The sequence below is a fragment of the Mesoplodon densirostris genome, chromosome 8 (assembly GCF_025265405.1).
Source record: "Mesoplodon densirostris isolate mMesDen1 chromosome 8, mMesDen1 primary haplotype, whole genome shotgun sequence".
Lineage (NCBI taxonomy): Eukaryota > Metazoa > Chordata > Mammalia > Artiodactyla > Ziphiidae > Mesoplodon > Mesoplodon densirostris.
The window spans coordinates 28,695,660-28,839,838 of NC_082668.1; the positions used below are offsets into that span (position 1 = coordinate 28,695,660).

General features: G+C 38.1%; 2 protein-coding genes across 3 annotated transcripts; one reads left to right on the forward strand and one right to left on the reverse strand.

Annotated features, from left to right (window-relative positions):
- Window positions 1–4,250: 4,250 nt before the first annotated feature.
- On the reverse strand, window positions 4,251–92,042 carry PTH2R (parathyroid hormone 2 receptor). 2 transcript variants are annotated; one of them, XM_060106790.1, is made up of 12 exons: window positions 91,943–92,042; window positions 67,328–67,438; window positions 67,097–67,218; window positions 52,437–52,534; window positions 48,981–49,170; window positions 47,864–48,017; window positions 40,690–40,750; window positions 33,494–33,560; window positions 11,061–11,155; window positions 7,795–7,933; window positions 5,715–5,756; window positions 4,251–4,646 (listed from the first exon to the last, which is right to left on the reverse strand). In XM_060106790.1, the coding sequence occupies exons 2-12, from the start codon at window positions 67,374–67,376 to the stop codon at window positions 4,251–4,253; spliced, it is 1,413 nt and encodes a 470-aa protein (XP_059962773.1). In that variant the 5' UTR covers window positions 67,377–67,438; window positions 91,943–92,042. The 2 variants fall into 2 exon arrangements, with proteins under 2 accessions (XP_059962773.1, XP_059962772.1); XM_060106789.1 differs by lacking the exons at window positions 5,715–5,756; window positions 7,795–7,933; window positions 11,061–11,155; window positions 67,328–67,438; window positions 91,943–92,042 and having other exon boundaries at window positions 67,097–67,174.
- Window positions 92,043–104,364: 12,322 nt separating this feature from the next.
- LOC132494712 (FMR1-interacting protein NUFIP2-like) lies at window positions 104,365–106,936 on the forward strand. Its single transcript, XM_060105934.1, has 2 exons — window positions 104,365–104,862; window positions 104,916–106,936. The coding sequence occupies exons 1-2, from the start codon at window positions 104,365–104,367 to the stop codon at window positions 106,743–106,745; spliced, it is 2,328 nt and encodes a 775-aa protein (XP_059961917.1). The 3' UTR covers window positions 106,746–106,936.
- Window positions 106,937–144,179: the final 37,243 nt, after the last annotated feature.

The window sequence follows — 144,179 nt, forward strand, 5'->3', positions numbered from 1 at the left end:
CCCCGAATAGCCAAAACAATCGTAAGAAAGAAGAACAGAGCTGGAGGAATCATGGTCCCTGACTTCAGACTATACTACAAAGCTACAGTAATCAAAATAGTATGGTACTGGCACAAAACAGACACAGAGATCAATGGAAGAGGATAGGAAGCCCAGAAATAAACCCACACACCTATGGTCACTTATGACAAACAAGGCAAGAATATACAGTGGAGAAAAGACAGAATGTTCAATAAGTCATGCTGGGAAAACTGGACAGCTACATGTAAAAGAATGAAACCAGAACATTCTCTAACACCATACACAAAAATAAACTCAAAATGGATTAAAGACCTAAATGTAAGACTGAATACTATAAAACTCCTGGAGGAAAACATAGGCAGGACACTCTTTGACATAAATCATAGCAATATATTTTGGATGTCTCCTAGAGTAATGAAAACAAAAACAAAAATAAACAAATGGGACCTAATTAAACTTAAAAGCTTTTGCACAGCAAAGGATACTATAAACAAAATCAAAAGACAACCTGTGGAATGGAAGAAAAGATTTGCAAATGATACAACCAACAATAGACTAATTTCCAAAATATACAAACAGCTCAATATCAAAAAGAAAAAAAAAACCCAATCAAAAAATGGGCAGAAGACGTAAATAGACAGTTCTCCAAAGAAGACATACAGGTGGCCAAAAGTCACAGGAAAAGATGCTCAGTATCACTAATTATTACAGAAATGCAATCAAACTGCAATGCAGTATCACATCACACCAGTCAGAATGGCCAACATTAACAAGTCTACAAATAATAAATGCTGGAGAGGGTGTGGAGAAAAAGGAACCCTACTACACTATTAGTGGGAATGTAACTTGGTGCAGCCACTATGGAAAACAGTATGGAGTTTCCTTAAAAAACTAAAAATAGAGTTACCATATGATCCAGCAATCCCACTCCTGGACATATATCTGGAGAAAACTCTTAACTCGAAAAGATACATGCACCCCAATGTTCATTGCAGCACTATTTACAACAGCAAAGACATGGAAGCAACTTAAATGTCCATCAACAGATGAATGGATAAAGAAAATGTCATATATATATACACACACACACACACACACACACACACACACACACATACACACACAGTGGAACATTACTCAGCCATAAAAAAATGAATGAAATAATGCCATTTGCAGCAACATAGATGGTCCTAGAGATTATCATACTAAGTGAAGTAAAAGTCAGAGAAAGACAAATATCATATGGTATTGCTTATATGTGGAATCTAAAAAAAAAATTAGACAAATGAACTTATTTACAAAACAGAAATAGACTCACAGACATAGAAAGCAAACTTATGGTTACCAAAGGGGAAAGTGGTGGAGGGATAAATTAGGAATTTGGGATTAACAGATACAGACTACTACATATAAAATAGATAAACAACAAGGACCTACTGTATAACACAGGGAGCTATATTCAATATCTTGCAATGATCTATAAAGGAAAAGAATCTGAAAATATATATACACATATATATGTATATGTATAACTGAATCACTTTGCTGTACACCTGAAACATTGTAAACCAACCACACTTTAATAAAATAATAAAAATTACAAAAAAAAGAGTTCTAGTTTAATGGCAATCCTTGGTAAGTGCTCAATATTTTACTTAATAAAATCAATACACAGGTATAACTTACAGTCCTAGCTGTCTAATTGGATGCAAACATTATCAAAACCTAGAAGAAAACATGTGTGTACACAGTTGAGATAAAGAGTCCTAGCAACTGAGGGGTTGTTTGTTCCTTGAAGGAGTAGACTATGCCCTACTTTTTGTTATGTCCCTAGCACATAGCATAGTATCTGTCACATAATAGGCTCTAAGTAATGTTTACTCAATTTGTGAATGACTAAACTTTGAGTCACTTGGTGACTCACTTAAACCTTGGTGAGTCTGAGGGCTTTATTCGTACTTGTTAGTGTAAAGAAATAGTGGTCTAGCCTTGGAATTTGGGGGTGGCTTAGAATGTTCTCCATATTATCAAAATCTATATATTCTTATAATTATTATGTTGCAATGACCAATGAGTCCTTTTATAATATAATGGGGCAATATGAAATTTAAACAGTAAACAACCTAAACCAAGTATCAATATTTGTATGGAATTTTTATTTTACAAAGTGCTTTCAATATGTGATTTCTCTTATCACCTGAACATTTCTCTAAGGTAGGCAGATATCTTCATTTTAAAGATAGAGAACTTGAACTACAAAGAAAGGTAAGTGATTTATAAAGCCTTGCACAAAAGTAGAAATGGAACTGAACTTAATCTCTGGCTCAGCCCATGATGGTTCTCCTAACAGGGAAGTAGCATTAGTATGTGACAATATAGTGTTGAATCAAATGAATTAAGTATGCACAATGGCACCTTCATAAACAGGATGGGAAGGAAATGACTTCTGTCTGTCACAGAGGAGGAAGGAAAGAATGAACATGAGAGAAAAGTGCAATATTTTTCAAGAGGGCATGTAGACATCAGAGTACCTTTTTCATCATAACACTATTTGCGGGCCTCCCTGGTGGCGCAGTGGTTGAGAGTCCGCCTGCCGATGCAGGGGACACGGGTTCGTGCCCCGATCCCGGAGGATCCCACATGCCGCGGAGCGGCTGGGCCCACGAGCCATGGCCGCGGGGCCTGTGTGTCCGGAGCCTGTGCTCCGCAACGGGAGAGGCCACAGAAGTGAGAGGCCTGCGTACAGCAAAAAAAAAATAATAATAATAAATAACACTATTTGCATATTTAAACCATTCAGCAAAGTGAGATGGATCAGCTTGACCGGTGTCATTTCACCTAAAAACACATTACTCTGTGATGTTTTCATTTCCTATATGTATTTGGCTCTCCCATTAGAGTGGAAACTTCATGAGGGTCAGAGGCTAGACCATACTACAATAAGAGTTCCTAAAGCACTCTCTACCCAGAAGGAATTCATTTATTTTTTTGTGAATGGGCAATATATACACTGGCAACAGTATGCATATGGCTAAGAACATGGGACTTAAAGTCAGATCTGTGTCTGAAACCGTGTTCTCTCAATCACTAGCTGTGTGACTTTGGGCAAGTCACTCCACCTCTGTGAGTCACGCTGTTATCTGTAAAAAGGGGGATGGCGATAAGACTTACTCCATAACTTTGTGGTGAGGATTAAATAACGTATTGCTTGTAAAAACCTAGCAGGATGCTGGGTACCTAACATGCACTCAGTAAATGTTTCACTACTGCAATACACTGAAATTTCAAGCTCAGTGAAGTTCTGGGGCTACGTGCTGATCTCTGTAGATGTGGAGAAGAGACATTTGGTTGATTCCCAAAAACAAAGTTAGGTGCTAAGAGAACATTTTAAAAAGTAACCCAAAATATATTTTTAAAACAAACTTTTAATTTATCCCACATGCCATTTAGAATAGAGTAACAGAACAAAGAAAAAAAACATAGAAGCAGTGTGACTATCACTATAAATGATTACAAACAAAATCAGCTTGCAGACACAAGCTCACTGACTAAGAAAATCTTGTGACATGTCAAGGTTTACAAAAGAGTGAAGACTTGAGATTTGGCTGGTGACAGAGGGGACATTCAAAAAGAGTAATATGTGCAATATTCTTTTTTGAGTAATTTTCCTTATTCCTAGAAGGGAACAAGTTTCTCACACATTTATTATTTTAACAAAGTCCAGCCAGCTTATTTTCCAGTGTGTACTTGTTCCAAGATCTTTAATCTTTCAACGTACATTTTCAGATCCTAATTGCTCCGATGCACAGGCTAAATGAATGCAATGATAGAGGTCCCTTAAAGTGAGAAAGAGAATACTAATTTGTTAAAAAGAAAATGACACATACTAAATGATCTCTATCATATTTCGAGTGATATTTATGAGAGAAAACTAGAGTCGAGCAACTGAAACGTTTGTTCTACCCAAAAGTAGCAGAAAAATGAACAATCACAGAGCAAGTACTACACATCAATTCAGAAGAGAACGTGATGCCAAAATAAGGTAATTTTTCCACTGACACTTCTCCCTTTGTGGCTTTAGTATTTACAGGAGCCAATTCATGGAGCCTAAAAAGGCTGTGAACACTCGAACCCTGACTGTTCAGCTCTGGGGCTCAAGCAGAGGGACGCTGGCCAAGCTCCTCTGCCACAGCCAGATGGATCAGCTCCTTCAAGACACAAATGTTGATTCACAGAGCATCCTCGGTTTCTCCTTTGCTTCCTTCGGGGTCTGGGTTAAATTCTAATGGCGTGGATGACTCCTCCATTGGAATTGCATCTCCCTGCCTCCTGTCGCTTTCCTTGGTCTCTGCATGGATCAAGTGTGGCAAGCAGTCCTGCTCCGAGTTACTCCAGACGTAGCCGGGTAAAGTCACGTGGCTGTCGGGCGGCCGGCTGGCCGTCTCGGCCGCTTTGCGGGAGATGAGCACCATGCGTGTGCTGGCCGCCATCTGCGACTGGCTGCTGGTGCTGGGCGTCACGGTGGTGAGCACGGAGCCGTATCTGTGGCCGCCGCATGGGGGCGTCCTTTTCCAGTCCACGGAGAGATTCCACCGACTCCACATCTTCTTCACCTCAGACTGAACCTAAACCGCAAGGACCGTATTGTGCATCAGAAACCATCAGAGACCCTGGAATCTTGTTAGATGGATGTCTGCCTGATTTCAATGATAGTAATAATCACTAAGGTTCCACTGTGCACCAGGGACTTTATATATACAGTTGACCCCTGAAAATCCCCTACGACTTCACAATTGGCCTTCTCTATCTGGGGCTCTGCATTGGTGGATTCAACCAAACCCAGATGGTGCAGTACTGTAGTACATGTTGAAATGCAGCCAATACATATATCTGACTCATGGGAGAGGAAAAGAGGACACGGGGTTGGAGGAGAAAATGGGATAAATAGCGCCAGCTAAGGCTGTGGAAGGACATGGAAGGTACTCAGCTGGAAATGTAACTGTAACACCATCGCTCTGCATGGGCATACTGAAGGGGGGAAATTGAGAAAAGGATTGGATGGTGAAAAGTGGGTGCTGCAAGGGGCATTCGTTGTAGGGTGGGGCTCCTGTTTCCATTCTTGCTGCTGAAGATTCAATTCTGCTATTGCAACTTTCCAGAGGGAGCTTTTTGAAAGTTCCATTGGAAGCAGTGGAAACCTGGTAAGCTGATGTCATCTATAAGATCGGTACCATTCTTTCTCTCCAGCCAACTCCTAAATGAACTGAAATTGTCCCATCACCATCTCGTAGTTTAAAAAATGTCAAAATGTTCTAATGGATTATTCCCAGGGAAAGTTATATTTGAGTTTCTTATAGAACTTGAAATAAAATATAAGTTGAAGCATTGACTGGAATATGAAGTTTACGGTCCTTCCAAGTTATCAATCTGCGTTCCAGTTAAGTTGGGTTTTTGATATCAAGGGTTGCAACTGGATTGACATTGAAAAGTGCTGGAAGAGGAAGACCTTGGCTTATTTACATGAATTCTTCCTTTCCCCAAATAATTTATGATTAAAATATCTCCCTGCTCTGTGTCCATTTTGTCCTGTAACCCCTGAGGATTCTAAAGAGATTCTGGTCACATTGTGATGGCCATTTACAAGTTTACTCGGAGCTAGATCTGCAGGAGGTATGGGGTTCCTTCAAACTTACCTCTCCATTGCAGTAGCAGTAGATGATAGACACAAAGAAACCCTGGAGGAGAAAATAGAATGTTTTAATTAATTAATTTTAATTATGAAGATCACAGCACTAAAGTGTCTTGTGCCACAATGCGTAAGTTGAAAAACTGTGTTCTTTTTTAATGATTCCTCCAGAAAATTATGCAAATTATCTCTCCTAATATTTCAAAATCCTCAAATATACATGAAATTTGTCTGAGATCTTTCCTTGGTGTGAACTGAACCACATAACTAAATAAAACACTCCAAGATACATGAATAACTGATTTCTGTTACATTCGTTTCATGTGTTGCCACCCCAGGACCACAGAACATCCCCCAGCTAGTAAGTGAAATTTTTACACTGTGAATGCTGGAAACTATAGACATAAGGTCTTATATGGTGAAAACACACAGAAACTTTTTTTTCACTCATTCAAAAATATTTATTGAGTTTATACAGTGTCAAATGCTCAGCATGATGGTGATAAACAATTTAATCAAGACAGACAAAGTCCCTGTTCTCTTAGGGCTTAGATCCTAGTAGGAAATACAGAAGGATAAAATATCAACAAATAGGGGCTTCCCTGGTGGTGCAGTGGTTGGGAGTCTGCCTGCTAATGCAGGGGACACGGGTTCGAGCCCTGGTCTGGGAGGATCCCATATGCCGCGGAGCAACTAGGCCCGTGAGCCACAGCTACTGAGCCTGCGCGTCTGGAGCCTGTGCTCCACAACAAGAGAGGCCGCGATAGTGAGAGGCCCACGCACCGTGATGAAGAGTGGCCCCCATTTGCCACAACTAGAGAAAGCCCTCGCACAGAAACGAAGACCCAACACAGTAAAAATAAATTAATTAATTAAAATATAAACAAAGAGCCACAGGAGAAAAATGTAAGATAATAAGATAAAGGCCATGCAGGCAAAACAAGTGGTATTGAAAAAGAAGATGGAGACGATTTATCAAAGGGGGAACTTGATGAAGACCTCCCTGAGGGGGAGACATTTAAGCTGGTTTGAGTGAGAAGAAGAAGCCAGGCCATGTGAATATTAGAGGGAAGAGCATTCCAGGCAAAGGAAACAGCAAGTACAAACCCCTGAGGCAGAAATGAACTTGAGGAACAGAAATTGTGGAAGAGCTAGTGTGGCTCAAACTGAGTGGGCATCAGGGAGCATGGTGTGAGGTGAGGTCACAACTGGGCAGGATCCCTGCCAGGAAGGGCTGTGCACACCAGGAAACTGCATTTGGATTTTATTCTGACTGCAATGAGAAGCCTCTGGATATGTTCAGCAGTTCAGTGACATTATCAGATTTATTTTTATTTATTTATTTATTTATTTATTTATTTTTGGTACGGGGGCCTCTCACTGCTGTGGCCTCTCCCGTTGCGGAGCACAGGCTCCGGATGCGCAGGCTAAGCGGCCATGGCTCATGGGCCCAGCCTCTCTGCGGCATGTGGGATCTTCCCGGACCGGGGCACGAATCCGTGTCCCCTGCATCAGCAGGCAGACTCTCAACCACTGCGCTACCAGGGAAGCCCTATCAGATTTATTTTTAAGATTCTTCAGACTATTGTATGGATTCTAGATTGAAGGCAGGAGGTGGCAGCAAAAGAGTAGCAGGAAGAAGAGTTAGGAGGCGCCTGTAACCTCCACGTGAGGGATAATTGTATCATGTTTTCAAATGAGATCAAATATAAGGAAGCAACCTCTTCCTCTTACTTGTCTCCCTTTCTCTTTTTTTCTCTCCCCTGCCTATCCCTTCTTTTGCTTTCATTGACTTTCCATACACACACACACACACACACACACACACACAGATTCCTGCTCTGTAGGTGTCACATATTTTACAACAATATGCTTTCTTGTCTCATAGCCCAAGCTTGTCTGTGAGAAACAGCTCCTGCTGTGGTCAGAGGTTAACCTGACTGACCCCTGCAGGATAGAAATGCACAGGTGCCAGAAAATAGCCCCTTTCCTGGACTTTGGGAGACAGGTGCATGAAAGCCAGAGGGAGGGGCAGAGAAAGGAAAAAAGCAAAATACAGGAATCAAATTATGAGTAGCACTCTCTACCTGAAAGGAGTTGAAAAAGAGCTCACAGTGCATCCGGATCTCCCACCCAAGCCCAGCAAAGGAGTGGGGCAGGCACACGAACACGATGTAATGCACTCCGAAGACCAGCACCAGCACCAGCGTTGATTTGGCGAGTTTCCTGGAAGAGAATGGCAAGCCTTTTAATTAGTCAACGTAGAGTGCCTTTCCATAGAGACAACTTGCTGGAAAAAATAAAGCTTATTTAGCAGAGCTACCAGGGGCTGACGTTCCCCCATCTCTTTGGATCCACTGCTTCTGCTAGTTTTTTTTTCTCTCCCTCTTCTTCCTGTCACTTCTATACTAAATCAGGTAGTTTATTCTCACTTTCCATGATTACTATCCCCTAAGTCTCTTTAATCTCATTTCCACTCTTCTTGCTTAATGGATATTATTTTCATAAAATTGTAAAATGCCTTTTTCTTTTTCTGTCCTAAGTCTTCTTTAACTTCTATGTTTGAGACTTAAAGAGGTACCACTTCCATCCTCAATAACTGTCTTTACTTTCACAGGCAGCATTTTGGCTTGTTCTGTTCATTTTAGAACCAGCTACTCCCTGGTCTCTTCTTACACTTGGATCTTCATTTATCATTTCATATTTTCTTATGAGCTACATGTGGTCAATACCTCTTGCCTTCCCTAAATATTCTCTGTCAAATACTCTATCTCAAATTATCTATAGTTGTAGGTTTGTTTGTTTGTTTACAAACTAAGCAATGTGGCTTTATTTCCTTTAACTGCTTCTTCATACACATTTTCTTGTGTATTTAGAGGAATTCCAGTTTCCAACATAATGGATTGACGCTAACATGGCCCCTAATGATTCCCAACCTTCTAGTATTTACATCCTTGTTAATCCTCTCCGCTTGAGTGTGGGCAGGACTTGGGACTTACTTCTAACCAATCAGTTATGGCCAAGATGGTGGGATGCCACTTCTGTGACTATGTTGCATGAGAGTGTAACATACATTTTAGTAGCAGACTCTCTCCCTTGTTTGATTCAGTGAAGCAAGTTGTGAGCTGCTCTATTGAGAGGCCCATGTGGCAAGGAGAGGTGGCATCTGACCAACCCAGCAAGAACATAAATCCTGTCAACAATCACGTGAACTTAAGAGTGGATTTTTCCCCAGCCCAACCGACATCCCAATTACATCCTTGTAAAGAGACCCAGAAGCTGAGGACCCAGCTAAGCCACGCCCAGATTTCTGACAAACAGAAACCATGAAATAGCCAGTGTGTTGTTTTAAAGCCACTAAGTTTGTGGTAATTCATTTTGCAGTAATAAAGAGCTAGTCTATGACCCAAGCACATCATTTTCTAGTTAGGTTTTTTTTTTTTTTGCATTTTTTATCCGAGAAACAGCCAAATCAGGCTTCTTCTTTATTTCTCAAGTATCCCTCTTTTTCTAAGAATCATTAATGCCCCAGTAATCTCAAACGATTGTAAGCTTCTTCCTTTCCTCACTAGTCTTTCCTTCAGTTTCTTTCTTCCTTTCTCCCTCCCTCCCTCTCTCCCTCTCTTTCCCTTTTTCTTTCTTTCTTTCTTTCTTTCTTTCTTTCTTTTTCTTTCCTTCTCTCTCTCTCTCTCTTTCTTTCTTTCCCTACTTAGTTAGTTTTTTTTTTTTTTTTAAATAAGCTGTCTATTCTGTCTCGGTTTAAAGATAATCCACTCTTTGTTCTCTCCAGAGTTTCTCAAATCTCTGGAGCAACTTTCTACGGAAAGTATAATTTCACATCATTCGGAAATTCTAGAAATTAGTAGCTTTTATTCAGAACTATAGAAATAAGTAGCTTTTATTCAGAATGAGAGAAATAAGTAGCCTTGATTCAGAACTAGAGAAATAATTAGCTTTCAAACACCACTGCACTTTTCCATTTTATGAAGAATGAAAGGCTACTTACATTTTCCATTTTTCATCATCCTTTGACCTTTGTCTTCACCAATGGAATGTGACATGAGACAAGCTATTCTAGTATAGCACAGACCCTTCACTGTAAACACAGGCATGATTTTAATACTACCACTTGCAGCATATTGAAAATAACTGGAGCTAGCAGCTGATAGTTTGTTCATACTGTGCATCCTATTCTAGACTTCAGTCCATCTGTATCTGTACTCTTTTCTGCCTGACAGTAAATGCTGCCTACACAGTGCACGGGAATGATTCCACAAAGGACTTAGAGCACGTTTGTGAGAGAAGATTGAAATGTTGACTATGATTTCTTCCTTTCTGTGTCTGCGATAGCATTTCATGACAATGTGAGGCAGAAATAAATAGATTCTTATTTGGGGATTACAAAAACTAATCCACATGCACCTGACTAGTGGTGCATATGTTCAGGTGGATAGAAGCCACTTACAAAATGATTCAGAACTTCCAAAATGATCATTGGGAGAAATGGACACATTCTTAAGATAGTTTGATAATGATTATAAATACTTAATTTGTCCTTTTCTTCAGCAAAGACGGAATAATAGACCTCCTTCAATCAGTACATTTGAAAGTTCTTAAAAATCAATATTTGAGGGCTTCCCTGGTGGCGCAGTGGGTGAGAGTCTGCCTGCCGATGCAGGGGACACGGGTTCGAGCCCTGGTCTGGAAGGATCCCATATGCCGCGGAGCAACTGGGCCCGTGAGCCACAACTGCTGAGCCTGCACGTCTGGAGCCTGTGCTCCGCAACAAGAGAGGCCGCGATAGTGAGAGGCCCGCGCACTGCAATGAGGAGTGGCCCCCGCTCGCCGCAACTAGAGAAAGCCCTCGCACAGAAACGAACACCCAACACAGCTAAAAGTAAATAAATAAATAAATTTATATTTTAAAATATCAATATTTGGGAGGTGCCAATTTGATGAGAAGATTGGAAACAATATAGCAAATACACTTTCTTGATTTTTTTTCAGTTATGACATTATTTTAAGAAGGCAAGTGAAATTGTCTGCCAAGATCATCAACAAGAGATTACATAGTTACATAGGTTACATAGTTAATGGTAAAATCCCCGCTGCTAAGAACAGATTTTTTAAAAATATATTTAGAATTTAAGCATATTGGGAAGGTTTGTTGTTATTTATATTTTCCTAAAATATATATACTATTCTGATAAATAGCACAAGCACAATTAAACCAAACGAAAATACACATTCACAATTTAGTCTCTTAGAGACAGTTCAGATCAACTGATATCTGTCCTTTACTCTAAATAGTAACCAAAATATTTCCTCTGATGGATGTCTGTCCTGGAATTACCTGTATTGTTTTCTTGTGTCATGCCCAACCACATTCGTCTCCCAAATTTTGGTAGCCAGAACTCTAACGGTATTCAGAAACAGAATAAAATTCAGCTGAAAGAGAAAATAATATTAAAAAGAATTATTAAGTTAGTCTTCAAGTTGTTTGTAAAAATTTACATAAATTGCACTTATTTGTATTCAAAGACTGAACATCACCCATTCTGTAAATGTGAATGAGGAAATCTGAGGTAAGATATTGGAAAGATAGGTATTCTTGATTTGCCCTCATGAAAACACAAAGAGATAAAATTTCAACAGCACTAGAAACTAGAAATACCAGAGGATAATCTGCCAGAATCCATGGGGAATTTCCAAACCAAAGTTCAGAAGAACTTCTGTGGCAGACTTGCTGGATAAAGGATAATAGTTATTATACAAATGTAATTGACAGCCCTTTTTGAAATGAATTCCCAGCTTCTGTATCTATTTTAGGGAGAAGAATAATAGGGTTGCTTTGGAGATGATGTCTCTCTTATGATGTATGAAAAGCACTGGGTGAAGTATACAAGGTTAAAAAAAAAAAGCCAGGTAAGATGCTGTATAAGAAAAAGTCTCAGTGTAGGCAATTAAATTGAGGTGTGGGCACCACCAGACAATCACGTTCTGGCTTTAAAAAGGGGAAGGGAGGGCTTCCCTGGTGGCGCAGTTGTTGAGAGTCCACCTGCTGATGCAGGGGACACGGGTTCGTGCCCTGGTCCAGGAGGATCCCACATGCCACGGAGCGGCTGAGCCCGTGAGCCATGGCCACTAAGCCTGCGCGTCTGGAGCCTGTGCTCTGCAACGGGAGAGGCCACAACAGTGAGAGGCCCGCGTACCACAAACAAACAAAGAAAAAATAAAGGAGGGGGAGGGAAGGGAAAGTATTGGTGGGATAAGACATTTTATGTCCAAGGGCCTCAAGGATTAGTGAAGAGGTCCAAAATGAAGAGGAAGAAAAGATCTCCAGGTCAGGGGTCATAAGGAGGTAGAAGCCCAAACCCCTTAATTCAGGGAGATGTCTACAGTCCAGGAAACGCTAGTACTTAGGAATAATGGAATTGTGGATTGCCAAGAGTGGGTTTCTGTTAATGCCAGAGCAACAGCTAGAAGAGAGGACCCATCAACTCTGCATTCCTCGGGATAAATTATCCTGTAGAGTCTCCAATCATTTCTGGAATTTGGAGAATTCTGGTATTGGGTGATTCATGTGCCCCACTACCCAATCTAGTTGATTATCTGCATCAGCCCTGAATTCCTACCGCCTTCTTGGCCATCCTACCACTGACTACCCCATAGGCAACTCTCACCAATTTCACAGCCTCCTACAAGAACTGGGGGCTGGTTTTCAATAAGTGGTGCCGGGAAAACTGGACAGCTACATGTAAAGGAATGAAATTAGAACACTCCCTAACACCATACAGAAAAATAAACCCAAAATGGATTAAAGACCTAAATGTAAGGCCAGACACTAAAAATCTCTTAGAGGAAAACATAGGAAGAACACTCTATGACATAAATCACAGCAAGATCCTTTTTGACCCACCTCCTAAAGAAATGGAAATAAAAACCAAAATAAACAAATGGGACCTAATGAAACATAAAAGCTTTTGCACAGCAAAGGAAACCATAAAAAAGATGAAAAGACTACCCTCAGAATCAGATAAAATATTTGCAAATGAAGCAACTGACAAAGGATTAACCTCCAAAATATACAAGTAGCTCATGCAGCTCAATATCAGAAAAACAAACAACCCAATCCAAAAATGGGCAGAAGAGCTAACTAGACATTTCTCCAAAGAGGATGTACAGATTGCCAACAAACACATGAAAGAATGCTCAACAGCACTAATCATTAGAGAAATGCAAATCAAAACTACAATGACACATCACTTCACACTGGTCAGAATAGCCATCATCAAAAAAATCTACAAACAATAAATGCTGGAGAGGGTGTGGAGAAAAGGGAACTCTCTTGCACTGTTGGTGGGAATGTAAATTGATACAGCCACTATGGAGAACAGTATGGAGGTTCCTTTAAAAACTAAAAATAGAACTACCATATGACCCAGCAATCCCACTATTGGGCATATACCCTGAGAAAACCATAATTCAAAAAGAGTCATGTACCACAATGTTCATTGCAGCACTATTTACAATAGCCAGGACATGGAAGCAACCTAGGTGTCCATCAACAGATGAATGGATAAAGACAATGTGGCACATATATACAATGGAATATTACTCAGCCATAAACAGAAACGAAATTGAGTTATTTGTAGTGAGGTGGATGTACCTAGAGATTGTCATACAGAGTGAAGTAAGTCAGAAAGAGAAACACAAATACTGTATGCTAACACATATATGTGGAATCTAAAAAAAAAAAAAAAGAAGAAAATGGTTCTGACGAACATAGGGGCAGGACAGGAATAAAGATGCAGACGTAGAGAATGGACTTGAGGACACGAGGAGGAGGAAGGGTAAGCTGGGACGAAGTGAGAGAGTGGCAGTGACATATATACACTACCAGATGTAAAACAGATAGCTAGTGGGAAGCAGCCGCAAAGCACAGGGAGATCAGCTCGGTGCTTTGTAACTACATAGAGGGGTAGATAGGGAGTGTGGGAGGGAGACGCAAGAGGGAGGGGATATGGGGATATATGTATATATATAGCTGATTCAGTTTGTTAAACAGCAGAAACTAACACAACAATATAAAGCAATTATATTCCAATAAAGACTAAAAAAAAAATAATAACTGGGGGCTGGGTCTTGAGACCCATACCCTAGAGGAAGGACAGAGCTGTGCTGTGAAATTGTGGAAGAAGGATGTTTTCAGGCTAATAAGAGCTACTAGTTATTGAACACTGTCTAGTTTAAACGTTCACATAAATATGATATAGGAATTTTTATTATTCCCATTTATTATGAATGAAGAAACTCTAGCTCAAAGAGATTAACTGATTTGACCTAGACTACCCAGCTATCAGCTGGAATTTGAATCAGGCCTATGTGAGTCTGTATTGTGAATTCTTAACCACTACCTTTATTTTTTAATTAAATTTAACTTTTTATTTATTGAGGTAAGATTGGTTTAACACATTATATGTTTCATGTGTACAAGATTTAGACTTCTGTATATACTACATCATGCTCACTACCAAAAGGTAGTTTCTATCCATCCCCTTTACCCATTTCATCCTCCTCACACCTTTCCCTTCTGGTAAACACTACTGTGTTCTCTGCATCTAGGTGTTTGTTTTTATTTGGTTTGTTCATTTATTTTGTTTTGGGGGGGATATTGTATTTGTTTTTATATTCCACATGTAAGTGAAACCATACAATATTTGTCTTTCTGACTTATTTCAGTTAGCATAATACCCTCAAGGTCCATCAATGTTGTCACAAATGACAAGATTTCTTCTTTTTATGGCTGAGTAGTATTTCATTGTGTCTGAATAGATAGACAGATAGATAGACAGACAGATAGATAGATAGATAGATAGATAGATAGATACAGATATAGATAGATAGATACAGATATAGATACGGATATCACATCTTCTATACCCATTCAATGGGCACTTAGGTTATCTCCATATCTTGGCTATTGTAAAAAGTGCTGTGATGAGGCACTTAGGTTATCTCCATATCTTGGCTATTGTAAAAAGTGCTGTGATGAATATAGGGGTGCATATACTTCAAATTAGTGTCTTTGCATTCTTCATATAAATACCTAGAAGTGGAATAGCTAGGTCATATGGTAGTTCTGTTCTTAATTTTCTGAGGAATCTCTATACTGTTTTCCATAGTAGCTACACCAATTCACATTCCCACCAACAATATGTAGAGCTCTCTTTTCTCCACATCCTCTCCAACACTCGTTATTTCTCATTTTTCTTGATAATAGCCATTCCAATGGGCATGGAATGATATCTCATTGTGGTTTTAATTTGCATTTACCAAATAATTAGTGACATTGGACATCTTTTTGTGTGCTCGTTTGCCATCTGTATGTCTATTCAGCTCCTCTACCCTACTTTTGTTTTTGAGTTGTGTGAGTTCTTTATATATTTTGGATATTAATCCCATTATTGGGTATATGATTTGCAAATATCTTCTCCCATTTGGTAGGTTGTCTTTTTTATTGTTGATAGTTTCCTTTGCTATACAGAAGCTTTTTAGTTTGCTGTAGCCCCATTTGTTTATTTTTGCTTTTGTTTCCCTTGCCTGAGGACACATATTCAGAAAGATATTGCTAAGACCAATGCCAAAGAGTATATTGCATATGTTTTCTTCTAAGAGTTTGTGGTTTAAGGTCTTACATTTAAGTCTAATCCATTTCGAGTTGATTTTTGCGTGTTGTGTGAGATAGTGGTCCACTTTCATTCTTTTGCATGTGGCTGTTCAGTTTTCCCAACACCATTTATTGAAGAGACCATCCTTTCTCCATTGTATATTCTTTGCCCCTTTGTTTTAAATTAATTGTCCATATATGTGTGGTTTTATTGCTAGTCTCTCAATTCTGTTCCATTTATCTGTGTGACTCTTTTTCTGCCAATGCCATGCTGTTTTGATTACTATAGCTTTGAAATACAGTTTGAAATGAGGGAGTGTGACATCACCAGCTTTGTTCTTTTCTCTTGGGATTTCTTTGGCTATTCAAGGGTCTTTTGTGGCTCTATACAAATATTTGGATTTTTATATTCTAGTTCTTTGAACAATGTCCTTGGGATTTTGATGGGGATTGCATGGAATATGTATATTGCTTTAGGTAATGTAGACATTTTAACAATGTTACTTCTTCCAATCCATGAGCATAGAACATCTTTCCATTTCTTTGCATAGCCTTCAGTTTCTTTCAGGCTGTCTTATAGTTTTCAGTGTACATGTTTTTCACCTCCTTGGTTAAATTTATTCCTAGGTATTTTATTCTTCTTGTTGCAATTGTAAATGGGATTGTTTTCTTAATTTCTCTTTCTGCTAGTCCATTGTTAGTGTATAGAAATGCAACAGATTTTTGTATGTTGATTTGTATCCCGCAACTGTACTGAATTTATTAGTTCTAACAGGGTTTTTTGTGGAGTCTTCAGGGGGTTTTATATATAAAATCATGTCATCTGCAAGTAGCATCAGTTTGACTTCTTCTTTTTTAATTTGGATGCATTTTATTTCTTTTTCTTGCCTAATTGCTCTGACTAGGACTTCCAATACTATGTTGAATAAAAGTGGTAAGAGTGAGCATCCTTGTCTTGCTCCTGATCTTAGATAGCTTCCAGTTCTTCCCTGTTGAATGTGTTAGCTGGGATTATGATGTTGTCATATATGGTCTTTATTATGTTGAGGTATGTTCCTTTTATACTCATTTTATTGAGATTTTTTATCATAAATTGGTGTTGAATCTTGTGAGTTGCTTTTTCTGCATCTACTGAGATGATCATATGATTTTTATCTTTTATTTTGTTAATGTAGTGTATCATGATTGATTTGCAGCCATTGAATCACCCTTGAATCCCTGGAATAAATCTTGCTTGATTATAAGATATGATAATCTTAATGTACTATTGTATTCAGCTTGCTCATACTTTGTTGAGGATTTTTGCATCTATGTTCATCAAAGATATTGGCGTGTAAGTTTTGTTTTTGTGTGTTGTCCTTGGTGTCAGGGTAAGGTTGTCCTCATAAAATGAGTTAGAAAGCATTCTCTCCTCTTCAATATTTTCAAGAGCTTGAGAAGGATAGGTAATAAATCTTCTGAGTGTTCACTAGATTTCACCTGTGAAACGATCTGGTTCTGGACTTTTGATTTTGGGGAGGATTTGATTACTGTTCCAACCTCCTTACTAGTGATCAGTCTATTACAATTTTTCTATTTATTCATGATTCAGCCTTGGAAGGTTGTATAATTCTAAAAATTTGTCCATTTATTCTATATTGTCCAATTTGTTGGCATATACCTGTTCATAATATTCTATTTTAATCCTTTGCATTTCTGTGATATCTATTATTATTTCTTCTCTTTCATTTGTGATTTTATTTATCAGAGCCTTCTCTCTTTTTTTAAGTGAATCTAGCTAAAGATTTATTAATTTTTTTAACCTTTTCAAAGAAACAGCTCTTAGTTTCATTAATCTCTTCTATTATCTTTTTAGTTTCTATTCATTCTTTCCACTCTAATGTTTATTATCTCCTTCCTTCTGCTGAATTTGGGCTTCATTTGTTTTTCTTTTCTAGTTCCTTTAGATGTAATGTTAGATTGTTTATATGAGATTTTTCTTGTTTCTTGAGGTAGGCCTGTATTGCTATAAACGTCCCTCTTTGTACCTCTTTTGCTGCATCTCATGGATTTTGGCATGTTGTATTTTCACTTTCATTTGTCTTAAGGTATTTTTTAATTTCTACTTTGATTTCTTCTTTGACTCAATATTTGTTCAGTTGCATGTTGTTTAGTCTCCACATATTTATGATTTTTCCAGCTTTCTTCTTGTAGTTGATTTCTAGTTTCATCAGAAAAGATGCTGTTATTTTTTCAATCTTCTTAAATTTATTGAGACTGGTTTTGGGTCCCAACTTTTGGTCTGTCCTTGAAAATGTTCCCTGTGCACTTGAGAAGAATGTGTATTCTGCTACATTTGGGTGGAATGTTCTGTATAAATCTATTAAGTCTACCTGATCTAATGGTTTATGGCTGCTGTTTTGCTTGTTAAGTTTCTGTCTGGATGATCTCTCCATTGATGTAAGTGGGGTGTTAAAGTCCCCAACTATCACTGTGTTGCTGTCAATTTTTTCCTTTTGGTCTGTTAATTTCTTTATATATTTTGGTGATCATATGTTCGGTGCATGTTGGTGTTGTCCCCCTTATCATTATATAATGTCCATCTTTGTCTCTTGTTACCTCTTTTGGCTGGAAATCTATTTTTTCTGCTATGAGTATGGCTACATCCGCTTTCTCTTGGCTGCCATTTACTTGGAGTATCATCTTCCATCCCTTCGCTAAAGTCTATGTTTGTCTTTAAAGCTGACATAAGTCTCCTGGAGACAGCATTTCATTGGGTCATGTTTTTTTAATCCATCCGGCCACTTTGTGTTTTTTGATTGGTTAATTGAATCCATTTTCATTTTGGGTGATTATTGATAAATGAGGACTTAGCACTGCCATTTTATCTTTTATTTTCTAGTTGCTCTATATCTCCATTATTTCTTTTTCCTTGTGTTTCTGACTGCCATTTTAGTTTGGTGGTTTCCTATGATATTTTCTCAGTTTCCTCTTTTTTATGTTTCATGTCTCTGCTCTAGATTTATGCTTTCTGTTTACCATAATGTTTGTTTAAAATTCTCATAAAGTTGTTATTTTTCTGCTGATAGCATCTTATCTTCATTTGACTACATGACTTCTGTATTTTCCTCTTCCATTTTTATGTTTCTGTCATCTCAAATTATCCCTTTATGTGTTGTGAGTTTGTGACCAACTTGAAATAGCTATAGTTGTTTTTACTTTTTTTTCCCCCTTTAACCTCTGTGTTATTCTGATATAGGGTTGCAATTTTCTTTTTTTCTTTTTTTTTTTTTTTTTGCAGTATGTGGGCCTCTCACTGCTGTGGCCTCTCCCGTTGCGGAGCACAGGCTCCGGATGCGCAGGCCCAGCGGCCATGGCTCACGGGCCCAGCCACTCCGCGGCATATGGGATCCTCCCAGACCGGGGCACGAACCCGCATCCCCTGCATCGGCAGGCGGACTCTTAACCACTTGCGCCACCAGGGAGGCCCAGCAATTTTCTGATTCTATTGATCACCTTACTCAAAGTTTTGCACACTTTTACCTTTTCGTTTAGGAAAACAGCTCCTTTCAACATTTCTTACAAGGCAAATCTGGTACTAATGCACTCCCTCAGCTTTTGTTTGTCTGAGAAATTTTATTTCTCCTTCATATCTAAATGATAACTTTGCCAGTAGAGTATTTCTGGCTGTTACTTTTTATCTTTCAATATTTTGAGTACATCATTCCACTCTCTCTTGGCTTGTAGAGTTTATGCTGAGAAATCTGCTGATAGCCTAACTGGGGTTGATTTGTAGGTTACCATTTTTCCCCTGGCTGCCTTTAAAATTCTTTCTTTGTCATTTATTTTGACAGCTTTAATATAATGTGTTGTGGAGAAGGTTTTTTCACATTGAAGTAATTAGTTGTTCTCCCAGCTTCATGGACTTCTATATCCAGTTCCTGCCTCAGGTTTGGAAAATTCTCTGCTCTTATTTCTTTAAATAAACTTTCTCCTCCCTTCTTCCACTCTTCTCCTTCTGGGATACCCATTAACATAATGCTGCTCTTCCTAATAAAGTCAAATAGTTCTCAAAGAATGTCTTCTTTTTTTAAGATTTTGATTCTCTCTTCCCTTCTATCCGTATCACTTCTAGATTCCTATCTTCAAGCTCACTAGTCTCTCTTCCATATCATCTGCTCTATTTCTAGTGCTTTCTTCATCTCATTTATTGAGTCCTTCATGTCCAGAGTTTCTCTTTGTTTCTTTTTTAGAGTTTCAGTCTCTTTGGCAAAACATTCCTTCTATTCATCAATTTTATTCCTGAGCTTATTGAACTGCCTTTCTGTATTTTCCTTTAGTTCACTGAGTTTCTTTATGACAGCTATTTTGAATTCTCTATCAGTAAGATTGCAATATTCTGTGGCTCTAAGTTTGGTTTTTGGAGAACTGTCGCTTTCTTTTTGTGATACAGTGTTACCATGGTTCTTCAGTGAGCTTGATGAGTTGTTCTTCTGCCAGCACATTGGAAGTAGAGAACACCTTTCTTCTTTAGGTAAAGCTTTTTTAAAAAAAAAAAAAAAAAAAAACTTGATTCAAAAGATTCAACAGATTAGTAACTAGAGGCCTCTCTTGTTTTCTAGTAGGGGTGATATAGCACAAGTTTTTGGTCTCTTACCTGAGCTGCTTCTGGTTATATTTGAGCATCAGCATTTTCCACTCTCCACTACCTCTGTCAGAGGTGTCATCCATTGCCCTGGTTGTCGCTGCTTGTGCCTCTGGGGTCATTAATGCATTGCTGCTGCTGGCATCACTACCTGGGACATTGGATTGGTGGGTACTTCTGCTATGTCCAGAGGCTCAGTCTCCACTACCACCCCCACGGGGTGGAGAGGGTTGGTAGCCAGGGTCCCAGGTGTCCTTACCATGTCCAGGGTTGTCAGGCTCATAGGCACTGCCACTGTGGATAGGGTCAGGCAGGGGGAGCCAGAGTAATAGGCATCTCCATAACTGGAAGGACAGGGTCATAGGCCCACTGTCACTGTTGCCTGGATCTTTTTGGCCAGGGGCAGCACTTTGGCTGGAAGGCTGGAGTCATATGTTCTGCTACCCCTGATATTACCAGGTTCTCTGGGGCTGCAGGCTCAGTTACCATGGCTGAGGGTCCAGGATCACAGGCACCACTTCTGCTGTTCTGCCTGGTTCTGTCTCTTCTATGTGTTTCAGCCCACCCACATTTAGATGTGTGGAATTCTCTGATGTCCTGCTGTGTTGAGCAAAGTCACCTTTGTTGAGTTATGGATGTTTTTACTGGTTGTAGATTGAAGGGGAAAGGCAAAGAGAGTGCCACACACTGCCATGATGCTGATGTCACTCTTAACCACTATCTTATACTTTCTTTTCAGGAGGATAAAAAGATGCAAAACATGAGAGTTGAGGATTTTCATTCATCCTCACCCACTACAACACCTGATTCATGTCCACATAATCTTTTTCAATAAGAAGGTGAGAAACTACTACTTGTCTATCACATGAGTGCTACTTTCTGAATGGCCAAACTTATTTCATGCTTCATTAATTCTTCTCTCCCTAAGACTATCCTCCCTAGCAATACAAATGCAGCTGGGAGTGAAAATAGTGGGGAGTGATGCTGTGTAACTACTGTGTGAAGGACCAAGTGCTAGGAGCTGAAGCTGGCAGTGTTGTGGAAGCAATGTTAGCTGGGTATTGTCATTTGCCATTCCTTATTCCTGGAAAAAATAAAGAATTACAAATGGCTTCAGATGGGCCAAACTTAAACTCTGTCCATATTAAAATGCCCATGGCCAGAGACTCTGTACTCAAGTCGGTAGACCATACTAAGTAAATACTGCAAACTCTCAGAAACTTATTAAAGAAGACACACACCAATCAGTCCATTGGTTTTATAATTCAAAGGACAGCAAAGTGGATTATGGAAAGAATTAAGAATTAAGAAAAATAGAACTTGCTGCCTTAAAAGATAGGTAAACAAAATACACACACACACATGCACACACACATATTGATACACGCAGTAACAGTTGAATGAATTTCCAAAAAATCATTATAAATAATTTAGGAAAGCATAGAATATAGGTTAATTAGAAACTAACTTATTTACTACTTACTTACTATTCTAAGTGTTTTAGGTGAATTGATGCTTAGTCTTCACGGCAGCTCTATGAGATAGGCATATTGCCCCCATTTTACAAATGAGGAATCTGAGTCACAGCTTACACAAACTATGCATGATCACACAGCCAGCAAGTGGCAGAGCCCTAATGAGTCCCATGCAGCCTGGATGCATAGCATGGACTCTTAACCACTGCACCATGCTGCCCATAAAATAGAGTTGAGTTAATAGCAGATTGAGATGGAGACAGAAATTTTTTAAAGAGCAGGATGGATTAAGAAAAGATTGTAAAGAATCTAACTTATAGCCCAGTTTTAAAGTCAGTATTAGAAACCTAAGCATTAGGTCTAACAGAGCAGGAAAATGGATTTAGCAATTTAGAAGACACTTGAAGAATCTTCCTTAATGAAAGGATGAAGAACAAAGACTTCTGTGATGAGGGATAGATGCTTACATGGAGAGCACGGAATTCAGAGTCATTATGAAGATTATTTATCTTTCTGAAGGAAATGATAAATAGAACAAATCAATAAAGACATAAAAGAAAAAATCCTGCTCTAAAGAAAGATCCAAGTCTGCAGAAGGAAAAATGACTCTATATATGGGGAAATGGAATGAAAAAGAACAACACATTCTGGTGAGATTTTTAAAATTTTTTTAAATGAAATATCATTCAGAGAGAAAAAAATCATTTAGAGAGTCCTTGCATATCTCAAATAATCTTCTTGGAGGGAAAATTTTGCTTAAAGCTGTTAATAAGCCAGTAGCACATAGACTAAATTTTATGCAAATGTGGTTTTAAAATAATGCAGATATAAGCATTAGAGTCTCTCTCAATTAAATTTTTAAAGATTTATTCAAAGTGAACCACAGATGAGTTTCAAAGTCAAAATTTCAGCCATGAAACCTCTGGCTCCTCAGGCCATCTCAGAGACTGCTCCTAGAATCACCTCTGCCTGGATCATTCTCCCTACTCCCTCCACTCTCTCACCCTTACTAGGACAGCTCATTCTCAGGCTTTAAGCTGAATGTCACTTCTCAAAAGCTATTCCCCACACCCCAGCCCCACCACAGAACTCGTCACATTTTAATTTCTGTCTCACCCACTATACTTAAGTTTAAGGAGAAATTGATGCCTGTTCCCCCCCATCTCATCCCCATTGCCTCACACAGCACCTGCCATGTTCTTGGTGTTTAATCAAGATTTGTTAAATGAGTGAATGAATAAATGAGTGAATGAAACGTGCACTCTCTAAACCCTACTTATATTGAGGTAAATCAGCATATCCTCCTTCAATGTAGAATTTTCACTTCTAGGTATCTATCACAAAAGACATAAGTAGAGAAAGAACTCAAAATTTATGTACAACAAATTCCACTGTTATAAAATATCTTTAAAACTATCTATTTACACTTAAAATTTTCATCAATGACTTTGGATACACGATGGGAAAGATTTGCTATCTCCCCTTTCCTGATATTTCCTCCCAGGGAAGGTAGGTCAACTGATGTGCACTTCTGTTCTCCCTACTCCCCCTTACTGTCTCCAACCCTGGAGAAGATGGATTGAAGTACTTGGTGAGTGAATATGGGACAAATACTGAGTTTGCTTAACTCAGCTCATCCTTCTTTTCTTTGGGAGCTTGCAGTGAGCAGACTTTCTCTGCAGCATCTCCAGGCTTAGAAGCCTGCCCCTCAGCAATCTGTGCCTGGGTGGGCAGATCCTGCCTAATTATGGGGTTCTTCAACTGGCCCACTTGGCTAACAGACCAAAGATCACACCTTCCAACACAGACTCTAACAGCTATAAGGGTTTTGCTTTGTTTCTCTCTCTCCTCCTTTGTTTTATATCTCAACTTATTTAGAATCTGAGCAGTAAAGAGGGATGCTATGTATTAGCTGCCCTCAGAGATTCTCTGAATACATCACATCTCACCCCATATATTGGTTTCTTTTTCAATATCATGAACATGAGACACATTTTTGCTTTGTTTATATGTGTATCAATTCTAAATGTTGAACATTTAAATAATAGATAATAAACTCCTTAATCTATATCAGCTACTATAATTTGATTATCTGTATAATAGATATGAAGACAAAATATGTAGTTCACTTCTTATCCGTTGGAATTCAACTTATAACTTAGGGGTAAATGTTAGAGCTTTAATTTCACTCAAGGTTCTATAGCTGACTGATTTAGAAGAGGAAAGAGATTATGGAGCAGAGATTTTCCTCTGGGTAAAAAAAAAATTTTGTATTTGCAATTCCATCAAAGATCAGAGATTAAATTTTATACATTTTACTTAAAACTTCTCCCTTACCAGTCAGCCCTCTCATGCTCCCTTCTTGTGCTTCATGATCGAGCCTCCTTTAATAACAACTGGGCGGAAATGAATCACTGACTCAACAGCAGCTGAGAAGCTTATGTTCTGTTTGTCCCCTTCTTTTCATATTTTATAAAGTGCACTGGATATGAATTTTTAAACATATTGCTTTAGAATTTTTCTTAAAGGAATTTATTAGAAGTACCATCTTATTCCATCTGCCAGAATTTCCTGAGATATCCTTTGACAGGTACATGGAACAAAACATATATAAGAAAAAAATTGAAAGTCTGGAGCTCTCCATTTAATGCACTCTGAGTAGCATGCAGTCTCCTCAAGGGCCACTACTTAGTTAGTCATTCAAATTAGACCGTTATTCATAGAATGAGCAAGCCCATGACAAATACCACAAACTACCTGTTGACCGCAGACATTAGTCCTTAGCTTGGGTACACAGTGGTGCTGTAAGCCATGGTAGACATCTAAAAACAAGCAAATATACCAATAACAAGGAAGAAAGAAAGAAAGAAAGAGATAGAGAGAGAGAGAGAGAGAGAGAGAAAGAATGAATGAACGAAAGAAAGAAAAAGGAAGGAAGGAAGGCAGAGAAAGAAAGAAACAAAGAAAGAAAGAAAGAAAGAAAAAGAAGGAAGGAAGGAAGGAAGAGAAAGAAAGAAAGAAAGAGAAGGAAGGAAAGAAAGAAAGAAAGAAGAAAGGGAGGAAGGAAAGAAGGAAGGAAGGAAGGGGGTGGGAGGAGGGAGAGGGAGGGAGGGAAGAAGGAAGGAGGGAAGGAAGGAAAAGAAAGAAAGAAAGAGAAAGGAAGGAAGGAAGGGAGGGAGGAAGGGAGAGGAGGGGAGGGGAGAGGGAAGGAGGGACGGACTATTGCCCTGTATTTTCCTAAAATCCATCAACATATATAAAGCAAACTATAAACTCTCACAGTTATCAGTTCTCTGTAGGGTTCTTTAAAGCTCAAAAATCTCTGCAATAGCGTTGCCAGATTAACATCAGGCAAGAGTCCCCCAGAATGCTTCCCAACATGGACATTTTTTGATTCTATGGCTTACTTTTGAGAAGCTACCAGAAAATGAACTACTGCCTATAGAAAAACAAGTACATAAATTCTAACGTCTCCGCGAGTGACTGGCCCTGATTTCCAATTTCAGTGTCTTTAATAAAAGCTTTGGGTTGGTTTAAGACTGAATCCTGGATTTTCTATTTTACCACTCCCACTGTATAAACGTTGCTTATATGTATATATTATAAGAAAAGCAACTCTGGAAGAGATTTTGACCCTCCAAGTATAAAAGGTATATTATTAAATAGTAATACATTGAAATTAGTAATTAAATTAGTAATACATTTACATTTTTATTGATGATATTTACCTTTTCTTGGTACCTTTAAAAAAATAGTTCTTACTGCACATTTGCATTTTAGTTCAGCTAAGGTGAAGCAACACATTGTACAGAGAAATATTTTGGGAGTTTGTGGTCTCTCCAAAGGAATGGATTTAGATGAATTGAAGATATGGGCTTGACTCCTATCAAAAGAAGAAAAAAACATGGATTGCTGTCACCCTGCTCATGGTCACCAACTACTGAAGCACTGATGTCCCTTTGTTGCTCACCTTAGTTTAACACTGTTTATGGTTGTTCCAATTTTAAATATTTATTTATTTATTTGGCTGTGCCGGGTCTTAGTTGTGGCACGTGGGATCTTCATTGTGGCATGCAGGGTCTTTAGTTGCAGCATGCGGGATCTTTCAGTTGTGGCATATGGGATCTAGTGCCCTCATCAGGGATCGAACCTCGGCCCTCTGCACTGGGAGAGCAAAGTCTTAACCATTGGACCACAGGGAAGTCCTGGTTGTTCCAATTTTAATGCAACTCTTTAATTCCTGTATCTTTCTTTGGAAGCCTGCATCAAGAAAATGACCTCTCATATAGAAATCTGAGGACCTTTAAAATATCATAATTGATGTCAGAGTCAGTCAGATAGAATTATGTACTTAAAAGTGAATAGCCAGGGTTTCCCTGGTGGTGCAGCAGTTAATAGTCCGCCTGCCGATGCAGGGGACACGGGTTCGTGCCCCGGTCCGGGAAGATCCCACATGCTGTGGAGCGGCTGGGGCCGTGAGCCATGGCCGCTGGGCCTGCACGTCTGGAGCTTGTGCTCCGCAGCAGGAGAGGCCACAAGAGTGAGAGGCCCGCGTACCGCAAAAAAAAAAAAAAAAAAAGTGAATAGCCAGGATTTCCCTGGTGGTGCAGTGGTTAAGAATCCGCCTGCCAATGCAGGGGACATGGGTTCGGGCCCTGGTCTGGGAAGATCCCACGTGCCGTGGAGCAACTAAGTCCGTGCACCACAACTACTGAACCTGCGCTCTAGAGCCTGCGAGCCACAACTACTGAGCCCACGTGCCACAACTACTGAAGCCCGCACGTTATAGCCCGTGCTCCACAACAAGAAGCCACCACAATGAGAAGCCTGCACACCGCAACAAAGAGCAGCCCCTGCTCACTGCAACTAGAGAAAGCCCGCATGCAGCAATGAGGACCCAACGCAGCCAAAACTAAATTTAAAAAAAAAAAGTGAACAACCAATAGATCTCTTAGACAGATGTCCATACCTCCAGACTAGTTCATTTAATCCCCGTTCCTGATTTTTTCTTCCAGGGAAGGCAGCTCAATTGATGTGCATGTCTGTGCTCCTCACTCCCCCTTACTGTCTCCATACCTGGAGGGGATGGGTTGAAGTATTTGATGAGTGAATGTGGGAAGAATACTGAGTTTGCTTGACTCAGCCTATCCTTCTTCATCTTGGGAGCTTGTGGTGAACAGATTTTCTCTGCAGCATCTCCAGAGTTAGGAGCATCCTGTGCCTGGGGCACCATCCCCATAAGGCCAAAACCCAAATCTAATCAGATCACTATCCTGCTTAAAATCTTTCAATGTCTTATAATTTTAAGGAAAATTCCAATGTCCTTATAACACAGAATATGAGTCCAATCATGATTCAACCCCTATCCACTTCCAGTCTGATCTCCTGCATTTTCCACAGATGCACCCATCCTTCCAGCCACAGAAAACATGACCTGTCCATTTATACCCTTAACGTTCCTGAACACATGAAACATATGTGACTTCCCACAACCATGTGGACACTCACTGGTTACACTGGTCAGGCCTTTTGCAGTAACTCCAAATTTCATTGTCAAAGGAACTGATCTAGTTCAGTGTTTTCCAAGTGTCTTAGGGTGTCACCACCATGATTTTGGCCATATCAATATTATTCATCTACTATTATTACTTAATACCCTTCTTCAAGCAATCCACTTTTATTAAATTATTAAAATTTAAATTTCATATCATTACCATCAGTGGAAAACCAATAGAAGCTGCTACAAGCAAGAGGCAACTGTAAAAATAAATACAATGGAAACAAGTCATATGAAATTTTATCTAGACTGGGTTGCTTGTCCCCCACCTCCATCCCCCAAAGGAAGACACCACACACATTAGAAAAGTGTTAAAGACCAGTATCAAAATGAGACCTCCGCGATGTGTTCAGAAGGGTTGGAGAGGGACCAATATTCTCAATGTTAATTGATTTTACTTAATAACCTTGCATGCACTACCTAAATCAATCCTCTCATGCACCAGGGTATGTGCTCTCACCCTGGCAAACACTGGCAGAGCTTAAATTCAATTACCACAAACAGGGAAAACTGTGGGTTCTGGAACCACGCTGCCTGAACCTGACTCCGACTTCAGCACTTTCTAAATATATATACCTAAGCTAGTTACATAACTGCTCTTGGACTCAAACTAAGAATAATGAAAATACCAATCTCAAAGTTGTTTGAGGGTTAATGAAGGAAAGGTTTTGAGATAAAACATGAAGCAAAAAAACGGACCCCAAAATACTTATTCATCAAATGATAAATAGAAAGAGATTTAACTCTGTCAAGGGACAAAAGAAAAGACATTTTGGTAAAAATGAAATTGAGCAGGGACTAGAAAGACCATTTGATCACACATCAGAGGATGATGAATGAAAGGATGGAGGGATGAAGCAGACAGGATGAAGGAAACAAGTAAAGACAAATACCACAGAGTTTCTGTTTTTCTTTTCCCTAACCTGTAAATCCAAGATCTCAGATTTCTGCTAAGACCAAAGCTCTCTCCACCCCATATTACTGGCCTCTTCAAGACCATCTTGTAAATGCTCATGAGCAAGTCTGCTCAATTTTACAATCTGTATTTTTATGTCTGTGGTTTTATTTCTCTTCAGCTATTATAGTCTCTTCTGGTTGACACCAGTGAAAACGTAGGTTCTCGTGTGTCAGGGGGCAGTGTCCTGCTTGGTTGGGATTTATCACCTCTGCCAACTTCACCTTCACCACTTCTAATCCATCCTGCCCTGCCTGTGGCTTCTCCTGCTCTGTGGGCCAAGCACACTGTTCCTCCTAATGCTGTTCTGGGAGGCCTAGACTAAAACAATGCTTCATGTTCCATTGTCAATTAGGAAATATTCCTTTCATATTTTTTAAATAAATTTATTTACTTTTGGCTGCATTGGGTCTTCATTGCTGCCGCAGGCTTTCTCTAGTTGCGGTGAGCAGGGGCTACTCTTCTGTTGCAGTGTGCAGGCTTCTCATTGCAGTGGCTTCTCTTGTTGCAGAGCACGGGCTCTAGGCATGCGGGCTTCAGTAGTTGTGGCACGCGGGCTCAGTAGTTATGGTGCACGGGCTTAGTTGCTCCGCGGCATGTGGGATCTTCCCGGACCAGGGATCGAACCTGTGTCCCCTAAATTGGCAGGCACATTCTTAACTGCTGCACCACGAGGGAAGCCCATTCCTTTCATATTTTAATGCTATATAGAAGAACTTAAAATCATCTTCAAATCAACAGCAGGATGTTGAGGGTGATAATTAATTCTATTTAGAGACATTTATTTTCAGAACAAAAATTAATGTTTCGAATGACCCTAATTCTCTTAAACATAATTTTGCCACATATGAACAAAACACAGAAAACCATAGTGCTACCATTTTAGACTCTATGATTCCAAAATCAAGTTGTTCCTTCCAAATTTGTACTAAAGTCTGTGATTATCTCTGAAATTCAATCCTCTTGATATGACTTCTTCAAGTTAGAACCTATGAACGTTCATCCATACTATGAAATGCAAGACTAAAAAACAAACAAACCTTTTATTCTAAAGTTAGCATATAAAAAATTATAAATGTAGCCATAAAATTGAAAAGATTATTTTCCCATAACTTCAAGAAAAAATTTTGACATGCTTTGGAATGTAAGTGAAAAGAACATGGTCCAAAAATGCAGGTTATAGTCTTTGTTTTGTCACACTGGCTGTGCGACCTTTATCTGTGTGGGCTTTAGTTTCCTTCTCTAGAAAATAAAAAGGTTGTGTAAGATGGACTCAAAAGTTCTGTAATTATACTGGCTTTCTGCTCTTATTTCACTTCTTCCCTCTTGCCGTTTCCCAGAATATTTACTTGGTATGTATGTTTTATTTTTTCAGCAAGTGTTTATTGAGTGTCCACTCTGTGCCAGGAAAATTACAAGGCATTAGAATACAGAAGTTGAGAAAAATATGATTCTTGTTCACAAAAACCTTTCAGTTTAGTGGCCAAGATGGACATTCAACAATCAGAAGCATTATACTTGATGATGATCTTGAGAAAGAAAAACCTCATCGTGCTCTGGGGGTTATAATAGATGACCTAATTTCGATTGGGGGCAACAAGAAAGCCACAATGAAGAAGTGACATTTAAAGTGAGGAGTAGAAGGAAGCATATCCCAGCCTTCCAGGGGTACAGGGCAAAGTGAAGAATAGTCTTGAGGGGGCAGCCATGGACAAGTTCAAGGAACTGAAAGGGAAACAACGAGGCTAAGGCAAAGAGCATAAAGGGGTGCAGGCATGAGTGACAGGGTCTCCTATGGACTATCAGGGATGTTGCCTTTTATTATAAGTGCGGGATGTAAGCTCTTTATTATAAGAGCTCACCTTATTTACTGTGAGCTCACTAGGTAGGGACATTGACCCTGAAATTAGAATCTGAGCTCCACCACTTACTAGCTGAGTGACCTTGAGCAGTTTCCTCATTTAGAGTTATTGGGAAGATTAGATCAATCAATGTAAATAAAGTGTTTAAAACAGTGTCCAATGGTGGTAAGCACTTTGCTGTGTCTGTTGTTATTATTAGCATCAATCTTCCTGGCTTCAGGACACAGAAGAGCTCAGAGGAAGGAGTACTACATTCCAGGTGCTGAGACCAGGGCTCCAGGTGCATCTCTTCCCATACAGGCTGTTTCCACAGTAAAGTGAGGAAACCTTAAAAGGAATTTAGATAACCCTGAATTGTAATAAAGAAACAAAAAGGTAACTTTAAGTGAACAGAAAGGTGTTCTTGAATCTCTTTTGTGATTTTTGAGATTAAATGGATGTTGTAATATTGGAAAAATATTTAAGAATTCTTGCTTCGCATTGCTCATAATATTAGTTCTAGAAGACGAAAATGGCATCCCACCTAAGTTTCCTTCAAAATTTATTGAGTGTACCATCATTTCTGGTTCTCTTTCATCAGTGGTGAATCTTTCAGAACCTCTATAATCACCTAACTGCACTGTTTCACACTGCAATTTAGAAACCTCAGCAAATAAACTTCTCATCCACACTGGTGATGTGAGTAACTAAGATCTGTAAATAAACAACAAAGCTTTGGATAAAAATCAACTATTTCAATGGAAAATGTCCTATGATTTACTTTTTTCTCCACTGTTCTTTGCTTCAATTCCTTTTACAAGGATCCCTTGGATTTTAATAAGCCCTTCCTTTTCATCAAATGAAAACACAAACAATGTTCTTAAATTTGCCTCATTTTTATAATATTTAATTACCTCTTATTTATCAATTCAAGTACAAGGCACTGAAGACACAAAAAGTATTAAGACATGGGTTATCCCTTTAAAAAGATGGTAGTAAGAGATGGAGGAGCAAACATAATAAAGGAGGAAGAGAGAGAAAGGAAAGTTAAAGGCTTGGAAATGCAGATAAGGTTAGCATATCAGTGCATAAAAGGGAAATCAGAGTAGTAAACCCCAGTTAATTTATAAAGTTAATTATCTTCTTTAAGTTTATTGATAATCTCTCAGGGATATAGTTTATCACTAGGTTTGATGGGATGGTTTATCACTACATTAATACAGCAGCACTTCATTAAAATTAATATGAGTTTCTAAACTGAAGTCATTCATTCATTCATTTATCCACAACGCATTTTTAAAAATTTTATTGAAGTATAGTTGATTTACAATGTTGTGTTAATTTCTGCTGTATAGCAACGTGACTCAATTATACATATATCTTCTTTTTCATATTCTTATCCATTATGGTTTATCATAAGATGTTGAATATAGTTCCCTGTGCTATACAGTAGGCACCTTGTTGTTTATCCATTCTATATATACAATAGTTTGCATCTGCTAATTCCAAACTCCCAATCCTTCCCTCCCCCACCCCCTCCACCTTGGCAACCACAAGTCTGTTCTGTATATTTGTGAGTCTGTTTTTGTCTGGTAGATATGTTCATTTCTATAATCCATTTTTGAGCTTCCCCTAAGACTTAGAATCGGGTCTAATTTGATAACAGGCTGCTAAAGCAAGAGTACAAACTAGCTTCTCTAAAACTTCTGTACTTTATTTTCTCCTCTAACTATTTACATCAATGAGCTTCTGAAGTGAAGATTCCTCTTCAATCTCTTCTACTTTGCTCTCGGCATTTTTCCTATGAAATAAATAAGCTTTTACCTGACTATCTGGATAGATCTTACAAAACCTCAACCACATTAATAGCTGTCCTTCTGGATCTATCATACCAACATGCTGACACACCTTGTCCGAAAGAAAACAAAATGAGAAAAGTAAGAAACTGGAGAACAAGGAAAGACTGAAAAAATTGGTTAAAAATCAGGCTGCTACTATTTACAACAGCCAAGACATGGAAGCAACCTAAATGTCCATCAGTAGATGAATGGATAAAGAAGATGTGGTGTGTGTGTATATATATATATATATGTGTGTGTGTGTGTGTGTGTGTGTGTGTGTGCATATATGTGTGTGTGTGTATATATATATATATATATATATATACATACACACACAATGGAATACTACTCAGCCATAAAAAAGAATGAAATAATGCCATTTGCAGCAACATGGATGAACCTAGAGATTGTCATACTAAGTGAAGTAAGTCAGACAGTGAAAGACAAGTATCATAGGATATCACTTATACATGGAATCTAAAAAATGATACAAATGAAAATATTTACAAAACTGAAATAGACTCACAGGCATAGAAACGAACTTATGGTTACCAAAAGGGAAAGGTTGGGGGGGGGCATAAATTAGGAGTTTGGGATTAACATATACACACTACTATATATATAATGGATAAACAACAAGGACCTACTGTATAGCACAGGGAACTATATTCAATATCTTGTAATAAACTATAATGGAAAAGAATCTGAAAAAGAATAGATAGCTAGATAGATAGATATAGATAGATTTGTATTACTGAATTACTTTGCTGTACACCTGACACTAACACAACATTGTAAATCAACTATACTTCAATTTAAAAAATAGACAGAAAAAAATAAGGCTGCTATATTACTTTCAAATTATTTAACATTTAATATTGGGACATCAGTCCTTTTTTAAAGATGTTTATAATCTTGGGTTAATACATGAAAACCAGGAAAACACAAGGTGGTATAATTTCTTCATCAAACCACAGAGAAGCTAATACCATAAACTCTTCAGGGAAGGTCAAGAGTAACATTTCTTTTCTTTTTAAAAATTTTTTATTTTATATTGGAGCATAGTTGATTAACAATGTTGTGTTAGTTTCAGGTGCAGAGCAAAGTGATTCAGTTATACATATACACATATCTATTTTTTTAAAATTCTTTTCCCATTTAGGTTATTACAGAATGTTGAGCAGTTTGGTGAGTTTTGTTAGACACAAAGTGTGTGATTTTGTTTTCTTTTGTAACACAGACGTAAATAAAAAAAAATATGCAGGCAGATAAGTCCCATTCAATATGACTGCCAACTCTAGTCTTTTTTGGACTAGAGAGTCCAAAAGAGAATGGAATCCTCTTAACTCCTTGGGGAAAGTATGTGAAATAAAAGCTTTAGGCAATGTTTTATAATAAATCACACTATCATTTTTCTCTCTCAACAATTCCTCTGTTCTCTTGCTATTCCATCTTTGCCCCCTTCTCCTATCTATTACCAGGTGATCAGGTGGTCAGAACTTTATAAAATAATGGCTGAAAAGGGGGAAGAGCTTAAGGACCACCCCAACTGCTTGAACCTATAAATGTTCATAGATATTTTGAAGTCCCTGAATTTTCCCTACGTGTTAGCAGATTAAAGGGAGGATATGCACTTTCTTCATGGATCGCAGTGTCAGCCATGAATAAGGGTCTGATCCCCAATCCAGACTTTCCCAACAGCTATTGCTGTAATGTGAGGTTTAGGAAACAAAGTGACAGGCAAACTTCCTCTGGGTTTTAGCAGTAGTTTAATTATGCATCTTTTTCTTCTTTCTTTAAACTATACAGGTTTTTAAACTTACCCCGATAGCTGCTAAGATTGGGGCTTGATAAATCCACTTGATGTCTCCAGCACTAAGTTCCCAGCATCTGAGACATGAAAAAGAACTTCCATTAAAGAATCAGCAAAGCAAATAAGCAGTGAGATGTAACATTTTGTTTTACCAAAAATTCCAGACCCAGGTTTCTGATTAAGAAATAAGTAGACAGGAAGAAAAATCTCCTAAAATACCCAAAAGAGTAAAAAAAAAAAAAAAAAAAAGTGTAACAGTCCTGGTTTCCATACTATTAGCTACCCCTTGGGGATAAGTAAAGTATTATAAATAGTGGTTTATTATTTTTATAAAAGAGTCAAAACTATGTTTCTAGAGCCACAAAAAAATTAGTCTTCTAAATGTGGTACCACTGATTCTTTATTTGTGTTATCACTGGAAAGATCCATAACATTTAAAACTTGTTGATAGAGAAAGTCCTCTCACTTTCAAAATTTACTCTATTGGTTGTAGAACATTGACATTAGTACATTTTTATCCACAGAAATGCAACAGAAAACTGACAATCATGTAAATGATTCTTGTTGATAGGAATGTAGAAGAAAACTGAATGCAAATGATTTTTGTCCATAGAAAGGAAAATTAGCTGTGTTTGGTGGAATGTAATTGCTCAGTGATCTGTGAATATTGACCAGTTTTTACATTTACTTGTAAAATTATTTAATTGTACATATTACTAGATATAAACATGTAATTCTTTTATTTCTCCTTTGAACCAGTTACAACATCTTACTGGTTTCCTCATTAATTAGTGAGTTAAAAAATCTTGATAGGTGCTCATTTTATATTTGCATTAGATCATTTTATCTTCTATTTTAAAAAGTTAGTTTTTAACAGTGCTTAATAAAAACACTATTTGATTTACTTATTTGTTATATTTATTTTCTGCTTCCTGCTCACTCCAACTAGAATTTAAGTTTACATAGGCAGGGATCATTGTTGTTTTTGTTTTCTGTTACAAGTGCCTAGAACAGTACATAGCATGTAGGTAGTCAATAAACATTTGTTGAATTGAATTGAATTCAAAGTAAGTTAGACTCAACCTCACCCAATATGGTTTGTGGTAAAGGTCTTACACTAGAATAAATGGAGCAGAGTTAAGAAAAACTAGTTCCACTTGAAACTTTAATGTAGCACTTTAAATGGTTTTTATAAATTAAAGATACATAAATAAAAGCCTTCAGTTTCTTTCTCCTTAGACAAAACCTAGCATTGATTGTGGCAACAGTAAATGAAATTTTGTAAATAAATTTTAATGATATAATGATAATTTTTAAATTCTGGATAATAAACTTATTAAGAAAGTTATTTTTAAATTAATGAACAAATTATGGATAATAAAAAGCTATTTCAACTATTCCTTGAAGGTAAAACATTTTCAGTACACATGTAATAACAACATATTTTTAAAATATAATTTTGTATATAGGCAATACATTCTCATTTCAAAAAACAAACTATATAAAAAGATAGACATTGAGACATCTCAGTCCTCCCCATGTTCTTGTATACCTCTGACTTTGCTTTTCCCCTACAGGTAACATCTTTTATTACTTTATTGTATATGCTTTCAGTATTTCTTTATGCATATACAAACACATACAAATATTATAATCTTATTTTCCCCATCTTACAAAAATGCAATGTACACTGTGTTCTGTAACTTGCGCTTTCCTTTTAATAGTATATTTTTAATTTCTTTCCATATCAGTACCAAGAGAGCTTAGTAGCCCAGCATTCCACTGGAAGGAGGTACCACAGTTAAATCAAACAGACCCCTAGACCAAAGTGTAATTCTGGTCCAGCCGCACTGAAATCTGCAAAGTCAGTGGGCTTGAAGACTGAATAAGAATGGAAATCAAACACAGGGACATTTTATATTTGCATACACCTTACTTGTTTACACATTATGAACATTGCCCATATTATTTGTATGCATCTATTTTCCACATTGTTCAGCCAGACAAGAAAGATAAAAGTGTTACTGAGTCGTGCAAAACATCTATCACACTACGCTAAAAAGGCTTCCCACTGTAAGGAAAGTGGCACATATTGTGAGAATATAAATTGAACATTGATTCACTACGTTTTGGATTTCATAAATTTGGATTTCATAAATTTTCTTTTCAGCTTTGACATCTGGTAATATCTTCATAATCTTCTCTCTTTGCTTCAATGACATTTCATCGTGGTGTCTCCTAACACACTGGAATTCAATTACACAATTTCAGCTCTACAGAATACTTTTATCTGGAAGTAGGTCAAACCAGCTACTTCTAAAAACAGGAAAAACTTGACTGATCATTTTCAATGTCAAAGTTTCAAATTTGCCCTTTGATAAGAGGCAACTGAGGTTTCAGATATTTTAAAGAAAATGTTATAATCCTTATTTTTCATTAATTCTTCAATGTCCCAGCTCACACCATGTTTGTTAACATGGCTGAGAAACTACCCTCTGTCCAGATTTTTTAAAATAAATTTTAACACTCTAGGAAATGCAGGACTAAATGTCGTTTAAAACATAGTTCTGAATGGTAGAGCATGAAACACAGTAGCCTGTATGCTGAATGGTAAAGCATACAGACTAGAAAGTAGGATTTCCTGCAGCCAGGACTGGAAACAGGAAATGCATTGTTCCACCAGAGGAATCCAGGGAATTATATTGATTGAATACTGTATTGTCTCAACAACTCACACTCTGATAAGAGTAGATGAAGTGAAGTTCCCTGAGAGCCATGCAGATTTCCTAGGAATGATGGAGTGTATCTTTTCTTGGTCCTTTCAATTGCAAGCCCTAACTGTTCCTGCTGGCATCTCATCTCCTTTGAATGAGCAGGGAGAAGGCAATAAGATATCTTGTAAGGTGTTTTTGCTTTTGTAAGTAAAAAGAAAAACAAAATTATTCACTTTTTAAGTCATTTGTCCAATCTTAACTACCCAATTATCCTACCCTACCTTAGTCAAATAACACTTTGATAGAATTTTAGAACTGGAAGAGACTTCTTTTGTATATTCTATAGAGTTTAGAGTACCTTCTAAAACTGGGTCTTATCTGCTTATCTCTAAATGTCCAAGATACAGAGAAAATCAGAGTTCTAGCTTTGAAAGGCCAGATCAGAAAAAGATAAATCGCAACTATAAGAGACATGAGCAGGGGCCCCATCTGTCCTTTGGAGATGCTCCAAGTCTGCTCTCTCCACTTGAACTTTGTGACACGGCACTATACATAGGTCAGATGACGACGCTCAAGAAAACCCACAAAAACTTTTTAATTTAGACAAACTGAATTTCATGAGAAATCAAATCTGGCAATTATAAAATCATGCCATGAATGTGGTAATACAGTTTTATTTTCTATGCAAAATAAATATAAAATGACCCCTTAACCCAATTATCACACTCAGATCAGGGCACTATAGAATTCAAGATTTTATTCTAAGTAAGGTAGGAATAAATATTTTATGCAGAAGAGTCACATGATCTAACTTATATGTAATATTTTTACATTAATACATCTGGTTTAGAGCAATATTTAGTATCAGTTGTATTTTTTCAAAGTATTACATACCTAATGGATTTTTTCTCAAAAATGATAAACATGTATTTCTTATTTTTTCAGCAAAAAGACTTATGATTATTAATGATTTAATATCTAGTTTATGATTTTTTTAAAAAATGCAAGATAACTAAGAAAACTAATTAATTCAATATAAAATGTACTATGAATATATTTGCTTTCTTTCCTTGCTCAAGGCCTGGAATAGCTGTTGAATGGATGAATGAGTCAAAATTGCTGCAGGCTAGCTGTAGGCTTTGGAGATGTAACCTGCTATCTCTGGGTCTCATTCTATTCATCTCTCAAATGTGGGGATTGGACCAAACAATGCCTTCGGTTCTACCTTCTCTAAAATTCCGAATCTAAGTGATTTGGTTACACATCTCAGGGTAAAATTATTTAGCATTATTTAGTACCTCTTTACTGACTCAACCTCCTTCCCTCCTCTAAGAAATCAAACAGCAATGCTGCAAGTTTTCTTTGAGATTTCCAATATCGCTGTGTAAATGTAACAATAAAGATAACAATGGAGATAACTTTAACCCCAATTGTCAACAAATCCAAATGGCATAAAGAGATAAAGTAAGTAAAAATGAAAACCGGCGGGACCCTACTGGGTACAAGCCCCTCTGTGTCCCCACTTCTTGTTTGTAGAAAAAAGCTTTAGTCTCCAAGGGTTTCCCCAAGTTCCAAAGAGCAGACTCAAACAGTTACTAATTAGTGAAGTAAGAAAATGCAGAAACAAAGGAAAAGCAGTCAAGCAAGAAAAGTAATAATAGCTTGAAAAGCAGAGTCACAGGACTCCTAGTTCCTCCTGAAGGGATACAGGTAACAATCTGATGCATATCTTTGTGTTGTTCTGCAGAAACTAAGACCCCTACCCTGTGGAGGATGTTGACTACATGCTGACCACAAACATGTAGACCCTGGACTGGTTGGAACCAGAAAACTGATGATTAAGATTCCTAAAACATCACCCTGTTACCTCACCACCAACCAGGCAGAAGAATGTCCATAAGCTAACCATGCACCTGTGACCCTCACTCCTAATGTTGCCTTTAAATACCCTTGCTCCAAAGCAACAGGGAGTTCAGGTCTTTTGAGTATTAGCTGCCCATTCTTCTTGCTTTGCATCCTGCAAATAAAAGCTGTACTTTTCCTCACTACAATCCAGTGTCAGTAGATTCGCTTTGCTGCTCATCAGGTGAGTGAACCCAAAGTTCAGCCCAGTAACAATAATGCAAAGCCACAACCTAAGTGTCCATCAACAGATGAATGGATAAAGGAGATGTGGCACATATATACAATGGAATATTACTCAGCCATAAAAAGAAACGAAATTGAGTTATTTGTAGTGAGGTGGATGGACTTAGAGACTACCATACAGAGTGAAGTCAGTCAGAAAGAGAAAAACAAATACCATATGCTAACACATATATAAGGAATCTAAGAACAACAACAACAAAAAGTCATGAAGAACCTAGGGACAAGACGGGAATAAAGACACAGACCTACTAGAGAATGGACTTGAGGATATGTAGAGGGGGAAGGGTAAGCTGTGACAATGTTAGAGAGTGGCATGGACATATATACACTACCAAATGTAAAATAGATAGCTAGTGGGAAGCAGCTGCATAGCACAGGGAGATCAGCTTGGTGCTTTGTGACCACCTAGAGGGGTGGGATAGGGAGGGTGGGAGGGAGAAGCAAAGGGAGGAGATATGGGGATATATATATATATGTATAGCTGATTCACTTTGTTATGAAGCAGAAACTAACACACCATTGTAAAGAAATTATACTCCAATAAATATGTTTTTAAAAAAAAGCAAAGCCAGTAAGTTCTAGAACTGAGGGAAAGCTGATGAATGGGGAGTTCTGGAGCAAGGCTGCACCTAAAGATAATGATCTGTAGACTTCAGATTTTAGGGAACAGTGGTAGCTTCTTCGTAGAATTCAGGTGCTCACATAATGTGGCATTTTTTTCACTGCACAACTGACAAAATGATTCTGAAGAAAATAGTGACTCAAAACAAATGTTCAGGCTCAATGAAAGAAAGGAGCAAACAAAAAGGTGTTGCTGTCAGGAAAGGTACATGATCTGTGGATATTAAACTGTATTCTGTTAACAGGGAAGAATGCTCAGCATTACTACATCTATAAGTTAAAACTGTCTCTCTTTAAATCGCCTTTTCATGTATCATAAGTGTATTAGTCTGCTCGGGCTGCCATAACAATATAGTATAGACTAAGGGCTTAAACAGCAGACATTTATTTTCTCACAGTTGGAGGCTAAAGTCTGAGATGAAAATGCAAGGCACTGTCATCTTGCTGTGTGCTCATAAAACCTTTACTTCATGTGCATACACAGAGAGAAGGAGCTCCCTCGTGTCTCTTCTCATGAACACACTAATCCTATCATATCTGAGTCATACCCTTAGGATTTCATGTAACCTTAATTACCTCCTAAGGGCCGTATCTCCAAATACAGTCACACTGGGGATTAGGGCTTCCCACATATGAATATTGGGGAGACACAATTCATTCCAAGCAATAAGTTTGACCATGAAAGCAAAGAGCAGGCACTGAATGCTTCTCCATGTTCTCCTTTTCTTTCTTTGATTCACCATTACTAAAAACAGAAATAATATGAAAAAAATGAATGTTTCAGTATCCATTCATCATGTAGCACCCAAAGAGAAACAGACAAATGGGGGGCTAGTGATTCCCTAGGATGGATTCCACTTCTAATGTGCATTTGTTTTATCATTTAAGAATATTTAATTACACCATAGAAGACAAGAGAACAAATTGGGTGGATTAAACCTAGAGTTTGCATTAAATGTAGATCAGTAGTTAGTAAGTAGAGCACATGAGTGTTAAGCACAGGTACTAAATATCTGGGGCAACTGAGCACTAAATATTCATGATGCACTAAATATATAAGAGGCACGAAGTATCCTCAATATGCAGGAAGTACTCGGTAGTCTTGATGTCTTAATTCAGCCACTGATTGGTGGAACCCATGGCCACATATCCTTTGCCCAAAGAACGCAAATAAAACCCAGAGCTTCTCAGCAGGCTAAGTGGCAAGCTAGAGCCATGGCCAGGTGAACTTGCCCTTATATCTCTCTGAGACAGCAAGTGTGTGTCTCTGGCACAAGGCACCTTCTGTCTGTGGGTCCCCTTGTTGCAACCACATTTCTGGTTCTCATAGCCACACCATCAGTGGGGAATGCTGATGTGGCAGAGAGAGTGAGAGAGAGACAGAGAGGAGATATGAGCACTGCCCATCCCAGGACTCAGGTAGTGCAGTCCTTTCACCAGTGTGCATGATATCTTAAGTGTGTTAACTTACCCATCTCTTTCCCCTTGCTTCTCACTGTATGTTTCAAATTGATTTCATAAACCATGAAGTTTATGACCATCCTAATCGGGTCTGTGAGTCTTTCTGTCCCATGACTCTGGGATGGATAGCTTGCTGGTAATGTATCAGAGGCTACAAGGTAATTTCCCACATAATATCCCTAAAGGGTAATGTCATCTAGAACAGCAGCAAGTCTTGAGAAAATCCCAGGCTCTTGCTTTACCTCCTTTTGTTTCCACTCACCTTGCATCAGCCAGAGTTGCTCGTGCCACAGCCCAGGCTGTAACAAATGCCGCCGGGAACCCTGCAATCAGAAAAGGATTCAGAGACCATATTTCTTTTAAGATTAAGGGATTTTTTTCTTATATTCATCACATAAAAATATATTATTAAGAGGTGAGAGAGAAAAACAGGCATGAAAAATGTTGTTATGTGAATATGAAAAGTCCACTTAATTTTCATCTTGTCCACTTGAGAAGGGAGGTGGTATACTGATGTTATTCATTCTCAAAAGTCTGAAGATGAAGACTGGCTCTATTTTCCTTTGAGGGGTGTAAGGTTAAGCCATGTATGGAGGGGACTGAAGTTCCCGGGGTCAAAAGCAGGCGGTGGTCGGTGCATCCAACTTTGCCTCTTGAAATGCCGAAAGCCACATGCTTACCAAGAGGAGTGAAGCAGCAAGAGGGACTCATGAGAAGTGGCAGGAAGGCTGTTGTTCTAAAATACTCAAATTTTCTCATTCTAAAAGTTGAAGGCATAGAGAGGCTATACTGCAAGTTACAAAATTAGGAAGTTTTGATCAGTTTAGCCCTTCTTTTTTTGTTCATATCACCTCCAGACAGAAGCATTTGCAGGCACTGAAAGCTTAGCAAAGGGTGGTGCTATATTAGTTTGATGATTTGAGAATGAGATATTTGTCCTTCATGAACTATAAACACTATGAGCTTGCAACATCAACTCTATTATACTGACTTTCCATGAGTCCTTTGCCCCCAATAAAGGTTGACTGCTCAGTTCACGCTATACTTGGACTCTGACATCACAAAAAATCACAAACCATTACTTTTATGCAGCACTGCAATAGAAGATCAAAGGATTTAATGGATAACTCTTCATTATGTGGCCTTTTAGAAAGAAGTTTAAAAAAAAGGAAGAGAAACCATAGGAAGCACCTTACAAAGAGAGAAAAAACTAACTCAGAACATTTAAAAGAACACAATATTCTTTACCTTTTAAAAAACACATTTCTAAATTTTCAGATATATTTTCTAAGCAAAACAAGTAAACATAAAAATAGATTCAGATGAAAAAAATTTCAGAAAAACTTAAAATAAGGTGATATCCCAAAAAAGGGAATTTCTTTGGTCTCCTTAGTGATCTAATTGAATTTAACCTCAGGCTGCCTGTGTGGCTATTTAATTTTATGACTCTATATTCCAATTTTATTTATTGTTTTTATATAACTCCTTTTTAAAAAATTCTGTTCAAATTCTATGTTCTAGGAAATTTTTGTCAAAAGAGATCTACCCAATTCTGGTTAATTGTTAGGTTCAGCTTGCTATTCTATCTATCTATCTAGTCCACCTATCCATCCATCTGTATAAACATATATCCACTAAGCACTTCTTAAATGCCTTTTCATTTGTTAAGAACTGTTATAGTCTCAGAAGATTAAAAAAAAGAACAGAATAAACAATATCTCTGTTTTCCTGAAACTTATATTCTGGTATGGGAGGCAAAATTAATAATACAACTTCAGTTATCAATTAGTGCTATGAAGAAAAAACAGGAATGATACTGTGTAATGGAGAGAGCATGGCTCCTGACAGAATGGTTCAAAAAGGTCTGATATAGATCCCTTTGCTGTTCTACTGCCTTGGTTATCTTTAAAAAGTGTCTGCCTTTGATCAGAATGTTCACATTTTCTCATTTGCAGGTCTTCGTCTTCTGCTTCCTTTACAATCTCCTGATCAGGCAATTTCCTGAATGATGTTCTATATATAGAACATTGATTAATGGTGCTGGATTTGGAATTGTGTTTTAAATGATAATTATAGCAAATACTTTATATCAGACACCATGTCTTAATGAAATTGCTTTTCTCATCCTCTTGGAAGACCCTCATTCACAAGATGAGCACAGAGACAACCATGGAGGAATAAAGAACAGAAACCACCTTGAGGCTTTCTAAGAATTTTTGGTCACCAATCTTAGTATCACATTATTATGTAATTGAGAACACATAAATAAAGGGAAAACTCTTTGAAATCTAGACGTTAGTTTAAATTTAAGTGTTACTTTAAGTAAATTTAATGTAAATTGGAATGTTATTCTATATTTGCATTTATCTTAAGAGCTGAGTTATTTTCATAAAATACATCAGTATAAATAAGTGATTCTGAGAGGGAGGCAATCTCTGGTCTAAGAATAAGTAGACTCGAGTTTTGGTGTGGCTTCATTACTATTCTCCCTTAAAATGAAGGTTTGGACTAATAGTAGTAAAGAACTTTAGCAATTAAACACTTTCTTCAAATAAAAACTTATATAGCAGCCCACCGCATAAGCCAGAGATGCCTTGAAGCCAAAGTGGGGTAAAGGGTCTTGAAATATTGGCCCATGTAATTTTATCTTGTTTTGGACACTTCAGAGCCTTCATAGAACCCAACCTCAGGCTTACCCTCCTCCTAAAATGCTACTGTGGTATTGCAAAGTCATAGCTTGATCATAAAGTGTAGAGTTAACCCTAAAAATTAGAAACCCATCATGACATGGGGATTCCCAGATTTGCTACAGACATACAATGTCTTACCAGAAACCTTGATTCCCCTGGGAATCCAGTCTATGTTGACTGGTCAGACATAAAGCTCCAAGCTATGTCTTCAGTTCCCTCTCTACTCACTGCAGGATGCTGGAATTTAGTATCTATCACTTGCTGATTCATTCTTTGAGGAACCTAGAAATTCATCTATATAATTTTGATAGAATTATTCTCAAGTCTCATAGGACTCTAAGGCCAATACTGAATGAGTCTTTCCTCTCTGTAAGGAAAACTGCAGAGCCTTTAAAGTTTTCCATTGTTACAAAGGTGAGTGTCTATTTATGAAACTTCAGAAGAGTTACCCTCCCCTGAGATGGAATTACTACAGTAAACAAAAGAAATCTTTAAAAAATATATCTAATTCATAATCTAAAATGTGCTCTAGAAGAAAAGTAAGGCATTACGAAAAAGGATCAATCTAAAATAGAAGAGCTACAATGGAAAAGAAAATGTTTACTGAATTAAATATTGCCAGTGGGCAGAAACTGTAGAACATCAATTGGTGGAGAGGAGGTGGAATCTTGAAACTGGGTGAACCCACAGAGATAAATCTACATAATGCTTACAAATATAAATTTAAATTTGACTATAATTTATTTTCTTTTAAACAGATAATAACCTGTAGAATTTTTTAATGATAAGTAGTAAAACCCCAAATTACATCTTGAAGGTCTGGAAAAAGTAATAAGCAGGGAGAACCAAATTCCTTATCTTTCATAAAGTAGGGCCAAAATATAGATCTCTTACTGACTCTAATGGTTAAATGTAATTTTAACTTTAAAATAACTTTAAGGTAGAATTAATAATGGCATTAAAAATCACAGGGCAAGGGAGAAACAGTTTTTCTAGATTTTTAAATTCAGCTTAAAGCAAACAATGAAGATTTTTAATTGTATAAAGGTGTTATATTGACTATCATAAATAATTTTATGAAGAACAGATTTTTTTTTTTTTTTTTTTTTTTTTTTTTTTTTTTTTTTTTTTTGCGGTATGCGGGCCTCTCACTGTTGTGGCCTCCCCCGTTGCGGAGCACAGGCTCCGGACGCGCAGGCTCCGGACGCGCAGGCTCAGCGGCCATGGCTCACGGGCCCAGCCGCCCCGCGACATATGGGATCCTCCCAGACCGGGGCACGAACCCGTATCCCCCGCATCGGCAGGCGGACTCTCAACCACTTGCGCCACCAGGGAGGCCCCAGATTTTATAAATTAAATATTTTGAATATAATACATATGATGAGAATAGGCCTACAAAAAATAAAATAACCTAAAGGGTCAGACTCCATGCTTCTTGTGTGCTGGGACTTAACATATATCTTGTATTTCAATTATATATACTGCCAAATGGATGACCAAAAAATGTTTGCTGGATTGAAACAATTTTATACAGAGATAATAAAACTAGAAGTGTTTTCTGATTATTTTTCTCCTGATTATTTTAAGATAATACAAAATATGAAAATATTCTACAAGAAAGCTTGGCAACAGGGACGTGACTACATGGTATAACCAGGATAGGTGCTTTTATATGAAAATATGTACATTCTGGCATCTCATCTGACAGGTGAAAATTAAGAATGGCTGCTAATACAGAGGTAAATTACCACATTCAATAAGGATAAAGAAGCAAGAATGACACTTTTTTCCCTATTATGTTGTATATTATATCCCCAGTACTTATTTATCTTATAACTGGAAGTTTGTTACCTTTTGACTGACCTTTTAAATATAGAATTAAATATATTTTTTAAATATGTAGTTGGAACTGAGAATAAAGTGCCTTATTCATGAGAAAATTGTGTAGGGATAGGAAAAATTAAGAAAATGGTTAGTTGAAAGAAAAGAAGCATAGTCATCATTCGAATTTGCCTTTACTCCTCTATACATCTTGTTTTGTGATAAAGATAAACAAAAAAGTCATTTTAAATATCTGCCTTCAATTTACTAAGGCAGACATGGCATATGTTCCTCTTTAGACAGTAATTTCCTTCCCTGCCAACTTATTATTAAGAACCAGCAAAATCAATGTAAATAATGCAACTCCACATATCATTACAAAGTGAGTAATAAAGTGCTGAGTATTTACCTAGCTAAAGAGAGCTTAAAGTTATAATAATTGGATCCAAATGAACAACAAAGGAATCCAAGCAAATTCTCTTCTCTAGTGAAGCCAATAAATCACTGGAAGAAAGTCTGAAACTGGGTTCACTATGGATTAGTCTAGCAAAGGATCCTGCAAAGCAGCTATAATGTTTTGATATTTATTTTTCTTATAGAAAGTTGGAAAAATGGGTCTGAAATAAAAATGATATTTTAAAATCATACTCTCAGTGTTGAGATAAGAGAAAATAGTCTATTAATCAAATAGACTTGGATATTTACTTCAGTAGCAGAGAGAAATTCTTAAAAGAATATCACTATTTTGGGGGGCTTCCCTGGTGTCCGCCTACCGATGCGGGGGACATGGGTTCGTGCCCCGGTCCGGGAAGATCCCACATGCCGCAGAGCGGCTGGGCCCGTGAGCCATGGCCGCAACGGGAGAGGCCACAGCAGTGACAGGCCCACGTACCGCAAAAAAAAAAAAAAAAAAAAGAATATTACCATATTTTAATTACATATGCCCTAGCCTAAAGCATTTATTTTTTTGGAGTTGCAAAGAGAGAAGCCAGAAGATAGACCAACTATAGCACCATAACTCTGTAAAGATTACTTGTTACTGTTTTAATTGTGGTTAATTACATAATATTGCATGTAAGATGCTTTTTGTAAAGTGATGTTCCATGTAGATACTACTTGCTTTCATGCATGTTCTTAAACCATTTGGTGAAATGAAGATTTCAAGTTGTGATGCTTCTCTACTGTAATTGTCACTCTTAACGACAAAATTTTGTGGACAAATAATTAAAGTTGTAAAGGAAGGTGAGAACCTCATACTTGTATAGAAGCTCACTGGAACCCTCTCTGTTTTTTTAATTCTCATTTTCATAGAAAGATTTGAAAACAAGTTTCCTGGGTTTCAGTGAGGCAAACTCCTGATTTTACAGAGCGACAGACTGAGTGATACAGCCCAAATACGAGCTGACAGGGGAATTTGCTATCAAACCAATATGTAAATAAAGAAAAACAAGTTTATTACTAGTGTGACCAATGTCATAGAAAACCAAAAAATAAAATGGAACTCAGACAAATTCATTGTTGAATTTTCTATCAACATCTTTACTAACTTCTAGTAATTATGTGGGTACACAGATATAATTTTGCCTTGAAGGCAAACTACCAAAAACTGTTGAGAAAATTTCCAAAGTACCCTAAACAAATAAAGTATCTTTTTTTAATTTTAGTAACTGTTAGTCAAAGATAAGGGAGAACCTAAAAACAGACTGCTTTCAGAAACTTTTATTCACAATTATTATTTCATAATAAATAATGCTTGACAGTAAATTGACCCTTTGTCTTCTTAAAGGTTATTAACTAACAGGAAATTCAATATCCTTTACTTCATATTTTCAAACGTTAAGACAATATTAAGACAAAACAGGCCAAAAAATTCTTACTTTGATGGGAAAAAAAATTTCAAATTTTATCTTGAGCCATTTAGTTGATTTTTTTCCCTGTGCTGAGCATGTCATAATTTGGATATTAAAATAGCAATTGTTAATATTGAGACTTCTTAATTTTAATCACATATGAGTTTTAATTTTTCTTAAATTATAACAAACAAACAACATCCTTTCTCCACATCATATTGAGTTAGTGCCTAATCCAGTAATCCCTCTAGTACTGACAAGGCATTTTGGGGATGTGAGCTGAATAACCTTTTTTTAAAATTATATATGCCAGGGCTTCCCTGGTGGCGCAGTGGTTGAGAGTCCGCCTGCCGATGCAGGGGACATGGGTTCGTGCCCCGGGCCGGGAGGATCCCACATGCCGCAGAGCGGCTGGGCCCGTGAGCCATGGCCGCTGAGCCTGCGCATCCAGAGCCTGTGCCCCGCAATGGGAGAGGCCATAACAGTGAGAGGCCCGCATACGACAAAAAAAATAATAGTAATAAAATAAATAAATAAATAAATTATATATGCCAAAAGTAATTTGAATTATTTCCCTCCAAAAGACATCTACGTAATTAGTTTGTAATTTGCATTGTAAAATGCAGTCAAGATGGTCCTATAAATTCCTTTCTGGCATTCTCATCATATGACCTAGAATTACAAATCAAAGATGGATCATTATAGCTTAGAAATTCAAAAATCAAAATTTTTAGGATGAAATTATTGTTAAATCAAGACATTGACCTAAGATACGATGAGCACAGCAGTTCTAAGTGTGCATGACTAACAAGATATTTCCCCCAAAGAATCCTCTCAAGAATCTGGCCTAAGAACACTAACCCTAAGTTAAAAGTGAAAAGTTTGTTACCACTGGGAGGATTATAGACTTGATCTTAATAAATTTCCTGAATAATTAAAGAGAAAGAAAGGATAAAGATAGAATAGGGAGAGATTATGTCAGGAAAATGACAGAAAGAATGCTAATGACAGGCAAGACAGAAAGTCCTACAATCCATAATCCAGTTGAAAAGGAAAGGAGACAGAAATGCCTTACCCCAGCCTATCAAGGTGAAGCCCCACAGGTACTTGGTGTCCGAAAAGAATGCCACAAAGATTAAACTATGCAGATAGAGGCCTTCCACCAAGATCCAATAGTAGTTTGTAGCCAAGAAGTAAATAAACATCACAACTGCAATCTTGCACCCAATCTGTTACAAATAAACCAACATTGCACCATATTAGAATTCCTAATTGTACTGGTTCCAACATTAGACCACTAAAAAGCAGTTCCTAAAAAAAAAAAAAAAAAAAAAAAAGCAGTTCCTCCATTTCTTTTTTATAACCTAGTATCTCTTGTACCTGGGAAGGCCAAGACTTTTGAAAGAGATCAGAACAAAGTTATTTTAACATAGCATTTCTAAGACTGCTGGTTTGATTCTATTTTTAAAATAAGATTTTTATTCCTTTAGAAGTTACAAGAAATCACTTTTCCTTAAGTTTTCTTGTTTATAAAAATACTTGATCATCAGAGAAAATTAGGAAAGTAAAGAAAAGCATAAAGAGGAAAACTTAACCATCATTCTACCATGAATTTATTTTATTCTGGTCTTTTTTATGCCCTAAAAGTTAATGGCTTAAAATGATAAACATTTAATATGTCTTATGAATCAATGGATTGGCTAGATGATTCTGCTGATTTGGGCAAAGCTCAGCTAATCTTGGCTAGGCTCACTCATAGAGGTCTACCCTCAACTGACACACCATCACACTTACTTCATTCTAGTTCATTTAAAAAGTCACAAAGCCAATCCAGAATTAGAATCAGCAGAGACAACAATGAACTACAGGGCAAAGGGCAAAGATACCAACAGCATTAATTCACACGATCAATACAATCAATCTATTCTACCTAATTTCCAGATATATTGCTTCAATGGTGATAATGCTTCTCATTAACTGAATTATTGGGTGATTCTACTTACTAAATAACAACAGGACATTTAAGAGCAGAATCAAGTACCATGGAATCTTATTTGGGAACAAGTCTTTGAGTCTACAATAAAGGAACTAAATGCCCTGGGTTTTTAAATCCCAAGCTCCTAGTCTTGCAGGTGGGCTTTTTACTTTTGAAAGTGGTGAGCCAAGCAAGGGCTCATGGTGAAAACACTTACATATTGTGATTTGTCCACAGGAGGCACTTCTACGGAACTTTGTAGGTCATCTTGCATTATCAGGGACTGCAGCTCCTTTACTCCTATGTGAGCATGGACCACTCTGTCCTTGACAAAGATGCTCACAGCTCTCAGCATGAAAGACACAAATAAGTGCATGTGGATATAGTTCCTAGTACAATGCAATCGTCTATGGAGAGAAAATATTCAGTATTTAGATTTGAATAAAATTAGAAATGGAGAAAGAAAATAAATAAATGAGCTCAAACTCCTCCCAAAAAAGAAGAAATATAATAAACCTGAACAAAGACAGAAACAATTGGGGTCAAAAACTAAAATGTAGCTTTTTGAGAATTAATTTCAAATTTATCCTGATCAGCTACCATGGTTATCCAGATTATGCAGTGTTAAATATTATGCTACATTATACTATAGCATTACATTATACTATATATTAAGGTAATAAATAATTGATGGAGAACCACCTTGAACAGGGATAAGCCTTATTAAAACTGGAATGTTCACATTTTCAATATATTCTCTATAAGAAAAAGTAAGATATTTTGATAGAATTACAATTTTATTTCCTAGGAATGTCAGAGAAAAAACAAGCTTCCTTTAATATAAAAAGCTTTGGAATTATAAAAGGATCTTAGACACAAGTTAAGTCAGTAACATACTCAGGAGTAGATATAGCAGCATCAACTAGTACAGAAAGGTAACTCCAAAAAAAAAAAGATTCCTTTTAAGTTTGATTAAAACAAAAACAAAAACACCAGGAAAAGGGATGTATAATCTGGTCAAAAGGCCCAGCTCTACCATTGCTTGACTATGAAAAAAGCTGAGCTTTCGTGTACAATGAACACATTGATGCTACGTCTCTTCCTGAAAAGACAAAGTACTCAAGTATAAGGAAGTAAGAAATGTTTTAATCCAGTAATATATTTTTATATTTCATAATATAGAATCTACTGTTAAATACTCTGATAAACTATTATGTAAACTGAGGAATTATTACTTAGTCATTTGTATCCTCCTGAAATTTCACATAACTTTTATTCTCATAAATATCTATTTATTATTCTGAACAACCACAGCTAAGTTTGATGTAATGGAATGAACTCTGGATCCGAGTCAGAAGATGAAGGTTCTGTTTCCAGCTGGACCACCTATGACCTTGTGACTTTGAACACTGAGCTTCAGTTTCTTGTCTCTCAAATGAGATCATCCCTGCCAAGCCAACTTCACGAGGTTATTTTGAGGAATCCTTCTACAACCCCACAAATGTGATCGTGTTACCCTTCTGCTTAAAAACTTCATTGGCTCCCTGTACACTACCAAGACAAAATTCAAAGCCCTTGACAAGAGCCTGTAAAATCTAATGCTACAAAATCTAGTTTCTCCCTGGCCATTCCCATATGGCCACTCCTCCCTATGCATCAAATGCTGCATTCATATGGGACCCTTCTATATTCCCTGTGTATACTCTGCTCCTTTGTGCCTCTGACCTTTGTACATTCTGTTCCCATCATTTGGAATGTGCCAAATTCCTTCTCATCATTCAGTATCAGCTCACACACCAGTTGTTCTGGGAAATCTCTCTCCCTTATCTTGTTAGTTTTAGACTAGTTCCTTAGTATTCCCAAAGCCCTTTATGAAACCTGCATTACAGTACTAATAATATTTTAATTGATAATCATCTAATGTGTCAGTTTCTCTCAATACATGCACTAGTAGTGTACATACTACTTTTCTGGTCTTCAACATATCTTAACTTGGCCTCCATCAATACCAAAAAGGGACTATCACATGATAGAGAAAAATGCTTGTTGAACCAATGGACTAGTAAATCAATAAAGTAAAAGCTTTGGAAATATAAACTACACCACTATACTACTACTATATGAGAAACTGTTGGAAGTGGTTGGAATATTACAACTAGTCATTATTTATTGATTCACCAAACATTTACTGAGCACCAGGACATATCAAGTACTACTGAGAGTGCAGCAATGAGCAAACAGAAAAAAATAAATGCCTACTCTTGTGTGGCTTTACGTTCTAGAGGGAGAGACACAAAATAAAAAGATAAATAAATAAAACATCAGATAATACATTAGACAGCTATAAATCAGAGGAGAAACGTAAACTAGGAAATAGGTATGAGAAGTTTCAAGGAAGAGAGGATTGTAAGATAATAGGAAACAAAATATAAAATTTTTCTTTTAGTTATAGTTTCTGTTAATTTCTAAATCCTCTGTTTCCATTTTCTAATGTATCATCTAACCTCACTCTTTCTTTTCCTGCATATAATTTAGCACTAAATTTTTCAATTGTACAATCTTAATTTAATATATCTCAAAACTGTCCATTTCTATCCAATCCCCAAGGCCACTGTCCTAGACCAGGCCACCATCTTCTTGTCCTGGTGACTCTACTAGCATCTTCCAAATGGGCTTCCTACCACCAGTTCACACTCCACCTTACAATGCACATTCCATGTCACTGCTCTGCTTAAAATCCTTCATGGCTCCTCACTGGCTCTTAAGGTGAAGGTCAGATTCCATATACAGGTCTCAATACCTTCCCAGCCCTGCTTACCTCTCTAGCCTCAGTGTCCATCACCTGCCTACAGCAAAATTCTCAATTCTCAGATATTCCATGCTTTATCTTGAACTAAACTTAGGTTTGGAACTCTCTCCTCAGTCTCCCCTTTTGGTTAAATTTTGTGTATATTCATGTGTCATTTGGGAAGTCTTCTCTCTTGTCCCTCCTCTGTCCTCCCAAATCACTATAAGCCACCTGAATCACAGCATTTCTCAAACTGTAAACTCATTGTTTTCTCAGCTATTTGTGTCACAAACCAGCTGCAAGCATCAGCTTATACACATAGTTCTCTGTTTTATCTCCATATTGGTGTTCAAAATTCTGTGTTGATTTAGATTAAGTTGAATTGAATTAGACAAAGTTTAAGAGGATAAAAATTAAACCACAGCAAAAGCAATAAATACTATTTCTTTATATATGATATCAAATCAATTAGAGATTATTTAAAATGAATTTCTGTCCCATGGCACCAAAATCACTTGGGAAAAGTGAAATAAGTCTTTATATCATGAGTGAAAATTTTTGTAACTCACTTGACAATAGTCTGTGTCACTTTGCAAAAATATAGTACAATGCAGATCTATTGGCTTAATGGTTTCATACTGCTTTGGTGCTTTAAGTTTTTAAACAAACAAACAACAAAGAAGAACCCTGAATTTTTCATCAAAAATAAATTGTCAAAGTCAAGTAATTTTACACTACAGAGTCAAATAATTTTACACTAGACTGAATTCAGAAACTTGTGTTTGGGAAAAGTATTTGGAGGTACAGATTATGAGAGGTCTGTGTCTTTGATGAATAAGAAACAGAACTGCCCCTTCATGGAGAAAGTGATTGGGAATCACTCACCTGAAGTAACCAATGATGAGAATAGCCACCGCCAGAGATCCAAAGGAGACAGAGTAACCAATAGTGTACATGACATAGAGGCGTTCAAAGAATTCTTGCTGGAGGGCAACAGATTTAATCAGAAAAGCAGGTTTGAACAAATAATTTGATGTAGATAAACTTAAAAATCGTGCTTTTAACCTCTTTAAAGATAGGCAACGTGTGACCACATTCGTATAATATACAGGTTATTTTTCTGGCCTTCCTTTTACTCCCTAAATTCAAGTCAGGGTTAAAGATATAATTAAAATATTTGGCATTTCTTCTTGCTTAAGTGAGGCCAAATTCAATGTTACAAAATTTACTTCATGTATTTTTACAGTGTTCATTTTAACTAATTGGAACTGTATATCTAACATGTGATATTTGGAGTAAATAAAACACATGTTACAGACTATTTTAAAACTGGTAAAAAAATATGTCACTTTGGAATATTAGTTCTAGTTTTCTTTAGCTTTTTTATTGAGCTGTAGTTTACATGAAACAAAATGTGCAGATTTAAAATGAGCAGTTTGATGGGTTTTGACAAACCAAGTTCGTTGTGCCACTTGCTAGTCAAAAATCCACCCACCATCCACCCCCAGGTAACTACTGTTCCAATTTCTGTCACCACAAATTGGCTTTATCTGTTCATGTACTTCGTATATTTCTCAACTGTTCTTATACTTCTTGGAATTATATAGTATATACTCTTTTTGTCAATATACTGTTTTGATATTCACTGATATTGTTGCATGACTCAATAGTTCATTCCTTTTTTTGTATTTTAAAATAACTCTAGATTCAAAAGAAGTGGAAAAGATAGTAAAAAGGGTTCTATGTACCCTTCACGCAGTATCCTCCAATGCTTACATCTTACATAAGTTCACTAAAATATCAAACCAGGAATTGGCATTGGTGCAGTTCATGTGTTTACAGTTTTGTGTCATTTTATTACATATGAAAATTTTTGTAACCTTCTCTGCAATCAAGATACAGAACTATTCCATCACCACAAAGATGTTCCTTGTGCTGTTTCCTTTACAGTCATACCTACCCTGTTCCTCTCCACCATCCTTATCACCTGCCAAACATTAATCTGTTTTCTATCTCTATAATTTTGTCATTTCATAAATGTTATAGAAATGAAATCATACAGAACATGATCTTTGAGATTGTTTTTTTTCACTCAGAGTAATAACCTCAAGATCCATTCAAGTTGTTACACATACCAAGTTTGTTCTTTTTTATTGCTGCATAGTACTGCATGGTATGCATGTAACCTACATATACCATATTTGAAATGAGTTTCAAACTTTGTAGATAACATACAAAGTTGGGTCATGTTTTTTATAGACTCTTTCAATCTCTGTTAATTAGTATATTAAGACCATTTGCTTTTAATATAATATTGATATGTTAAGGCTAAGTCCATCATTTTATATTTTTATTTTCTGTTATGTTTTTCATGTCTGTGTTTTGCTTTTCCTGCTATCCCTGGTTACTTGAACATTTTGTAGAATTCCATTTTGATTTATATTTTTGTATAGTGCTTTCGGTGGTGGCTCTCGGTATTATATTATATAGCTTAATGTGGAAGATTTGATCATTGAATTTTCACCTTTCTTCTATTCTAATTAAACATTGAAAAGTATAAATCTTTCTCTACACTCTGCTTTCGCTGTTTCCCACAATTTTTTATATATATTGAGCTTTCATATTTATTCAGTTCAAACTTTTGCCATTGGTCACATAATTTCCAACTATTTATGAATTGTATACATATTTTAATTTCTTTTCAATTAATTATTTTGTGGTCAGAAAACATACTCCATAAGATTTTAATCTTGAGATTTATTGAAACTTGTTTTATAGCCCAGCATATGTTCTATCTTGATAAAACTTTGGTGAGTACTTTAAAAGAATGTAAATTTTGCAGTTACTGTGAATGCTATTCTATAAATGTCAATTTATTCAAATTGTTTGAAATATATTCTGTAGAAGGTTTTGTCCAATTGTTCTATCAATTACTAAGAAAATGGCATTCTTTAAAATGTCAACATGCTGGAATTTGGTTATTTCTCCCTTTAGCTCTGACAAATTTTGCTTCATGTAATTTGAAGCTCCTAAATGCATGTATATTTAGGATTATTTCCTCTTGGTAAATTGATTCTTTATAATTTGAAATGTCCCTCCATCTTGGTAATTACATTTATCTGTATCTTTATATTTAGAGTACATTTCTCAAAGACAGCAAACTACTGATTCATACTTTTATTATCCATTCTGACAACCTCTGCCTTTTAAGCGAAATGTTTAGTTAACTTACCTTGAATACAATCATTGTTATGGCTGGGTTTAAATCTAACATATAGGTATTTGCATTCTAAATGTCCTATCTTTTCTTTGTTCCTCTGTACCTACTTCCTTACCTTTTATTGAGGGGTAGGGGATGGGGAAATCAATCAAATAATTCTTAGTATTTCACATGTGGGTTCGTCTTGTTTTGTTTTTGGGTGGGGGGCAGTTTAAGGGATCTTAGTTCCCTGACCAGGGGTTGAACCCTGGCCCTTGGCAGTGAAAGTTTGGAGTCCTAACCACTGGAATGCCGGGGAATTCCCAAAACTTGTGTTATTTTTTAGCAGTTACTATAGAGACTTGGTTATGCATCTGAACTTATTAGAGCCTACACTTAAGTAATATTGAACTATGTCACCATATAAATAGAACTTTATAATCATGTACTCAATTTTGCTCCCCTAGCCTTTGTTCCTTTTAGATTTTGTTCTGCATAATTTATAAACCCCAATAAGAGACTATTATGTTTGCTTTAAGCAGTCAACAGATTTTAAATGAATTAAATTATAGATATAAAGATAGATATAAACATAGCAATAAATAAGGATAGGTATATAGTTTTGTTTATTATTTTAGTCTGCCATTTTTATCCACATATACACCTATTCTGGTACTCCTTATGCCTTTCTGACAATCTATGCTTCCATCTGGTATATTTCTCTCCTGCCTAGAGAATTTTTTTGAGCATTTCTTATACTGAAAGTCTGATGAAGATGACCTGTCTCAGATATTTTCTGTCTGAAAAATATCATTATTTTGCCTCTGTCTTAATGAATATTATCACTTTAAAGATATCATTCCATTGTTTTCTGGCCTCCACTGTTTATTACTAAAACACAGCATCTTTTCAGTTGTTGCTCCCCTGAATATAATGTGCCCTTTTTCTCTCACTGCTTTTAAGATTTTCTTTTTACTTTGATTCACAGCAGTTTAATATGATGTGTCTAAGTATGGTTTTCTTTTTATTTACCCTGCCTAGGGTTTGCTGAATCTCTGGAACCTGTGGATTGATTTATTTCATCCATTTTAGAAAATTATGGGCTATTGCCTTCTCGGATATTTATTTTGTCCTATTCTTTCCCTCTCTCTTTACCTCAAATTTCACATATGTTTAGACAATTACATATTATCTCACAGTCCCAGATGGTTCTGTTTTTTAAATTTATTTTTTCTCCTAATGCTTCAGTTGGATAATTTCTACTGACCTCTCTTTAGGTTCATTGATCTTTATCATGCTGTGTCCAGTTTGCTGTTGAGCATATCAAATAACTTCTTCATTTTTTAATTGAATATTTCAATTCTACAATTTCCTTTTTCTTTAAATTTTCATTTCTCTGCTGATTTTGCCATCTGTTTTATGCACCTTTTTCACTAAATCATCTAACATATTTATAATAGTTATTAGCAAGTCCTCATCTGCAAGTTACAACATCTGGATCATCTGTTTCTTCCTGCTTTTGTTTTTACTCTAGATTTTGGGTCCTTACCTTGTAATTTTTATTACACTACATGCATTGTAGGTAAAAGAAGAGTAAGGACTGGAGTATGTAATATTAACAGCCTGAAAAGGGCAGTCCTCTTCCTCTACCAGGCTTCTTGGGTTGGGAGGATGGATTACTTTGTTTTTAAACTGGGATTGGGTTTGTTGTAGTGCTTTGGTTTTGTTTTTGTTTTTATGATTCCTTTTATCCTGATTTTAGGTTTTGAGAGCAGATTCGAGACTTTTCCTTCAGCAGACCATGGGATCTGAGCACCAGCAGCCTCTAGTGGCCAGTATATGAGTTTTAGTCCATCTGACAGTATTCCAAGCTACAGAAGGACTCTTTCTGCTTCTTGAACCATCCATCAGCTTTGGAGCTGCTGGAAATTTCACTTTGCTCTCCAGCTCTGCCCTGGGCTTTCTGCGTCTCAGAAGATGTCACTCCATTATGCTGCTCTGCTCCAGTTCTCAGCTAGCCACTGCCTTGCTTTGGATGAAGACCTCCTGTGCCTAGGAAAGATCTTTCTCAGCTCTATTTTGTCAGGCTGCTGCCTTTCACTTAGTGAGATTTGTCATCTTGGGGGTTTGTCTCAGCTTTCCTGCCCCACCCCTGGTCTATGAGCTGCAGCAGTCCTGCACTTAGAGAGAGCCACAGATACCCCAAGAGATGTCTCTTAGCTCCTCTGTTCCATCCCATGCCTTCAGCTAGCAGCTACCTCTCATTCTGTGAGGGTCCTATGCACATCTTGGGAAATTTCTCTTGGCCCACCTGCTACACCCCAGCTTTTGGCACACTGGCTCTAGACACTCAGTGAAGGCTTATGGGAAAGAACTGGCTGATGGGTAATAGCTCACTGTGACTGGGGTTCATTCCTTGGAATTCTAAGCCCTTATTCCAGTCCTTGTCTGATAAACGTTGTTTTAAAAGTCTGGTTCTTTTCTTTTTATCCCCTTCCATAGCCTGGTTGCTCCTCTTCTGGTGCAGAGCCAGGGATAAATGCAGCCATAGGTCTTTTCTCTCACAAGAAGAGCTTTCCCACTTCTGCAATTAGGTTCATTTAGATTTCTTGGCATCCTCAGCTTACTGATATGTTTTTACAAATTATTAATTTTGCATCTTACTCAACTTATTCTTATTGTTGCAACTTCCCACATCCTGACTTTGACTCTTGTTCCTGTTTTAAAACATTTATTAAATATTATTTTCTCTTAACAAAATGTTAAACTTTTTATAGAAAATATCTGGATAATGTGTAAAATACAAAAAAGAGAAGGAAAAAAATTCCCTAATTCCCACCAAGCAAAAAGAAACACTGTATTTCATGTATTTCTTTTCACTCTATTTCTATGTATCATTTCCTACTGTTTTGAATATTTTCATTCCCAATTTATATACAAATTTATTATCTGATTTTTTTTTCCGGGTAACTGTATAACAAAGGAATTTCCCAAGACCACAAACTCTTTACACAAAATATATATTTGAGCTTATTTAACCATTTCTTCATTGGAAATTTAAATTCTTCAGAATATCCACTATAATAATTAATGGTTCAATGAATATTATTCCATTCAGTTCCCCCCACTTCAAATCTTTATGCTTGAATCTTAGAAGTATAATTATAAGATCAAAGGATATGACCCCCTTGAAATTTCTTAATATATATTGTTAAATTACTGTCCAAAAGTCCATATAACATTTAGACATGAGATATATGGTAATTTCTATAGTATGCTACTATTTAAAATATCATACTCTAAAGAATTTAACAACCTCATGGCCCATCATAAGAGTTTCCTTGCTTTTTTTATTGAAAGTAATTAGCTCATTTTGTCAAGTCAATGATATGGAAATTATTTAAAGAACAAAACAATAGATGTTTTAAAAATCTTTACCTTATTTCCCCTATAAAGATGTGGCATTTATTCTAAATGCACTTTTTCATTTTTACCTTTTTTTATACAAAAACTCTGATTATAAGTGTTAATAATTAATATCTCATAAGTAATATCATTTTGCCCACACTATATCAAAACTTTAGAAGGTATCCAGTTTTCTTATTAAAAGATATTTACATTTCTTAAGTTTTCTCAAATTATTGCTTAAGGGTTGTAAACAATAGAAAACACTATATTTTTGATTAAGGAGATAAAGTTACTTACACTAACAAAATTAATCAAATTTTTCAGTTAACTTTTAAATCATGTTTACATAAAATAGTATATATTTTGGGTATTTCACTGTCCTTAGCTATTTTGACTCTTGGAATACATAGTAATTAAAAAGAATGGTTGTAATATTCTGAATAGAGTTCAGTGTAAATAAAATCATGATATAATTTAATGGCCATTTAAAAGCTGTTAAGACTTGCCCTGATCATCATATAATGCACAAATTCATAGCAGAGTATACTAAATATTGTTAATGTTTATTTATATCAATGAAATTGAAATTATTTTGAAGTATTTTATATTAACTCATTGTTGGCTTTGGTTCCATTGTAGAGTACATAATTGTCTCCTCACATTGACTAATTTTATCTAAGAAGCATGTCAACAATGAAATACAAAACTGAGGTCTTTTGGCAATTTACTAAAGAGTCATTAAGGTGGTAGTGCTTTGTGTTAGAAAAAAAAGTTAAGAAAAGAAGTTCTGACTATTAATGCAAAATCAAACAGGGACTTCCCTGGCAGTCCAGTGGGTAAGACTCTGCACTTCCAATGCAGGGGGCGTGGGTTTGATCCCTGGTCAGGGAAATAAGATCCAACATGCCATTCAGTGCGTCCAAAAAAAATAAATCAAACGAAGAAAACTCCAATTTACCACTTCTGCCACTGCTCTCCCTCCCTCCCCACCAGAAAATAAATATCATCAAGCATAAAGAAAAATGTCTAATGTTAGGAGAGTTATGTATTATGACTGTTCTCAGGATCCTCATAAAATAATTTATACATCAACTTATCATGTTCATTCCTAGCATCATATGCTTATAGCATCACACATTTTACTGATGAGATCTACGTGATAGGAATTTAGGTATAACTTTTAATCCACCACATATAACCTAAAAGTAACTATCTAGAAGTTTTTGAAATTTACATATGATTACCATACTGGAAACAGCACTGATCCTGCCATGATCTAGCTGTGTCACTTTGACCAACACTTAAACTTTGGTTCTGAATTGACTCACACGTGTAAAATTAAGGTATTGTGTGAGAAGACCTATAAGACACCCCTTGCTCCTCTTTAATTCTGAAACTCTAATCTTTCATATACTAATGAAATCACCTGCTGGCAAATCTTATGATATGGAAAATACATCTCTAAAATACAAAGCTCCTCCAGGAATACAGAGTGAGATGAGATGTAGCCATTCATAGGTAACCAAGAAAAAAATCATGTTGCTGACTACCAATTTGAATTTTTATACATAAATAATGTAGCATCATATAGTGTAATGTAAACATAATATAATACAACAGACACATATTTATAAGTATATATGCATATATCTCAGCCAGGTCACTCTAACCTAAAGAAAATATCAAAATGTTTCAGGTCCTAAAATAGATAATGAATGAGAACTTACTGTATAGCTCAGGGAACTCTACTCAGTACTGTGTGGTGACGTAAATGGGAAGGAAATCCAAATAAGAGGGGATATATGTATACGTATAGCTGATTCACTTTGCTGTACAGTAGAAACTAACACATTGTAAAGCAACTATACTCCAATAAAAATTAATTTTTAAAAAATAAAATAAAGGACTTCCAGGGAAGATGGCAGAAGAGTAAGATGCAGAGATCAACTTCCTCCCCACAGATACACCAGAAATACAGCTACAGGTGGAACAACTCCCACAGAACACCTATTGTACGCTGGCAGAAGACCTCAGACCTCCCAAAAGGCAAAAAACTCCCCCACGTACCTGGGTAGAGCAAAAGAACAAAGAAAAAACAGACAAAAGAATAGGGACGGGACCTGCACCACTGGGAGGGAGCCGTGAAGGAGGAAAGGTTTTCACACACTAGGAAGCCCCTTTGCAGGCGGAGACTGCGGGTGGCGGAGGGGGAAAGCTTCCAAGTCGCGGGGGAGAGCACAGCAACAGGGGTGTGGAGGGCAAAGCTGAGAGATTCCCGCACAGAGGATTGGTGCCGACCGGCACTCATCAGCCCGAGAGGCTTGTCTGCTCTCCCACCGGGATGGGTGGGGCTGGGAGCTGAGGCTCGGGTTTCGGTCTGAGCACAGGGAGAGGACTGGGGATGGCAGCATGAACACAGCCTGAAGAGGTTAGTGCGCCACAGCTGGCAGGGAGGGAGTCCGGGAAAAAGTCTGGAGCTGCCGAAGAGGCAAGAGGCTTTTTCTTCCCTCTTTGTTTCCTGGTGCGCGAGGAGACGGGATTAAGAGCACTGCTTAAAGGAGCTCCAGAGATGGGCATGAGCCGCGGCTGAAAGTGCGGACCCCAGAGACAGGCGTGGGACGCTGGGGCTGCTGCCGCCGCCAAAAAGCCTGTTTGCGAGCGCAGGTCACTGTCCACGCCCCCCTTCTGGGGAGCCTGTGCAGCCCGTCACTGCCGGAGTCCTGGGATCCAGGGACGGCTTCCCCAGGAGAGCAAACAGCGCGCCTCGGGCTGGTGCAATGTCACGCCGACCTCTGCCACCGCAGGCTCGCCCCGGACTCCGTGCCCGTCCCTCCTCCCGGCCTGAGTGAGCCAGAGTCCCTGAAGTGGCTGCTCCTTTAACCCCGTCCTGTCTGAGCGAAGAACAGATGCCCTCCGGGGACCTTCGCACAGAGGCGGAGCCAAATCCAAAGCTGAGACCCGGGAGCTGTGAGAACAAAGAAGAGGAAGGGAAATCTCTCCCAGAAGCCTCAGAAGCAGCGGATTAAAGCTCCACAATCAACTTGATGTACCCTGCATCTGTGGAATACATGAATAGACAACGAATCATCCCAAATTGAGGAGATTCTTGGTGCTGCAGTCAGGAGTCAGTGCTGTGCCTCTGAGGTGGGAGAGCCAACTTCAGGACACTGGTCCACAAGAGACCTCCCAGCTCCACATAATATCAAACGGCGAAAATTTCCAGAGATATCCATCTCAACACCAGCACCCAGCTTCACTCAACGACCAGCAAGCTACAGTGCTGGACACCCTATGCCAAACAACTATCAAGACAGAAACACAGCACCACCCATTAGCAGAGAGGCTGCTTAAATCATAAAAAGTACACAGACACCCCAAAACACACCACCACACGTGAACCTGCCCACCAGAAAGACAAGATCCAGCCTCATCCACCAGAACACAGGCACTAGTCCCCTCCACCAGGAAGCCTACACAACCCACTGAACCAACCTTAGCCACTGCGGACAGACACCAAAAACAACGGTAACTACGAACCTGCAGCCTGCCAAAAGGAGATCCCAAACACAGTAAGATAAGCAAAATGAGAAGACAGAAAAACACATAGCAGGTGAAGAAGCAAGATAAAAACCCACCAGACCTAACAAATGAAGAGGAAATAAGCAGTCTACCTGAAAAAGAATTCAGAATAATGATAGTAAAGATGATCCAAAATCTTGGAAATAGAATAGACACAATGCAAGAAACAGTTAACAAGGACACAGAAGAACTAAAGGTGAATCAAGCAATGATTAGAAACACAATAAATGAAATTAAAAATACTTCAGATGGGATCAATAGCAGAATAACTGAGGCAGAAGAACGGATAAGTGACGTGGAAGACAAAATAGTGGAAATAACTACTGCAGAGAAGAAGAAAGAAAAAAGAATGAAAAGAACTGAAGACAGTCTCACAGACCTCTGGGACAACATTAAATGCACCAACATTCGAATTATAGGGGTTCCCGAAGAAGAAGAGAAAAAGAAAGGGACTGAGAAAATATTTGAAGAGACTATAGTTGAAAACTTCCCTAATATGGGAAAGGAAATAGTTAATCGAGTCCAGGAAGCACACAGAGTCCCATATAGGATAAATCCAAGGAGAAACAAGCCAAGACACATATTAATCAAACTGTCAAAAATTAAATACAAAAAAAACATATTAAAAGCAGCAAAGGAAAAACAACAAATAACACACAAGGGAATCACCATAAGGTTAACAGCTGATCTCTCAGCAGAAACTCTGCAAGCCACAAGGGACTGGCAGGACATATTTAAAGTGATGAAGGAGACAAACCTGCAATCAAGATTACTCTACACAGCAAGGATCTCATTCAGATTTGATGGAGAAATTAAAACCTTTACAGACAAGCAAAAGCTGAGAGAGTTCAGCACCACCAGACCAGCTTTACAACAAATGCTAAAGGAACTTCTCTAGGCAAGAAACACAGCAGAAGGAAAAGACCTACAATAACGAACCCAAAACAATTAAGAAAATGGGAATAGGAACATACATATCGATAATTACCTTAAATGTAAATGGACTAAATGCTCCCACCAAAAGACACAGATTGGCTGAATGGATACAAAAACAAGACCCATATATATGCTGTCTACAAGAGACCCGCTTCAGACCTAGAGACACATACAGACTGAAAGTAAGGGGATGGAAAAAGATATTCCATGCAAATGGAAACCAAAAGAAAGCTGGAGTAGCAATTCTCATATCAGACAAAATAGACTTTAAAATAAAGACTACTACAAGAGACAAAGAAGAACACTGCATAATGATCAAGGGATTGATCCAAGAAGAAGATATAACAATTGTAAATATTTATTTACTCAACATAGGAGCACCTCAATATATAAGGCAAATACTAACAGCCATAAAAGGGGAAATCGACAGTAACACATTAATAGTAGGGGACTTTAACACCCCACTTTCACCAATGGACAGATCATCCAAAATGAAAATAAATAAGGAAACACAAGCTTTAAATGATACATTAAACAAGATGGACTTAATTGATATTTATAGGACATTCCATCCAAAAACAACAGATTACACATTTTTCTCAAGTGCTCATGGAACATTCTCCAGGACAGATCATATCTTGGGTCACAAATCAAGCCTTGGTAAATTTAAGAAAATTGAAATTGCATCAAGTATCTTTTCCGACCACAATGCTATGAGACTAGATATCAATTACAGGAAAGTATCTGTAAAAAAATACAAACATATGGAGGCTAAACAATACACTACTCAATAACGAAGTGATCACTGAAGAAATCAAAGAGGAAATTAAAAAATACCTAGAAACAAATGACAATGGAGACAGGACAACCCAAAACCTATGGGATGTAGCAAAAGCAGTTCTAAGAGGGAAGTTTATAGCAATACAATCCCACCTTAAGAAACAGGAAACATCTCGAATAAACAACCTAACCTTGCACCTAAAGCAATTAGAGAAAGAAGAACAAAAACACCCCAAAGTTAGCAGAAGGAAAGAAATCATAAAAATCAGATCAGAAATAAATGAAAAAGAAATGAAGGAAACGATGGCAAAGATCAAAAAAACTAAAAGCTGGTTCTTTGAGAAGATAAACAAAATTGATAAACCATTAGCCAGACTCATCAAGAAAAAAAGGGAGAAGACTCAAATCAATAGAATTAGAAATGAAAAAGGAGAAGTAACAACTGACACTGCAGAAATACAAAAGATCATGAGAGATTACTACAAGCAACACTATGCCAATCAAATGGACAACCTGGAAGAAATGGACATATTCTTAGAAATGCACAACCTGCCAAGACTGAATCAGGAAGAAATAGAGAATATGAAACAGACAAATCACAAGCACTGAAATTGAAACTGTGATAAAAAATCATCCAACAAACAAAAGCCCAGAACCAGATGCCTTCACAGGAGAATTCTATCAAACATTTAGAGAAGAGCTAACACCTATCCTTCTCAAACTCTTCCAAAATATAGCAGAGGGAGGAACACTCCCAAACTCATTCTACGAGGCCACCACCACCTTGATACCAAAACCAGACAAGGATGTCACAAAGAAAGAAAACTACAGGCCAATACCACTGATGAACATAGATGCAAAAATCCTCTACGAAATACTAGCAAACAGAATCCAACAGCACATTAAAAGGATTATACACCATGATCAAGTGGGGTTTATCCCAGGAATGCAAGGATTCTTCAATATATGCAAATCAATCAACATGATACATATTAACAAATTGAAGGAGAAAAACCATATGATCACCTCAATAGATGCAGAGAAAGCTTTCGACAAAATTCAACACCCATTTATGATAAAAACCCTCCAGAAAGTAGGAATAGAGGGAACTTTCCTCAACATAATAAAGGCTATATAGGACAAACCCACAGCCAATATCGTCCTCAAAGGTGAAAAACTGAAACCATTTCCACTAAGATCAGGAACAAGACAAGGTTGCCCACTCTCAACACTCTTATTCAACATAGTTTTGGAAGTTTTAGCCACAGCAATCAGAGAAGAAAAGGAAATAAAAGGAATCCAAATGGGAAAAGAAGAAGTAAAGCTGTCACTGTTTGCAGATGACATGATACTATACATAGAGAATCCTAAAGATGCTACCAGAAAACTACTAGAGCTAATCAATGAATTTGGTAAAGTAGCAGGATAAAAAATTAGTGCACTGAAATCTCTGGCATTCCTATATACTAATGATGAAAAATCTGAAAGTGAAATCAAGGAAACACTCCCATTTACCATTGCAACAAAAAGAATAAAATATCTAGGAATAAACCTACCTAAGGAGACAAAAGGCCTGTATGCAGAAAATTATAAGACACTGATGAAAGAAATTAAAGATGATACAAATAGATGGAGAGATGTACCATGTTCTTGGATTGGAAGAATCAACATTGTGAAAATGACTCTACTACCCAAAGCAATCTACAGATTCAATGCAATCCCTATCAAACTACCACTGGCAATTTTCACAGAACTAGAACAAAAAATTTCACAATTTGTATGGAAACACAAAAGACCCCGAATAGCCAAAGCAATCTTGAGAAAGAAAAACGGAGCTGGAGGAATCAGGCTCCCTGACTTCAGACTATACTACAAAGCTACAGTAATCAAGATAGTATGGTACCGGCACAAAAACAGAAATATAGATCAATGGAACAGGATAGAAAGCCCAGAGGTAAACCCATGCACATATGGTCACCTTATGTTTGATAAAGGAGGCAGGAATGTACCGTGGAGAAAGGACAGACCCTTCAATAAGTGGTGCTGGGAAAACTGGACAGGGACATGTAAAAGTATGAGATTAGATCACTCCCTAACACCATACACAAAAATAAGCTCAAAATGGACTAAAGACCTAAAAGTAAGGCCAGAAACTATCAAACTCTTAGAGGAATACATAGGCAGAATACTCTATGACATAAATCACAGCAAGATCCTTTTTGACCCACCTCCTAGAGAAATGGAAATAAAGACAAAAATAAACACATGGGACCTAATGAAACTTCAAAGCTTTTGCACAGCAAAGGAAACCATAAACAAGGCCAAAAGACAACCCTCAGAATGGGAGAAAATATTTGCAAATGAAGCAACTGAAAAAGGATTAATTTCCAAAATTTATAAGTAACTCATGCAGCTCAATAACAAAAAAACAAACAACCCAATCCAAAAATGGGCAGAAAACCTAAATAGACATTTCTCCAAAGAAGATATACAGACTGCCAACAAACACATGAAAGAATGCTCAACATCTTTAATCATTAGAGAAATGCAAGTCAAAACTACAATGAGATATCATCTCACACCAGTCAGAATGGCCATCACCAAAAAATCTAGAAACAATAAATGCTGGAGAGGGTGTGGAAAAAAGGGAACACTCTTGCACTGTTGGTGGGAATGTGAATTGGTACAGCCACTATGGAGAACAGTATGGAGGTTCCTTTAAAAACTACAAATAGAACTACCATATGACCCAGGAATCCCACTACTGGGCATATACCCTGAGAAAACCATAATTCAAAAAGAGTCATGTACCAAAATGTTCATACCAGCCCTATTTACAATAGCCCAGAGATTGAGACAACCTAAGTGTCCATCATCGGATGAATGGATAAAGAAGATGTGGCACATATATACAATGGAATATTACTCAGCCATAAAAAGAAATGAAATTGAGCTATTTGTAATGAGGTGGATAGACCTAGAGTCTGTCATACAGAGTGAAGTAAGTCAGAAAGAGAAAGACAAATACCATATGCTAACACATATATATGGAATTTAAGAAGAAAAAAAATGTCATGGAGAACCTAGGGGTAAGACAGGAATAAAGACACAGACCTACTAGAGAATGGACTTGAGGATATGGGGAGGGGGAAGGGTAAGCTGTGACAAAGCGAAAGAGAGGCATGGACATATATACACTACCAAACGTAAGGTAGATAGCTAATGGGAAGCAGCTGCATAGCACAGGGAGATCAGCTCGGTGCTTTGTGACCGCCTGGAGGGATGGGATAGGGAGGGTGGGAGGGAGATGCAAGAGGGAGGGGATATGGGAACATATGTATATGTATAACTGATTCATTTTGTTTTAAAGCAGAAACTAACACACCATTGTTAAACAATTATACTCCAAGAAAGATGTAAAAAAATAAAATAAAATACTAACTTCTTAAAACAGGAAAAAAAAATGTTTCAGATCCTAGACCTTTCCTTAACTAGGTATCTGAAAAGATTCCAAACTTGCTTTTATCTTTTTTGCTCTTTGTGTCATATAATATAAGGATTTTTATAATAGTGGTTGACAATCAAGAATTGTATAAATCTTTTGCTTTCCCTTAGGGGTTCACAAATACAAATATACCATTACCTTTCCTATGCTGATATCTGGCTGCAGAAAGTGAAGGCAGTCTGAATAATTAGCCCATGTTTTATTTAAACTGTGCATAAAATCCCATGTTCCATTGGGGTTACAGTGTCGGAAAGCAACTCCTGTGAAGACATGAAGAAAAACACTGAGATTGCTCAGTTCTTGTAGAGTCCATCATAAAAAAATTATAAATTTCTATTCCAAATTAATCATTGCAGAAAAATTCAATACCTTTATGATTGAAGTCATAAATATAAGGAGGGCATGGGACAGCCAACATTTTCCCCACTGTTCCTCTAGGCCAACAGATGAGTCCATCCCATTCTGGGAAACAATTTCCCTCTGATAAGGAAAAAAATTAAAAAGCAAATAAATAAAGATGCAGTTAGAAGCAGAGAATGAATGCATTCAAAATACAAAATTTCAGGTCACTGCCTATGTAAAACACAGGCATTGTAAAACAAATCAGTAGCTTTGGAAACTAGAATGGGGTAGATATGATGCAAATACCCCGAAACTCATCCACCTAGCCTCATCAAAGGCCCATTGATAGGAACATTTGATTTGCATAAATTAAACATATTTTAGTGACTCCAATATATATGAGTTATATCAATTAATATATAAGAAAGACACAGACCAACTAGAGAATGGACTTGAGGATATGGGGAGGAGGAAGGGTAAACTGTGACAAAGTGAGAGAGTGGCATGGACATATATACACTACCAAATGTAAAATAGATAGCTAGTGGGAAGCAGCTGCATAGCACAGGGAGATCAGCTTGGTGCTTTGTGACCACCTAGAGGGGTGGGATAGGCAGGGTGGGAGGGAAGGAGACGCAAGAGGGAAGAGATATGGGAACATTTGTATATATATAACTGATTCACTTTGTTATAAAGCAAAAACTAACACACCATTGTAAAGCAATTATACTGCAATAAAGATGTTTTAAAAAAAGAAACATCAGAATTCATTGAGAACAATTTCTTTTTTATTTATTTATTTATTTATTTATTTATTTATTTATTTATTTATTTATTTGCAGTACGCGGGCCTCTCACTGTTGTGGCCTGTCCCATTGTGGAGCACAGGCTCCGGACGCGCAGGCTCAGCGGCCATGGCTCACGGGCCCAGCCGCTCTGCGGCATGTGGGATCTTCCCGGACCGGGGCATGAACCCGTGTCCCCTGCATCGGCAGGCGGACTCTCAACCACTGCGCCACCAGGGAAGCCCCTTTTTTATTAATTTTTATTGGGATATAGTTGCTTTACAATGTTGTGTTAGTTTCTGCTGTACAGCAAAGTGAATCAGCTACACATGTGTATATATCCCCTGTTTTTAGACTTCCTTCCCATTTAGGTCACCACAGAGCACTGAGTAGAGTTCCCTGTGCTATATTGTAGGTTCTTATTAGTTACCTATTTTATACATAGTATCAATAGTGTATATATGTCAATCCCAATCTCCCAATTCATCCCACCCCCGCTTCCCCCTTGGTATCCATATGTTTTTTCTCTGTGGCTGTGTCTCTATTTCTGCTTTGCAAATAAGATCATCTATATCATTTTTCAAGATTCCACATATATGCATTAATATATGATATTTGTTTTTCTCTTTCTGGCTTACTTCACTCTGTATGACAGTCTCTAGGTCCATCCACATCTCTACAAATGGCCCAATTTCATTCCTTTTTATGGCTGAGTAATATCCCATTGTATATAATGTCCCACATCTTCTCTATCCATTCGTTTTTTCATGGAAATTTAGGTTGTTTCCATGTCCTGGCTATTGTAAATAGTGCTGTAATGAACATTGTGGTACATGACTCTTTTTCAATTATGGTTTTCTCTAAGTATATGCCCAGGAGGGGGATTGCTGGGTCATATGGTAATTCTATTTTCAGTTTTTTAAGGAACCTCCATACTGTTCTCCATAGTGGATGCATCAATTTATATTCCCACCAACAGTGCAAGAGGGTTCCCTTTTCTCCACACCATCTCCAACATTTATTGTTTCTAGATTTTTTGATGATGGCCATTCTGACCAGTGTGAGGTGATACCTCATTGTAGTTTTGATTTGCATTTCTCTAATAATTAATGATGTTGAGCATCTTTTCACGTGCCTCTTGGCCATCTGTATGTCTTCTTTGGAGAAATGTCTATTTAGGTCTTCCACCCATTTTTTTTTCTTTTTTTTTTTATTTTACAAATTTAATCAGTTATACATATACATATGTTCCCATATCCCCTCCCTTTTGCGTCTACCTCCCACCCTCCCTATCCCACCCCTCCAGGCGGTCACAAAGAACCGAGCTGATCTCCCTATGCTATGCGGCTGCTTCCCACTAGCTATCTACCTTACGTTTGGTAGTGTATATATGTCCATGCCGCTCTTTCACTTTGTCACAGCTTACCCTTCCCCCTCCCCATATCCTCAAGTCCATGCTCTAGTAGGTCTGTGTCTTTATTCCTGTCTTACCCCTATGTTCTTCATGACATTTTTTTTCTTAAATTCCATATATATGTGTCAGCATACAGTATTTGTCTTTCTCTTTCTGACTTACTTCACTCTGTATGACAGACTCTAGGTCCATCCACCTCATTACAAATAGCTCAATTTCATTTCTTTTTATGGCTGAGTAATATTCCATTGTATATATGTGCCACATCTTCTTTACCCATTCATCCGATGATGGACACTTAGGTTGTTTCCATCTCCAGGCTATTGTAAATAGGGCTGCTATGAACATTTTGGTACATGTCTCTTTTTGAATTATGGTTTTCTCAGGGTATATGCCCAGTAGTGGGATTGCTGGGTCATATGGTAGTTCTATTTGTAGTTTTTTAAGGAACCTCCATACCGTTCTCCATAGTGGCTGTACCAATTCACATTCCCGCCAGCAGTGCAAGAGTGTTCCCTTTTTTCCACACCCTCTCCAGCATTTATTGTTTCTAGATTTTTTGATGATGGCCATTCTGACTGGTGTGAGATGATATCTCATTGTAGTTTTGATTTGCATTTCTCTAATGAGTAAAGATGTTGAGCATCCTTTCATGTGTTTGTTGGCAGTCTGTATATCTTCTGTGGAGAAATGTCTATTTAGGTCTTCTGCCCATTTTTGGATTGGGTTGTTTGTTTTTTTGCTATTGAGCTGCATGAGCTGCTTATAAATTTTGGAGATTAATCCTTTGTCAGTTGCTTCATTTGCAAATATTTTCTCCCATTCTGAGGGTTGTCTTTTCGTCTTGTTTATGGTTTCCTTTGCTGTGCAAAAGCTTTTAAGTTTCATTAGGTCCCATGTGTTTATTTTTGTCTTTATTTCCATTTCTCTAGGAGGTGGGTCAAAAAAGATCTTGCTGTGATTTATGTCATAGAGTGTTCTGCCTATGTTTTCCTCTAGGAGTTTGATAGTGTCTGGCCTTACATTTAGGTCTTTAATCCATTTTGAGCTTATTTTTGTGTATGGTGTTAGGGAGTGATCTAATCTCATACTTTTACATGTCCCTGTCCAGTTTTCCCAGCACCACTTATTGAAGAGACTGTCCTTTCTCCACTGTACATTCCTGCCTCCTTTATCAAAGATAAGGTGACCATATGTCCGTGGGTTTATCTCTGGGCTTTCTATCCTGTTCCATTGATCTATATTTCTGTTTTTGTGCCAGTACCATACTGTCTTGATTACTGTAGCTTTGTAGTATAGTCTGAAGTCAGGGAGCCTGATTCCTCCAGCTCCATTTTTCGTTCTCAAGATTGCTTTGGCTATTCGGGGTCTTTTGTGTTTCCATACAAATTGTGAAATTTTTTGTTCTAGTTCTGTGAAAAATGCCATTGGTAGTTTGATAGGGATTGCATTGAATCTGTAGATTGCTTTGGGTAGTAGAGTCATTTTCACAATGTTGATTCTTCCAATCCAAGAACATGGTACATCTCTCCATCTATTTGTATCATCTTTAATTTCTTTCATCAGTGTCTTATAATTTTCTGCATACAGGCCTTTTGTCTCCTTAGGTAGGTTTATTCCTAGATATTTTATTCTTTTTGTTGCAATGGTAAATGGGAGTGTTTCCTTGATTTCACTTTCAGATTTTTCATCATTAGTATATAGGAATGCCAGAGATTTCAGTGCACTAATTTTTTATCCTGCTACTTTACCAAATTCATTGATTAGCTCTAGTAGTTTTCTGGTAGCATCTTTAGGATTCTCTATGTATAGTATCATGTCATCTGCAAACAGTGACAGCTTTACTTCTTCTTTTCCCATTTGGATTCCTTTTATTTCCTTTTCTTCTCTGATTGCTGTGGCTAAAACTTCCAAAACTATGTTGAATAAGAGTGGTGAGAGTGGGCAACCTTGTCTTGTTCCTAATCTTAGTGGAAATGGTTTCAGTTTTTCACCATTGAGGACGATGCTGGCTGTGGGTTTGTCATATATGGCCTTTATTATGTTGAGGAAAGTTCCCTCTATGCCTACTTTCTGCAGGGTTTTTATCATAAATGGGTGTTGAATTTTGTCAAAAGCTTTCTCTGCATCTATTGAGATGATCATATGGTTTTTCTCCTTCAGTTTGTTAATATGGTGTATCACGTTGATTGATTTGCGTATATTGAAGAATCCTTGCATTCCTGGAATAAACCCCACTTGATCATGGTGTATTAATCTTTTAATGTGCTGTTGGATTCTGTTTGCTAGTATTTTGTTGAGGATTTTTGCATCTATGTTCATCAGTGATATTGGCCTGTAGTTTTCTTTCTTTGTGACATCCTTGTCTGGTTTTGGTATCAAGGTGATGGTGGCCTCATAGAATGAGTTTGGGAGTGTTCCTCCCTCTGCTATATTTTGGAAGAGTTTCAGAAGGATAGGTGTTAGCTCTTCTCTAAATGTTTGATAGAATTCCCCTGTGAAGCCATCTGGTCCTGGGCTTTTGTTTGTTGGAAGATTTTTTATCACAGTTTCAATTTCAGTGCTTGTGATTGGTCTGTTCATATTTTCTATTTCTTCCTGATTCAGTCTTGGCAGGTTGTGCATTTCTAAGAATTTGTCCATTTCTTCCAGGTTGTCCATTTTATTGGCATAGAGTTGCTTATAGTAATCTCACATGATCTTTTGTATTTCTGCAGTGTCAGTTGTTACTTCTCCTTTTTCATTTCTAATTCTATTGATTTGAGTCTTCTCCCTTTTTTTCTTGATGAGTCTGGCTAATGGTTTATCAATTTTGTTTATCTTCTCAAAGAACCAGCTTTTAGTTTTATTGATCTTTGCTATCGTTTCCTTCATTTCTTTTTCATTTATTTCTGATCTGATTTTTATGATTTCTTTCCTTCTGCTAACTTTGGGATGTTTTTGTTCTTCTTTCTCTAATTGCTTTAGGTGCAAGGTTAGGTTGTTTATTCGAGATGTTTCCTGTTTCTTAAGGTGGGATTGTATTGCCATAAACTTCCCTCTTAGAACTGCTTTTGCTGCATCCCATTGGTTTTGGGTCGTCGTGTCTCCATTGTCATTTGTTTCTAGGTATTTTTTAATTTCCTCTTTGATTTCTTCAGTGATCACTTCGTTATTGAGTAGTGTATTGTTTAGCCTCCATGTGTTTGTATGTTTTACAGCTCTTTTCCTGTAATTGATATCTAGTCTCATAGCATTGTGGTCGGAAAAGATACTTGATACAATTTCAATTTTCTTAAATTTACCAAGGCTTGATTTGTGACCCAAGATATGATCTATCCTGGAGAATGTTCCATGAGCACTTGAGAAAAATGTGTATTCTGTTGTTTTTGGATGGAATGTCCTATAAATATCAATTAAGTCCATCTTGTTTAATGTATCATTTAAAGCTTGTGTTTCCTTATTTATTTTCATTTTGGATGACCTGTCCATTGGTGAAAGTGGGGTGTTAAAGTCCCCTACTATGATTGTGTTACTGTCGATTTCTCCTTTTATGGCTGTTAATATTTCCCTTATGTATTGGGGTGCTCCTATGTTTGGTGCATAAATATTTACAATTGTTATATCTTCTTCTTGGATCGATCCCTTGATCATTATGTAGTGTCCTTCTTTGTCTCTTCTAGTAGTCTTTATTTTAAAGTCTATTTTGTCTGATATGAGAATTGCTACTCCAGCTTTCTTTTGGTTTCCATTTGCATGGAATATCTTTTTCCATCCCCTTACTTTCAGTCTGTATGTGTCTCTAGGTCTGAAGTGGGTCTCTTGTAGACAGCATATATATGGGTCTTGTTTTTGTATCCATTCAGCCAGTCTGTGTCTTTTGGTGGGAGCATTTAGTCCATTTACATTTAAGGTAATTATTGATAGGTATGTTCCTTTTCCCATTTTCTTAATTGTTTTGGATTCGTTATTGTAGTTCTTTTCCTTCTGTTGTGTTTCTTGCCTAGAGAAGTTCCTTTAGCATTTGTTGTAAAGCTGGTTTGGTGGTGCTGAATTCTCTCAGCTTTTGCTTGTCTGTAAACGTTTTAATTTCTCCATCAAATCTGAATGAGATCCTTGCTGGGTAGAGTAATCTTGGTTGCAGGTTTTTCTCCTTCATCACTTTAATTATGTCCTGCCACTCCCTTCTGGCTTGTAGAGTTTCTGCTGAGAGATCAGCTGTTATCCTGATGGGGATTCCCTTGTGTGTTATTTGTTGTTTTTGCCTTGCTGCTTTTAATATGATTTCTTTGTGTTTAATTTTTGACAGTTTGATTAATATGTGTCTTGGTGTATTTCTCCTTGGATTTATTCTGTATGGGACTCTCTGTGCCTCCTGGACTTGATTAACTATTTCCTTTCCCATATTAGGGAAGTTTTCAACTATAATCTCTTCAAATATTTTCTCAGTCCCTTTCTTTTTCTCTTCTTCTTCTGGAACCCCTATAATTCGAATGTTGGTGCATTTAATGTTGTCCCAGAGGTCTCTGAGACTGTCCTCTGTTCTTTTCATTCTTTTTTCTTTATTTTGCTCTGCAGCAGTTATTTCCACTATTTTATCTTCCACCTCACTTATCCGTTCTTCTGCCTCAGTTATTCTGCTATTGATCCCATCTAGAGTATTTTTTATTTCATTTATTGTGTTTTTAATCGATGCTTGATTCATCTTTAGTTCTTCTAGGTCCTTGTTAACTGTTTCTTGCATTTTGTCTATTCTATTTCCAAGATTTTGGATCATCTTTACCATCATTATTCTGAATTCTTTTTCAGGTAGACTGCCTATTACCTCTTCATTTGTTAGGTCTGGTGGGTTTTTATCTTGCTCCTTCTCCTGCTGTGTGTTTTTCTGTCTTCTCATTTTGCTTATGTTACTGTGTTTGGGGTCTCCTTTTTGCAGGCTGCAGGTTCGTAGTTCCCGTTGTTTTTGGTGTCTGTCCCCAGTGGCTAAGGTTGGTTTAGTGGGTTGTGTAGGCTTCTTGGTGGAGGGGACTACTGCCTGTGTTCTGGTGGATGAGGCTGGATCTTGTCTTTCTGGTGGGCAGGTCCACATCTGGTGGTGTGTTTTGGGGTGTCTGCGGACTTTTTATGATTTTAGGCCACCTCTCTGCTAATGGGTGGCGTTGTGTTCCTGTCTTGCTAGTTGTTTGGCATAGGGTGTCCAGCACTGTAGCTTGCTGGTCGTTGAGTGAAGCTGGCTGCTGGTGTTTAGATGGAGATCTCTGGAAGATTTTCGCCGTTTGATATTATGTGGAGCTGGGAGGTCTCTTGTGGACCAGTGTCCTGAAGTTGGCTCTCCCACCTCAGAGGCACAGCACTGACTCCTGGCTCCTCAATTTGGGATGATTTGTTGTCTATTCATGTATTCCACAGATGCATGGTACATCAAGTTGGTTGTGGAGCTTTAATCCGCTGCTTCTGATGCTACTGGGAGAGGTTTCCCTTTCTCTTCTTTGTTCTCACAGCTCCTGGGTCTCAGCTTTGGATTTGGCCCCGCCTCTGCATGTAGGTCGCCGGAGGGCGTCTGTTCTTCGCTCAGACAGGACAGGGTTAAAGGAGCAGCCTCTTCGGGGGCTCTGGCTCACTCAGGCCCGGCGGGAGGGAGGGGCACGGAGTGCGGGGCGAGCCTGCAGCGGCGGAGGTCGGCGTGACGTTGCACCAGCCTGAGGCGCGCCGTGCGTTCTCTCAGGGAAGCCGCCCCTGGATCCCGGGACCCCGGCAGTGGCAGGCTGCACAGGCTCCCGGAAGGGCGGTGTGGACAGTGACCTGCGCTCACACACAGGCTTCTTGGCGGCGGCAGCAGCAGCCCCAGCGTCCCACGCCTGTCTCTGGGCTCCGCGCTTTCAGCCGTGACTCGCGCCCGTCTCTGGAGCTCCTTTACGCAGCGCTCTTAATCCCCTCTCCTCGCGCACCAGGAAACCAAGAGGGAAGAAAAAGTCTCCTGCCTCTTCGGCAGCTCCAGGGTTTTCCCGGACTCCCTCCCAGCTAGCTGTGGCACATTAGCCCCCTTCAGGCTGAGTTCTCGCCGCCAGCCCCAGTCCTCTCGCTGCGCTCTGACCGAAGCCCGAGCCTCAGCTCCAGCGCCGCCCGCCCCAGCGGGGGAGCAGACAAGCCTCTCGGGCTGGTGAGTGCCGCTCGGCACCGCTCCTCTGTGCGGGAATCTCTCCGCTTTGCCCTACCCAGGTATGTGGGGAGTTTCTTGCCTTTTGGGAGGTCTGGGGTCTTCTGCCAGCGTTCAGTAGGTGTTCTGTAGGAGTTGTTCCACGTGTAGCTGTATTCCTCCACCCATTTTTTGATTGGGTTGTTTGTTTTCTTGGTATTGAGCTGCATGAACTATTTGTATGTTTTGGAGATGAATCCTTTGTCAGCTGGTTCCTTTGCAAGTATTTTCTTCTGTTTTGCTTCATGCGTTTGTCATTCTGTGTTTTTCAGGACTCCCCTCCATTAGTTGTGTATGAAACTTTCAAGAAGAGAGCCTATCAGCCATGTCATATTCCAACTTACCCAAAAGAGACTATTTTTCATGAGTGCTGTATTCATTTTCCATTGCTTCCATAACAAATTAGCACAAACTTAGCAGCTTCAAATACCCCAAATTTATTATCTCACTATTTCTGTAGGTCAGAAGTCTGGTGAGCTCAGCCAGACCTCTGCTTATAGATTCACAAGGCTGAATCAAGGGCTGGACAGCACTGTGATTCTTTCTGAGGCTCTGGGGGAAAATCCACTTCCTTACTCATTCCAGTTGTTGGTAGAATTTACTTCCTTGTAATGATAAGACTGAGGTTCCCATCTCCTTCCTGGCTGTCAGCTGAGAGCTATTCCCAACTTGCACTCCTTGGCTCATGGCCCCCTTCCTCCATCTTCAAAGTCAGCAAGGGAGGTCAAGTCCTTCTCACATTTCAAGTCTCTCTTCCATTCTTTTTTTCCATTACTGACTATTCCACCTTCCTCTTTCACTTTTAAGAACCTATGTGATTACATTACTCCCATCCAAATAATCCAGAATAAGCTTCCTATTTTAAGGTCCATAACCTTAATTCCATCTGCAATGCCCTTTTGCCCTGTAATATAACATACACAGGCAGAACACCAGATATTAGGGTTTGGACATCTTTGAGGGGACATTATTCTGCTACCACAAATACCATTACAGGTCTCTCAATTTTTTAGTTACCAATTACACTAACTGTAGCTGAGGATTTTTGTTATAGCTAACATTCATTATGTCGAGTTGTTCAGTTTTGAATAGTCAGCATGATAGAACCTCATGCAAACACCGATTTCTACAGAAAAGAATTCAGCATAAACCTGAAATTAACTTGCTAGTATCCACCATATCACATGGAAACAAGTACTTGATTTGCTTTGTGAATTGCTGAAGCAATAAGAAAAAGAAAATATCTTCCCTCACCACATTGTTCTCGTACAAGAGAACGTTTATTGGAAAGAGCCTCCCTTTGCTCTCATAATAAAAGCCTGGGCTTTGCATATTGGAAGTAACCCGGGAACTCATTACGCTGGCTCCTGTTTCTGGTATACGGCTTCACCTGCTTCTTTCCACCATGACCTGCTTTTTGTGTGTTTATCTTCCTTCTTGTTTAAACAGAGTGTAATGAATCAATCTCTTCCATAAACTTTGCACTAGATACTCTTCTACGTCTTGATAGCATTCCATATGACTTCCCATCCATTCACTTTATCTTTAATAAATCATGCATCCTTATTTATCTGGATCCAATCTTCTACCAGATACAGTATCTATGGTGCAATCTACATAAAATGGACCCAGACACATATTCCTGTGTTCTTGTAACTAGTTGTCCCTCTAAAATGTATGCTGCAATGTCACGTGACATTTTCTGACAAGAGTTGATCATGTGATGGACTAAGGTCTTCACAGAAGTCTAAAAGCCAATGATCAGTTTATTTTATAATTATGTAGTTTTTAAACTTCAATAAAGAACATTGCTGATATTTTCCTTATGCTTTAAAAGGAATTGTTTTTTTGTTCCCTAAAAGATACCAGTCCAAATATACATACAGTTCAATATCTAAAAAAAAAAACCCAATCAAAAAATGGGCATAAGACTTAGATAGACATTTCTCCAAAGAAGATATACAGATGGCCAACAGGCGTAGGAAAAGATGCTCAATATCACTAATTATTAGAGAAATGCAAATCAAAACCACAATTAGGTATCACCTCACACCTATCAGAATGGCTATCAAAAAGTCTACAAATAATAAATGCTGGAGAGGGTGTGGAGAAAAGGGAACCCTCCTACACTGTTGGTGGGAATGTAAATTGGTGCAGCCACTATGGAGAACAGTATGGAGGTTCCTTAAAAAACTAAAAATAGAATTACCATATGATCCAGCAATCCCACCCCTGGATGCATGCACCCCAATGTTCATTGCAGCACTATTTACAATAGCCAAGACATGGAAGCAACCTAAATGTCCATCGACAGAGGAATGGATAAAGAAGATGTGGTATATATATACAATGTAATATTACTCAGCCATAAAAAAGAATAAAATAATGCCATTTGCAGCAACATGGATGGACCTAGAGATTATCATACTAAGTTAAGTAAGTCTGACAGAGAAAGACAAGTATCATATGATATCCCTTTTATGTGGAATCTAAAAAGATGATACAAATGAACTTATTTACAAAACAGGAATTGACACACAGACATAGAAAACAAGCTTATTGGTTACCAAAGGGGCTTATTGGTTACCAAAGGGGATAGTGAGGTGGGGGTGGGAGATAAATTAGGAGTTTAGGATTAATATATACATACTACTATATATAAAATAGGTAAACAACAAGGACCTACTGTAGAGCACAGGAAACTATACTCAATATCTTGTAATAACCTATAATGGAAATAACATATATAACATAGATATATATAAAACTGAATCACTTTGCTGTATACTTGAAACTAACACAACATTGTAAGTTAACTATACTTCAATTTTTTAAAGTTTTAAAAAATAAAATAGAATAGCATGTCCTTTAAAAAAAAAGATACCATCCCACACACATACACACACAGACATATTTCAAAATTCAGAAAACCAACACTCCCCCAGGATAATGTTTCCATAGATTGTAATCATCTCTCTGGTGGCTCTTTGACAAAGAGAATAATCAATATTCACAAAATGTTGAAAAGATTGTGAAAGCCATGCCCTCATACAGCTAATACAGAGATCTTAAATAACATCTCTTTGATCATCATTTCACATTCTATGTGAGTAAATACTTTCATTATTTAGCAAGAAACTAATTAATTGCCTAATGAGTCACCAAACTCCCTTTATAAATTAACACCATTAATTACACTCCCTGTAATCTTTTGTGTGTGCCAGGACAAACTGATCATTAGTGAAACTTGTCAAACCATGATATTTACACAGAGCAATCTAAAACTTGGAGAATATAACTTTGACTCTTTTTCGTTCTACAGTTACCCATAACATAATACAACCATACAATTGTGAAATAAAACTGGGATGATTAATATTTTGGGTTTTGTTCTTAAATACCTAAATAGTTGTATAATGAGGTATTTGCATTTACGTTTTCTTTTCTTTCTTTCATAGACAAGAAGAAAAATTATATTTTATTTTTATTATAAAATTTTTTTCAGAAATAAAACAGAGGATATTATATACCCACAATCTAGAATTTACAGTTGGTAATATTTTACCATATTTATTTCATCTAAATGAATGCTATGGTATTTTAAAGTGAGTTGCAGGCAGCATAACAGCTCACTCCTAAATATTCTGATATGCATCTCTCAATTTTAGGAGAATTTTAAAATGAAAACTTCTTAAATTAACTAGTGAATTCAAAATGTCATTTATCTTTTCACACTTGTAAAGTAAAGAAATGCTGAGTCAATTTACATATATAGACATTTTTCATTGAAAGGGAGGCCAAAGTTTGACCAGATTTAATTCTATCCTATTGTATGGAGAAAGATCTCAAAGAAAGTGCCTTTTCTCTTTTAATATTTATTCATCTACACATTTCACATGAGTTGCACCATCACAAATTTTAGATGTTACATAAGTTTACATCCAGATCTTTTACTCTTTTTAACTCTTGTGGTGTGTGACTGATTCCCAGTTGTTTGTCTTTGCCGACCCTATTCCCTCTGCCAGGAATGTCTTTTTACTTCCTCCTGTACACATCTAAATCCTACTCCTTTAATTTCAAGATTGCTCCTCCAGAAAGCTTTCTCTGATTCCTCCCTGATGAATTAAGATGCTTTTTCAGTGGTTCCATAGTTGTGCTCCTCTGTTGTTACACTTACACACCATCTGAAAGGTGTCTACTTCCCTTATTAGATCATCATTTCCATGGGGTAAGGACAGACTTTGATTCTTCCAGTGCTTACTACAGAAGCACCACACTGTAGGCACATAATATCTTTGTTGAACTGTTAAACGGACAATAAAGATGATAATGTTGGACTAGATAGTCTCTAAGATATCTTCCAGCTCAAAATTTCATGAGACTTCATAGAAAATAGTTCATTTAGCCCTCCTAGATAACAATCTTTATAAATTCCTTCATGACAGTGTTGCTCTTTGTTAGTAGACCTACATGTTTGAGATATCAGGGTCAGTGTTCTTTAAAGGTAACGTAAATGATTCCCTTTCCTGACATTATTAGTCTAGCCATTCAGAGAACTCTTTCCTAGTATAAGACACCTACAAAGGCTGAATTAATATAAAAACCTTCTTTGTTAAAACATGGCTTAGCTGGCTACAAATTAAAGGAATAAATCTGAGACCAGAAATTATTCCACAGAATCAGTAGGCACTGCATTTGGGGCTTACGTTAGAGGCCTCTACTGACTTATTGGCTAAGAGCTTAGATTTTTATTGCATTCTGGTAACAAAAGATGAGTCTGAGACCTGATGCCGTGGGAAACTGGACTGGAAACTCCTGTATAAGGTCAGGATCCCCAAAATATGAACCCCTTAGTGAGTGAACAAGAAACAAAAGTATCTTTCAGAAAGAGGTTGGTTTGTTTCACTCCTGGTTGCATTTAGAGTTGGACTAGGAAATAATTGAGAAAAAGATTCTTCTCTGACAATTTCTAACCACAAGCTCACATTCATGTGTGGTCTAATATGTGGTCTTAGTTTAAAGTGGAAATAGATCAATAGTTCCACTAGGCGCCTTACAGAAAACAGAAATTTTGGAAGAATGCACATTACATGAGTACCTTATAAGTTCTTTATCATAAGTCATTAGACACACAAGGAAATAAGCCCCCATGTGTGGTAGTCAGTATTGACAAGCAAAGCCTGTGGTTATTTTAATATCAAATGCAGAATATAAAATAGGTCTAAGAAGGAAAAAGAAAAGAGATTAAAATGATATTTAAGATAAAGAAACTATGAAAATTAAATAGGAAGATCCCAAAAACTGAAAAATAGAATAATCAAAATTAGCTTAATGGATGGATTAAAGAGCCATTAGACAAAGTTGAACAAAGAGTTGGTGAACTGGAAAATATATTTGCAGAAATTAACAAAACAGCAGTAGAAAAACAAAGAAAAGGAAATCATATAAGACATAAAGATACAAAGGGTAATGTGAGAAGTTCCCATACTTGTCTACTTAAAGTTCCAGAAACAGAGAATAGGAGAATATGGGAGACCAAATTTTCAAAGACAAAATAGCAAAACATTCCCACCACTGAAAAAAGACACAGAACCTTAGACTCCAGAAATCAAATGAACTCATACCTAGATACAGAATGAAATTGCAGAACATCAAAATCAAAGAGAAACTCTTAAAAGGAGCCAATGAGAAAAACTAATCACCAAAAAAGACTGAGAACTGATTTGTCAACAACAACAATGGAAGCCAGGGTGGAAAAGTAAAACAATATCCTTAGGAGCTAAAAGTAAAAAATTCTCATCCAAGGATCATAAGTCCAGAAAAAGTATCTCTGAAGATTGAGACCGAAATAAATACCTTTCAGACAAACAAAAACTGCGAGAATTCACTATAAGTAGATTCCAATGTAAAGAAATACTTTAAAAAGATGTATTTCAGGAACGGCTTCAAGATGGCAGAAGAGTGAGATGCAGAAATCACCTTCCTCCACACAAATACATCAGAAATACATATACATGTGAAACAACTCCTACAGAACACCTACTGAACGCTGGCAGAAGACCTCAGACCTCCCAAAAGTCAAGAAATTCCCCACGTACCTGGGTAGAGCAAAAGAATAAAGAAAAAACAGAGACAAAAGAATAGGGAGGGGACCTGCACCAGTGTGAGGGAGCTGTGAAGGAGGAAAGGTTTCCACACGCTAGGGAAGCCCCTTTGTGGGTGGAGATGGTGGGTGGTGGAGGGGGGAAGCTTCAGAGCCATGGAGGAGAGCAGAGCAACAGGGGTGCAGAGGGCAAATCAGAGAGATTCCCGCACAGAGGGTCGGTGCCGACCAGCACTCACCAGCCTGAGAGGCTCGTTTGCTCACCCACCGGGATGGGTAGGGGCTGGGAGCTGAGGCTTGGGCTTCGGACGTTGGATCCGAGGGAGAGGACTGGGGTTGGCTGCATGAACACAGCCTGAAGGGGGCTAGTGCAACAGAGCTAGCCAGGAGGGAGTCCAGGAAAATGTCCGGAGCTGCTGAAGAGGCAAGAGACTTATTCTTGCCTCTTTGTTTCCTGGTGCGTAAGGAGAAGGGATTAAGAGTGCTGCTTAAAGGCACTCCAGAGACAGGCGAAAGCCACAGCTATCAGCACGGACCCCAGAGACGGGCATGAGACGCTAAGGCCGCTGCTTCCACCACCAAGAAGCCTGTGTGAGAGCACAGGTCACTCTCCACACTGCCCCTCTCAGGAGCCTGTGCAGCCTGACACTGCCAGGGTCCCGTGATCCAGGGACAACTTCCCCTGGAGAATGCACGGTGCGCCTAAGGCTGGTGCAACGTCATGCTGGCCTCTGCCACAGACTCGCCCCACATCCGTACCCCTCCCTCCCCCAGACCTGAGTGAACCAGAGCCCCCGAATCAGCGGCTCCTTCAACCCTGTCCTGCGTGGGTGAAGAAAAGATGTCCTCAGGAGACCTACATGCAGAGGTGGATCCAAATCCAAATCTGAACCCCAGGAGCTGTGCGAACAAAGAAGAGAAAGGGAAATTTCTCCCAGCAGCCTAAGGAGCAGCAGATTAAATCTCCACAATCAACTTAATGTACCCTGCATCTGTGGAATACCTGAATAGAAAACGAATCATCCCAAATTGAGGAGGTGGACTTTGGGAGCAACGATATATATATTTTTTCCCTTTTTCTCTTTTTGTGAGTGTGTATGTGTATGCTTCTGTGAGTGATTTTGTCTGTATAGCTTTGCTTTTACCATTTGGCCTAGGGTGCTGTCTGTCCATTTTTTTTGTCTTTTTTTTTTACTTAAAAGATTTTTTTCTTAATAATTATTGTTTATTTTTATAACATTATTTTATTTTACTTTATTTTATTTTACTTTATTTTATCTTATTCTTTATTGCTTGCTTTTTTTTCTCCCTTTTATTCTGAGCCATGAGAAGGACAGGCCCTTGGTGCTCGAGCCAGGCGTCCGGGCTCTGCCACTGAGATGGGAGAGCCAAGTTTAGGACACTGGTCCACAAGAGACCTCCCAGCTCCATGTAATATCAAATGGCAAAAATCTGCCAGAGATCTCCATCTCAATGCCAAGACCCAGCTCCACTCAACAACCAGCAAGCTACAGTGCTGGACACCCTATGCCAAACAACGACCAAGACAGGAACACAACCCCATACATTACCAGGAAGGCTGCCAAAAATCATAATAAGACCACAGACACCCCAAAACACACCACCAGACGTGGACCTGCCCACCAGAAAGACAAGATCCAGCCTCATCCACCAGAACAGAGGCACTAGTCCCCTCCACCAGAAAGCCTACACAACCCACTAAAACAACATTAGCCACTAGGGACAGACACCAAAAACAACAGAAACTACGAACCTGCAGCCTGCAAAAAGGAGACCCCAAACACAGAAAGTTAAGAACAATGAGAACACAGAGAACACTCAGCAGATGAAGGAGCAAGGGAAGAACCCACCAGATGTAACAAATGAAGAGCAAATAGGCAGTTTTCCAAAAAAGAATTCAGAATAATGAGAGTAAAGATGATCCAAAATCTTGGAAATAAAAGGGAGAAAATACAAGAAACGTTTAACAAGGACCTAAAAGAACTAAAGAGCAAACAAAGAGTGATGAACAACACAATAAATGAAATTAAAAATTCTCTAGAACGGACCAATAGCAAAATAACTGAGGCAGAAGAACGGATAAGTGACCTGGAAGAAAAAATAGAGGAAATAACTACTGCAGAGCAGAATAAAGAAAACAGAATGAAAAGAATAGAGGACGCTCTCAGAGACCTCTGGGACAACATTAAATGCACCAACATTCGAATTATAGGGGTCCAGAAGAAGAAGAGAAAAAGAAAGGGATGGAGAAAATATTTGAAGAGATTATAGTTGAAGACTTCCCTAATACGGGAACAGAAATAGTTATTCAAGTCCAGGAAGCATAGAGAGTCCAATACAGGATAAACCCAAGGAGAAATACACTAAGACACATATTAATCAAACTATCAAAAATTAAATACAAAGAACAAATATTAAAAGCAGCAAGGGAAAAACAACAAATAACACATAAGGGAATTCCCATAAGGTTAACAGCTGAGTTTTCAGCAGAAACTCAGCAAGCCAGAATGGACTGGCAGGACATATTTACAGTGATGAAGGAGAAAAACCTAAAACCAAGATTACTCTACCCAGCAAGGATCTCATTCAGATTTGATAGAGAAATTAAAAGCTTTACAGACAAGCAAAAGCTGAGAGACTTCAGCACCACCAAACCAGCTTTACAACAAATGCTAAAGGAACTTCTCTGGGCAGGAAACACAAGAGAAGGGAAAGAACTACAATAACAAACCCAGAACAATTAAGAAAATGGTAATAGGAACATACATATTGACAATTACCTTAAATGTAAATGGATTAAATGCTCCAACCAAAAGACATAGACTGGCTGAATGGATACAAAAAGAAGACCCGTATATATGCTGTCTACAAGAGACCCACTTCAGACACACGGACACATACAGACAGAAAGTGAGGGGATGGAAAAAGATATTCCATGCAAATGGAAATCAAAAGAAAGCTGGAGTAGCAATTCTCATATCAGACAAAATAGACTTTAAAACAAAGACTATTACAAAAGACAAGGACACTACATAATGATCAAGGGATCAATCCAAGAAGAAGATATAAAACTTGTAAATATATATGCACCCAACATAGGTGCACCTCAATACATAAGATAAATACTACCAGCCATAAAAGGGGAAATCAAAAGTAACACAATCATAGGAGGGGGCTTGAACACCCCACTTTCAACAATGGACACATCATCCAAAATGAAAATAAATAAGGAAACACAAGCTTTAAGTGATACATTAAACAACATGGACTTAATTGATATTTATAGGACATTCCATCCAAAAACAACAGAATAAACATTTTTCTCAAGTGCTCATGGAACATTCTCCAGGAGAGATCATATCTTGGGTCACAAATCAAGCCTTGGTAAATTTAAGAAAATTGAAATTGTGTCAAGTATCTTTTCTGACCAAAAGCTATGAGACTAGACAGTAATTACAGGAAAAAATCTGTAAGAAATAAAAACACATGGAGGCTAAACAATACACTACTTAATAATGAAGTGATCACTGAAGAAATCAAAGAGGAAATCAAAAAATACCTAGAAACAAACTACAATGAAAACACAATGACCCAAAACCCATGGGATGCAGCAAAAGCAGTTCTAAGAGGGAAGTTTATAGCAGTGCAATCCTACCTTAAGAAAAAAGAAACATCTCAAATAAACAACCCAACCTGACACCTAAAGAAATTAGAGAAAGAAGAAAAAAAAATCCCAACATTAGCAGAAGGAAAGAAATCATAAAGATCAGATCAGAAATAATTGAAAAAGAAATGAAGGAAACGATAGCAAAGATCAATAAAACTAAAAGCTGGCTCTTTGAGAAGATAAACAAAATTGATAAACCATTAGCCAGACTTATCAAGGAAATAATGGAGATGACTCAAATCAATGGAATTAGAAATGAAAAAGGAGAAGTAACAACTGACACTGCAGAAATACAAAGGATCGTGAGAGATTACTACAAGCAACTCTATGCCAATAAAATGGACAACCTAGAAGAAAAGGACAAATTCTTAGAAATGCACAACCTTCTGAGACTGAACCAGGAAGAAATAGAAAATATGAACAGACCAATCACAAGCACTGAAACTGAAACTGTTATTAAAAATCTTCCAACAAACAAAAGCCCAGGACCAGATGCCTTCACAGGAGAATTCTATCAAACATTTAGAGAAGAGTTAACACCTATCCTTCTCAATCTCTTCCAAAATATAGCAGAGGGAGGAACACTCCCAAACTCATTCTACATGGCCACCATCACTATGATACCAAAATCAGACAAACATGTCACAAATAAAGAAAACTACAGGCCAATATCACTGATGAATATAGATGCAAAAATCCTCAACAAAATACTAGCAAACAGAATCCAACAGCACATTAAAAGGATTATACACCATGATCAAGTGGGGTTTAACCCAGGAATGCAAGGATTCTTCAATATATGCAAATCAATCAACGTGATACACCATATTAACAAATTGAAGGAGAAAAACCATATGATCACCTCAATAGATGCAGAGAAAGCTTTTGACAAAATTCAACACCCATTTATGATAAAAACCCTGCAGAAAGTAGGCATAGAGGGAACTTTCCTCAACATAATAAAGGCCATATATGAGAAACCCACAGCCAACATCATCCTCAACGATGAAAATCTGAAACCATTTCCACTAAGATCAGGAACAAGACAAGGTTGCCCACTCTCACCATTATTATTCAACATAGTTTTGGAAGCTTTTGCCATAGCAATCAGAGAAGAAAAAGAAATAAAAGGAATCCAAATTGGAAAAGAAGAAGTAAAGCTGTCACTGTTTGCAGATGACATGATACTATACATAGAGAGTCCTTAAGATATTACCAGAAAACTCTAGAGCTAATCAATGAATCTGGTAAAGTTTTAGGATACAAAATTAATGCACAGAAATCTCTTGCTTTACTATACACTAATGATGAAAAATCTGAAAGTGAAATTGAGAAAACACTCCCATTTACCATTGTAACACAAAGAATAAAATATCTAGGAATAAACCTACCTAAGGAGACAAAAGACCTGTATGCAGAAAATTATAAGACACTGATGAAAGAAATTAAAGATGATACAAATAGATGGAGAGACATACCATGTTCTTGGATTGGAAGAATCAACATTGTGAAAATGACTCTACTACCCAAAGCAATCTACAGATTCAATGCAATCCCTATCAACTACCACTGGCATTTTTCACAGAACTAGAACAAAAAATTTCGCAATTTGTATAGAAACACAAATGACACCGAATAGCCAAAGCAATCTTGAGAAAGAAAAACGGAGCTGGAGGAATCAGGCTCCCTGACTTCAGACTATACTACAAAGCTACAGTAATCAAGACAGTATGGCACTGGCACAGAAACAGAAATATAGATCAACGGAACAGGACAGATAGCCCAGAGAGAAACCCACACACATATGGTCACCTTACCTTTAATAAAGGAGGCAAGTATATATAGTGGAGAAAAGCCAGCCTCTTCAATACATGATGCTGGGAAAACTGGACAGCTATATGTAAAAGAATGAAACTAGCACACTCCCTAATACCATACACAAAAATAAACTCCAAACGGATTAAAGACCTAAATGTAAGGCCAGACACCATCAAACTCTTAGAGGAAAACATAGGCAGAATGCTCTATGACATAAATCACAGCAAGACCTTTTTTGACCCACCTCCTAGAGAAATGGAAATAAAAACAAAAACAAACAAATGGGACATAATGAAACTTAAAAGCTTTTGCACAGCAAAGGAAACCATAAACAAGACAAAAAGACAACCCTCAGATTGGGAGAAAATATTTGCAAATGAAGCAACTGTCAAAGGATTAATCTCCAAAACATACAAGCAACTCATGCAGCTCAATATCAAAAAAAAAAACAATCCAATCCAAAAATGGGCTGAAGAACTAAATAGTCATTTCTCCAAAGAAGATATACAGATTGCCAACAAACACATGAAAGAATGCTCAATGTCATTAATCATTAGACAAATGCGAATCAAAACTACAATGAGATATCATCTCACTCTGGTCAGAATGGCCATCATCAGAAAATCTACAAACAATAAATGCTGGAGAGGCTGCAGAGAAAAAGGAACCCTCTTGCACTCTTGGTGGGAATGTAAATTGATACAGCCACTATGGAGAGCATATGGAGGTTCCTTAAAAAACTAAAAATAGAACTACCATATGACCCAGCAATCCCACTCCTGGGCATATACCCTGAGAAAAACATAATTCAAAAAGAGTCATGTACCAAAATGTTCATTGAAGCTCTATTTACAAGAGTCAGGACATGGAAGCAACCTAAGTGTCCATTGACAGATGAATGGATAAAGAAGATGTGGTACATATATACAATGGAATATTACTCAACCATAACATGGAATGAACCTGAGTTATTTATAGTGAAGTGGATGGACCTAGAGTCTGTCATACAGAGTGAAGTAAGTCAGAAAGAGAAAAACAAATACCATATGCTAACACATATATATGGAATCTAAAAAAAGAAAAAAATGGTCAGAAGAACCTAGGGGCAAGACGGGAATAAAGATGCAGACCTACTAGAGAATGGATTTGAGGATACTGGAAGGGGGAAGGGTATGCTGGGACAAAGTGAGAGAGTGGCATGGACATATATACACTACACTACCAAACATAAAGTAGATAGCTAGTGGGAAGCAGCCGCATAGCACAGGGAGATCAGCTCGTTGCTTTGTGACCACCTAGAGAGGTGGGATAGGGAGGTTGGGAGGGAGGGAGATGCAAGAGGGAAGAGATATGGGGACATATGTATATGTATAACTGATTCACTTTGTTATAAAGCAGAAACTAACACACCATTGTAAAGCAATTATACTCCAATAAAGATGTAAAAAATAAATAAATAAAATACTATTAAAAAAAGATGTATTTCAGGAAGAAGAAAAATTATAAAAACATACAGTTAAGATAAAACTTTATGACAATAGCACATAATTTGGAAGCAAAGTATTTCAAAATGCATTATTTGAGAGAGGGAAGTTACTGATAACATTAAACTTTCTTTAAAATACATGAAAAAATTCTAGGTTAATCACTAAATAACTAAATATAACATATATCTTCCAAACTAGTAGGAGGAGGGAAGATGAAATAAGGAAAAAAGTTTCAATCAATTCAAAAGAACAGAAGGTGGAACTGGGGAGTAGACGGGACAAACAGGGAGAGCTGGTGAAATTAAAAGCCCAAATAAGATGGTAAAATTAAATTCAAATACTGTATATTCATTATCATAATTAATGTAATTGGCTAAACTCTTCAGTTAATAGACAAAGCATAACAGAGTAAATAACAAGAAGTCCACCTGTGTCTTGTTTATAAAAGATACTACCCAAACATAAGTAAACAGAAAAGTTTAATAGAAGAAAGGGAAAAGATAAGGAATTGCTGTTTAATGGCTTTAGAGTGTAAATTTTGCAAAATGAAAATTTTCTGGCGATTGGTTTTCACAACAATGTGAATACACAACACCACTGAACTGTACATTTAAAAACATTTAATATGATTAATTTAATATTATGTGTATTGTATCATAATTAAAGACTTTTTAAGGATGGGAAAAGATGTGCAAGGCAAATACCAAAGAAGAAAGAACTAATGCTGTTTATTAAATATTATTATTTTAATATAATAATTTTATATTATATATTAGTTAATATTTTTAACAGCTTTATTGTAGTATAATTGCTTTACAAATGTGTGTTAGTTTCTGCTTTATAAAAAATTGAATCAACAATGACTAATGAAATAATGATCATTTTTGTCCATTATATGTAGAGTGAGATTAATTACTGCCCAAACGGTCTCAATACACTGTATGTGTTTACATTTTAAAAAAAAGAAATTGAATCAGCTATACATATACATATATCCCCATATCTCCTCCCTCTTGCCTCTCCCTCCCACCCTCCCTATCCCATCCCTCTAGGTGGACACAAAGCACTGAGTTGATCTCCCTGTACTATGCAGCTGCTTCCCACTAGCTATCTATTTTACATTTGGTAGTATATATAAGTCCATGCCACTCTCTCACTTCGTCCCAGCTTGCCTTTCCCCCTCCCGTGTCCTCAAGTCCATTCTCAATGTCTGCACCTTTATTCCTGTCCTGCCCCTAGATTCTTCATAACTTTTTTTTTTTAGATTCCATATATATGTGTTAGCATACAGTATTTGTTTTTCTCTTTCTGACTTACTTCACTCTGTATGACAGACTCTAGGTCCATCCACCTCACTACAAACAACTCAATTTCATTTCTTTTTATGGCTGAGTAATATTCCATTGTATATATGTGCCATATCTTCTTTATCCGTTCATCTGTCGATGGACACTTAAGTTGCTTCCATGTCTTGGCTATTGTAAATAGAGCTTCAATGAACATTGTGGTACATGACTCTTTCTGAATTATGTTTTTCTCAGGGTATACGCCCAGTAGTGGGATTGCTGGGTCATATGGTAGTTCTATTTTTAGTTTTTTAAGGAACCTCCATACTGTTCTCCATAGTGGCTGTATCAATTTACATTCCCACCAACAGTACAAGAGAGTTCCCTTTTCTCCACACCCTCTCCAACATTTATTGTTTGTAGATTTTTTGATGCGCATTCTGACTGGTGTGAGGTGATACCTCATTGTAGTTTTGATTTGCATTTCTCTAATGATTAGTGATGTTGAGCATTCTTTCATGTGTTTGTTGGCAATCAGTATATCTCCTTTGGAGAAATGTCTATTCAGGTCTTCTGCCCATTTTTGGATTGGGATGTTTATTACTTAATATTTAAAAGAAAAGTAAACTAGAAATAAAGAAGGCTGCTTCATATCAATGGAAGGTTTGATTTACTAGGAAATATAACATTTATAAACTTGTATATACCCAATAACATATTTTCAAAATATATGAAGCAAAAAAATTCATCCTCAGAGTGGGATATTTTAAGATATACATAGCAGAAAAGAATAGGTCAAATAGATGAAAAATCATAGATACAGAATATATGAACCACACACCCAATAAGCTTAACCTAGTGGACACTATAAAACACTGTACTCAGAAACTGGACAGTACACATTCTCTTGAAGACCATATAGGATATTTATCAAAACTGACCCCGATATAAGCCATTAAGTCTCAACACACTTTTAAAAATTAATATCATGCAGACCACATTCTCTGATCATAACCAACTGAGAAATCAATCACAAATTTTTTTAAAGCATAGCTTTAAGGACATTACCTACTTCATTCAGATTGTTGGGAATTTAAAGAGTTCAGTAAATAGCACTTCCCTCTTTTTTAAAAATGTCTTTGAATATATTCAACTATCAAGGCAAGGCATTTTGCTATATAAAACATTATAATCTTCCCACTACTCCAATTCAATAAATGACTTTACTCAGTGGCCCCATTAAAACTGTGAGTGATCATCAGACCCCAAGGAACACAGGCCACAGGTCCCTGTGCAGCTGCAATGGTAGAGGTGCACAAGAGCACCAACACTACCACAAGCTCATCTGCAGCTTTGTAGTTTTGTTTTTGTAGTTTCCCACTTGAACTTGGAACTAACTGAGAAATTACATAAGGAGTCAGGCAGATGAAGATAAAATAATCATTTTATTAAGCAGAAAGTTTTTTGGAGAACATGGTCTATGTATGTATCAATGGGCTTGCTTATTGGCTCCTTTGAATTTTACATACTACCTAAAACTGCAGGTGATACCCACAAGTACAGAGCCTGCTCCTCCAAGCTTACTGCACAGTCAAGGGCAAAATAATATGCATGCTCTCTGCAGACAGACAGATCCCAAAGACAGGTCTGAGGAAGACGCTGATGTGCACGTGCCTGGTCAAACTCACAAACCAGGCAAGTCACTCATCCACAGGGAGCGAAGAGCTGGTAGGTTAAAGAGATGAAAAGCTGCTACACAGCTCTCCACATGGAAACATGGAATGATTGATGAGGAACTCCTTAATACTCACTAAGGAGGAAATTTGCATTTTTTGTGAAGACCAGGGTGAGACACATGGGGAACATGGTGTTCTCAGCATCTTTACCTCCTTCCTGGAGCTGGGCTGTGATGTTGAGTTCACACTGCGCTTTAGCTTTCAGCACAAGGACAATCTGCTCTTCTATAGTAACGGTGCCATCAGAATCCAGCTGTCGACATGAAAAAATACAAACAGAGAAAAACATGCCTGTTACTTTTTTTTTAAAGCCACAATACAATCTTTCATTATTTCACCTTCTAATATAATTAAAAATTAGTTTTGATGTGAAGCTATCTGAAATAGTTCTTTATCTGAATCAAAATTCAAATATCCATCAACGTATAAGATTTTAGAATAATCATACTTTTACCTGATTAGCCTAAAGAAAAAAAATCCCCTTTGTTAAAAGTTAAAAAACTCCAGAAATTTTTTATTTAATTAGTTAAGTCTAATAGATATAATCAGAAAAAATAATAAACATATTGAAAATTTCCTGAAATGTTACAAAGACCAATATTTATTAATCCTCTTACAATATGTCAGTTATGGCACATAGAAAGGAGAAATGGACTAGAAGACTATGCTTAGCTCTACTGAAAATTTACCAGTGAAACTGGGCAAATCATTCCATGTTTTGGGGCTTTGGTTTACTCATCTATGAAATAAGAGGGTTACACCAAATGGTCTCTAGTTAATTTTGCTATTGAGATATTATTGACAGGTAACATAAGTGAGTTTAAGGTGTACTATGTAATGACTTGATATATTTATATATTGTGAAATGACTACCACAATAAAGTTAGTTAACACCTCCTTCCCCCCACATAATTACCTTTTATGTGTGTGTGTGATGATAATATTTTAGATCTACTCTCTTAACTTTCAAGTATATAATAAAGTACTGTTAATTATAGTTACCATGTTATACACTAAATCCCCAGAACTTAGTCATCTTATAGCTAGAAGTCTGAATGCTTTGACCAACGTCTCCCTATTTCCCCCACCTCCCAGACCCTGGCAGCCACCATTCTACTCTCTTATTTCTATGAGTTCAGCCTTTTTATGTTCCAAACAAGTGAGAACATACAGTATTTGTCTTTCTCTGTCTGACTTATTTCACTTAGCCTAGTGTGCTCAAAGTCAATCCATGTTGCACAAAAGGCAGGATTTCCTTCTTCTTTACAGATGAATAATATTCCTGTGTGTGTGTGTGTGTGTGTGTGTGTGTGTGTGTGTGACATTTTCTTTATCCATTCATCCATCCATGGACATTAGGTTGTTTCCATGTCTTGGCAATTGTAAACAATGCTGCAATAAACAAGAGGGTACAGATATCTAAACTCTGAGATAGTGATTTCATTTCCTTTGGATAATATCCAGAAGTGAGGTTGCTGGATAACATGGTAGTTGTTTTTTTAATTTTTTGAGAAACTCCATACTTTTTTCCAGAGTGGCTGTACCAATTTACACTCCCACCAACAGTGCACAAGGGTTCCCTTTTCTTCACATCCTCGCCAACACCTGTTGTCTCGTCTTTTTGATGATAGCTATTCTAACAAGTGTGGTTTTGAGTTACACTTCCCTGATGATTAGTGATGTACCTATTGACCATCTGTATGTCTTCCTTGGAAAAATATCTATCCAAGTCCTTTTGCCATTTTTTAATTGGATTGTTGATTTTTGCTATTGAGTTGTATGAGTTCCTTATATATTTTGGATATTAACCCTTTATTAGATAGATGGTTTGCAAATATTTTCTCCCATTCCATATGTTGCCTTCTAATGTTGCTGATTGTCTCTTTTGCTGTGCAGAAGCTTTATAGATTGAGGTAGTCTCAATTGTTTATTTTTGCTTTTGTTGCTTGTGTTTTTGGTGTCATATCCAAAAAAATCATTGCCAATACCAATGTCAAGAAGCTTTTTCCCTGTTTTCTTCGGGTGGATTTACTGTTTTGAGTCTTACATTTAAGTCTTTAACCCATTTTGAGTTAATTTTTGTGAGTGGTATAAAATAGGGGTCCAATTTCATTCACTTGTATGTGACTACCCAGTTTTCCTAACACCATTTATTGAAGAGACTGTCCTTTCTCCAGTAGGTATTCATGGCTGTCTTGTGAAAGATTAGTTGACCATGTATGTGAGTTTATTCCTGGGCTCCTGATTCTTTTCCATTGGTCTATGTGTGTTTTTATGCCAGAACTGTGCAGCTTTGATTACTATAGTTTTGTAATAAAGTTTGAAATCAGGAATTGTGATGCTTCTTGCTTTGCTCTTCTTTCTCCGGATTGCTTTGGCTCTTCAGAGACTTTTGTGATTTCACATGAATTTTAAGATTATTTGTTCTATTTCTGTGAAAAATGCCATTGTAGTTTTTACAAGGATTTCACTGAATCTCTAGATGGCTTTTGGTAGTATGGACATTTTAACAATATTAATTTTTCTGACCCATGGACATGGGATATCTTCCCCTTAATTTCTGTTTTCTTCAGTTTATTTCATCAATGTCTTGGAATTTTCAGCATACAGATATTTACCCAATTTGGTTAGATTTATTCATTATCTTTTATTCTACTGTAAATGGAACTGTTTTCCTTATTTCTTTTTCAGAAGTTTGCTGTTAGTGTATACAAACACAACTGATTTTTGTATGTTGATTTTGTATTCTGAAACTTTACTGAACTCATTTATTAGTTTTGATAGCATCTTTAGGGTTTTCTAAATACATGATCATAGCATCTTCCATTAGAGACAATTTTACTTCTTCCCTTCTGAGTTAGATGCCTTTTATTTCTTTTTCTTGACTAATTGCTCTGGCTAGGACTTCCGGTACTATGTTGAATAAGAATGGTGAGAGTGGGCACTCTTGTCTTGTTCCTGGTCTTAGAGGGAAAACTTTCAACATTTCATCATTGCATATGATGTTAGCTATGGTTTGTCCTTTTTGCATTAATACTGTGACTCTATAATGGTAAAATGCATCAACATATCCATTATCCATTTAATCAATATTTGTTAAATACTTTTTATGTGAAAAATAATATGCTTAATATTTTATAGTAAAGATTTTCATTTTCAATTATTTTTATGTAGTACATTTTCTTCAAATAAAACACCTCATGAGAAAACCTCATGTGTGTGTGTGTGTGTGTGTGTGTGTGTAAAATAACAGAACTTCCCTGGCTGAAACCTAGGCAGAGGCAACTGCAGAATCACACTGCCTCACTAATCTGAACCTTCCTTTATACCTGAACTTGCTCTGAAAAACCACAGGGCTTTTTAAAGCATTGTCAGAAAAAATCACTATTAATAGGAATAGAAAGATGTATAACAACATTTTATAGGACTCCAACACAATGCTTCTTTCTACTGGGTATCTTTCACTAGATACCGTCATACATTTTCCCACCCTGGAGCATGTTTCTAACATATAACACATGAATAATAAATGTTTGTTGGATGAATTCACCTAGATTTGGTTTTAACACTACCAGCATTAAAAGGAAATTCTATTATTGGAAAACTTCAATTTCAAAGAAATATCTTTTAAATATGATAAAAAATTCATAAGTATTTGTTCAAAGTATGGTGCTTGGACCACCTGAATCTGATGCCTATGTAAAATGTAGATTCTTAGGCTTCACACCCACTCAGTGAATCAGAATTTTTTTCTGGAGGTAGAGACTGGTAATTTTCATGTTTCACAGGAACCCCTGATTCTTGTACTTACTTTAATGGGTTTGAGAACAAACATATTTGAAGGTACAAGTTGATGATGAAGATCACACTATTAGTCAAGGCTCATTCAGAGGAGCAGAACTATTAAGAGATTGAAATAGATTATAGATTAAAAAATAGAGGTAGAAATAGAAATAAAGCTAGAAATAGAATAAAGTATTTGTTACAGGGATTTGACCTATACAGTTGTGGGAACTGGTTTAACAGTCTCCTGAAGGCTAATATTTTTGTCTGATGCTGAAGCTAGAAATCTGTAGGTCAGGAGTCAAAAAGAGAAGATGAGTGTAAAGAGAAGGAGAGTGAAAACAAGCTGGAACCATCAGCATGAGCTAGAAACCATGAGGACACACTGGAATCCATGTGAATTCTTGGTGCCTCCAACCTTCATGATAGGGGTGCCCAGCAGAAGAAGCCAGCACTCTCATCATGGACCTAAATACATACTTGGCCAAGGAATCAGGTAAGTTAAAGGAGGACCCAGGGAAAGATGACATAGTTGCAGGCCTGGCTGCTATCCGTCTCCCATGAGATCAGCCAGCAGACAAGCAACAATGTCCATGAGATACAGAAGTGCCTGCTTTGACTATCTGAGTGTAAAAAACAAAATAGCTGCTGCTTCACCTTTGCCCTCAAACACTCATGAAAAAATGTCTCTTGTGGCTCATCTTAGCCAAAAATATGAAGGGAAGGGAATTCTGGGAAATACAGTTTAACATAGCCATGTTGACATTACAAAGCTACCAAAATCCACATCTGTCAACTTGGCACCCATATACAGCTCTTTAAACCACACAATTTCCAGAAAACTCAATAACAAAGTCATGCTTCCATCTAACATGATACAATTCATTTGGTACCAAGAGTGATTCCAGAGGGACAGAATTTTAAGGAGGGAAAAATCTGTATTTGTCATATATAGCTGTGTAACAAATTAACCCAAAACTGTGTGGCATAAAACACCAAACATTGCTTATCTCACAGTTTAGGAAAGGATTAGCTGGGTGCTTCTAACTTAGAGTCTCTTATGAGGTTTCAGTCAAGACTTTAGCCATAGATGCTGTTAACTAAAGACTTGACTAGGACTGAAGGATCCACTTCCAAGATGGCACACTCACATGGCTATTGTCAGGGGGCCTCAGTTCCTCAGTAGCTGGTGGTTCTCTCCATTTGAGTGCTTGAGTGTCTACAACATGACAACTGGCTTCCTACAGAGTAACTGATTCTAGAGAGAAAGAAAGGAGAAAGCTTTGATGTCTTTTATGATCCAGTCTCAGATATCACTTACAGTCAGTCCCATCAGATTCTACTGGTTAAAAACAAGTCACCAACTTTCATTCCAGGGAAGAGGAATTAATCTCTACCTCTTAAAGAAAGGTATCAAAAAATCTATAGATATATATTTTTTTCTTTAAAAAAAATTTTATTGAGGTAATATAAAAATTTTTATTGAGATAATATTGGTTTATAACATTATATAAGTTTCATGTGTACAATATTATATTTCTAATTCTGTATATCCTATAATGCGTTCACCACCAAAAATTTACTTTTCATCTGTCACCATACAGTTGATCCCTTTTTTTTTTTTTTTTTTGGCTGCATTGGGTCTTCGTTGCTGCACATGGGCTATCTCTCTGGTTGCGGTGAGTCGGGGCTACTCTTTGTTGTGGTGCACGGGCTTCTCATTGCGGTGGCTTCTCTTGTTGCAGAGCATGGGCTCTAGGCGTGTTGGCTTCAGTAGTTGTGGCACATGGGCTCAGTAGTTGTGGCATGCAGGCGCTGAGGGGTGTGGGCTTCAGTAGTTGCAGCATGCGGCTCAATAGTTGTGGCGCACGGGCTCTGGGGTGTACAGGCTTCAGTAGTTGTGTGTGCGTGGGCTCAGTAGTTGTGGCTCATGGGCTCTAGAGCATAGGCTCAGTAGTTGTGGTGCACGGGCTTAGTTGTTCCGCGGCTTGTGGGATCTTCCCGGGCCAGGGATTGAACACGTGAACCCTGCATTGGCAGGCGGATTCTTGACCACTGCACTACCAGGGAAGTCTCCGGTTGATCCCCTTTATCCATTTTGCCCTGCCCCTGCCACTTCCCCTTGATAACCACTACTCTGTTCTTTGTAGCCATGTATTTGTTTTTGTTTGGTTTGATTTGTTCTTTTTTCTTTTTATTTTCCACATATGAGCAAAATCAAAAGGTATTTATCTTTCTCCGTCTGACTTATTTCATTTAGCATAATACCCTCAAGGACTGTGATGTCACAAATGGCAAGATATTTTTATACAATCACAATTTTCTGCAGGTGGTCATCTGTTTTCTAGAAAGAGAATACTGAAAATTATGTTTTCTGTGGATTTGTTAACAATAATAGGGTCCAGAGCTTTGCATTTCTGTTTTCTGTCAGGGACTTAGAGATTCTTTAATCAAATATGATAATAAAACCTATCAATTTACCTAAATTGACAACCTCTCAATAATACAATCCTTTGCCATCCCCAAATCTTTAATATCAGGCTGCAAATAAAATTATCCTCTAGAATTGTTCTTTAAGGAAAGTGGGAAAACAAATCTTTTAATGTTGTGCAATAAGACATTGTGGACTGAACATTAGAAATAGAAAGATGTTTACATTACTAGCTATAGGAAGTACACTTAGAGATTATTGATAATTATGATTTTAAATGACATAAAATTATAGACTGGCAGGTTAAACTGAAATTAAGGATACAGAAAGAATATCTATCATAAGAACTAGTTTTAGCATCAAAAAATTGCCTTATTCCTGAAAATTATGAATTTATTATTTTCTAATGTATTTGTAATACAAAGAGTAGATCAGTAAAAAGGTATATAGTTTAAAGATTTCTGGATAGTAATCATAGTTCAATGCCCATATTTATCTTAATGTGAAAGGAGAAAATAAAACTAATTTTGGGGATTAGAATACACACAGTAATTTAGCTATCAGGCTAACACAATGCAGATTCTGAGTTAAAAGCATCTACATTAAAAGTGAGCCATAAAAATCTCACTTATCAAAAAGGGAGAACAAAATGGAAAGAGACGAGCCAAGTGAATGGGCCGGGAGGAAAAACTGACTTCTTCCCATCTATTATCTAGAAACACTCAGGCACCATTCAAGTTGGTTGGCTTTATTTTTATTTTATTTTAATTTTTTCTGGCTGTTTTTTCAGTTCAATAGTTACTTTCTTTTACTTCAATCCCAGAAAACACTGGGTAATCTGTGACCATGTTTCAGAACTATAAGTTTGATTCAGAGAAATCTGACCTCAAATGTTAAACATGAACATTTCAAATCACCCCTTGTACCATTTTTACCTGAACAAATTCATTTTTGTTTCCTTTTGTGCAGATGTAGCCTTTTTACTGGGATAACCTTCTCAGGCACATAATCATCAAATAAACTACAGCTTCTAAAGATAATTTTGTTCTAAAAAATGTGGCCAGTTTAACCAGGAGCAAGTTTGATTAGCCTGTGCTAATTGATGATCTGTTAAATTGATTTTTAGTCATTTCAAGTGAGAGTAAGAAAATGTTTCCTTTATATTGTTTTCTCTTCTGCCTTTGTTACAGAAACAAGTGTTCTTTACCATAGAGGGACATTAAAATCACAGTGTATTTAAAAGAGAAGAACAGTCTTCATATTCAATGTCTATTACTCCAAAAGCAACAATTGCAGCCAAAACAAAGTGGTGCATTTAGAAAAACAGATGTTAGCAATTTTTCCTGGGCAAATGATCATTTACAATTTGAAATTAAATGTTAAATTTCAATCTGTCACATATTTGATGGCTAAAAGAAGCCGTAATTTGATCATGTATATTTTATTAAAAGTACGTAGTTATCCTTATATATATTAATTGTTAGTGCAAGTACATGTGAATCTTCATAATTACAATATTCACTTGTGTTCCATTTTCAAACAACCATGAATCCATAAATTAGATGTAATATACAAAAAGAAGCATTCTGGAATTTCTACTTCTGGCATTTATGGAGTATATGCATTTCCCTCTATTCCTCCCAATGAGTACAACTAAAAACTCTGGACATTATATATAAAATGAACATAAGATGACTCTGAAAAGTGGAGAGCAAAATATAGACCAGCTAGAGACCTCAGATCCTGAAGAACAATACCGTGGTAAATTCTCTGGGTTTTCTTTTTATCTCATATATTCCCAACTTGGAGTTAGAGAAAGTGGGCAACTCTGAAATACCAACAAGTGCTGGCCAAAACAAAAAAAAAAAGGCCTCAAGAAAACCCTGCTCTCTATAGCAAAGAAAGGAAAGGGGCAGCCTGACAAGACAGAAAACTTTTAGACAATAACAGCTTAACCCAAGCCAAACACCACAGAAAAACTGCAGTCCTACCGCAACCCATACCTACCAAGGCCAAGTGGAGAGCCTAGACTTCCATCCTTGCCAGGCTGTAAGAAGGGGTCCCTACACCCTCCCCAGAGTGGTTTCACAGCAAAGTAGAGGGTCGGTACTCCTACCCACAGTGGTCTGTAACAAGGCCCTTCACAGTCTCCCCATCCCTGGTATCAGTGGAGATTATATGGGGAGCCTAGACTTTCACCCAGAGCTGGCAGTAACGAGATGCCCCTACATCCCCTGCACTGGGGTGATGTCAGAGAAGACATAGTGGAGAGTCAGTCTAGCAACAATGAGGCTACCCCACTGTGGTGTCGGTGAAGACCACATGGGGAGCAGAATTCACACCCCCACCCAGCAGTAACAAGGAACTCTCCAACTTGAGTGCAACAGATGCTGGCTGGGGAACCTCAACTTCTACCTCCACTGAGCAGTAACAAAGATATGCCCCCATTTCCTCAGTTATACTAATACCAGATAGTTGACTTCTGAGCAAACTACTAGAGACCAAGAGGGACATTATATAATAATAAAAGGGTCATTCCCCCAAGACATAGCTATCCTAAATACGTATACATCAAAAAAGAGAAAAACATGTGAAGCAAAAACTGATAGAAGCGGGCCTCCCTGGTGGCGCAAGTGGTTGAGAGTCCGCCTGCCGATGCAGGGGATACGGGTTCGTGCCCCGGTCTGGGAGGATCCCATATGCCGCGGAGCGGCTGGGCCCGTGAGCCATGGCCGCTGAGCCTGCGCGTCCGGAGCCTGCGCGTCCGGAGCCTGTGCTCCGCAACGGGGGAGGCCACAACAGTGAGAGGCCCGCATACCGCAAAAAAAAAAAAAAAAAAAAAAAACTGATAGAAGTGACAGAAGTAACAGACAATTCCACTACTATAGTTGGAAACTTCAATACTCCTCTCTCAATTGATAGAACTAGACAGAAGATCAACAAAGATGCAGAAGAACTCAACCAAGAGGATCTAATAAACGTTTATAGAACACTTCACTCAACAATGCAGAATACACATTCTTTCCAAGTGCTCACAGAATAGATACCAAAGCAGACCATATCCTGGGCCATAAAACAGATCTCAACAAGTTTAGAACTGAAATCATACAGAATATGATCTCAGCCCACAGTGGAATCAAACTAGAAATCAATAAGAGAAAAATACCAGGAAAATCTCCAAACATTGGAAACTAAACACACTTTCAAATAATCCTTGGGTCAAAAAGAAAGGCTTAAGGGAAACTTTTTTTTAATGCATTGAACTGAATGGAAATGAAAATACAACATATCAAAATGTATAGGACACAGATAAAGCAATGCTGAGAGAAATTTATAGCACTAAATACCTATATTACATAAAAAGAAAAGTCATATATCAACAACATAATCTCCCACCTCAAGAATATAATAAAATAAAACCAAAGAAAATAAAAGGAAGGACACAATAAAGATAAAAACAGAAATCAGTGAAATTGAAACAGCAAAACAATATAGATTATCAATGAAACAAAGAGCTGGTTCTTTGAGAAGGCAATAAAGTTGATAAACTTCTTGCAAGCAGACAAAGAAAAAAAAGAGCAGACATATTAAATTATAGAAATGGAGAACAGATTAGCGGTTGCCAGGGGTTGAGGAGGAGTGAGGAGTGGAAAGGAAGTGGGTGTGGCTATAAAAGAGCAACAGGAAGGATCCTTGTAGGGATGGAAATGTTCTGTATCTTGACTGTATCAATGTTAATGTGCTGGCTGTGTATTGTGTTATAGCTTTATAAGATGTTACCCTGGGGGAACCTGGGTAAAGGATACACAGTTCTCTTTGCATTTTTTTTAGAACTGCATGTGAATCTACAATTATCTCAAAAGTTAATTTTTCAAAAAAGAATAATGTTGTCCCAATTTTAAAAAACACAATATGTAAAAATATTACCTCATTCTAGTAAATGAAGATTTGCCACAAGGTGGTTGTAAAAAACAAAGGTAAGTGAGAATTGTTCAAATATGATTATTTTATAATTTTGCAAAAACATTTCTCATAAAGTGAAGTTTCTTTAATGTTTAAAAGTCCTCTTAGAAAGTTACTATAACATTCATATATCAAATTAGACTCTAATTTTGAAAGGATTAAAAGAATATGTTTATTGAATTCTGCTGAGGAATGGGATCTGGACAGCTGCTGACCCTCAGAGCAAGGCTGATAATCAGCTCACAGGACATAAATTTTAAAAAAGAATATGTTTAAAGAGAATGAATTCCCTTGCAGGCGACATTCTATTTTCCATAGTCCATGAGAAGGATGAGCTGGCCTAATATAAAGTATTTTGCTTGGAATTTAGGGTTTCTCGTATACTCTAGAATTGATTGCCAAATAATAAATCCATTTTATTAACTCTCTAATCCCTGTTTTCACACAGGCCTCAAAAGAGTTCATATATACCTATTAATGTTTTATTTTACATTCTTAAATGCTGCTGTCACTCTCAAGAGTATGATTCCCTTGAGAGTGGCCAAAGGTTTTATATTGTAAAGGGAGTTTGAAAATGAAACAGGTTTTTAATTATTTAGAATGTATTGTCTGTAATAAGTTAGAACAGAGACAGGAATCTGCCATAATAAACTGATAGTTTTGGGGAAAATATTATTGAGCCACCCGCCTTTAATTAAATCACCAGCTATGGAAGTGTTCCCCCAATTTGTCCTTTTTCTAATTCAAAGAAAAACAAGCAATATGTGTAAAATACAAGCATAAATACCATAAAAACCACAAAAGTGTCCATACTTCTCAAGTTTTATAATCCTTTCACAAACTGACCTCTAACCCAGAACTAAATCTGAAGACCAGGCCATTTTGCACATTTGGCTGTATAAAATTCCCCACGACCCTGTTCATATGAGAAGCAAATCAAAAGCAGTTTAAGAATAAAATGTATCTAAATGAATTTATTTATAAAACAGAAACAGTCTCACAGACATAGAAAACAAACTTATCGTTACCAAAGGGGAAAGCGGTGGGGAGGGATAAATTAGGAGGTTGGGATTAACATATACACACTATTATATATAAAATAATCAACAAGGACCTACTGTATAGAACAGGGAACTCTACTCAATATTCAGTATAAACCTATATGGGAAAACAATCTGCTGTACACCTGAAACTAACACAACATTGTAAATCAACTACAATACAAAATTTTTTTTAAATTTTTTAATTAAAAAAATTTCTTTAAAGAATAAAATGTGTCTATCTACACCATGGCTCATTAACAGTTAAGATGACAGCATTAGGAACGTGATCACATAGAGCTGTCATCCTTCACACCTATTATTCATTCTTTCTCTTTCATTTCAAACACATGAATTTATTGTAGGTATTTATAGAGCTCCAATTAATAATTAAAAACAAAGCACAGTTAATTCTTTTAAGAGTCATATAATGATTATAGAGATGGAGAACAGATTAGTGGTTGCCAGTTATTGGGGGAGCAGGGGAGGCAATAGAGGAGAGGGAGTGGTTGTGGCCATAAAAGGGTAGCAGGAGGGATTCCTGTATTGAAACGGTTCTATATCTTAGCTATGGTGGTGGTCACGTGCATCAACACGTGATAAAACTGCATAAAACAAAATACACAGAAAACAGGTCCGGGAGGGAGGACGAATGGGGGAAGGGGGATGGAGGTGGGGGGTAGGGGAGATGGGGGTGGGGCTGGATCGGGGAAGCGCGGACGGGGTCAGGGTGTGTGTGCGTGTGTGTCCCTGTCCTGCGGGTCTGGGGAAGCCCCCTTTCATTCTCCGAAAGCTCGGGCTGGGCCCCGGGGTTTGCAGCGCCCTCTTCTCAGCATGGGAGAGGCCCAACCAGGCCAGTGTGACCTTCCCGGCCCGGACTGGAGGGAGACCCGGAGGGTCGGCCTTGGAAGTCTAGCCTTATATTCCTTTCTTGTTTACCTTCTTGCGGCCCCGGAGGGACCCTAATTTGGGGGCCCTGAGTTGGGGGTGAACCTCACCCCCCCAGGAAAGTCCTTCGGGTGTAACTCAGGAAGGCCTAACGAATTCCGACTCGGGTAGCGTCGCGAGACCCTTTTGCATACGGCGATGAGAGGGTAGGGGGGCAGAGTTGAGGAAGTGTCCTCCCTCACCCGCCACCCCAAGCCCACCTGTGGCCTTGGGGTTCCCCGTCTGGGGTGACGGATGGGACCCCTCGTCTCTCGGGTCATTTCCACCCCTAGACGCCCCTTTCGGGCACCGCACCTTGCAGTCTGTCCCCGCGGCTCCTCCCGAGGCCGGCGCCCCGGGCCCGCTCCCCCCAGAGCCGGCGCGGCTGGAATGTTCTCTCCTCCTCGCGGGGCCGCTTCCTGTCCGCCATGTTGGAAGCCGATTCCTGTCACCGACTCCGGCCCACTGAAGAGCGGAGGGGGAAGAGTGTCGAGGGGCGCACGGCTCGGCCGAGCCGGGTGGCTGGGGATCCCCCCCGGCGTCACCTCGCTTCCCGCCCTGCGGGGGCGCCGCCGCCCCTGGCCCGCGGCCGCCCCTCCCCCCGTCGCCGGCCGGGTTGTGTAACCCGGTGGCGGCCGCGCGGCCCCGGGCGGGTCCCTGGGGTGAGGGGCGGGGGCGGTTGGGGTGGGGGAGGGAAGCGGCCACGAGGGGAGCGGCCTGCGTCGGGCCCCGCGTGCTGGCGGCCGCGTTTCCCGCTCCCGGGTGCGGCGGGAGGCGCGGGCGGTCGGGGCGGGGAGCCGGCCTCGAAGCGGGGCCGAGGGAGAAGGAGGCCGCGGGCGGCGGCCGCGAGCGCTCCTGGGGCAGGAGGGCTTGGACGGGGGGGCGGGAGGGATACATTTTGGGTAGAGGCGGTGCCTGAAGACCGGGTGGGGTACCCAGCGGGAACCAGGCTCCCCGGTCACGAGTTTCTCTGCCACAGGAACCTCGTCTCCTGCCAGGCTATGGTGAACTAAATGGTAATGCTGGAGAAAGAGAAATATCTTTAAAGAGCCTGGGTTCTGATGAAGCCACCAACCCTATTTCCAGGGTCCTCAATGGCAACCAACAAGTTGTAGACACTAATCTGAAGCAGACTGTAAAGTCCAGCACCTTTGGGAAAGCAGGAATTAAAACCAGGCATTTCATTCAGAAAAACAGTATGGACAAAAAGAATGGGAAGTCTTATGAAAATAAATCTGGAGAGAACCAATCTGTAGACAAGACTGATACCGTAGCAATTCCAAATGGTGTTGTAACAAATAATTCTGGCTATATTGCTAATGGTTATATGGGCAAAGGAGCAGATAATGATGGTAGTGGATCTGAGAGCGGATATACCACTCCTAAAAAAAGGAAAGCTAGGCGCAATAGTGCCAAGGGTTGTGAAAACCTTAATTTAGTGCAGGACAAAATAATGCAACAAGAGACCAATGTCCCAACCTTAAAACAGGGACTTGAAACTTTCAAGCCTGACTACAGTGAACAAAAGGGAAATCGAGTAGATGGTTCAAAGCCCATTTGGAAGTATGAAACTGGGCCTGGAGGAACAAGTCGAGGAAAACCTGCTGTGGGTGATATGCTGAGGAAAAGCTCTGATATCAAGCCTAGTGTGAGCAGCAAAAAGTTTGATGATCGGCCCAAAGGAAAGCATACTTCTGCTGTTGCCTCCAAAGAGGACTCGTGGACCCTATTTAAACCACCCCCAGTTTTTCCAGTGGACAATAGCAGTGCTAAAATAGTTCCTAAAATAAGTTATGCAAGCAAAGTTAAGGAAAACCTCAACAAAACTGTACAGAACTCTTCCATGTCACCATCTTCATCTTCATCCTCTTCGTCATCTACTGGGGAAACTCAGACCCAATCTTCAAGTCAATTATCCCAGGTCCCTATGTCAGCGCTGAAATCTGTTACTTCGGCCAGCTTCTCTAATGGGCCAGTTTTAGCAGGGACTGATGCAAGTGTGTATTCTCCTGGGGGTCAGCCACTGCTAACTACTGCTGCTAATACGCTAACACCCATCTCTTCTGGGACTGATTCAGTTCTCCAAGACATGAGTCTGACTTCAGCAGCTGTTGAACAAATTAAGTCCAGCCTTTTTATCTACCCTTCAAATATGCAAACTGTGCTGTTGAGCACAGCACAAGTGGATCTACCCTCTCAGACAGATCAGCAAAACCTGGGGGATATCTTCCAGAATCAGTGGGGTTTATCATTTATCAATGAGCCCAGTGCTGGCCCTGAGACTGTTATTGGGAAATCATCAGATCATAAAGTGATGGAGGTGACATTTCAAGGGGAATATCCTGCCACTTTGGTTTCACAGGGTGCTGAAATAATCCCCTCAGGAACTGAGCATCCTGTGTTTCCCAAGGCTTATGAGCTGGAAAAACGGACTAGTCCTCAAGTTCTGGGTAGCATTCTAAAATCTGGGACTACTAGTGAGAGTGGAGCCTTATCCTTGGAACCCAGTCATATAGGTGACCTGCAAAAAGCAGACACCAGTAGTCAAGGTGCTTTAGTGTTTCTCTCAAAGGACTATGAGATAGAAAATCAAAATCCTCTGGCGTCTCCTACGAACACTTTGTTAGGCTCCGCCAAAGAACAGAGATACCAGAGAGGCCTAGAAAGGAATGATAGCTGGGGTTCTTTTGACCTGAGGGCTGCTATTGTATATCACACTAAAGAAATGGAATCTGTTTGGAATTTGCAGAAGCAAGATCCCAAAAGGATAATCACTTACAATGAAGCCATGGATAGTCCAGATCAATGAAGGACCAGACTGCCTATTTGTAACCTTTCTGCAGCATTAGAGCCACCGTTCATGGGGGATACAAGGCTTTTATGCTCCTAGATCTTCAACGCAGCAGAGGAACCATAAGTAGAATCACAGGATAATATATACAAATATATATATATATACATATATATATATAGTTATTTAAAAAAAAGGCACCTGAAAGTAATTAGATTTCTTAAGGAATCAAATTTATTTCAAGAGACTACACATGGTTATTTAATCTCTGGTACTGAATAGTTTTTTTTCTTTTTTCTTTTGTTAGTTTTCGTTTTTAAGTGTGAATGCAAGTGATTAATGAATATGGACTTATTAACAAGCGTGGTTCTAAAGTTCCTGCTGTCATCAACTTGGGCAACAAATGACCCACTGGAAAGGCAAATCCACTTAAAAGATCTCTGTATCTTGTTCTGTGACTAAAGTGATACACTAATCACGGGGAACCCAGAATGATTCAACATTTTCCCCCACTCCTCCCTTGATCTTTTGGTTATACTATGAGCCCTGCGAGAATGCTGGATAAAATGCCTTGAAGTTTGCAGGGGTGTATTTTTTTAGCGAATATGATTTGCATGTCTTGCCAGGAGTTAAGCAGCCTCTGTGGGGTGTTGGGGAAATATTTTCTTTCTTTCCTTTTATTTTTTTGTGGGGTGGGGATGGGGAGGGCATTGAAGTTCTACAGTTCTGGAATAGTTGGTACATAGTTCACTTGGCTTTGGTTACATATTGGACTCTAATAAGTAAAGAATCCATGAGTGTCATTTAAAGAAAAGTTACAGAACAAACAATTGGCTTTAGATATTTAATATGGAAAAATACTCCTGTGCCCATATTTTAATGTAATTGTGTAAGTGGGAGCAAAAATATATTCTGCTTTTCAACTGTAGGTGCTCCGGACTTGCTCTCTGTCACTAACACTAAATGTGCTGTTTTTCTTGTTTTTCATCAAACATCTGAAGAGAAACTTCTGTACCTTTCTGTAAATTCTCTTTTAATTTCTCAGAAATAATCTAAAGGGGGAAGAAAAAAGTCCATGGAAATATGAAACTTCATGTTTTTAGCCAGTGAGGAGGTAATAAACCCTGCCTATAGAAGGTGTGTTTCCATTCAGACTATACTTCTGAGCTTATTAGCTTCTAATTATATCTTAATAAATATATTTTAATACTAGAAAAACAAATACACAAACAAATGAATATACATACGTAAACCCAGTGAGATCTGCATAAAGTAGGTGGATTATATCAATGTCAATTTCCTGCTTGGGATATTGCACTGAAGTTATGACAGACGTTACCACTGGGAGAAAATGTGTGAAAGGTATAAAATATCTCTGTATTACTTCTTTTCTTTCTGGTTTTTTTTTTTTTTTTTTTTTTTTTTTTTTTTTGCAGTACGCAGGCCTCCCACCGCTTTGGCCTCTCCTGCCACGGAGCACAGGGTCCGGACGCGCAGGCCCAGCAGCCATGGCTCACAGGATCCAGCCGCTCCACGGCACGTGGGATCCTCCTGGACCGGGGCACGAACCCGTGTCCCCTGCATCGGCAGGTGGACTCCCAAACACTGTGCCACCAGGGAAGCCCTCTTTTTTTTTTGAATTTTTGAATTTTATTTTATTTACGTTTTTATACAGCAGGTTCTTATTAGTTATCTATTTTATACATATTAGTGTATATATGTCAATCCCAATCAATCACCCATTTCATCACACCACCACCCCAGCCCCTGCCACTTTCCCCCCTTGATGTCCACAGGTTTGTTCTCTACATCTGTGTCTCAGTTTCTGCCCTGCAAACTGGTTCATCTGCACCATTTTTCTAGGTTCCATATATATGCATTAATATACAATATTTCTTTTTCTCTTTCTGACATACTTCACTCTGTATGACAGTCTCTAGATCCATCCATGTCTCTACAAATGACTCAATTTTTTCCTTTTTATGACTGAGTAATATTCCATTGTATATATGTACCACATCTTCTTTATCCATTCATCTGTCAATGGGCATTTAGGTTGCCTCCATGAGCTGGCTATTGTAAACAGTGCTGCAGTGAACATTGGGGTGCATGTGTCTTTTTGAATTATGGTTTTCTCAGGGTATATGCCCAGTAGTGGGATTGCTGGGTCATATGGTAGTTCTATTTTTAGTTTTTAAGGAACCTCCATACTGTTCTCCATAGTGGCTGTATCAATTTACATTCCCACCAACAGTGCAAGAGGGTTCCCTTTTCTCCACACCCTCTCCACCATTTGTTGTTTGTAGATTTTCTGATGATGCCCATTCTAACCGGTGTGAGGTGATACCTCACTGTAGTTTTGATTTGCATTTCTCTAATAATTAGTGATATGTTGAGAAGCTTTTCATGTGCTTCTTGGCCATCTGTATGTCTTCTTTGGAGGAATGTCTATTTAGATCTGCCCATTTTTGGATTAGGTTGTTTGTTTTTTTAATATTGAGCTGCATTAGCTGTTTATATATTTTGGAGACTAATCCTTTGTCCATTGATTCGTGTGCAAATATTTTCTCCCATTCTGAGAGTGGTCTTTTCGTCTTGTTTGTAGTTTCCTTTGCTTTGCAAAAGCTTTTAAGTTTCATTAGGTCCCATTTGTTTATTTTTGTTTTTATTTCCATTACTCTAGGAGATGGATCAAAAAAGATCTTGCTGTGATTTATGTCAAAGAGTGTGCTTCCTATGTTTTCCTCTAAGAGTTTTATAGTGTCCGGTCTTACATTTAGGTCTCTAATCCATTTTGAGTTTATTTTTGTGTATGGTGTTAGGGAGTGTTCTAATTTCATTCATTTACATGTAGCTGTCCATTTTTCCCAGCACCACTTATTGAACAGACTGTCTTTTCTCCATTGTATATCCTTGCCTCCTTTGTCATAGATTAGTTGACCAGAGGTGCATGGGTTTATCTCTGGGCTATCTGTCCTGTTCCATTGATCTATATTTCTGTTTCTGTGCCAGTACCATATTGTCTTGATTACTGTAGCTTTGTAGTATAGTCTGAAATCAGGGAGTCTGATTCCTCCAGCTCCGTTTTTTTCCCTCAACACTGCTTTGGCTATTCAGGGTCTTTTGTGTCTCCATATAAATTTTAAGAGTTTTTGTTCTAGTTTTGTAAAAAATGCCATTGGTGATTTGATAGGGATTGCATTGAATCTGTAGATTGCTTTGGGTAGTAGAGTCATTTTCACAATATTGATTCTTCCAATCCAAGAACATGGTATATCTCTCCATCTGTTTGTATCATCTTTAATTTCTTTCATCAGTGTCATAGTTTTCTGCATACAGGTCTTTTGTCTCCCTAGGTAGGTTTGTTCCTAGGTATTTTATCCTTTTTGTTGCAATGGTAAATGGGAGTGTTTTCTTAATTTCTCTTTCAGATTTTTCATCATTAGTGTGTAGGAATGCAAGAGATTTCTGTGCATTAATTTTGTATCCTACAACTTTACCAGATTCATGGGTCTAGTAGTTTTCTGGTGGCATCTTTAGGACTCTCTATGTATAGTGTCATATCATCTGCAAACAGTGGCAGTTTTACTTCTTCTTTTCCAGTTTGTATTAGAAATACAATTTCTTTTTCTTCTCTGATTGCTGGGGCTAGGACTTCCAAAACTATGTTGAATAAGAGTGGATAGAGTGGACATCCTTGTCTTGTTCCTGATGTTAGAGGAAATGTTTTCAGTTTTTCACCATTGAGAATGATGTTTGCTGTGGGTTTGTCATATGTGGCTTTTATTATGTTGAGGTAGGTTCCCTCTATGCCCACTTTCTGGAGAGTTTTTATCATAAATGGGTGTTGAATTTTGTCAAAAGCTTTTTCTGCATCTATTGAGATGATCATATGGTTTTTATTCTTCAATTTGTTAGTATGGTGTACCACATTGATTGATTTGCATATATTGTAAAATCCTTGCATCCCTGGGATAAATCCCACTTGATCATGGTGTATGATACTTTTAATGTTTGTGGATTCTGTTTGCTAGTATTTTGTTGAGGAATTTTGCATCTATATTCATCAGAGATATTGGTCTGTAATTTTCTTTTTTTGTAGTATCTTTGTCTGATTTTGGTATCAGGGTGATGGTGGCCTCATAGAATGAGCTTGGGAGTGTTCCTTCCTCTGCAATTTTTTGGAAGAGTTTGAGAAGGAAGGGTATTAGCTCTTCTCTTAATGTTTGATAGAAATCGCCTGTGAAGCAATCTGGCCCTGGACTTTGGTTTGTTGGAAGATTTTAAATACAGTTTCAATTTCATTACTTGTGATTGGTCTGTCCATATTTTCTATTTCTTCCTGGTTCAGTCTTGGAAGGTTATACCTCTCTAAGAATTTGTCCGTTTCTTACAGGTTGTCCATTTTATTGGCATAGAGTTGCTTGTAGTAGTCTCTTAGGATGCTTTGTATTTCTGCAGTGTCTGATGTAACTTCTCCTTTTTCATTTCTAATTTTATTGATTTCAGTCCTCTCCTCTTTTTCTTGATGAGTCTGGTTAATGGTTTATCAATTTTGTTTATCTCCTCAAAGAGCCAGCTTTTAGTTTTATTGATCTTTGCTATTGTTTTCTTTGTTTCTATTTCATTTATTTCTGCTCTGATCTTTAGGATTTCTTTCCTTCTGCTAACTTTGGGTTTTGTTTGTTCTTCTTTCTCTATATCCTTTAGGTGTAAGGTTAGATTGTTTATTTGAGACTTTTCTTTTTTCTTGAGGTAGGCTTGTATTGCTGTAAACTTCCCTCTTAGATCTGCTTTTGCTGCATCCCATAGGTTTTGGATCATCGTGTTTTCATTGTCATTTGTCTCTAGGTATTTTTAAATTTCCTCTATGATTTCTTCATTGATCTCTTGGTTATTTAGTAACATATTGTTTAGCCTCCGTGTGTTTGTGTTTTTTACTATTTTTTCCCTGTAATTGATTTCTAATCTCATACGCTGGGATCAGAAAAGATGCTTGATATGATTTCAATTTGTTTTAATTCACTGAGGCTTGATTTGTGACACAAGATGTGATCTATCCTGGAGAATGTTCCATGCACACTTGAGAAGAAAGTGTAATCTGCTCTTTTTGGATGGAATGTCCTATAAATATCAATTAAATCTATTTGGTCTATTGTGTCATTTAAAGCTTTAATCTCCTTATTAATTTTGTTTGGATGATCTGTCCACTGATGTAAGTGAGGTGTTAAAGTCCCCTACTATTATTGTGTTACTGTCGATTTCCTCTTTTATAGCTGTTAGCAGTTGCCTTATATATTGAGGTGCTCCTATGTTGGGTGCATATATATTTATAATTGTTCATCTTCTTCTTGGATTGATCCCTTGATCATTATGTAGTGTCCTTCCTTGCCTCCTTTAACATTCTTTATTTTAAAGTCTATTTATCTGTTATAAGTATCACTATTCAAGCTTTCTTTTGATTTCCATTTGTATGGAATATCTTTTTCCATCCCCTCACTTTCAGCCTGTATGTGTCCCTAGGTCTGAAGTGGGTCTCCTGTAGACAGCATATATATGGGTCTTGTTTTTGTATCCTTTCAGCAAGCCTGTGTCTTTTGGTTGGAGCATTTAATCCATTCACGTTTAAGGTAATTATCAATATGTATGTTCCTATTACCATTTTCTTAATTATTTTGGGTTTGTTTTTGTAGGTCCTTTTCTTCTCTTGTGTTTCCCACTTAGAGAAGTTCCTTTAGCATTTGTTGTAGAGCTGGTTTGGTGGTGCTCAATTATCTCAGCTTTTGTTTGTCTGTAAAGCTTTTAATTTCTCCATCGAGTCTGAATGAGATCCTTGACAGGTAGAGTAATCTTGGTTGTAGGTTCTTCCTTTTCATCACTTTAATGATATCATGCCACTCCCTTCTGGGTTGTAGAGTTTCTGCTGAGAAATCAGCTGTTAAACTTATGGGAGTTCCCTTTTATGTTATTTGTCATTTTTCCCTTGATGCTTTCAATTATTTTTCTTTGTCTTTAATTTTTGCCAGTTTGATTACTACGTGTCTTGGAGTGTTTCTCCTTGGGTTTATCCTGTATGGGACTCTCTGTGTTTCCTGGACTTGGGTGGCTATTTCCTTTCTCATGTTAGGGAAGTTTTCCACTATAATCTCTTCCAACATTTTCTCGGGTCCTTTCTCTCTTTCTTCTCCTTCTGGGACCCCTATAATGCAAATGTTGTTGTGTTTAATGTTGTCCCAGAGGTCTCTTAGGCTGTCTTCATTTCTTTTCATTCTTTTTTCTTTATTCTGTTCTGCAGCAGTGAATTCAACTATTCTGTCTTCCAGGTCACTTATCCGTTCTTCTGCCTCAGTTATTCTGCTATTGATTCCTTCTAGTGTAGTTTTCATTTCAGTTATTGTATTGTTCATCTCTGTTTGTTTGTTCTTTAATTCTTCTAGATCTTTTTAAAACATTTCTTGCATCTTCTCTATCTTTGCCTCCATTGTTTTCCAAGGTCCTGGATCATCTTCACTATCATTATTCTGAATTCTTTTTCTGGAAGGTTGCCTTTCTCCACTTCATTTGGTTGTTTTTCTGGGGTTTTATCTTGTTCCTTCATCTGGTACATAGCCCTCTGCGTTTTCATCTTGTCTATCTTTCTATGGTTTTTGTTTCACAGGCTGCAGGATTGTAGTTCTTCTTGCTTCTGCAGTCTGCCCTCTGGTGGATGAGGCTATCTAAGAGGCTTGAGCAAGTTTCCTGATGGGAGGGACTGGTGGTGCGTAGAGCTGGCTGTTGCTCTGGTGGGCAGAGCTCAATAAAACTTGAATTCCCTTGTCTGCTGATGGGTGGGGCTGGGTTCCCTCCCTCTTGGTTCTTTGGCCTGAGGCGAGCCCACACTGGAGCCTACCTGGGCTCTTTGGTGGGGCTAATGGTGGACTCTTGGAGGGCTCATGCCAAGGAGTACTTCCCGGAACTTCTTGGGCCAGTGTCCTCGTCCTCACGGTGAGACACAGCCAACTCCTGCCTCTGCAGGAGACCCTCCAACACTAGCAGGTAGGTCTGGTTCAGTCTCCTATGGGGTCACTGCTCCTCCCCTGGGTCCAGATGCACACAGTACTTTGTGTGTGCCCTCCAAGAGTGGAGTCTCTGTTTCCCCCAGTTTTGTCAAAATCCTGCAATCAAATCCCGCTAGCCTTTGAAGTCTGATTCTCTGGGAATTCCTCCTCCTGTTGCTGAACCCCCAGGTTGGGAAACCTGACGTGGGGCTCAGAACCTTCACTCCAGTGGGTGGACTTCTGTGGTATAAGTGTTCTCCAGTTTGTGAGTCACCCACCCAGCAGTTATGGGATTTGATTTTATTGTGATTGCACCCCTCCTACTGTCTCACTGCAGCTTCTCCTTTGTCTTTGGATGTGGGGTATCCTTTTTGGTGAGTTCCAGTGTCCTCCTGTCAATGACTGTTCAGCAGTTAGCCATGACCCTGGTGCTCTCCCAAGAGGGAGTGAAAGCACATCTTTCTACTCTGCCATCTTGAACCAATCTCTCTGTATTATTTCTTACATGGCATGTGAATCTATAATTTTCTCAAAATAAAGAGTTTTTAAATTCATATAATAGTTTTTAGTGAATTGTTTAGTTTAATGACTATAACAATCATTATTCAGAGCAGTGCCTAGGTTCTGTGAAAAAGACTGGTAGACTTCCTCTTCCAGATATTGGAAAACAGAATGACATCATAACTAAGAACAGGTGCTTTAATAGCAAGCAGATCTGGATGTGAATTCTTATTAGGTATAAACTTTAGGAGTATTTGTTCACTTTTCTGAACTTGAGTTATCTCATTTGTAAATCTGGAAAAATAGTTGTTCCAAATCTTGTTCTATGAATTAAATGAATCAGATAATGTATGTGAAATACGTGAAAAATTATCAGTTAATTTGTAGCTGCCTTTTGAATTTTTTATTGAGATATGAATAACATGTCAAATAATTAATTAATTAACAATAAAATCCTTAGGTCTTCAGTTTAAGCATTCACAATTTTATACAATTTCCAACACTCCAGAAAGTTCTCTTGTGCTCCTTTCAATTCAGTTCCTCTCTTACACATTCCCACTCCCATCCCCAGCCCCAGGCGACTACTTTCACTACAGATCTTTTTTATCTATTCTTGGATTTTATATAAATATAATCTTATAGTATGTATTTTTTAACATCTGTCTTCTTTTGCATAACAACTGTTTTTGAGATTCACCCATGTTGTTGCATGGATTGTTGGTTTTTATTTCTGAGTCATACTCTATAAATATACTACAACTACACTTGTTGGCTACTATAAATAAGGCTGTTCTAAATTTTCTTGTACATTTTTTTGGACAGAGTTTTCATTTCTCTTTGGAAAATGTATGAGTGGAATTGCTAGGGAATAGTGAATGTATGTTTAACTTTGTTAGAATCTGCCAAAATATTTCAAAAGTGATTATACCATTTTACACTGCCACTAGAAATGTATGAGACTTCACGTAGTATACATCCTCTCCAGTATTTGATGTTGTTAGACTTTTTGATTATAGCCATTCTAGAGGGTATGAATGGTATCTTGTTGTGATTTTAATTTAAAATTTTTGTGTTTAATGGCCATTCTTACTATGATCTGTTATACAGTGATCAAATTTTTGCCAATATTTTAATTGGATTTGTCCTTTACTTGTCTTTAAATATTAGTACTATGTTATTAGTCATATACAATTGTATATCAGTTATGTATTTATTGTAAATTATACCTTTCTCTTTGGTATTTTTTTAATCTTGGATTTACCACTATACAATTCTAGCATTTAACTTTCTTCCTGATTAAGTTTCCAGCGTAAATGTTTAGTTAGCCCTTTGACCTTAACCTTTCTGGAAAATGAGGAAATTAGTACACTTTTACCCTCTCTCAAGTTTTATCTACACCCAAGTATTTATTTCTGCTATACATAAGCTTTAACAGTTAGTTGAGCAAAAGTCCCTTATTCATGCAATTTTTCCATATTGATTACTAAAGATTAAATTTTAGTCCAATTAGGAAAAAAAATCTGTTGGCTTTGATTGAAACTACACTTAAATGATGAACAGTTATATGCCAACAAATTAAACAGCCTAGAAGAAATGGATAAGTTCCTAGAAACATACTGACCAATACTGGATTAGGAAGAAATAGAAAATCTGAAATGACCAATTTTAGTAAGGAATTGAATCAGTAATTAAAAACCTCCCAACAAACAATAGTCCAGGACTAGGTGGCTTCTACCAAGCATTAAAGAAAAATTAATAGCAATCCTTCTCAAACTCTTCCAAAAAATAGATGAAGAAATACTTCCAAACTCATTTTATGAGACCAGCATTACCCTTATATCAAAACTAGATAAGAACACTACAAGTAAAGAAAATTACAGGCCAATATCCTTGATGAACATATATGTAAATATCCTCAACAAAATATTAGCAAACTGAATTAAACAATATATTAAAAGGATCATACATCATGATCAAAGGATTTATTCCAAGGATGCAAGGATGGTTCAGTATCTGCAAATCAATCAATGAGATGCACTACACTAACAAAATGAAGGACAAAAGTCATATATGATCATCTCAATAGATTCAGAAAAAGCATTTGACAAAATTCAACATCCATTTATGATAAAAACTCTAAACAAAATGGGTACAGAGGGAATGTACCTCAACATAATAAAGACCAAGTATGACAAGACCACAGCTAACATTATACCCAAAGGTGAAAAACTGGTATATTTAAAATAGATAATCAATAAGAACCTACTGTATAACACAGGGAATGCTGCTCAATATGCTGTGATAACCTAAATGGGAAAAGAATTTGAAAAAGAACAGATACATGTTTATGTATAACTGAATCACTTTGCTGTACACCTGAAACTAACACATTTTTAATCAGCTATGCTCCAATATAAAATTAAAATTAAAAAAATAAAGTCAGTAGAAACCTGAAAAAAATAAACCTAATTACTTGCTAAAAACAAAACAAAGGTGAAAAGCTGAAAGCTCTTCCTCTAAGGTAAAGAATGGCCACTCTTGCCACTTTTATTCAACATACTACTGGAATTCCTAGCCAGAGCAATTGGGAAAGAAAAAGAAACAAAAGGCATACAAATCAGAAAGGAAGAAGTAAAACTGTCTCTATTTTCAAAGGACATATTATATATAGCAAACCCTAATGACTCCACCAAAAAAACTGTTAGAATTAATAAACAAATTCAGTAAAGTTGTAGGATACAAAATTAATATACAAAAATCTGTTGCATTTCTATACACTAATAATGGATTATCAGAAAGAAAAAAAATTTTTAATCTCATTTACAATTGCATCAAAAATAATAAAATACTTAGGAATAAATTTAACAAAGGATGTGAAAAACCTCTACACTGAAAACTATAAGACATTAATGAAAGACACTGAAGAAAACACATATAAATGGAAAGATATTTCATGCTGATGGATTAGAAGAATTAATATTGTTAAAATGTCCATACTACCCAAATAATCTACAGATTCAGTGCAATCCTTATCAAAATTTTAATGGCATTTTTCACAGAAATAGAAAAAATTTTTCTAAAATTTGTATGGAATCACAAAAGACCCTAAATAGCCAAACCAGTCTCAAGAAAGAAGTACCAAGTTGGAGGCATCACACTTCCTGATCTAAAGCTATATTACAAAGTTATAGTAATCAAAAAAGTATGGTACTGGCAGAAAAACAGACACAAGATCAATGGAACAGAACAGAGAGCCCAGAAATAAACCCACACATATATGGTCAATTAATTTTCAAGGACAGTGTCCTCGATAAATGGTGTTGGGAAAACTGGACATGCAAAAGAATGAAAATGTACCACTATCTTACACCATATACAAAAATAAACTCAAAATGGATTAAGGTCTTGAAGGAAAGACCTGAAACCATAAAATTCCTAGAAGAAAACATACAAAGTCAGCTCCTTTACATCAGTCTTGGCAGGTGTTTTTGTTTTTGTTTTTGTTTTTGTTTTAATCTGACACCAAAAACAAAGGCAACAAAAGCAAAAATAAACGAGTAGGACTACATCAAACTAAAAATCTTCTGTACAGCAAAGGAAACCATCAACAAAATGCTATTTCACCCCTACATGTATTTTTATATTTTATACAATCAAATGAGCTATGGAGAAAAAGGTGGAAGGACACATATTACCTGAGTGGGATGGGGACGGTGGAATGGTGGTGAGAGGAAAGAAGGAGGAAAAGTGTGTGTCAAACAGAAAAAAAAAGTCATTTTTTGGAAAAATATGTACTGTATGTCAAGTGAGAAAGTTAACATATAAAGTTTCATTTATAACATAACTGAAAGTATGTATTCATTGAATATGTGCATAGACAAAGACTAAATGAGAATGTAGGCAGTTTTTGTCTTGGATTCCTAATATGTTTACATACAAATTTCAATAAAGTTCTTTCTAAAAGCTAAAACTATATTGATAATTTGAAGTCTGAATCCCTAATATATTAAAGATCAAAACCTTCTACTCTTTACAAATAAAAAATGAAACCCAGAGTTTAGCCACTTATCTATGGTCACCCAGCTCAGTTATATTAAAATGTGCACTAAAAGCCAAGTTTCCTGTCTCCCAAGGAAATGTTCTCACACAGGACTGATTCTGTCATTCAAGTCTGTTCGATAATGTGCTGCACTATGACAGAGTCCATTTCATGTGGAAAGGAAAGCAGACAATAATTAGCACTATCAAAACTGTGTTGACAGAAAGACAAATAGTATATGATCTCACTTATATGTGGAACCTAAAAAGTCAAACTCATGGAACCAGAGACTAGAATGGTGGTTACCAGGGGCTGTGGGGTGGGGGAAATGGGGAGCTGCCGGTCAAAGGGTACAAATTTCCAGTTATAGGATGAATAAGCTGTGGGGAGCTAACCTAGAGCATGGTGACTAGAGTTAACAATACTGTATGTATACTTGAATTTTGCTAAAAGAGTAGTTTTTGTTTGTTTGTTTTTGCCACACTACACAGCTTGTGGATCTTAGTTCCCTGACCAGGGATTGAACCCAGAAGTCCTAACCACTGACCACCAGGGAACTCCCACTAAGAGTAGATCTTAAGTGGTCTCACCACACACACACACACACACACACACACACACACACACACACACACACACAAAACATAACTATGTGAGGTGATGAATGGGTTACTTGACAGTGGTCATCATTTCACGATATATAGAGATACTAAATCAACAAGTTGTACACCTTTTTGTAAATCACATTATATAATATAAAAAAGAATAAAATAAAATAATAAATAAATAAGCCACTCCTCACACACACACAGTGTTGACCTTTGTGGGGACATAACAAATCATCAAGAAGATCATTTCCTTCAGGCAGTAGGCAACCAGAATTTGAGTTACAGAAAAATCAGGCTACAGGCCAAACTGCAGTGTCCAATATTCCATTTATAACTAATGTTACCACCCCAGGCAACACATCTGTCATGTGGCACAGTTGTAGGATGCTGGGAAAGAGCAGTGGCTTGGAAAATTAACATGGTTGGTATTATATCATCAGCAGTGAAGAGAATAATTTTGAGCAAAAGCAATGAAGTAAAATCACCATTAATAGGTCAACAAACTATAAGGTAAAGTTTCACATAGTAGAAACACTGTGCACTCATTAGCTATAAAAATTGTGCATGTTTATTAAGCGAATAAAGAAAAATTACAGTGAGAACTTGTAAATTAAACAATGTTCTAAGGCCTCTCAAAAAAGGCGTGAATAAAACTTTGGTTTCCCTAATTTCTGATACAATGATATCAGAAACAGCTAGTTTTCCATCAGACAACAGCTAGTTTTATGAATGAAAAAGAGGATGTAACAGTTCTTAGATAGCTGAGTGAAAAATAGGAGAAAAAAGAAGGAAAAGGTAGGCTGTATTGAGCAGTTTAGTTAATAGATTGGGAATGATAAAGGGGTTCTGAACGAGTAAGAAGTGAAAGTCTATGGTCTTACTGTAGGTAAAGTAAAACTGCTGGGGGAGGTCATCGAGAGGACATGACCACAGGTAGAGCCAAGGGCTGGACCCAGGCAATCAGAGGCTCCTCACCCCCTCCCCTGCCCTTGGAATGCACACTCTGTCCACTGTTCCCACAGTGAGAGCTGTTTTCAAGGACGAAGCCTTGAGAGAACATGTTGTTGAGACCATCTGGATGGTACACGTGACTGAACCTAGGTAAGGCCTCTATATCAACTTATAAGATGGTGGCAGGTGAGTGTGGAGATCTACTCATCTTGCTGCTGCCCAAGACAAGCTCCATATTAAGTTCCCTTGCTTATTAAACCTGCCACCTACCAATGTGGAGTAATCTGCCTCTTTCTTCCATCTCTCCTTGCCCTCCATGTACAGGAGCCAGTTTCACATTTTACCCGGGGAGCTCCTGAGGTTTTGAACCAACAAAACTTAACCCACTAAGGGCAAAAAGGGGGGTGCCCTATTTGATAAGATTGTGAGAGATATGGGTAACTTGGGACACAAACCTTGGAGAGACTAGGGGGAGAGACACAAGAGGCTACAATTCAACAATAAGGTGTTTTGTCAAGTTGATTTCCTCTCCCAAAGGAACCATCATCACTCAAAGGCTGGTTTAAACATTAACTCAAATTTAGAAACATTTACAAAAATGCTGAACATGCTCGGCTTGAAAACATGAGCATGTATTTCACTATATTTATACTTCCAGTGACTATCACATTGTCTGGCGCATAAGAGACCATCAAAGTATCAATACTTGCCGATTGGAACTGTCATGAATAAAAAGATATGGGTTTTTTTGTTTCGGTTTTTTTTTTAATTAGATAGGATACCTTTTTTTAGACAGCTTTTTTGAGGTATAATTAATATACAAAGAGCTGCACATATTTAATGTGTGCGTGCAAACACTCATAGTACCATCACCATGATCAAAATAAAAGATGTAGCCAACATCTCCCAAAGTGTACTTCTGACCCTTTTGTTAGTTTTCGGTTTTTTGTAGTAAGAACAGTTAACATGAGATCTACCCTCTAAACAAATTTTAAGTGCACTAAGTGCCAAGAAAAAAAAAAACTGTGTAAGAAAACTAAGGGGGAAAAAATTACACCATATTGCTAACCATGGGCCTTGTGTTGAATAGCCAATCTCTAGAACTCAGTCATCTAGCATGGCTGAAATTTTAATGAGAAGACGTCAAGAGGTAAGTTATTCTTTGTTTTCCCATATCTACAGAATTAAAGCACAGATCTTATGTAATTTCAGCATAAGACTGTGCCAACAATCAATATGTTTAACTAGATAACATAAGGAAATTTCTTGGTGCACATATCTGACTCCATAGGTAGAGCAGGCTTCAGGAGAATGGGAGAATGTAAAATTCATGAGGGCAGGGATTTTCAGTTTTGTATTTTTTTTTCACTTACTCTACCACTTGTCCTTGTTTGCCACAAAATTGGTAAGAAATGGAGTGGATTTTGGAGAGGCAATAAAAATGCACATTACCTTCCTCATAAGATTGTTGTGAGGATTAAAGAAAGTAATGCATAGAGATGCCTAATTAAGTGCCTTTATATAGTGAACACTGTATAAATGTTAACTATTACTACTGCTATTATCACCAAGCCTATACTTTTATTACATTATAAATATATTCGACCAAAATAAACTTAGTGAAGTAAAAAGAAAAAAAAAAGGCTGAACATGAGAAACCTTTGGCAGAGGTTTTCCCAGCTCTAGTTGAGTATCTACCATTCACACTGCAAAAATATGGAAGTCAAAGACAGACAAGATATATTAGAAAGAAGGAAAAGGAACAGATCCTGCAGGGAGGGGAGAGAGAAGTCAAGAGCAGAGGCCAAGAGCTCCTTTTGCAGTAGTGGCAATCTTGTCTCCTCCTGTAGTGTGAAAGCTCCTTGGAGAACAGAGCCATCTCTTAACCACTTTCAGAACCTGCACAATGAACATAATACTTAGTAATGCAGTGCAATTTTATTGAATTAAAAATGAGAAGTCCGGGGCTTCCCTGGTGGCGCAGTGGTTGAGAGTCCGCCTGCCGATGCAGGGGACACGAGTTCGTGCCCCGGTCCAGGAAGATCCCACATGCCGCGGAGCGGCTGGGCCCGTGAGCCAGGGCCGCTGAGCCTGTGCGTCCGGAGCCTGTGCTCCACAACGGGAGAGGCCACAAGAGTGAGAGGCCCGTGTACCACAAAAAAAAAAAAAAAAAAAAAAGTCCTAGGGAAAAAGAATTTTCATTGGGGGCAACTCCTCAAATTCACAGAAAAGCCTTCAGCCAGTCATCTACTCATTCTACACTGACTGTGCTGGTTTAGCAGTGAGGAGTGTTGAGAGTATTTATTTCAACAGTATTCGTTGAATCTTCCAAAGGGCAAGATACTGTGGCAAAAGGTAGACATAAAAGAAATTCAAGCCATGGATCTTGCCTGGGGGTAGGTCAAGAGGTACAATACGGCTCTCAGACTACACTATAACCATGAGTGGTAAGAAATGCAGTAGACTCACAAACAAATTGTTATAACTAAATATTACCAATCTGATGGGAAATAGAAGTATGCTGTGTCTTTGGAATGATTTTAAAAGGCGTTCTTGAGGATGTAGGAAAGCCCCACGTATCTACTCACGATTTCTTCCAGTTTTTAGATATCTCTAAGCTCAATTAATCAACATGAAATTGTGCTCAAGTTTTGTTTAGATAACTACCAAAAGCTTCTGAATATTGTGTCTTACAGACTTTATTCATCTAAGAAATGAGATGCCAGAATATATGTCGAGAGGAGAAGTCCCGCCTTGGTTCTCATTACATGCATGAGTGGCTTGCTAAAGGCAGATTCTGTTACAGTGTAAGCAGAAGAATATTCAAGCTTAGGCATATCTCATGGCCACAAAATTGCATTGTTAAATACAATCTCTGCTGTCAAAAAAAATGTATTTTAAAAAATAACTGAGAAACTTTTTATCATGGAAAACAGAACTAATCTGATTATAAAAGTAAAGGAAGTGACAAGCAGTATAAACTATTCTCATCTAGGAAATTTCAGCCAGTTTGCAATTTGATATAAATGGTTTCATAAAAGAGAGGCAGTTTTACCTTAGTTACCTTAATTATACATATAAGTTTCTTCCAATCTTCTCATATAAATATTTGGCCAAATAGTATTTTTTATTTAAAATCAGAACACAATTTATTAATGTGTAATTAATGCCACTTCAATCAACCAAAATATTCATAATCTCTGCAGGACCAAGAAAACTTGGGAACTACATTTTATTACAGAGAAATGTTTATTTTACTTGACTAAATGTTCATTTATTCAAGTGGTGTTTATGATTTCTTGCTCTGTGCTGGCCATTTGGTATACAAAAAGGAGCAAAAACAAGTACAGCCTTTGCCTTCATGAAAATTGCAGTCTAGAAAAGGAGAAAGAGTAATTACACCATGATCACAGAAAATGCTAAGTTACAACTCTGAAAAATGCTACAAGAGAAAGTAAGATATACAGTGTTCTGAGAGCTTATTGTAAGGATATTTTGCCTTACTGGGTAAGCCAGGCTTTCCTGAATAAGGTACACATGAGCTGATATCTAGAGGACAAACTGGAAATTAACTTGGTGATGCATACAGGGGAAAGAATCCAGGCAAATTCTTGAGAGAGGGCAGACAAGGGACTGAAAAATTGACCAAATAACAACATTTTTGTTTGTTTGCTAGACATTTGAATTTGTTATCCTATATCTCATAATAACAAAAGTATTTGACTTAGTTGCTAATTTAAGAAGCAATATATAATAGCTCTTCTACCTATGATTATGAAAACACCAATATCTACTGGTACCATTCACTCTAGAAAAATGATTAAGAATCAGTTCCTGCCCTCAAGTAGTCCAATACCTATGACAGGAACTCAATACATTATGACACTTTTTAAAGAAAAAACATATCATTTGTGACTTAAAAACTATACATGTTGTCATTCAAAAGTTCTATACTAACTAGCCTTACATTTAACAACTTAACAAAATTAGCAATGATGTTACTTCTATTAAAAACCTAGAGCAACTATCATACATAATGATAAATCTTTAGAAGCATCCCACTGAAGTAATAAGCAAGATAAGATGCCCACAATAATTACTGTTATCATTCAACTTTATATGGAATTTCTAGCTGATGTAATGTAAGAAAAAAGATAAAAAGAAATAACAGATAAAGGCTACAAATCAACTTATCTACAAAATAGAAACAGAGTTACAGATGTAGAAAATAAACTTATGGTTACCAAGGGGTAAAGGGAGGAGGGATAAATTGGAAGATTCGGATTGACACATACACACTATTATATATAAAATAGATAACTAATAAGGATCTACTGTATAGCACAGGGAACTCTACTCAATACTCTGTAATGACCTATATGGGAAAAGAATCTAAAAAGGAGCGAATATATGTATATGTATAACAGACTCATTTTTCTGTACACCTGAAACTAAGACAACATTGTAAATCAACTATACCCCAATAAAAAATTACAAAAAAATAAAATAAAGTATTCAAAACAAAAAGATGTATCTTCTAGAAATTCATGAAATACTAGTTCTCAAAAACAATTTTATAAATCCTCCCTGCAAGGAATAAACCGAGTTAACTAAAGCAGCCAGAATTTGAGTTCCATTTTACCATCTACTGGCTGTATGACCTTGAACAATGTAGTAGACAGGTTCTGTCCTTCAGTTCTTTTCCTGATCTATACAAAGTGAACAAAATAAAATCTACACTATTGGGCTATAAGCTGAGATAAATAATATGATGGTAAAACACAGTCACAGATGAAGTGCTCAGTAACTGTTTGTTATTAATGTTATTATTGTAAATAAAAGTTTTCTCTAAGAAAAAGAAAGAAAGAAGAGATACAGATATTGGAGAAAATTGTTACTGTTCAGGAATAAACTTCATAGGTATGAATCAATAAATAAAAATAATAGAGATTCTCTACACCAACAATAACTAATTTAAAATGTGATAGAAATTATGGTAATGATGATGATGATGACAACACTGATGGCTGACACATACAGTGAGCAAACTCTGTGACAGGCACTACATAAATGCTTCTCCTGAGGTTTTCATATAATACACATGTCAAAAAAAAATAACTGGCATTAGGTCATCCCATTTTTTCCTTTTTTTATCCCATTTTTGGGGATGAAGAAACTGAGTTTTTGAGATAAGTAATAGCATGAGAATAGGAAACACAGATTCCAAATTCAGTTCCTATCAGAAGGTCCATAATCTTGACCATTTTGTGTAGTTCCCTCTTCCTCCAGAAAGATATGATTCACTTTCTTTGAGAGTCTATAAAATTCTGTCATCCAGTGGACTAATTGGCAAGCTCAACACTTAGCCTGCCAGTTTGTCAGTTATTAAGACAAGAGATCTCTGGAAACACCCAACTCCCTCAGTGTTGCTTTACCAGCAGCTCTCTTTTCTCCATCTTTGTGACCAGATATAGGTTCCACTGCATCATTTGTACCCAGGGCAGTCATCTCTGATCCTTAGAATAGAATGACATTTTTTTCATTTAAAACTGGAGTAGGGCTTCCCTGGTGGCGCAGGGGACATGGGTTCGTGCCCAGGTTCGGGAAGATCCCACATGCCACGAAGCGGCTAGGCCCGTGAGCCATGGCCGCTGAGCCTGCGCGTCCAGAGCCTGTGCTCCGCAACGGGAGAGGTCACAACAGTGAGAGGCCCGCGTACCACAAAAAAAAAAAAAAAAAAAAAAAAAAAACTGGAGTAAATGATCAGAGACTTGAGTTCCAAGTGGGATCAAAGAAGATGAATAAAAGAAATACAAATTACCTTAATCAAACATTTATGGAGAACCTACCACCCAAAGGCACCATGCTAATTGTCACAGAGGGTTCCAAATTGCTTATTAGCCCCTTTTCCCCTGTGAATTTTCAATTCAGGGGTAATCTTATAGAAAACCAATCTGCATGTCTTTTTTCAAACTAGTTAGCCAACCCTTTTAATTCCACTATACTCTCACTGAGAATATTATTCTTTCATGTGGTTTCAAGTACTCCCTATTTAAAAAGGGATGATGCTAAATCCAGAGCTTCTCTTTAACTCCATAATCCAATGTCCAGCCATCTCCTAAATATCTCACAGGCTCCACCAACTCAGCTTATCTAAAAATCTAACTCATCGATGATACCTGCCCCAACCCACTCTTCCTTCAGTTGAATGTACCTTCTACCTCTCGAATCCATCTGCCTCCCTGCATCTCCACTTCTACAAGGACACACCGGTGATTATAAGACTGCTGCAACTGCCTTATGATTAGCTGTGCTGTCTTCAGAACGACTTCTTCAAAGGAGGCGATAGGTGTTAATCAAGGACTCATATTAATAAATGGCAAACTATAACATCTATCAGCATTATGAATAAAATGTCCTATTGCTATCTGAAGGAGTTGGGTTCTGAAAAAGAAAGCATAAGGAATAGACGGAAGAGTGTTGCAGGCAGAGGGAATAGCCTTGCAAAATTCACATACACACACACACACACACACACACACACCTTTTAAAAGCTTTCACTTACCCTCAATCTTGTTTAGAAATTATCTCGATCTAATAATCATTCCATTAAGAAGCTCTTTACTAATTGGCTGATAGAAGGAAAGAGCTGACGTTTTCATTATCAGACACCTTAAGGCTTTTGTTGTTTACATGTTTTTAATTTTAATACTCTCACATTGTATGAGATAAATGTCATTATTGCCCCCATTTTATTTATTTATTTGTTTGTTTATTTATTTTTGGCTGAGTTGGGTCTTTGTTGCTGCACGTGGGCTTTCTGTAGTTGTGGCCAGCGGGGGCTACTCTTTGTTGTGGTGCGCGGGCTTCTCGTTGCAGTGGCTTCCCTTGTTGCAGAGCACCGGCTGTAAGTGTACAGGCTTCAGTAGTTGTGGCATGTGGGCTCAGTAGTTGTGGCTCGTGGGCTCTAGAGCACAGGCTCAGTAGTTGTGGCGCACGGGCTTAGCTGCTCCACAGCTTGTGGGATCTTCCCGGACCAGGGCTCGAACCCGTGTCCCCTGCATTGGCAGGAAGATTCTTAACCACTGCGCCACCAGGGAAGCCCTATGTCTTCATTCTTAAATCTACCAATAATGGCTTGTTGGTAATTCCATTTATTATCACCACAATCTCCAATACAGCATGTTGGTTTATTTGATTGATTGATTACCTATCCCCTTGTATCTCTATACCCCACCCCCCTTCTCTACCTTCCCATACACAACCATTTACGTGAAATATATATACAAAATATTAACTAAATATGTTGATACAATATGTATTGATGTTTTATGTGCATGTATTTGAATGTACGTAAATGGTAATATACATCTCATTGTTTCTGTGCTGTATCTCATCCTATTTTAAGGATCTCATTCATGTGTACATTGAATCCATTGCTTTTTGTTGCTGCCTGATACCCCACTGAACACCCAGACTGTTCCCAGCTCTCTAACACCACAGAATTACTGCAATAACCATTATGGACTTGTGCGAGAAATTCTTGGGGAAATAGACCCAGGGGTGGATATCGCTGAGAAAGAGCATGTGTGTATACATAATCCAGCTAATCAGTGCCCAGCTGATCTCCACGATGAGGGCACCAGTCTGAGGGGTGGGTTCAGGAGCAGAAGGCCCCGTGTGACTCATGGCTTCTCTACTTGTTAGCTGTGTGACCCAAGAATGCTACATAACATCTCTTAGCCCCATTTTCTCATTTATAAAGCATGAACAATTTACAGTGCCTAGCTCATAAAGTTACTGTGAGAATTAAAGGAAGTAATGACAAAGTGCTTACCACAGTATGTGGTATGTGGTCATCATTTTCTTCCTACCCAGTAAGAGATTTCTGACTTTCCAGGAGACCCTGAATCGTCACACTGGAAGGTCAGTAAAGCCCATCCTCCTAACTGCACAGAGGAATAATGGAGAGATCAAGTTTCATGCCCGAGGAGGTTGCATGTTATCAGAGGAGGGAACTGAATGCAGCTTTCCGGGTCCCCAGGCCAGTGCTCCTTCCCCTGTACCAGAATGTCCATGGTGGTGCTGGGATTCCCCTCAGGCAAAAATGAGTAATAACTAGAAAATGAAACCTGCCCTGCGTTGGCATCTGCTCACACCTGGTACTCTATGGAACTGATGTACTTCCACTCAGTATGTCACGAGCTCCTGGGAATTTTTTCCAGTTGTGGTGGTGGATTTGTACTCACTTCCTCTCACACACTGTCTGAGAGCCACACTGATCTGCAGCCCTGGAGCCTGGAGGAGGTGCCTGCATCACGTGGTGTCAGCCCATTCTCAAACCCAGCAAAACCAGTGTTGTTCCTGATAATTTTGTAAGGTAGGGAACAGCCATGGAGGTACACCACTGAGACAGTCCTTCTAGAAGGAACCAGCTATCTGTCTGGAAGGAGTGCAGTTGGCTGACAGCCTCCGGCTGCAGTGCTTTCAAGCATCTGTCTCAGCTCTGGATCCCAGTCAACAATCATACAAAAAACCCTAACCGATGACTGAGCACAGTGGAAGAACCAGGACGTGGCCATTTCTTCACCATGTGGGATGCCTATAATGGGCAACCTTCGCCCCAGAGCTCTCCATGGGGTTGGCCAAGACTTTGTCAGGTTTGCAGCGCAGTCTGAGGCTCTCCTTGTCCAATCCTGCTTCCTCACCCTGTTACCTTTCTCAGGTTTTACCCTCCAATAAAGAAAATACTACACATATTCACACAGTTGTCCTCATTACCGTGTGAAACTCTGACTCTAGGAACTGCATTGCTGGGCTCTTCAATGATGCCTTATGCATGAATTCATGGCTTTTGAACTGTGCACTGAGGCAAAGGCAGCATCTTCATCAACCAAAAACCACAGGGATATTTAAAACAATTGCAAGTACTAGCCTATGTTGCCTATTGTGTAATGTAATCCAATGTTTGCCAGATAGTAAACATTTATTCTACACAAGCTCATTCTGCTTGGATGAGTTTCCTTTGTTGTTCTATCAATATATTAAATTTTTTAATATATGCCTTTGCTGGGAATGAAGAAACTGAAGATCAAAGAAGGTGTCAGTGTGTCAACATAAATCACTTTAATGTAACCTTCAGATTTTGTTTAAAGTGCCAGAAATGTAACGTATTATCACAAGCTCATTTCACATAATTCTTAATCTATTAATATAAATGGAAATGGGTTTTAAGCAATGGGCCTTAACCAGAGGCGATTTTGCCTCCCAAGGGACTTCTGGCAATATCTGGAGAGGTTTTTGGTTACCACAACCAGGCAGGGGTTGGGAGCCACTACTGGTTTCTGGTGGAGAGGACAGGAATGCTGCTAAATATCCTGCAATGTAGAAGTCAGCACCCATAACAAAGAATTATAGCCCAAAATGTTGAGAAACCTTGGTTTAAAATTATAGAAAAGGTGTTCAATGTCCTGATTGTTTTTTTTTGAAAGCAAAATATTCCTCCCATAATCACACAGTGATTTTCTTCTTCGTTGTACTAAACAATGTCTCTCTATTTCCTTAGAAAAAGTAATCTGGAACACTGAATAAAATAAATAGCTAGAGGTCACTTGTCCCTTATACAAGGAAGTGGTGTTTTCAAGCATATTATCCAAATATCTTATGAGAGAGACATGCAGGAAATACATTAGAGATCTATAACTGTCACCAAATTCTTAGAGTTTTTCCATTCATTCATAATTCCTTCTGTTACATTGGTGAAGTTTTTCAGGTTAGAGCATACTCTACTTTTGAGCATTCATTGACCATCTTATTAGTCAATGTATAACACACATCGTTTGATTTTTTTAGCATATTAAGTTCACTTGAAATATCCTGGTCGTATTAGGTAAAGCCCAGTATTTAGGAGAACACCTATTTCTATTAACGTATGTAGATATGTGGTTAAAAAAACAAAACAAAACAAAAAACCCTGCACGTTTAGAATAACAAATTTAAACTGGCCATTTGAAAGCCAAGAACATAGTATTAAGTTTAGACAGTACCAGTACATAAATTAATGCCTTAATTTTCTCATGGGGAAAGAATTTTTAAAAAAACAAAAAAACAAAAAAACAAACACCTAATTTGGGGCTTTATTTGATGGTCAAAGTGCGCCCCCTCCCGAACAGAAAGGAGAAATAACGTTGATTTCCATTTAAAGTTACAGGGCTCTTAATTTGCATTACACTACAAGCATCTCTTTCTAGCTCATCTAAAAAGCTGAGTGTAAACCCTACATTTTATTTGACTCAAAAAAATGTGAGGATGAATTGTGGCTTGCGCATTAGAAAGGCTCCATTGTGAAATATCACCCAGAAAATCTCTAAACTGTATTAGCAGTACGAAAATGACAGCTACCATTTATTCTAAACATAACTCAGCTTTAACAAGTTATATGTATTTTTCTATCTAGTCTCCTCGCTTTAATGATACGTGATTCTCTAACAGGAAGAGTCAATTATCCTTTCAGACAGTGGTCACAAACAATCCTAGAAATTTAAGTTCTCAAAAGTGACGGTAGGGCTGCGCCCTGGTGGCGCAGTGGTTGAAAGTCCGCCTGCCGATGCAGGGGACACGGGTTCGTGCCCCGGTCCTGGAAGATCCCACATGCCGCGGAGCGGCTGAACCATGGCCGCTGAGCCTGCGCGTCCGGAGACTGTGCTCCGCAAAGGGAGAGGCCACGACAGTGAGAGGCCCGCGTACCGCAAAGAAAGAAAGAAAGAAAAGAAAAGTGACGGTAAATTGCCAGCAGACAAAAAATAATTTGAATTAATTAAACGGGGATCAAGGAGTCTAAGAGTAAGAAAAGTTCTTCACCTCTCAACGTTACCCTCCTGACCCAGAACCCCGTTGTTCATAAATATCCTCCTACCTTGCAGATGCCAAGATGCTGGTCGGAATAGTGCTCACCCCCAGGGCATCATTCACCTAAAGCATATCTTTGCAGCTCCACTAAATGCCTGTCAAACGTTGCCGGGTGCACTTGTGTGTGTGTGTCTGTCTGCCTCTGAGTGTGTTAGTGCGTGAATGTGTAAGCGTCAGCGCCCGCGCGCGCCTTGGTCTCGGCCGCCCTAACGTTGAACACCGGCCGGAGGCTCCGGGAAGCAGGTGCCGCGGGACAGGCTCTCTTACCTGGGCTCTGGCGAGGAGGCAGCCGCCGAGCAGCAGCCACCCCCAGAGGTGGGGCCTGGCCATACCCAAGCCAGCCCGAGCGAGGAACAGGGACACTCTTCCCGAAGCCCGGGGAAAGCTTCACACTCGCAACTTGGCCGGCGCGAGGCAAACTTGTGGCCGGGAGCGCGGCGCAGCTGGGATGTCGGTCTCGAGGCCACTAGTCGGGGATGCCCGGGGCCAGGCTGTCCGAGCCCCGTACGTTTCGGTCTCCGTCCTGCCGCACGGAGGCTCGCGCCTTGGTTGCTACTTCCAGGGACAGCTGCTCGAGTCCCGGCCTTGACTCGCGGCCCCAGCGCCCAGTGGATCCGTGCGCGTCCCGAGTGGCTGCAGGGGCGGCAGGGAGGCGCTCGCGCTCCTCTTCCGAGTCTCTCTGTCCCGCAGCCCGGGGGACCCGAGGGCGACAGATCCAGAGCGCTGCTGCCGCCACCCCCGACTCACACCATCTCTTCCTCCCTCCACTCTGTCCCAGGTTCCAACGCCCTGTCTCTAGGGACGCCCTGGGTCGTCGGGGAGTGTCCGAAAGTTCCCTCCTGTCCAGACGCGCGCTGACCACTAGCCACCGCGACCTGGACAGTGTGGTTAAAGATTTCCGAGGCCAGGCGCATTCTCCATCCAGGGCTCTGGGCTCAGCAGTCTCTACAGCGCTGAAGTTCTCTGATTGCCTTTCTCCTAACCACTGTAATAATACTGTGCGTGCGTGCGTGCGTCTGTTTGTGAGTGAAAGAGAGAGAGAGAGAGAGAGAGAGAGATTTTGCTCCAGCAGAAATCTCTGGGTCGAAACATTTGGGGATCGCTTTATATTTTGGATCCATGCATTAAAAAAAGACAACTATTTAATATTCTTTACCAGTTTTGTGTGTGTGAACGCCTTCGTTTGACACAAAGTCTTTTTCTTTATTTTTCTTACAGGCATAATCATCAAGGTGCCAGAGACCTTGCTTCACAGACATTAAGTTGAAGAATATACAGTCTCCGAGGATCTGATACAGTTGGGAAGGAATGAGTCCCATAGATGAAACACAAAAATTCCCTCACCTCCTCTTCACAGTGAGGATTTGACATTTGTCACCATTGGCTTTCATTTGAGTGCAAAAGTGAAAACTGGGTTTGTTTTTAAAACAGATAACTAATGACTGGCCAGGTCTAAAACACTAGAAATAGATGACTTTTATTTCTAATTCTGTGTCTCTGAAAAAGTTCACTCCTATCTCTATTTTTATTGTTTATAGTACAGATATTTATTATAAACAATTTCATGCACTTTTTGAAAGTAGCAAGATCTAAATAAGGGGTCCTCAACCCCGGGGCTGCGGACCGATAGGGGTCAGCGGCCTGTTAGGAACCTGGCGGCACAGCAGGAGGTGAGCAGCCGGTGAGTGATGGAAGCTTCATCTGCCGCTCCCCATTGCTCGCATTATATGCATTTCCTTTCATTTCAATAGTGCTTTAAACAGGAAGTACAAATAAATGTATCTTCTCTGTTCACTTTTCTTGGAAACTCAACGGAAAAGATATATTTAAAAATTCTTAGTCACATTTTTTATTATAATACATATTCGAAGAGAAAATTTTGCAAATGCATAAAGTCACAAGAAGGAAAATAAAATCCAACCAAATTTCTTTGCCTAATCTTTTGTCTACTCATAATTAGTTTGAATTAAGATTGGCCTTGTACTGTACATACCATTTTTTAATAGATCTTTACTGGAGTATAATTGTTTCACAATACTGTGTTAGTTTCTGTTGAACAACAAAACGAATCAGCCATATGCATACACGTCACCATATCTCCTCCCTCTTGCGTCTGCCTCCCACCTGCCCTATCCCACCCCTCTAGGTGGTCACAAAGCACCGAGCTGATCTCCCCGTGCTATGGGGCTGCTTCCCACTAGCTATCTGTTTTACCCTGGTAGTGTATATGTGTCAATGCCACTCTCTCACTTTGTCCCAGTTTACCCTTCCCCCTCCCCATGTCCTCAAGTCCATTCTCTACGTCTGCGTCTTTATACCTGTCCTGCCCCTAGGTTCCTCAGAACCTTTTTTTTTTTAGATTCCATATATATGTGTTAGCATATGGTATTTGTTTTTCTCTTTCTGACTTACTTCACTCTCTATGACAGACTCTAGGTCCATCCACCTCACTACAAATAACTCAATTTCGTTTCCTTTTATGGCTGAATAATATTCCATTGTATATATGTGCTACATCTTCTTTATCCATTCATCTGTCGATGGACATTTAGGTTGGTTCCATGTCCTGGCTATTGTAAACAGTGCTGCAGTGAACATTGTGGTACATGACTCTTTCTGAATTACAGGTTTCTCAGGGTATATGCCCAGTAGTGGGATTGCTGGGTCATATGGTAATGCTATTTTTAGTTTCTTAAGGAACCTCCATACTGTCCTCCATAGTCGCTGTGTCAAGTTACATTCCCACCAACAGTGCAAGAGGGTTCCCTTTTCTCCACACCCTCTCCAGCATTTATTGTTTGTAGATTTTTTTGATAATGGCCATTCTGACTGGTGTGAGGTGATACCTCATTGTAGATTTGATTTGCATTTCTCTAATGATTAGTGATGTTGGGCATCCTTTCATGTGTTTCTTTGGTAATCTGTATATCTTCTTTGGAGAAATGTCTATTTAGGTCTTCTGCCCATTTTTGTATTGGGTTGTTTGTTTTTCTGATATTGAGCTGCATGAGCTGCTTGTATATTTTGGAGACTAATCCCTTGTCAGTTGCTTCATTTGCAAATATTTTCTCCCATTCTGAGGGTTGTCTTTTCATCTTGTTTATGGTTTCCTTTGCTGTGCAAAAGCTTTGAAGTTTCATTAGGTCCCATATGTTTATCTCTGTTTTTATTTCCATTTCTCTAGGAGGTGGGTCAAAAAGGATCTTGCTGTGATTTATGTCATAGAGTGTTCTGCCTATGTTTTCCTCTAAGAGTTTTATAGTGTCCGGCCTTACATTTAGGTTTTTAATCCATTTTGAGTTTATTTTCATGTATGGTGTTAGGGAGTGTTCTAATTTCATTCTTTTACATGTAGCTGTCCAGTTTTCCCAGCACCACTTACTGAAGAGGCTGTCTTTTCTCCATTGTATATTCTTGCCTCCTTTATCAAATATAAGGTGACCATATGTGCGTGCGTTTATCCCTGGGCTTTCTATCCTGTTCCATTGATCTATATTTCTGTTTTTGTGCAAGTACCATACTGTCTTGATTACTGTGCCTTTGTGGTATAGTTTGAAGTCAGGGAGCCTGATTCCTCCAACTTTGTTTTTCATTCTCAAGATTGCTTTGGCTATTTAAGGTCTTTTGTGTTTCCATAAGAATTATAAAAATTTTTGTTCTAATTCTATGAAGAATGCCATTGGTAGCTTGATAGGGATTGCATTGAATCTGTAGATGGCTTTGTGTAGTATAGTCATTTTCAAAGTATCGATTCTTCCAATCCAAGAACATGGTATATTTATCCATCTGTTTATGTCATCTTTGATTTCTTTCATCAGTGTTTTATAGTTTTCTGAGTACAAGTCTTTCGCCTCCTTAAGCAAGTTTATTCCTAGGTAATGTATTCTTTTTGTTGCAGTGGTAAATGGGAGTGTTTTCTTAATTTCTCTTTCTGATTTTTCATTGTAGATGTATAGGAATGCCAGAGATTTCTGTGCATTAATTTTATATCCTGCAACCTTACCAAATTCATTGATTAGTTCTAGTAGCTTTCTGGTGGCATCTTTAGGATTTTCTATATAGTATCATGTCATTGGCAGTGACAGTTTTACTTCTTATTTTCCAATTTGTATTCCTTTTATATCTTTTTCTTCTCTGATTGCTGTGGCTAGGACTTCCAAAACTGTGTTGAATAAGAGTGGATAGAGTGGGCACCCTTGTCTTGTTCCTGATCTCAGTGGAAATCCTTTAGGTTTTTCACCATTAAGTATGATGCTTGCTGTGGGTTTGTCATATATGACCTGTATTATGTTGAGGTAAGTTCCCTCTCTGCCCATTTTCTGGAGAGTTTTTATCATGAACGGGTGCTGAATTTTGTCAAAAGCTTTTCTGCATCTATTGAGATGATCATATGGTTTTTATTCCTTAATTTGTTAATGTGGTGTATCACATTGATTGATTTGTGTATATTGAAGAATCTTTGCATCCCTGAGATAAACCCTGCTTGAACATGGTGTATGATCCATTTAATGTGCTGTTGGATTCTGTCTGCTAGTATTTTGTTCAGGATTTTTGCATCTATGTTCATCAGTGATATTGGTCTATATTTTCTTTTTCTGTGATATCTTTTTCTGGTTTTGGCATCAGGGTGATGGTGGCTTCATAGAATGAATTTGGGAGTGTTTCTCCCTCTGCAATTTTTTGGAAGAGTTTGAGAAGTATGGGTGTTAGCTCTTCTCTAAATGTTTGATAGAATTCACCTGTGAAGCATCTGGTCCTGGACTTCTGTTTGTTGGAAGATTTTAAACTATGGTTTCAATTTCATTAGTTGTGTTAGGTCTGTTTATATTTTCTAACTCTTCCTGGTTCAGGAAGAATTGTACCTTTCCAAGAAAATTGTACCTTTCCAAGAATTTCTCCATTTCTTCGTGGTTGTCTATTTTATTGGTATATAGTTGTTTGTAGTAGTCTCTTATAATCCTTTGTATTTCTGAAGTGTCAGTTGTGATTTCTCCTTTTCCATTTCTAATTTTATTGATTTGAGTCCTCTCCCTTTTTTTCTTGATGAGTCTGGCTAAGGGTTTATGAATTGTGTTTACCTTCTGAAAGAACCAACTTTTAGTTGTGTTGATCTCTGTTATTGTTTTCTTCATTTCTATTTCATTTATTTCTGCTCTGATCTTTATGATTTCTGCTCTGATCTTTATGATTTCTTTCCTTCTACTGACTTTGGGTTTTCTTTGTTCTTCTTTCTCTAGCTGTGTTAAGTTAAGGTTAGATTGCTTATTTGAGATTTTTCTTGTTTCTTGAGGTGAGATTGAATTGCTATAAACTTCCCTCTTAGAACTGCTTTTGCTGCATCCCATAGGTTTTAGGTCATTGTGTTTTCATTGTCATTTTTTTCTATTTTTTTTAATTTCTTCTTTGATTTCTTCAGTTATCTCTTGGCTAAAATTTTCTGAGTCTTGATTTGTGACCCAAGATGTGATCTATCCTGGATAGTGTTCCAGGTGCACTTGAGAAAAAAGTGTATTCTGCCACTTTTGGGTGAAATGTTCTATAAATATCAATTAAATCTATCTGGTCTATTGTGCCATTTAAAGCTTGTGCTTCCTTACTTATTTTCTGTTTGGATGATCTGTCCATTGATGTAAGTAGGGTGTTAAAGTCCCCTACTATTATTGTGTTACTGTCGATTTCTCCTTTCATGGTTGTTAACATTTGCCTTACGTATTGAGGTGCTCCTCTTTTGGGTGCAATAAACATATATAATTTTTGTATCTTCTTCTTGGATTGATCCTTTGATTATCATGTAGTGTTCCTCCTTATCTCTTGTAACAGTCTTTATGTTAAAGTCTATTTTATCTGATATGAGTATTGCTACTCCAGCTTTCTTTTGATTTCCATTTTCATGGAATACCTTTTTCCATCCCTTCACTTTCAGTCTGTATGTGTCCCTAAGTCTGAAGTGGGTCTCTTGTAGACAGCATATATATGGGTCTTGTTTTTGTATCCATTCAGCCAGTCTGTGTCTTTTGGTTGGGTCATTTAATCCATTTACATTTAAGGTTATTAACGATATGTATATTCCTATTACCATTTTCTTAATTGTTTGGGTTTGTTTTTGTGGGCCTTTTTCATCTCTTGTGTTTCCCGCCTAGAGAAGTTTCTTTAGCATTTGTTGTAAAGCTGGTTTGGTGGTGCTGAATTCTCTTAGCTTTTGCTTGTCTGAAAAGCTTTTGAGTTCCCCATCGAATCTGAATGAGATCCTTGCTAGGTACAGTAATCTTGATTGTAGGTTTTTTTTCTCTCATCATTTTAAGTATATCCTGCCACTCCCTTCTGGTCTGCAGAGTTTCAGCTGAAAAATCAGCAGATAACCTTATGGGGATTCCTTTGTATGTTATTTTTTAGTTTTCCCTTGCTTCTTTTAATATTTTTTCTTTGAATTTAATTTTTGTTAGTTTGATTAATATGTATCTTGGTGTGTTTTTCCTAGGGTTTATCCTGTATTGGACTCTCTGTGCTTCCTGGACTTAGGTGACTATTTCCTTTCCCATGTTAGGGAATTTTCAACTATAATCTCTTCAAATATTTTCTTAGACCCTTTCTTTTTCTCTTCTTCCTGTGGGACCCCTATAACTTGAATGTTGGTGCATTTAGTGTTGTTCCAGCAGTCTCTGAGATTGTCTTCAATTCGTTTCATTCTTTATTCTGCTCCTCAGCAGTTATTTCCACCATTTTATCTTCCACCTCACTTATTCATTCTTCTGCCTCAGTTATACTGTTATTGATTCCTTCTAGTGTATTTTTCATTTCTGTTATTGTGTTGTTCATATCTGTTTGTTTGTTCTTTAGTTCTTCTGGATCTTTGTTAAACATTTCTTGTATTTTCTCAATCTGTGCCTCTATTCTATTTCCATGATTCTGGATCATCTTTACTATCATTACTCTGTATTTTTTTCAAGTAAATTGCCTATTTCCTCTTCATTTATTTGGTCTTGTAGGTTACCTTACTCCTTCATCTGTGACATATTTTTCCCCCATCTCTTTTTTTTTTTTTTTTTTTATGAGTGGGATTTTCTTCCTGCCTTACTGGTTGTTTGGCTTGAGGCTTCCAACACTGGAGTTTGTAGACTGTTGGGTAGAGTTGGCTCTTGGTGCTGAGATGAGGAACTCCATTAGACCTCACTCCAATGCATATTCCCTGGGGTCTGAGGTTCTCTGTCTAAGGCTCCAGCAGTTCAGACTCAGAGCTCCCACCACAGGAGCTTCAGCCCGACCCCCAGCCCATGAACCAAGTTCCTGCAGCTACATGGGGCTGCAAAAAAAAAAAAAGAGAGAGAGAGAGAGAACAATAACAAAGTAAAAAATAAAATTAGACTAGGAAACTAACATGTGTTAGAAAGAATATAAAAATAAAAATATAGATGAATCAACAAATGGAAGGTACATCAGTACCACAATAGTAAAAAAGAGGAGGAGGGAAAAGGAAAAAAAAGGGGGGGAGGCCTCAGCTGTGAAGGGCCGTGCCTAAGTAAGGGCATGGTTTGGGTGGTGGGAGGGCCTATGCTTAGGACCCACAGAGCTGGAAAATGCCCTGGGGGCTGGGGGGAGGGGTATTTAGGCTCAAGGAACAGAAGGGGCCCAGGCATGCCCCCCAACCCTGGTCTCAAAGGACAGGGGACCTCACCTGGGAGCCCAGCAGGCTTCCTGGGCTCAAGTGGGCAGGGAAAATGCCCTCCACTCCTCTCCTGCTCCTCCCAGAGGGCACCTCCCACCTACCCCTCCTGATCTCCCTGGCCTCCCTCCTATACCCCCAGGACCAATGCTGCCAGGGAGGAGGGGTGGCCTTGGAGGGCAGGGGACTGGCCTGGGAGCTCAGCAGGCTCCCCGTGCTGGAGTGGGCAGGGCAAACGCCCTCTGCTCCTCTCCAGCTTTTCCTAGAGAGTCCCTCCCACCTGCCTCTCCTGATATCCCCAGCCTCAGTGGCGCCAATCCTGTCTGACCTCTACTTCTCCTCCCCCCTCTGTCGCCCCACATCCTACCTGTTCAATTTGGGGTTCCTCCCATCTCCTTGGGCATCAGAGTCCCCCACCAGCAGCCAGGAGGTGCCCTAGTTGTGGGGAGACGCTAACTCCGCATCTTTCCACACCGCTATCTTGACTCCCTGTACATAACATTTTTTAAAGGATGAAAAACAGACTCAATAAGAATGTTCAGTTGGGTGGCTTTTGTTATTTAATTTTCTATACTTTCTGTGTATTATATGATAAAGCAGTCTGGAAACAAAAAGTTATTAAATATTCTAGAAACAAAAAAACAACTGGGATGACTATCCTTGAACATGTATTCTTATGCAAATCATTGAATATTGTCTTAAATTTTTAAATCAAAACTTTTGTAAAAAGATATGCTCAAATTTAAGGCTTATTGTAGATATTTATAAACTGAACTTGTTTATAGTCATTGTGAAGCATTTCCTTACTCTTGCTTTCACTTGCATCATTTTTTTAGAATCTTGTCTGTTTCGCAAAGATGACACCTCCTTATTTTTTTCTATATAAATTTATTTATTTATTTATTTTTGTCTGTGTTGGGTCTTTGTTGCTGCATGCGGGCTTTCTCTAGTTGCAGTGAGTGGGGGCTGCTGTTTGTTGCGGTGCACAGGCTTCTCATTTTTGTGGCTTCTCTTGTTGCGGAGCATGGGCTCTAGGTGCATGGGCTTCAGTAGTTGTGGCACGCAGGCTCAGTAGTTGTGGTTCATGGGCTCTAGAGTGCAGGCTCAGTAGTTGTGGCACATGGGCTTAGTTGCACCACAGCATGTGAGATCTCCCCGACCAGGGCTCGAACCCATGTCCCCTGCATTGGTAGGTGGATTCTTAACCACTGCACCACCAGGGAATTCCTGAAGTGTCCTTATTGTTTTAATTTCATTTTTTAGTTTATTAATAAGGTTGACTATTGCATGCATTTATTGGCCAATTGTGTCACTTCTTTTCAAAACTTATTCTTGCCTCTTGAGGGAAGAAATGAAGTGGCACACAGCTTGAAGGCAGAAAGCCTGGGTTTGAATTCTATCTCTGCCACTTCCTAGCTGCATAACCCTGGGGAAATTACATAATGTCCTTTTTCTTAATCTCCTCAATCGTAAAATGGAGAAAATAAGAGTACCTCCCTCAAAAGTTTGTTGGAAAAGTTAAGTGAGTTAACAAACATAAGCACTAAGAACATATCTGGTTCAGTGGAAGTGCTCAATAAATGTTAGCTATTGTAATTAGTATTGTTTTATTTACTATTATTATTATTAATGATTTTAGTCTTGTGACCATAGTGTGTGAATGGGCAAAGGACTGTGGTGAGTTTGAGTGATTCTTATTTATGTAGAAAAGTATTATCTCTATTTAGAATATTAAGTCTTTTTCTGTTATAAATACCAAAATATCTTTTCAATTTTGTTTCTGGCTTAATTTAAAACGTCTTAATCAGTGCAGAAGTTTTTTTTTTAACTTTTATGGATCTAAATCTATCAATCTTTTATAGTTTCTTTCTTAGTTTTTAAGCCAAGAAAGAAATTGCATTCTAAAAATTAGAACATCTTTTCATCAGATATTTTTCTAACTGTTTTTTTTTACTATTTCGCAATTTCACATTTAACATTTTAAAGTACTGACTTTTTAAAAATGGTGATTTAACCATTTTCCCAAGTACCTAACCAGTTAACACAGCATCATTTATTAAAGAATCCATCCGTTTAATGAGGAAGATATTTTGAAGAAAGGTGGAGAATGAACTTTGCTGATGGCTCTAAAATTACAACTTCGGCTCCACATAAGGCCGCTATGCTAGAAGACATTTAGAAATTATAGCAAGGTTTGTTAGAGCATCTGTCCATTTTATCCAGGGTGGAATCCCATTCATCAAATCCAGATGTCAAAAGCCCCTACCAAACAGTTGGCAATGTTTCTTCTGAGTATCTGACTGTTAGATTTGGAGAGCTGTAAGACATTAGCCCTCTGAAGGCCCAGTCTTGAAGGCTTTCTGGCTGGAACTCAGGAAGCAGGGAGATAGCAGCAGGAAAAAGCCCGGCCATTTAAACACAGTTATTGGTCAGTTACCCCAGAAGAGAAAATGTGCTCCACAAGGAAAGGGCTTCTGTCTGGACCCCAGAATGATATTCAGTGGTTCATATGCAAGTGGTTTCCTGTGTGTTTCATCTGGGAAGGTTGTTATTAGTAATAACCACCTGCCTTACAATGTTTGTGTGAGAATTAAACGAGATAATGACAACGTCAAAGAAAGTTTTACCAGTTGCACAGAATTACACAAATGATAGTAAGTTTGGTATTTACAGAATACTTTCATGTACACTGTCACACTCAACTTGTAATTGTTAATATGCAAAGCCTATTATAAAATACTTAGTAATTAATTGGTAGCTTAAGAGAAAATAATGAAAAGGAAGCAACAGCAAATCTTAAAATTTTCCTACTGAGAATTAAAGAAAACAACTAATTAATTCAGAGCCTACCTTAGTCAAGATAAAGCCAAAGAAAATTAAGAATTTGAACACTTATGTGCCTGGCACCATTCCACTTCCTCTCTGTTTTCTTTTAATTTCTTTTAATTTTATTGACGTATAGTTGATTTACAGTGTTGTGTTAATTTCTGCTGTACAGTAAAGTGACTTAGTTATATATAGGTATCTTTTTCATATTCTTTTCCATTATGGTTTATCACAGGGTATTTAATATAGTTCCTTGTGCTGTACAGTAAGACCTTGTTGTTTATCTGTCCTATATATAGTAGTTTGCATCTGCTAATCCAAAACCCCCAGTCCTTCCCTCCCCAACAGCCTCCCCCTTGGCAACAACAAGTCTGTTCTCTATACCTGTGAGTCTGTTTTTGCTTCATAGATATGTTGATTTATGTCATATTTTAGATTCCACAGATAAGAGATATCAGAATGGCCATCATTAAAGTCTACAAATAACAAATGCTGGAGAGAGTGTGGAGAAAAGAGAACCCTCTTACACTGTTCGTGGGAATATAAATTTGTGCAGCCACTATGGAAAAACAGTATGGATTTTTCTCAAAAAACTAAGAATAGAGTTGCTATATGATCCAGCAATCCTACTTCTGCGTATATATCCAGACAAAACCCTAATTTGAAAAGATATATGCACCCCTATGTTCATAGCAGCACTATTTACGATAGCCAAGACATAGAAACAACCTAAATGTTCATTGACAGAGGAGTGGATAAAGAAGATGTGGTACGGGCTTCCCTGGTGGCACAGTGGTTGAGAGTCCACCTGCCGATGCAGGGGACACGGGTTCATGCCCCAGTCCAGGAAGATCCCACATGCCATGGAGCGGCTGGGCCCATGAGCCATGGCCACTGAGCCTGCACATCCAGAGCCTGTGCTCCGCAAGGGGAGAGGCCACAGCAGTGAGAGGCCCACATACCATAAAAAAAAGAAGATGTAATACATATATATAATGGAATATTACTCAGCCATCAAAAAGAATGAAATAATGCCCTTTGCAGCAACATGCGTGGACCTAGAGATTATCATACTAAGCAAAGTAATCCAGAAAGAGACAGACAAATACCACTTCCTCTCTGTTAAATCTACATTTGCCCTGGCTTGTTAAATACCCAATATTTTTCTTTCATTTCTTGAATAATTAGATGAGAATGTCTTTCCCAATAGCTAACTAACGGCTCAACTCAACCTTCCCTCCAAGACTTCTGCCCTCTGTTCCCTCTTTGTATTCTCTATCTATAGAGGTTTTAAAACTTGTCTCCAAAATTCTTTGAAACTCTTTGTTTCTTGGGGGGAGTGGGGGATGGTCTCTGTCTCCTCCCCTTGATTCTGTGACTGCTCAACCTATAAAATACAGTGGAAGTAAACCCTAGCTTTAAGAAACTGGCAGCTTCCACTTCTAAGGACTCAATTCACTCATGGAATTTAGCCTCCATGCTCTGTGGAAGTCCAAGAAGCCCACAGAGAAACTCACATGGAGACAACTAAGGATCTTAGCTCTCAACCCTAACTGATGTTCCAGGCAACAACCAATGCCAAGGCAGCCATATGAGTGAGCCATGTTAGAAATGGATCCTCTAGCCCAAGCTGAGCTTCCTCAGCTAATGCTGTGGGGAGCAGAGATGAGCCCTGCCCAAGTTACAGATTTCTAAGCTAATGAATGGTTATAGTTACTTTAAGTCATTATGTTTTGGGTTGGCAGGTTATGCCGTAGTCATAACCGAACACTACCATGCCACCTAACTGCTACTCCTGTGGCCTTGAGAGCTCACCTACCAAAGTTTATATGGAAGGCAAAAGACCCAGAATAGCCTACACAATATTGAAGGAGGAAAAAAGCTGGAGGACTGATGCTATCTGACTTTAAAACTTACTAAAAAGCTATAGTAATCAAGACAGTGTGGTAATGGTGAAAGAACAGGCAAATATATCAACAGAACAGAATAGAGAGCCAAGAAACAGACCCATGTAAATACAGTCAACTGATCTTTGACAAAGGAGTAAAGGCAATACAATAGAGCAGAGACAGTGTCTTCAACAAATGATGCTGAAACAATGAGACATCCACAGACAGAAAAAAATGAATCTAGACACAGGCTTTACACCCTTTACAAAAATTAACCCAAAATGGATTACAGGCCTAAATGTAAAATGCAAAACTATAGAACTCCTAGAAGATAACATACGAGAAAACCTGATGACCTTGGGTATGGTGATATATTTTTAGATATAACACCAAACATCCATGAAAGAAATAATTGGTAAGCTGGACTTTATTAAAATTTAAAAACTCTGCTTTGCAAAAGGCAATATCAAGAAAATTAGAAGAGGGAAAAAATATTTCAAAAGACACATTTGATGCAGGACTGTTATCCAAAATATACAAAGAAGTCTTAAAACTCAGCAATAAAGAACAAACAACCAGGGCCTCCCTGGTGGCGCAAGTGGTTGAGAGTCCGCCTGCCGATGCAGGGGATACGGGTTCGTGCCCCGGTCTGGGAGGATCCCATATGCCGCGGAGCGGCTGGGCCCGTGAGCCATGGCCGCTGAGCCTGCGCATCCGGAGCCTGCGCGTCCGGAGCCTGTGCTCCGCGACGGGGGAGGCCACAACAGTGAGAGGCCCGCATACCGGAAAAAAAAAAAAAAAAAAAAAAAAAAGAACAAACAACCCAATTTAAAAATGGACCTTGACAGTTACCTCACAATGGCAAATAAGCATATACGAGATGCTCCACAGCATCATTGAGGAAATGCAAATTAAAGGAACAATGAGATGCCACTACATACCTCTAGAATGGCCAAAATCTGGAACACAAAATTGAAGCCATGCATGTGTGGGGGTAGGAGGTATAAGAGAAATCTCCATACCTTTTTCTCAA

What these genes read in the sequence shown, in the direction of transcription:
- PTH2R (XM_060106790.1), bottom strand. Translation starts at nt 67,376, where the DNA reads ATGTTGGCTGTCCCATGCCCTCCTTATATTTATGACTTCAATCATAAA. An exon ending in CTTCACCTTGATAGGCTGGG is followed by an intron (nt 40,751 to 47,863) that starts GTAAGGCATTTC and finishes TTCTGATTGCAG; the next exon opens with GGTTCCCGGCGGCATTTGTT. An exon ending in GCAACTCTGGCTGATGCAAG is followed by an intron (nt 33,561 to 40,689) that starts GTGAGTGGAAAC and finishes TTCATGTCTCAG; the next exon opens with ATGCTGGGAACTTAGTGCTG.
- LOC132494712 (XM_060105934.1), top strand. Translation starts at nt 104,365, where the DNA reads ATGTTGGAAGCCGATTCCTGTCACCGACTCCGGCCCACTGAAGAGCGG. An exon ending in AGGCGGTGCCTGAAGACCGG is followed by an intron (nt 104,863 to 104,915) that starts GTGGGGTACCCA and finishes TCTCTGCCACAG; the next exon opens with GAACCTCGTCTCCTGCCAGG.